This window comes from Furipterus horrens, unplaced genomic scaffold, assembly GCF_987537825.1.
Source record: "Furipterus horrens unplaced genomic scaffold, mFurHor1.1.pri manual_scaffold_11, whole genome shotgun sequence".
Lineage (NCBI taxonomy): Eukaryota > Metazoa > Chordata > Mammalia > Chiroptera > Furipteridae > Furipterus > Furipterus horrens.
The window spans coordinates 67,861,093-67,966,543 of record NW_028327181.1 but is presented as its reverse complement, the minus strand read 5'-3'; the positions used below and the strand labels follow the sequence as shown (position 1 = coordinate 67,966,543).

Here is a 105,451-nt window from a genome sequence, read left to right as displayed (position 1 = left end):
TTTGACAGAAGAGTTCACAATTCAGTTGGTCTTGCTTCATTTACTAGTAACAGCATTTTGTCTGTACATGTTTGTGTGTATTTGAGCTGAGTGTCCCTCTTTTCCAGCGCTCACTAGGTGTGTTTAAGCACTTGATTCCTTTTCAGTAGACTTCTAAGTCCATCTCGTTGACTTGAGTACTGTTTAATGGTCTTAGTTGGTGCTCAGATACTTGATGACATGATGAAGGCTTTATGTGCCATGGTAAAGGTCTGGATTTCAGGCAGTAGGAAGTATTTAGAGACTTACTGCATAGACATGACAAACCAACTTGTATTTTAGGTGAGCCACAGTTACAAGAATTTGGGAGGGGAGAATCTATATAGGTAGGATCACTAGAATGTTGTATTAATCCAGGTAAAATACCCAGCTACTAGAACACTGCCTGTCATGAAGTAAGCGTTCAAGAAGCAATTCTTGAATAACATTGCAATAGAGGGATGAAAATGCTCTTAACAGTGATGACGCCAAAAAAGTTTCAAGAAGGAAGCAGTCCCATAAAATAAAATGGCAATTTCAAGGGAATTAAGTAATAGAAAACAGGATTAATGAGTTTACTAAATAAAAAATGAGTTGTAGAAATCTATCACGAAGAGTATGTGAAAATGGGGCCATGCAAGAGGGAAACGGGCAAAGGAAGGTTTTGGGGAGAGTGAATGGAAAGGTTGAGTATAACTGCAGACTGAGGAATAAACAAAAGACCAAAGATGAGTTATCAGAAAAAGTAAGATCAAGAACACAAGATTCAGCTTGCTAAAGATAAAACTTAACACTTGGCAATTACATTACTCAAGGTAATTAAAAAATTTAAACCAATATAAGTACTCAAGAGATGGAACAAAAGTAAAAGTATTTTTAAATATAAGAATATAATAACTGATGATATTTTTTTAAATCACATATTTGGTGGGAAAGGAAATGGATGCAACCTCTAGAGAGCAATCTGGTACTTTCTATTAAAATGACAATGCATTTAACCTTTGCCCAAACCACTCCATCTTTAGGAATTTATCTTAGAGGCCAAGTAGGAAAACAGAACTTTTACCCCACTAGGCAGTGATGAGGACCCCTGCCCAATGTGGTGACAGAGGAGCCTGGACTTCGATCCCCACTTGCAGTAACAAGGTGCCTCTGCCCCTCTGGTGGGGTGATTCAGAAAAAGCCTGGTGGAGAGCAGAACTTCCACCACTGCCTAAAGTGCTGTGGCGACCCCAAATGCAGTGTCAGTGGAGATGATGTAGGGAACCAGAATTCCCATACCAATGCAGCAGTAACTAGGAGTCTCCTCTTGCCTATCAATGGAGGAGGCTGAGTGAAAGTGACACTTCTATTACCTCCATTTGGCAGTAACAAGGCAGTGCCCATCCCCTCAATCTTCTGCCAGAGTAGTGTCAAAAAGCCAGATGAGGTTTAAATAAGATCCAGAGTCTCATAACACAAAAATGTCCACATTTCAATAGAAAAACACTTGTCACAGAAAAACCAGAAAGATCAACTGAATGGAGATGCTAGATGCCAACACTAGGCTGACAAAGATTTTAGAATTAACTGACAAAGACTAAAGTAGCTGTATTAGTTTTCTCCAGAAAAACAGAACCAATATAAAATTGTGGAGGCTGAGAAGTCTCACGACCTGCCTTCAAGGTGGGAACTCAGGAAAGCCAATGGTGTAATTCAACCGCAGGAAAACTAATGGTGTAGATTCCAGTCCAGATCTGAAGGCCCTAAAACCAGGAGTGCCAAAGGCAGAAGATCCATGTCCCAGCTCATCAGTCAGGCAGAGAGTGAATTCAACCTTCCTCTGTATTTTTGTCCTATTCAGGCCCTCAATAGATTGGATGATGCTCACCCATGTTGGGGAGGGCCTTCTGCTTTACTCAATCAATTCAAATGCTAATTTCTTCCAGAAACATCCTCACAGACACATGCATTAAAATGTTTTAACTACCTGGACATTCCTTAGCCCAGTCAAGTAGACACACAAGACTAACCATCACAGCAACCATGATTAAAACTTTCAATGAATATATTATGAACACACTTGAAACACGGGAAAATGAAGAGCCTCAAGCAAATTAGAATACAGAAAATCTTAGCAGAGAGAAGATATAAAGAAAAGCCACATGGACATTTTAGAACTGAAAAATACAATAAAAATAAAAAGTAAATAAAAGCTCATAGGCCCTATAGTACAATGGAGTTGACAGAGTAGTAAATCAGGTAACTGTAAGATAGAACAGAAATAACCTAATCTGAACAACACAGAAAAAAAGACTTAAAAACAATAAACAGAACCCAAGGAATGAGTGGTACTAAGCAAAAGATGTAAATTTTATGTCACTGGAGTCCCAGGAGTGAAAAAAAGGGTAGGACTTGAAGTACTTGAAATGATGGCTATAATCTCCCCAAATCTGGCCAGAGGCATAAAACTAAAGATTCAAGAAGCTGAGGAAAACAAGATAACCCCAAAGATACAACATTAAACTTAAAAACTAAAGACAAAAAAACCCCATATATATTGAAAGTAACCAGAGAAAAATGACACTGTAAGGAAAAACAATTAGAACGATAGCAGATTTTTTCTTAACAAACCACAAGAAGTAGCATAGTATTTTTCAAGTACTGAAAAAAAAAAGAACTGTTAACCCTGAATCCTACACGTACTCAGTGAAAATATCCTTCAGGAAAGAAGAGGAACTCAAGATATCAGATGAAAGAAAACAAAGAGAATTTTACACCCGCAAAGTTATCCTAAAAGAATAGCAAAAAGAAGTTCTCTAAACAGAAAGGAAATGATACAAGAACGAATACTGGAACATTATGAACGAAGAAATAACGTGGTAAGCAGAAAACAGGTAAATACAATAGGCTTTTCAACTCTTCAGTGTTCTAAAATATTATATGGTTAAAATAAAAGTTATAACATTGTCTGATGTGGTTCTAAATCTATGTGGAGGAAATATTTAAGAAAGAAAATCATGTTGTAAATTGGGGAATAATAAAGCAAGGTAAGGATTCTATATTTCACTTGAAATGGTAAAATCATGACACCAATACACTAAAAAAATATATCTATAGGTAGATATATGAGGTCTGTCCAGAAGGTTTCCAGCCATGTAATAAAAAGAGACATTTATTGAAGATACAAGGTACAAGAAATATTGTACATACGACAATAACACCTCAGTCCCCTTCAAAGTAGGCACCTTGGGGCCTCACACAGTTCTCCCAGTCACTATTAGCTGTCCCTTCGTATTTTCCCGAATCTCAACAGTCTGAAATTTCTTCCCTTTCAAAGGTGATTTTAGGTTTGGCAAAAGCCAGAAGTTGCAGGGTGCCAAATCTGGGCTGTAGTGGGGGGCTGAGTCACCTGGGTGATTCGATGTTTTGCCAAAAAACTGCACGAGACATGACGCATGTGTGGGCACATGGCCATGATGAAGTTGTCAACCACCAGTTGCCCATAGCTGCGGCCTTCTGAATTTCCACTAAGGGATGTTCAAGCTTAAGGCAAAATTTGATGCAGATCTGTTGCTCTACTCAGTCATTTTGAATGTGATAGCCACACAATACACATGGTCACTCAACGGCTTCTACCACCCGCAGTGACTAGTAAGTGAAGTCATCAGGCATGCGCATTCCAGTCCACTCTCCTTGGCTGCCAGGTTACATTGATGTCATGCAAATGGTTCTTGTTATATTAACAATGGCTGGATTTTTTTCTGGACACTGTCATATATATACATATATGTATACAACACATATATAACAACATATCAACATATGTATACATTAATCTATTTACACATATGACATTACATATATTACATATAAACATGTTAATACCTAGAACTATTAAAGAAGTTACACAAAGAGAAACTCAAAAATACTATAGATAAATCAAAATGAAATTCTAAAATATGTTCAAGCAATCTACAGAATGCATAAAAAGGAAAGCAAGAGAAATGAAAACCAGACAGAACAGAAAATAAAAAAAATTAAAATGGCAGTTAAGTCCTAACACATCAGTAATGTTATATGTAAATAGTCAAAACAGACCAAATAAAACACAGAGATGGACAGAGTAAACAAAAAAATAAAACCATCACCAAACTATATGAGGTCTACAAAAAACTCACTCCAAATATGATAAACAAGTTTAAAGTAAAAGGATAGAAAAATTTATATCATGCAAACATTAATTAGAGGAAAGCAGGAGGGACTATATTAATATCAGATAAACTATACTATGAAGCCAAGAAAATTACCAGAGACACAGAGGAGCATTATGATATGGTTAATCCACTAAAAATGTATAGAAATCTTAAGTGTGTAGTCATAAAAGGAAAAAGCTGAGTCAAAATTGATAAAAAGAAAAAATAAGAGACAAATCCACAATTATAATTGGAGACTTTGATATCCTCCTCTCCCTCAGCTTCAAAGTAGAGATTAAAATCAGATTCATCAAGTAGCATGGAAGAAAAAAAATACACACATTTAACTTTTGGTTTTTAATTTTGTTTCAGACAGCTGGATGAGGCATCTACATTCTAGCACATCTTCTTTAATGAAAGACGACTTACTTATACATAAAAAGGCAAGTGAAAAAGGTCATGATTGTCTAACAGGGAATTTGAACCCCCAAATAAGTTATTTTACAAAAATATCAAACTTGCTTTTCTACTTTTCTACTGTTAAAAATAAAAAACAATTCACATTTAAAAAATCTGTAGGCTGGTTTATAGCAAGTTAAGATAATCATTTTTACATACTAAGTAAGTCTTCAAATAAATATTTTACACAAATTTAAGTTTTCAAAAATAGGTCAAGTATTTATCCTATATTTGTTTGGTCCACTAAAAGACCATTTATAAAACTGACAATAAACTGACTGCAGCTCATACCCTAAAAGCAGTAATATGTATATAACTGCAGCTGGATCTGCACTTGTACATATTACATACATGTGAAATGGCTAACACTGCTGTGCATACTACTTCCACAAGTAGTTTTACCCTGTAAAAATCCTCTAGCCTATCATAATCAAATTGTAAGAAAAGAACAAAAGGAAGCACTTGCCTATTGTAGACATTTGCTCAGTAATTACAAAAAATGGAGAAATTATCATGCTTTTGGGACTTTAAGAATACTGAACATGAGATAAAATTCAATACCACTTACAAATACCTGAATATGGAGAGCATATTCAACACTCATGTGGAGAGCAAACAAGTGAATGTATACAACAGAGCTCGGGCTTCTACCTGCCCTCTTCCTGTTGTTTTATACTAAAGTCTTGTTAACATGCCCTTGGGTCCTTAAAAGATGGAGATTTAATAAAATAATGTTACATTAGTTTTTCTGTTCTAAAACCAACTTTACAAAGTAAAGTGGAAGGGTAAAGGACTTTCTGTATCTCCTCATTTTAAAAGCCAATTTGATTTTTATTGTGATGTGATATTTTAATTAAACTATGCTAAAAATAAAAATGACTGCCTTACGGTTTTATCCACAATATTCAAGTCTCTTATTGCTAAACTATTCCAAAATAAATCCGATAAACAACTTCCATTTCCAATGGCTTAGCTGAGAGATGACTCTAACAGTTGTTTTTGTTTATCAATTACAACTAAATTAGGCTGAGGACAGCTACATTAAAATCCTGCAAACCAAAGCCAATATCCAAAAATCTAGAACACCAATACTTTCCATCCAGGATAGGAAAATGAGCATCCAAAGTAAAGAGAGATACAAGATTGATCAAGTAACCAATCAAAAACTACTTCTCTGTTATTTGAGCTAATAGTTACTCGAAGCTTGAAGTTCCCGCCTTCATTATTATTGGTGGATCCTAGAGTCACAGCTTCAATGTCAAATGTGACAGTGGACCCAGTGGTAACGGCAGGCAACTGATTAGTCATTTCTTTTCCATTTACAAAAACTGCACCTAGAATGTCAAGGTAAAAAGTAATTTACATGTGAGCAATAACTAAGAACTGAAATAGATTCTAGATTATTGATAACACAGCTAATTTCCTAATTCAAACAGAGAAAACATTTTGGAATGCCAACTGGTCAATGATAATGCACTTAATTAACCTTCATCCTCATGACAGAAAGAAAAGGTAAAAGCTTTAATAACATTTTAAAGTTCTGGTAGAGGGTTCTGCTCTTGTAGAACAGAGACTATGGGCTGTGGCACTGTGCACAGTGAAGACCGGTCATGCTACGTTTTCACCAGCACTTGAAAATCAGACTTTCCTTTTTTAAAATTCTTATTTATTGATAAGAGAGAGAGAAAGGGGGAGAGAGAAGGAGGGAGGGAGAGAGAGAAACACTGATTTGTTGTTCCACTTATGGGTGCATTCATTAGTTGCTAAAAAAAAAAAAAATAATGAACAGAGACTATGAATTTCCCATATGGATGGAATCAAAAGAAACTTGACTCCATTGTAAAATTACATACTGAGGAATAGCAAAATTGTTTCACATGGAATAAACAAGAATTTTATTCTACCTGTACTGCTTGACCCACACGAAATATTAATGTGTCTTAGTAGTGACTTTTGAAAGTGTAATTACCGTGAAGTAAGGAACCAACAACCTAGAGAAATATAACAATTAAGTAAACTCTCTCCCTAGTTCCCAAATCTCTGCTGAATTTAGATGACCTATGCACACAGAATGCAGAGGTGACTCCCTGGAGCAAATCCCAGCCCACCCACCTCCAGTTACTTAACCTTTCTGTGGCTCAATTTTCATCACCTATAAAATGGATATGATACTACTCTCCACTTCAAAAAGTTGTAAAAGAATTAAATAATTATTTATAAACGGTATAGAACAATGTCTGGTACACAGTAGCCATATGGATATGTCATTAAGACCTGTATCTTCTCGTCTCCTGCTATAAATGTGTGATATTGGGCCAAACTTATATCTTACTATAATAATTCATATATTTCAAAGAGAATGACAGTTATTTACCATTTGTACTAATGCATACTGCTTGGTCCCGCTGTAGAGAGTCATATCCGTTCTGTTTTTCTGCACAGACGCCTATACTATCTCTTTTGTCTGGTTGTCCCACGGTTTCTACTCTGAAAATGAAGTAGAAAGATCATCCAATCTTTTTTAACATGATATATAATAGTTATTAAGCATAAAAAGAATAATCTCATCACAACTGCTCTTAATAATACCTAACAATAATCTAGCATTACCTAAATTCCAGACACTGTTCTAAAAACTTTGTATTTATCTACTGGGTTGGCCAAAAAGTTTGTTTGGTTTTTTCCATACGATGGCTCTAGTAGCACTTAGTTGTCTTTAACTTCATTCACAAAAATTTTGTTAAACTGTATTGTGACAGCTGTCATATCAGGGTGCACTTAAAAATAAAACTTATCAAAATTGGTGAATTTTTGTGCAGCCTTTTTATTTTTATTTATAATTTTTAAAAAGATTGTATTTATTTTTAGAGAGAGGGAAAGGAGAAAGAGAGGGAAGGAAATATTGATGTGTGAGAGAAACATCAATCGGCTGCCTCCTGCACACTCCCAATTGGGGACCTGGCCCACAACCCAGGCACGTGCCCTGACAGGGAATCAAACTGGCGACCTTTCAGTTCGTAGGCCAGAGCTCAATCCACTGAGCCACACCCAACAGGACTGTGCAGCCATTTTAATATTGAAAATGGAAGAAGACATGCACCATTTTCGGCATGTCTGGGACTGTCTTGACTCATGCTTACAACTTTCCAAAAATCTCTCAAACAAGCAGCATCTGGCCTCGGTGTATCCTGTACCTCTTGTTAAGTGTCCCCGGGTGAGAAAGGGCACGGGACTTAGAAGTACAAGCTAGTAGTTACAGAACAGTCATGGGGATGTCAGGTACAGCAAAGAGAATATAGTCAATAATATTCTAATAACTATGTATGGCGTCCATAGGAATGAAATTTATCAGGATGATCACTTGGTAAGTTTTATAATGTGTAATCACTGGGTTGTACACATGAAACTAATATAATATCGTATGTCAATTCTAACTGAAAAACAAAAAATGACTGAAAAAATAAAATTTTTATCCACTTAAAAAAGTGATTTAAAAAATACCAAAACCCTTAACTTTATACCTCAAGGAATGAAATAGAACAAATTAAGTCCAAATTTAGCAGAAGAAAGGAATAAAGAATAAAAATAATCAACAAAACTAAGAGTTGGCTTTTTGAAATTATCAAGATTTACAAACTTTTAGTGGATTAACTAAGAAAAAAAAGAGAAGATGCAAATAAAGTCAGAAATGAGTCATTACAACTGATGCTACAAAATTAAAAGGATTATAAAAGACTCCTATGAATAATATACAGCAAAACTGAATAACCTAGAAGAACATGGATAAATTCCTACGAACATAACCTACTAAGACTGATAGCGAGGAAAGAGAAACCTGCTTGGCCAAGTAGCTCAGTTGGTTAGAGCACCAACCCGATGCACCAAGGTGGCTGGTTTGACCCCTGGGGTCAGAGCACATACAAGAAACAGCCAAGGGATGCATAAATAAATGAAACAACAAATCAGTGTTTCTCTCTCCTTTCCTCTCTCTGAAATCAATCAATAAATTTAAAAAATTTTTTAAAAGAAAGAGAAAACCTGAATAGGCTTGTAACTTGAAAGTAGATTAAGTCAGGAATCAGAAACCTCCCCCCAAATACACACATACACAAAGGCCAGATCCAAGTAGCCTGAAACCAAAAATTAGAAAAAGACACAAGAAAACTGCAGGCCAATAGCTCTGATGACTTAGATGCAAAAATCCTAAACAAAGTACTGCACTGTTGATGGGAATCTAAAATGGTGCAGCGGCTATGTAAAACAGTATGAGGGTTCCCCATAAAATTAAAAATAGAACTACCACATGAGTTGGCAAATTTCACTTCTGGGTATATATCCTAAAGAACTCAATGCACTGAAAAGAACATAATATCACTTCTATAATACTCCTGCCAAATATGCATAACCTGAATCCAATTATTAGGAAACATTATAAACACACTCAAATCGAGGGATATTCTATAAAATAATTGGCCTGTACTCTTCAAAGTTGTCAATATCATAAAGGTTAAAAGAGAAATGGAGAAACTGTTCCAGATTAAGAGACGAAAGAAACATGACAACTGATTATACCACATGATCCAAGATTATTTTTTCTATAAAAAATATTAGTTGGAACAACTACATCTGATAAGGTCTGTAGGTTAGATAATAGTATTATACCAGTGTTAATTTTCTGATTTTGATAACCTGTTTTTATAAAATACTAAAAATGATTTTGGGGGGAAAAAAGTAGAGAAGAAATGATGAAACAAAATAGTATTGGGGAATCTGAGTGAAGGGTTTTGGGAATTCTTTGTACTATTCTTGCAATTTTTCTGTAAGTCTGAAATTATGTTTTATAAGATTTTAAAAACACACAAAATACTGTATGGATAAATATATGTAGAGAGAGGGATATGGGGAACACAAGATACCTGAATTTTATCCCTAATATTCCTAATACTTTGTTTCTCTAAAAAATAAAAACATGCTAATAGTATTAATTCTGAATAGAGGATAGCAGACGTTCGTTAGATTATTATACAATGAAGAATCTGGCTTGCCTTGATCCTGGGAAGTAACCTCCAAACCACTAGAATTTCCCAAGTGATGCAAGTGTCTTTGTTATTCATGCTGGGCCCCCAGACCAGACTGATACTTCATGCTAATGAGGTGCTCAGGTGGGGCCCTAGGTAGTTGGTGCAAACAGTTAATTCATAATTGGAACAGGCCACCCCAGAAAGACCAATCACGTGATCAGAGGTCTGAGGCTTTAAGCTACACAAGATCAGCCGATCTCCTGGGAGGACAGGGGAGGTCAAGCGGAGAATGATTTCATCAACCATGCCTCCATTAAAAAACCCCCTATAAAAATTCTGGACACCAAAGTGTGAGTGAGCAGCGTTGGCTTCAATATTCTTTCTGTACTGTCATGCCGGGGGGCCATGCAACCCTGAGAGGAAGGCAAGCTTCACCTCTGGAGCCTTCCCAGGCCTTCCCTACGCATCTCTCCCTTTGGTGGGCTCTGATTTGTATCCTCTTGCTAAATAAAACCATAATCATAAACGTAGTGCCTTCCTAAGTTCCGTGAGTCACTGCAGTGAATTACAGAGCCAGAGGCTGGTTGTGGGCCTCCCAGAGGTCTGAAGCCGTCTTCGTGTAGTTCGAAGACAGGGTAGGCCCTGGGTACCCATGACCTTGCAGGCGGCATCTGAGGTGAGGGTGATCTTTTGGGAGACTGTGCTCTCAACCTTAACATGTTAAAAAATTAATATTAGAATACAGTTTAGTCCTCATTTCTGGTAATATTTTTGCTGGTGTGTTTTCATCAATTGTAGAAAAGCTTCACTTCTCTCTTTAATGTTTTCCTCTTATCCTATCATTGTATAGAACTACGACATTCATCTTGTGTTCTTTCTATTAACTGACTGGGTTTTCTTGTGATGGGGGAGGAATGTAAGGGAGTGGGTGGGAAACCAGAGTAACTTTCAGATGGACAGCTGATGCCTGTCCCCATTGCTGCAGAAATGTGCTGTCTTATAATGAATGTGGCTTCAGACCTGAGCTTTCTGGTTTCTCAAAAGGCTGCTTCACAGCCCACTGTCCCCAACATAGTTCCTGTTTTCTACGATGATGCCCTCTGGACTCCCCTGGGCATTTCCCCACTTTCCTCTGTTTCCTCAAGCAAAACGCTTGACCACTGCCCAGCCTTCGCTCTGTCTACAGTCTTAGGGTGGGGTCTTCTCATTCAGGGACTGAGTATTTGGAGATTTTGGACACTGGTCCCTCCACACTCAGCATTTTTTCCCTCAGCATATTGTCATGATTTCCTCAGTGGATTTCCTGCCTAGCTGTGACTAAAGAAGTATTGACATCTAATTTGGAATTTAAATTTTCTGATTCTAGTAGTTTTGTTGAAAAACCACTCATCTCTATTCTCCTTATTACTCCAAAGTTTCAGAAAGTGAAAAAATCCAGAACTAAGATGCTACCATGAGTCTGCTGGTCCCAGAAGTCCCCATTCTCTCTCTTGAACCCACTCTAAAAAGTTTTCACCTCTACAACGCCACTGAAAATGCTCACATCAGTCACCACCTCGCAAACCCTAAGGTCAATGCTCAGTCCTCTTCTTCACTGATGGATCACCAGCATCCGACACTGATCACTCCCTGAAACACTCCCTCTGCTTGGCCCAAGGATGCCACGTTCTCCCACTTTTCCTGTCCACTCCCTCACTTGTTACTCCTCTTCAGAACCCTTTGCTGGATCTTCCTTTTCTCCCCAGCAATGTCTTCAATCTACACTTATTTCTTGGCTGATCTCATCCAATTCCACAGCTTTCAATACTTATCTATATGCTAAATACTCTCAAGTTAATATCCCCAGCCTGGCTCGTTTCACTGAACTCCAGACTTGTGCAGCCGACAGTCTACTCCGCACTTGCACTCGTTACGTCTACTAAGAAGCTCACATTTCATCTGTGAAAGAATAAACGGATACTCACCCAGAAACACGCTCCTCCTACCTCAGTTAAGGACAATTCTATACTAACAGTTACTGAGCCCCAAAACCCTGGGAGTTATATTTGACTCCTTCCTTTCTCACATCCTGCAACCAATCCTTCAGCCAATCTTGCTGGTTTTTCCTTCAAAATATGTCCAGATTCTGATCACTTACCATTACCTCCACTGCTTCTTCCTTGTCCAAGCCACCATTAGCTCTTGCCAAGATTATTTTTACATCCTCCTAACTGGTCTCTCTCCCTACCCCTGCCACTTTACAGACTATTTTCCATATAGCAGTCAAAATTACCCGTAAAACATGTCAGATCATGTCATTCACTTTGTCAGTATTCTTCGATGGCCTGCTACCTTACTCTATGTCAAAACAGAGTCCTACAGGGCTAGACTATCAGGATTTGAATCTTGGCATCACTATTAACAATCTGTACAACCTCAGGCAGCTTGCTTAATCTTTTAACATTTCGGTTTCCACATCCATAAAATGCATCTACCTTGTGAGGACATTATGAGGATTTATAGACATTAGCTCATTAAGAATAATGTTAACTGGCTATTATTATTTTGTACAGTTTACCTCAACATGTAAATTCATGAAAAGTCAAATGCAGAGCATGACCCCAAGACCACAGAATGTAAATTGACTTGGTTTTACTTGATAAAGCCTTTTGTTGTGGGGTCGGAGGGGAATCTATACGCAGGATCAAATGTCTCCTTGTAAGGGGCACAGGTGACCCCCCAAAGAAGCACTTCTTTGAGGAATTAAAGAAAAGACACACGGAGCCTGTCCAAAAGAACAGCTACCTTCGTAAGGTTCTCTTTGACTGCACTCCCCGTCCCTATTAACCCCATCCATATTCTTTATTTGCTGTTCTTTGTAGTTTTTCTAATCTGTATTTTGGGTCTTGCTTTGTTTCCCCACCTGAACTGTCCTTTCCAGCTCTACCTGAGATAAAGCCTTTACCAGCCCCTCATCTGAAAGTAACTTTTCCTTCTTCTACATTCCTCAGCAGTCTGAATACTTCTTATACTAAGTTATACACTGCCTACTCTGCACTGAGCCAAAGTTTCTGTTTTTTTCTCTTCCTTAAACTTTGTACTCCTGCCAACCCCAAGTACTGTAAATACCATCTGCGTGGAATAAGGGTTGAACGAAACAATCAGCCTCATTCAAAAAGATTGGAGTTGATCATAACTGTCCTTACATTTTAGAAAAGTAGTTTAAGAAGAAAAATATGGACAGGAAAAAGTTTAAGAAGTAGTCTTTATAGTTACAAAACAGTCGTAGGGACGTAAAGTACAGCACAGGGAACACAGTCAGTAGTACTGTAATAACTGTGTATGGGGCCAGGTGGGTACCGAAAATATCAGGGGTACACTTTGTAAAGTATATGACCGTCTAACCACTATGCTGTACACTTGAAACTAATACAAAATAATATTGAATGTAAACTGTAATTTAAAAAATAGTCCTTGGATTACCTGGGAGGAATAATTATTATATGTGAACACCCCAAAGTAGATATGCCTTCATGATTCCATGGAATCCTCCCTCTACAAACAAACTAAAAGCTAGGGTACAGAATCTTAAAGGAGATGCACTTAGGAAACCAGCTGCCTTATCTCACCAATCTGTAATAGAGTCTGTGGGGAAAACCCTTCTGACATTCCCTACATCTGTAATAAGAGCCAAGCTTCCCCCTGAAAGGACTACATACCATATCTCTAGTGTATCACTGTGGCAAAATATAAAACCCCAGCAAAGCTGTCCTCTCTCTGGGACAATGCATTTTGTCTCAGTAAGGAGGAATTGAAGAGATTTCAAAGGCCCTAGTTAAAAACAAATTAACGTCTTAATCCTAGTAGAAACTACGCCCTGTTGGGATTTTCCAGGAGAGATTAAATTAGGCTGGAGTTGTTGTTTTTTTTAAAATATGAGGTGCTAACAATTAGTATCAAAGATACACCTAGCAATGACAGAGAACAGCTTTGTACAGAAAAAAGAAAGATCCCCGCAAGCTTAAATTCATTCAGAAAAGCTAATGCTAATGCTTAAGCAAAGGCAAGCATTAAATCAAATTCACATATCCGAAGTGAGCCCTTCCTAACAGTCATCAATCATGGCATTTCTAAGATAAAGCCCCCAAATTCTCTGACGCTTCTCGCATCAGAAGTGGGGATCCCTGGGATCTCGATTCTGTGACTGGTTGAACAACAAAATGTGGTAGAAGTGACACTGTCAATCTCTAGGCCCAGACCTTAAGAACTGACAGTTTCCACTTCCCACCTCTTGGGAAGCGCATTGCTGGAACCCAGCCGCCACGCTGAGGGGAAGCCCAGGCAGCTCCTGCAGGCCTATGTGGGGGGACACCAAGCGCCAGAACCAAGCTGCCAGCTGTGTGACTGAGCCATCTTGGAAACAGATCGACCACCCCTAGTCAAACGACCCCAGCTAACACCACATAAGCAGAGACGACTGAACTTGCCAAGCTCTGCAAATTGTACTTTCCCAAGCAAAATAAAGAACTATTGTTGTTTTAAGCCTCGAACTTTTGGAATGGTTTGTTACACAATAGATAAATGGAACACTAAAATTTTATGTTCTTTGAAGGAAAAAGTTATTAATAAAAATTAGCTAGCCTATTGCCCCTTGATTTACCACCTCATGCTACTTGTGAGAGGCAGGATAGCGCAGTGGTTAAGAACGCAGACGGTGGGGATAGATGGCCAGGATTCTGAATACTGACAAGTCACTAGTCTCTCTGTGCTTCTGTTTCTTTATCTGTAAAAGGAACACAATAACCTCCTATGCTATTATGGTTAAGGAGGGCTGTTTGAAAGGGAGCTATTTTAAAGAAAAGAGGGAGTAGAGAAGATAAAGTAAAAATATGATTTAAAAATAGTAAGATCAGGAAATCTTAGAAGCAAGGAAAGGAAAGCAGGAGTGTTGAGACAGGAAATCAGGGAGAGGCCTGGAAGAGGGGGCTGCTAGCAGACCCGGACACCAAATGAAACTGGGCTCTACAGACTGAAGAACCAGCCAGTAACTGGCTTCTTTGGCTTCAGCAGCTCTAAACATTCCAGAAGCTTCAGCAGGAAACAGACTGGGCTGAGCAACAGGGCAGAGCCTACAGGAGTACAATCTCCCTTCTAACTATGAGGCCCTCAAACACCCTCAAAAAACTGAATAGTTGACTTTTATTCAAGTAGGCCCGTTGGTCCCTCCCTCATACCTGGAGGAGCCCCCCCCCCACCCCCCGCCAACTCCCATCTTTTGATTTAATTGCTAATGCCTGAAATTCTTTTAAACAAGGAGAAAAAAATTTTCATTCCACATTAAGAGAAAAGAAAATGACAAAAATGCAAAGGTATGGCTAAGATAATACTGAGCTTAAGTAAGTTTCAGTTAATGACCCTGCCAAGTAGGGCCCAGTCCAGTGTCCCTGGAGGAGGTGGGAGGAACTAACTAATGATTTTTTGTTTGTTTTTCTTTTTCTCTTTTTTACAAAACTAATTATTTATTAAAGCCTATAGTTCACAGATAGTAAATGGATTTAAATTTAATCAATAAACATTTACTGAATGATTTAAGAAACAAACCTAAATATGCTATCTACCAGACCTTCCCTGTGTTCACAGAGTAAGAATCTGAAGATTTCATTTATTTATTTTTAGAGAGAGGGGGAGGAAGGGAGAAAGAAGGAGAAACACTGATCAGTTGTCTCAAGTATGCACCCAGACCAGGGAACTGAACCCACAACCCAGGCATGCGCCCTGACTGAGAATCGAACCAGTAACCTTTCACTTTGCAGGACAATGCTCAACCAGCTGAGCCACACTGGTCAGGGCCACAGAGGGAGAATTTAAAAGCAGGAGAGCATCAGGTCACCATCAGCCAGAGATAAGGTGACAGAAGAAGAAAAAGGAAAAGAACTAAAACTACAGTAGCAGAAGAACTATAGATTTCAGCACTGATTAGAATGATGTTTACTGTCCCAGGAAGACAAATAAGGTCACAGATTCTGGAGCCAGACAGCCAGGATTTAAATCCTAACTTTGCCTTTATGAGTTATGTGACAGTGGTAAGTGAGTTCTCTGTGCCTTGGCATCCCTCATGCCTAAAATGAATAACTGTACATATTTCGTTGGGTTATTGTGAGAATCAAATGAATTAATAAAAGTAAAATATCTAGAACAGTACCTGGCACATAGTAAATGCTACTTAATTATTAACTGCAATTATTATTACTATGATTATTATTCTTATTATGGTCTGAGATATTTGACCTAAATCTATCAACTCAGGAAGGCCTACCATTACATAGAAGTACCTTGTTCTCAGGAGATTCACTAATGGAAGTTTTCTTTTTTTTAAGTATATTCTATTGATCATGCTGTTACAGTAGTCCCAATTTCTTTTCCCTTTGCTCCCCTCTACCCAGTATCCGCCTTCCGTCCAGAAATCCCACCCCCCCATTAGTTCATGTCCATGGGTCATGCATGTAAGTTCTCTGGCTTCACCCTTTCCTATATTATTCTTAACTTCCCCGTCTAGCGGAAGTTTTGTAAAGAAGGGACATAAAGAAGGAATATGCTAGTATAGAAAACTCATGATTATTTGGGGAATAATTTAATAGACTTTAGGCACTAGACTCCCTATATCTCTCTCTCAGTTGGTATTTTTCTGGTTATTAAGTCATTATTTATAATGTAAGGGGTGAGAAGAGGTATTAAAAATGAGAGAAAGTATAACTAGTACATTCTGACAACAGCTGACATTTCAGATGCCTTGGCTGGCGCGGAGCACAGCAACATCTGCTTAGGTCACGTTCAGATACTGTCCATGCCTTCTATGACCAGGCACTGAGAACAAGAGGAACTTGGAATTAGCGTTCACAATAAAATCTCATGATCTCAAGCGTTAAAACATAGAAGAGAGTTTGCTACACTGTGAGTGCGGTGAACACGAGGCAAGCTTTACTTTTCTAAATCAAAACTGGGCTTTAGTTTCCAGGAAGAGCTATTTACAAATATGACCAAAGAGAGAGTGCATCTCAGACAACCTGAAAACACAAAAAAGAAAAGTTTCCTAATATAGGAAGAAATGCAAAAAGAAACAGAAATTAATTGGTGGTAGCAGAGATTTGTTCTCAGTTTTATTTTAGAGAATTACATATATAGTATGTTTACACTGATTAAGTTGTCTCTCATAGACTGCTCTTATTGATTCACAAAGGAAAAAAAATTCTGGGCCTCTGAATTTTTAAGATTGACTTTTGAGAGATATTCTACTTACCTCTGTGTACCAAGAAGAAAAGGCATCTAAACATAACGAGTACATACTATGAGTATCAAACATAAGGCAAGGCACTTTATACACATTATCTCAGTTAATCTTCATCATAAGCCTATCAATACATATAAGAAAACTAAAGCAAAGAGAAATAAAGAAATCTCCCCAAAGTACCTATAAATGATGGAATAACATCAGTACAATTTTGAACCCAAAGCTTAATATGCCCTACACTTCATTATCTGCCTAAACCATGACAGAGAGATATTTTAATATGTACTTGCCTGAATGTTAATGTCTGCCCACAGAAGTAGGTTGGAGCGCTGGAGTAGAGAACTCCTGAGGACTCCGCATCATTCCGGAGTGCGATATTTCTTCGACTGCTCAGACTGTACCCCTCAAAGCCAGCTGTCCACTCTTTTGAAAAAGCAAAGACATTGAAAAGTATTAGAATCTTTTCAGGACTATCTTCAGACACATTAAATAGAACTTGGAAGCGGAAGAGACTACTTTTAGGGGTCATAAGCAAGTTCAATAAAAAATTCTTCGGGACATGTATTATGGTTAATCCTACAAATCACACACACACACACACACACACACACACACACACACACACACTTTTAGTCTATTCTTACACAATATTAGCATGGAAGATCAAATAAGTGTTATCACCCATCTGATAAAATCACGTTTAAGCTTATTCCAACCTGATTAAGAACTAATTAACAAATGAGTCAAAATGTGTTAAACAGAAGTGATCAATTCCAAGTCACACAACTTTTGAGAAAAAGCCTCTACCTAGATACATACTGAAGGTTTGGATGAAATATTGCAGTTGCAATATTTAAAATCTGTGGTTTTAGAGGATGCTACTAATGCTGTGTGGCACTATTTTGGACTCTGGAGAGAAAAGCCATTGAAAATTTTGCAAAAGTTCACATGATGTAATTTATACAGGAGGTAAAAGACATGTCCCATGTTGTTCTCATCAATTCAGGGCTTTTCCCTAGAAGAAGAGTTGTCAAGTGTGCTGCCTTTAGCATGGAATGCAAGTGTTCTCATACACAGTGAAGCTTCAGGAGTGAGAAGCAACAGCATACCATGAGGCACCAACGTGGAATGACCTATCTGGGGGATGCTCCAAGGACTCCACTCCTGCCGGCCATCTCCTCGGGCACAGACTCTGAACTGATAGTCAACATTAGGGTCTATGTTTAACACCATGAATTCAGTTTCAGAGCCTACATACACATCCTCGAAGTGATTTGAAGTACATTTACGGAACTGAAGTCTGTAATCTTGGGCTGTAAAGTCGTCATCCACCTAAGGAGAAAAGCTTTATGTTAGGTAAAAATCAGAGAATAACTTCTCTCGGCAGCGCTGTTTAAGAACTTCGAATGGGGGCATTTTGGGCCCAGTATACAAGCCCATGTGCTGAATATGCTTGATATAGGCTATTCTCAGGAAGGTCATAGGAAATATTTCGTCGTTATTTTTCTTTTCTTTAATATGCTTTACTGTTTATGCTATTATAGTTGTCCCAATTTCTTTTCCCTTTGTTCCCCTCCACCCAGTGACCCCTTTCCCTCCAGTTGTCCCCTCCCTTAGTCCATGCCCATTGGTTGTGCATATAGTTCTTCTCTTTTTTTCTTTATTGAACCATGTGTTTAAAACTTCCCAGTCTGATATGAAAAATATCTGCTTTCTTTGATGAAATGCCAGGTTTTCTACACAAGAATGCCAAAGATAAAACATTTAAAGTTCAAGGATAAGAATCCTACAACTAATTAGAACTATTGTAACAACGTAATAAAATATACCAAAAAAAAAAAAAGAATCCCACAACTATATCACTCATATAACCAAGAGAAAATTAATATCTGTATTATATAAAGAACTCCTAAAAATTAATAGAACACTAACCACCAAGTAGAAAAATGGGCAAAAGACGTGAATAAGCATTCTATAGAATAAATGTAAGATGCCAAAAATATAGTAAAATACTCAACCAAATTTATAATATGGAAAATGTGATCCAAAGCCACAATGAGATACCATATTGGCAAAAATATGAAGTGTGACAATGTCAAATATTGATCAGTATGCAGCGTTAGAGGGACTCAGAACTGCTACTGGTAAAATCACTTTGGAAAGAGTTTAGTGTTGCCTAGTATATATCTAATACCCTAAGATCTCACAATTTACAGGTAGGCATGTACTTCAGAAAAAAATGTTACGTGTGTACACAAGGAGACAATAATGCTTACAGCAAAACAAACACACTGGAAACAGTAGGGCCACCGATAGGCAAAATAATAAAAATGGAATAAGAGTACTTGTTTTGAACCAACAAGGGCATCTCTACTTCTATACCAAGTGTTCATTTTTTAAAAATTCCATTTAAGCAAATAGTTTCTAGAAACTGAGCACCAACCACTGAATGATGTATTTGTCAAACAGCCAAAACACTATGACTCACACGGACATAGTTTCTATCTAAAATATGGTAGCTCATCTACATAACTGATTTAACGCACACAAAAATCTCAGCAATGTTTAGAGTGGGAAGAAACCATTCTTTAGACATTTTATTTCAGAGATATGAGTTGAGTGTTGAACAGAAAAATATCAGACATCCAATATTCACTATCTTTGACTTTTCTAATAAACAGAAATGAAAGCAATCCAAGTTTGGGAAACAATGTTGTGATGATACAGGGATTTTTAAAAAGTACCTTCAAAACTGTTTATCTCAACCTGGAAGAGCTACCTCAGTTCAAGTTCCCTGTGACTTTATTTTAATTATAAAGCAAAAGGGATTTTTGTTCATGAAGAGAAGAAAATATTTACAGGTAGTTAATAAAAAAAAAAAAGGTAAGGCCCCCAAATTTCAAATCCACAATGTGGAAGCCACTTTACAATCCTGAACCACCCACCTTACACCACCGCACAAGGATGCCTCCAGGTTTCTCTATCAGTTCTTCTATCTGTACCGGCGGGCGAGATGCTACCGTTCCATGCTTAAAAATGTGGTCTTTGACTATGTTAAGAATTGAGTCATCCAACTGAGCAGATAAACAAGGCACATCAACTAATAAAGGCACTTCTGGTAAGCTGAGGAAACAAAGCTCATGTGTTTATGAGGCTTTTAACTGAGTTAAAAACACAAGGACTATTTTTAGATCAGTCACATACTATAAGGATAGGGAAGCTCCCAGTACATAATGCTCATGGCAGTGGGGACTTTGCAAGACGTTACACAAAGATTCTCTTCCCGAATAAATAAAGCAAAAAGATAGGAAGCTGGTAGGATCACAGTTGTCAGGTTTATACCAAAAGATCTGTTTTACTGAACTATGACCCAGTTTCAATGTTATGTTCAAATTTTTAAAAACTTAACAATTATCTTACACATTAGAATTGAAGAAAATCTGCATTCACACTATACCAAAGACTATGGTCACAACTATTTCATATTAGTAAAACTGGTGATGAGCAGTGAAACCTTGAAAAATATATTCCCTATCTCGCTTAATCAGAAGCTTTAACAGGAGGTGGGAAAAAGGCATATAGTTTAAATGCTTGAAAGAAAGCCCCAAACGCACTAACTCTCTTACCTGTCCAACTGAATGTGTGAGGCCTTTTTGGTAAAACTCCACAGTTTTTCATTCTGTTCTCCTACGCCACCAAGAATGGCAATTTCACCTACAATCAGAAATAAGAGCTCTAGTACAGTGAAAAATAGTAATAGTGTAAGTAATAAACACAACCCGTGTCTGGGTAGGTCTTTGGTTTTCTTGGAAACGATTCTTCAGTGATGCCACAGTCAAATTCCCAAAAAGAGGTGAAGGGATTAAGAAACACAGATTGCCAGTTAACAAAATAATAATGGGGGTGTAAAGTACAGCACAGGGAATACAGTCAGTAATACTGTAATAACTGTGTATAGTGCCAGGTGGATACTAGACTTATCAGGGGAAACACTTTGAAAGCATATGAGTGTCTAACACTATGCTGTACACCTGAAACTAATACAAAATAATACTGAATGTAAACTGTACTTGAAAAATAAAAGTTAAAGTTCTTTATAAAAAAATTCCGCTGGCCCTGGCCGCGTAGCTCAGTTGGTTAAGAGTGTCATTCTCATACACCAAGGTTGTGGGTTCAATCTCTGGTCAGGGGACATACAAGAAGCAACAAATGAATGTATGAATAAGTGGAACAACAAGTTAATCTCTCTCTCTCTCTCAAATCAATAAATTTTTAAAAAGCTATTAAAAGTGATTTTTAAAAACTCCCCCAAAACTAAAAGACACTATTTTAGAAGTGACACTAAGGTTAAGCTCATGAGGAAAAGGCATCCATAATGGCAACATTTCGCCAGAAATGTCTCTTTGGTTCTACGCAAGGAAATCTGGTTTGTCAATCAATTTTATGCAGAGCAGAAGCCCAGAGACTTTTTCCATCTGTCCTACAGAAACTTTTATCAACTCCAATAGGAGCCCGGAGTAATAGGGCATGGGATATTATAAAACCAAATGATAAGTCACATTTTCCTAAAAGAGTATCATATATTAGATTAGAAATCACTCCACAGAATAATAAAAATGCTATATAAAGGCAGTAAAAAAAAAAAAGAAGAAAAAAATGACCAACTTCTATGCCCTTCCACAGCCCAGAAAACCACCAGAACTCCTTTCCACCTGAATGCACCTTGGAGTGACCCAGGTTTTCTGAGGTCACTTAGCAGGAGCTTCTCCCTCACCAAAAGGAAAACAGAGACACAATGAACATTGCCTTAAAATCCTCAAAATTCCATAAATAAGTTTTTATCCCTTGGGAGGGGAGGTGGGGAGGAAAGAGTCTGAAATTTAAAATATTTCTGAAGTATCAAAAAAAACTGAAGTTTCAGATGCTGTAAAAAAATGTACACGCCTGGAAGGATTTATTTTCTAAACTAAAAACATTTCTCAGTTCTCAGGGTGATGGGTGTGCACTCCTGACCTGTGCTGAACTGCTTCTGGGTTTGTTCCCAAAAGCAAAGCCTCCAGGGAAAGACATTCTGTGGTCCTGCTAAAAATTTTTTCTCAAAGGCACTGTGATAGTCAACAGCATATAAGCACTTCTCATTGAAGATAAGACTAAAATATAATTAGCATGTAAAGATAACACTAGTACCCATAAGTGGGACCAAAAAGGGGATTGCTTTCCAGCTGGAGTGACAGACTTGTGAGCCCTGCACACGCTTTACCCTAAGCCACCAACAGCATTCAATCTGCAGAATGGATGGTATTCATTCGCCTTCCATGGATCATTTTTTCCCCCCAACTGGCCTTTAAATGTTCTACCCTCCGCTGCCTTCTCTTCTCAGACTGTAGACCACCTCTTAATGATTTTACTTATTTCCCCTAGATTCAAATTTGACGTCTATGCCATTAACTGCCACTCTGACACCTCCACGTATCATCTCCCTCCTGAGCATCATACTCACCATTCCCAGCTACCTTGTGGCGTCTTCAGCGCTTCAATGTCAACATGCCTCAAACCTAATGCCTAAATACCCACCAAAGCCCACCCTCCTCCTTCATTTCCTATGTCAGTAAACAACACATTTTACCAACACACAAAATCAGGCTGGTTGTGGTCATCCTAAATCCTTTCTTTTTTCCTCCAACCAATTTAACATATCCAGATAATCACCAATAATCAATCCTTATTGATCAGTAAAATCATCAATAATTCTATCTCTGAAAAATCTTAAAACCAGTTCTGCCTTATCTTCACCTGTTACTGTCCTCATTATTTACTATCTGGATCACAACTGCAACTTTCTTTTTTTTTTTAATTTTTTTAATATGCTTTATTGATTATGCTGTTACAGTTGTCCCAATTTCTTTTCCCTTTGTTCCCCTTCACCCAGTGACGCCCCTCCCTCCAGTTGTCCTCCTTCCCCTTAGTCCATGCCCATTGGTTGTGCATATAGTTCTTCTCGACATCTTCTTGTCTACTCCACTCCCTCCTACTATGCTTCTTATTTCCTACATCATCTCCCTCCCTTTCCCCCCTTCACTTTCCCCGCTGACCTCCCCCAGTATGTTCCCCATACCTATAATTTTTTTCCCTCTCTTGTTGCCTACTTAGTTTGCCTTTGTTTCAACTCCCTAGCTTCTGTTGTTGGTTGTTGTGATACAGTTTTCATTTTAATGTTCATAGTTTTGCTCCTCCTTCTTCTAAACAAGTCCCTTTAACATCTCATATAACAGTGGTTTGGATCTGATGAATTCCTTCAGTTTTGCTTTGTCCTGGAAGCACTTTCTCTGCCCTTCTATTCTGAATGACAGCTTCGCTAGATAGAGTAATCATGGTTGTAGGTTTTTGCTTTTCATTACTTTGAATATTTCTTGCCAGTCCCTTCTTGCCTGCAGAGTTTCTTTTGAGAAATCAGCTGATAGTCTTATTGGGACCCCTTTGTACGTAATTCTCTTCTCTCTTGCTGCTTTTAAGATTCTCTCTTTATCCTTAATTTTTGACATTTTGATTACAATGTGTCTTGGTGTGGTTCTCCCTGAGTCCAGTTTTTCTGGAACTCTCTGTCCTTCTTGGACCTATAAGTCTTATTTCCTTCCCCAAGTTAGGGAAGTTCTGCTTCATTATTTTTTCACATAATTTTTCAATTTCTAGTTCTTCTTCTTCACCTTCTGGCACCCTATGATTCGGATGTTGGCCCGCTTATAGCTGTCCCATAGGTTTCTGAGCCTCTCCTCATTTTCTTCACTTTTCGTTTCCTCCTTCTGCACTGGTTGACTGTTTGTTCCTTCCCTATGTTCCAATTTGTTGATTTGATACCTGGTTTTCTTTCCCTCACCACTAGTTTCGTATGTGTTTTCATTCATTTTAGCAGGACTAGCCTTCATTCCTTCCCCGTCTTGTTTAAGATCTGCTGTTAGGTGTGTAAGCATTCGTATAACCAAAGCTCTGAACTGTGTCTCAGAAAGATTATCTATCTATCTGCTGATCCGTTAGATCAGATATTTGCTGTCTGGTCAGCTGTGTCTCCGGGATCTCTATCATGATCTGTGCCATCCTGACAGTTTTGTGCTTACCTTTGCTTCCTTGGCAGGGCTGTCACACCTCCTACGCTATACAGGGCAGAGCCCCCCTGTACTTGTCACAACTGGGCGACCCTTCTCACCACACTGTGGAGCTTTGTGTGGGGGCGGGGGTCCAAGATGGATTCCATTCCTGCCATTCACTCTCCGCTGAGAGACTGGGAGCCTCCTCCTCTGTCCTCACTCCCTCCAGGCTTCACAGTCCAAGGCAATGGGGGTCTGCCTTCCCCAGTGTCTGTGCTTACCGCCATCCCGCCGTCACCGCAGCTGCTGCCACCAGCACAGCTTGACCTCTTCTCCCCGGCTTTGCCCCTCCTACCCGTCCGGATGAGCACCACTTCTTTATAACTTCATACGTCGGACTTCCATTTATTTTCTGGAACTTCTGGTTATTTCTGGTTTTGCAGTAGTTGTAGTCCTTCTTAGTTGTGGAGGGAGACGGAGCGTGTCAGTCTAGGCCTCCATCTTGGCCGAAGTCTCCTGTGTGTCACAACTGCAACTTTCTAATTAGTCTTTATCTCTAGTCTTACAACCTTGAATCTAGTCTCCAAACTGTAGGCAGTGCCATTTTTAAAAATGCAAATCTGACTGTAACTTTGCTGTCTCAGATACTTCAGAAAGACCCCTAGTGCGCTACTCACTTCACTCATGATGCTACTTCTGCTTCCAATCATGCTGTCACCTCCTTTGCTTCCTCTGTCTGCCTGATGAATTTCTTCAAGCCTCTGTAAAACTCCTCCTACAGAAAGCTACCGTACACTCTTCCGGAGTTAAGCACTTCCCTTCTGCGCTCCCATAAGGTTTCTCAGCACGTATGCCTCTCTAACATGTGAACAACAAAGGGCAGAATTTTTGTTTAATGTACCTGAGAAAGGCTTATGGGAGGGAGGAAGGGAGGGAAGGAAGGAAGAAAGGAAGGATGGAAGGAAAGATCTGGGCATGATTCAACCAAAATAATTGGCTAAAAACAAAAACATAAGAACTACAATTTCAGAAGTAAACACTAATCATATTTCTTAACCTACTAAGAAGAACAATGGAATTAAATTCTATAAACTATGAACACTCCGAAAAAAATTTTTTCTTGAGGGAGGGAGGGAGGGAGGGAGAGAGAGAGAGAGAGAGATTTGTTGTTGCACTGACTGATGCATTCATTGGTTGATTCCTGTATGTGCCTTGACCCATGATTGAACCCACAACCCTGGCAAATGGGGACAACACTCTAACCAACTGAGCTACCCAGCCAAAGTTCTGAAAAATATTTGAAGATTCAAAAAGACCTTCAAATTGCTCTTTAACAGTGATTGTCATAAGAACCATTTGAGAAAAATCATTTACTCTTTGTTTTGTAAACAATTATAATTAACACCTTAATTGCACTTACCCTGGGGTACCTCACTCTGTATCTGTCATCCTATATTACAAAGTGTCCCAAGGTAGAAACATCCTAAGCACCCCTCAGATGGCAATAAGCCTGCTGGTATCCTGAGAAATCAGCATAGTGTCAATCTGAACTTGCCACATTTAATAGGCTCCCTGGACTCCCACCTTCTTGGACCAAATCCTCTGCAGCGCTAACTCCATGCTCTATGAGCTTCTGGCAGTCATCTAGTGGTTTAATGGTGTCTTGTTCAATGGTATCCACCTCTTGCAAAAGGGTCACCAATCGCTCATCCAGGAGCTTCCCAAGGGTTCCCTTTAAATCATTAAAATGCTGTTTGAGGACATTTCTTGTCTGTGACGCACTCTCTTTGATCTGAGAAGAAATAATATAAAAACTCAGAATCAGAATCACTACAAAAGGCTAATACACAAGCAACATCTATAATAATTCAAGGTACTACACAGCTATTATCTTCTATTCACTGAAAAACCAAATGTAATTCATTGGCACAAACTTGCAGACTTGCATAGAATTGGCCTTCAGGTGAGACAAAATGGGCTCAAACCCTGGTTCTATCCTTCACAAACTGTGTCAGTGTGGCCCAGTTAACTGAGTACTCCATGCCTCAATTTCCTTATTTCTCAAATGAGTACACTAATCCTTACCTCATGGGGTTTGCTGTTAGGATTAAATACAAATAATATATGTTGCACTTAGTAAAACAACAGGCACACTGTTGTTCTCAATAAATTAAGAGTTAGTATTACCTGCACAAAGTAGTTCTTGGCAATAGTACATTTCAGTAAAAAATAATTTTAAATTAGAAGGGAATTAAAATTCATTTTGCTGAAAAGTAGTAAAGAAATGGTAGATTAGAAAGCCACAATACAAAAAAAAAAAAAAAAAAATCCATTAGTGGATTAAATGCTCTCATTATGCCAAAAGAAACGTAAAAATTTATTTAAAATCCAAAGAGTTTCATAAGAGGCAGAAAATGTTTATGAAACATACACTTCTGGGACAATAACAATCTTTTTTGAGACATGGTCCTCTTTGGGAATCTCAATGAGAGGTTTATAGACCCACTTTCCAGAAAAATGAATAATCCCTACCCTAAAGAAATCTATCCATTTCAGAGGTTACAAATTCCCTCATATCCCAACCATGGCTTGCCGGGAGCAGTAATTCTGAAAGTTGGTTTGCGGAAGAATCACATAGGCTGCCTGTTATAATTCAGATTGCAGGGCTCCATCCCAGACCTGCCTGACTTATAAGCACACCTGTGATTCTGTAGCTCATACTCTTGAGCAACAATGCCCTAGGTCCACAGAGTCAGGTTAAGAACTGCTGTTCTCAGAGACAAGACAGGAAAATCTTTATATCTCACGCATATTTTGAAAAATCAGTTGTCTGTACAGATACCAGATTTTTTTAAAGAATACAGATAACACACCACTCTCTCACTTAAAAAGGAAATTCTAACTATAAGCCAAACAATCAGTTGAATTAAAGCAAACACATACTTTATTTTGCAAACATTATCATATTAGTTTCATATAACATGTTATGTTTACTACCCTAACCCTTTTGCTAACTTTATCTTAGTAAGAGCAACTGAAGTCCAAGAAAAATCTACCAAGAAAGGATATATCAAAATATGGATAAAGCACAATATTTCAGCAGTTAATAGAGAAATTTAGATAACTTTCTATTTATTCTCTAATACTAAAGGGCAGAATACAAAATTATCTTACAGAAATGTCCACAACCACACAAAAACAAAAGATGCCCCTGCCCAAGGACAACAAAGAAATACTTAAAAAAAGAACACTTTGATTGGCTGGAATGGGCAGATTATGAAAACAATTTTTCTCCTTTTGACATTAATGGAAGTTACAATGAATGGTATGTTTGCAGTAATAGAATTCCTTAAATCATAAAGTAAAGGAGAAATCCTAATTGAAGTTATATTACTAACTAATCTCTGTAAAGTTACTAAACAACTTCTATAAAATAAATCCAAGTCAAAGTTATCATATTTTTATTTTTTTTAAAAAGGGAGGGGGCTCCATACTCGCCCTGGCCAGGTAGCTCAGTTGGTTAGAGCATCACCCTGATACACCAAGGTTGCAGGTTGACTCTCCATTCAGGGAACATACAAAAATCAACCAATGTTCAGTTGGTAAAATTATGCTTATTATTGTTTCCTTCTTTTTGTTATTCATGTGTTCTAATGTCTTACAATGAGCATACTTTGCTTATATAATAAAGAAAAACAATAAAAGGGAAAAAAATTAAAAATAAATCAACCAAAGAATGTATAAATAAATGAAACAACCAATTGATCACTAAGTAAATAAATAAAGCCATACTCAAAATGTGCTTGATTTGGTTTATCACTCAACTGAGTGGAGATCCTTGAGAATAAGACCCTAACATTGTAGCACTAAGCAAATAAATGCTGTTGAATAAAAATGAAGTTACTCATGTATGTGTTTTAACGACCTTATTAAAAGAACCAGGGAGAGAGTGTCTTATGATTTTGATACATCACCCGGATATTGTCAGAAATGTCTCAGGCTCCACCCAGAGCTACTGACTCAGGACCTGAATTTCTAACAAGCTCCCCAGGTGACTCAGACCTTACACATACCAGAAATAAATGGAGACGACATGCCGGAACACTGTAGTATAGTTCGCACCCCCATCACCAAGAGGAAACTCTGCAGTTGAAAACTATACCAACCAGGTCCTGTCTCGCTCTTTAACGGATACAGCACACACAGGAAGTGCATTGGTTAGGTAAAGTCAATTTCCTCTTTAGAAAGAATTCAAAAGCTCCTACAGCTGCTGCAGGGCCTGACTATGTTTTGTTTTTGTTTCAGAACCTCAGAAAAAAAAAGGAAGTATGTGAACACAAAGCAGTGAGAGGGCCAGGGAAGGGAGAATCCATTTCCAAATTCACCTCCTGTACTTTCATTATAAAGGTGTTGTTCCCTTTTGTTCATAGAACCCCAATCACTGCTTGATACTACCTTGGCATCATTTTCTTCTCCCTGAAATACAGTTCATAATCTAAAGCCTTGGTCACATTTAAGCCAATCATGTGACCAAGTGCATTTGCTTAGCTTTATGAAGCTTTAAAAAAAATGCGGGCTTCACTGTTGACTGAATTTGTTCCTGTCTGATGTGGTATTGTTACAGAAACAGGGGAGTCCAAAAACAAACCCCAGAGTTTGCGGCTGGGAGACAGGGAGCAGGAAGCAGCTTTCAGGATGCCCTTGCATGCCTGGATCTAGTGGCTGGAAACATTGCTGCAAAGATCAGCTTTACTTCCAAGACTCAGGAAGATGGTAGGGATCTTGGACTGTGGGCTGGTATGGAAGAAGCAGACAGAGCCTACGTAGGGTTATCTGAATGGTCAGAACTGTTCGCAACACCCACTGCATGAGAGGACGGGGGAGAGAGAGGAGGCAAGGAAGAAGAGAAGCAGCTGCGGACATATTTTGGGCTGGCTCTGGCTCTAGGAGGCTCTCGCTCTCAGGCTCTCTCTGGCCCTCACGCCCTCACTCTCTGGCTCTTGTGGGCTCCCTCCATCTGGCTTGGAGAAGGGATCTTCAGGCTGCTTTAAGAAGAGGCTCTTGCCAGGCTGCTTTGAGAAGGAGAGGAGATCCATGCGGTTTGCAGGAAGAAGGCAGTTTCCAAGGAGGCTGAGAATCCAGGCGGTCCTGCATTGAGAGCTGGAGGGCACCACAGCACAGAAAGGACCTCCCCAATCAGAACTGAGTGATTGGCAGCTACTGGTAAAGCTGAACTGTGCCTATGAAGTAGGGAAACGGTGTTTCTGACTTTCCTAAGACTGGCCAAGTCTGGGAGGGGGAGGCAGGACTATGTGTAAATAAACAATTCTTTTTCTTTTCACCAAACTCTGGTATTCAAAGTTATAATTCTGGTGGCGGGCAATCGGGCCCCTAACTAAGCAGCCCGTGGGTTCTGTTTCAATCGGAGCAGCCCAGGGGTTCTGTTACAGTATCATGGTCCAATGTATTCAGGGTTAGCTCACTAAATCTTCACAACAGTTCTGAGAGGTGGGTTTGTATTGTTTATGTTGAAGAAAGTGAAGCTAAAACATGTCAAATTACTGCCCCAAGGCTTCCCAGTACCAGAAACATGGACTCCAAGGACCATAGGTTTTCCATGCGACAAGCTGTTTAGTTCTTACAGAGTCTGTCTGAAAGAGTTCCCGGGTAAACCTGTAAATTATGTATTGACTGAGTCACTTCCTGCTATAACATGTATTTCTTGTCCTTGCAGGAAGAATCCTGTGGTAGTCAACCAGTCAGCCCCAAATGCTATCTAGCTGTTCTAGAGCAAAACCCCAGGATGGTTTGTAACAAAGTAGATTTATGAATACAAATGATACACAACTCAAGGTCTCAAAAAGGAAATTAATATACAGTAGTCCCTCTCTATATCGTGGTTCACTTATCACGGTCTCACTGTATCGCAGGATTTTAAAAAATATTATATTATTTATCGCGGATTTTTCGCTATATCGCGGGATTTTGCGGTATTGTATATGTTGTTAAAGTTACGTAGGTTTAAGAGTGTAGAACAAATTAAGAACAAATGTAAGGTTCCTACTTCGCAGGGAGGGTCTAGAATGCATTTAAATTCTAGACTCCTACATTCTAGACCCTCCCACGATAGGTGAAAATCCGTGAAGTAGGAATCTTACATTTATTTTAGTATTTATATATATTTTAAGGCTTTATAAACCCTTCCCACACACTTATAAATCGTTCCCACTCCCTTATTAACTTTTTCCACACTTTTATAAACATTACTTATGTTCTTAAACATATTCTACACTCTTAAACCTACATAACTTTAACAACATACATATACAGTACCACAAAATCCCACGATATAGCGAAAAATCTGCGATAAATAATGATAATATTTTTTAAAATCCTGCGATACAGTGAGGTCGCGATAAGGGAACCGCGATATAGAGAGGGACTACTGTATTTTAAAATTAGAGACTGGCTTTAAAACGCCATAGACTAACATTAGAACATAGCGATCAAAAATAAAAGACAAAGATACAAAATAGCCAACTGAAATTGAAAAGCTAACCAAAATGTTTCTTCTTAGTTCATATGAAATGTACTGCATTAGCTATCTCTCTTTGCACTGACACCAACACATTAGTCATTAAAAATAATGATAGCAATAGTAACAATACAGTAACAGCTACATCATCTACTGAATACCTACTGTGTGCTAGGCACTTACATCCATGGTCTTATTTAAATTATACCACAACCCTATGAAGAAAGTCTGCAGATGAGTAACATATAAGTCACAGAAATGAACGTGCCCACATCATAAAGCTAATAAAGTGGCAGAGAATTTGAATTGCATAGACTAATACAAGCTGCTACATTTCCCTCTTATCTCTCTTACAGTTAGGCTATTTTTTAATGCTTATTTGACAACTTTCAAAAAGAAAATCTTTCTTTATTATATGATTTGGTAGCCTGTTAACATTAGTGGCTCACCATGAACCACAACTCTTGGTACGGCCCTCTTGTCTAGAATAGAGGCTGGGCCTGTGACCATGCACAGCTACAGAGTGGAACTGATACTCTGCAGTTCTAGGCCTCAGCCTTAAGAAAACCTGGCAACTTAGGCTTTTGCACTTTGGGAGTCCTGAATCACCATTTAAGAAGTATATCTACCTTTCTGGAGAGAACAAGTGGAAGGGGGAGGGGAGGGGGAAGGCGGAGGGAGGAAGAGAGGGAGAAGAAGAAAGAGATGGCACTGAGGGCCAGCCATACCAGAACTCCAGCCGACTCCTGATTCCACTAAGGCTTCAAGCAGGCTAACTGAACATTCTATCTTGAACAAGCCAGCCTTAGCTGCCATCTGATTGCAATTACCTGAGTGTTACCAGCAAACTTAGGAAATGGCTAATTGAGCCTCAGTCAATCCCCCTGAATGGCAAGCAAATAAAATGGTTGCTTTTTAAGCCATTAGACTTTGACACAGTTTATGTAGCAACAAATAACCAAATCATATGATAAAAATGTTTAATTCTTGATTATCTGCATTAATGAATAGGATGCATATAATCAAGACCACAAACAATATTTTTTAAATATCTGCAAAATTACACCCACAACATTCATAAAGACACTCATTCAGTATTTAATGAGGTCTAGTATGTTCCAGGAACTGGGCTTATAAAGATAAGTAAGGCATGGTCCTGACCTCAAAAAAACTCATTCTGGTAAAGGAGATAGTTGCATGCACACATAACTATCATAAAATGTAGTATTAAGTTCTATATAAGGGGGAGAGCCACAAACTGCCATCAGAGCTCAAAAAGAGCATTCTGTTGGGAAAGTGAGTAGGAGAGAAGTAGAGGATGTCACTTTGAATAACAATAATATTTAGTGGTATTACTACAGCTAATATGAGTATTTATTAAGCACTTCTTATGTCACAGACATTGTGCTAAGCATTCAAATACATTTCTCATTTTAATTCCCACACTGGCCAAATAAAGTAGGTACAATCCTTGTCCTCATTATACAGATAAGGAACATGAGGATCAGGAAAGATACGTTTCTCCAAGTCTCAAGGCTAACAGAGACAAGCACTAACAAAGTAAAATAACTGCAAATATACGTGACTCATTGATACCTCTCAATAATAAAAGCCCATCCTACATCTGTTTGGCTTTTTGGTCATACATTTGCCATATTATTTACCAGGTTTATAGTAACAAGAATAGTTCTTAATCTAAATTATACATACATTACAATTTCTATTGGGAAAAAAAGCTATACAGAAAAACTGACATTCACACACCTTTTAATTAACATCACCAATTTAAACATTATTAATTCAGAATGCTTATTTTAGTTCATATATATGCATATATCATTCTATATTTCAAATGAGTTTTGGATTCAACAAACAGCTTTCAGAGTGTCATGTTTAAAAACAATTTGTGAGAAGACTTATTCAAGAAAAGATGACTGAAAAACCAATGTAAATATGTGCCTTTTGCACGCAAATATACATGCAGCTTTTTTTTCTTGGGTGTTGATTATTTAGTATTGCTTCTAGAGCTTTGCTTCTTGTATTTTGGTGTACCTGAGTCAACCACTAACCAATGCTGCACTGGTTCCTATACAATGGACTCTATTCACCTCTATGTTACAAATTAGACTGCACATGGGAAATTTTTCATAATAAATGCTTATAATGAAAACCAAAAGAAAAATAATAATAATACAAAGTTGCATATATAGTAGTCTCTCAGTTTTGCAAAATAATGTCTAGAAGGATACAACAAAATGTTAATAATGGTTTTCTCTAAGTAGTAGAATTATTGGTTATTTTTAAATTATTTCATCCATTCTTGCGTTTTCCCAGCTCTAGATTTAACCTTTTCTTAGGACACTCTAATAGAACATTTTAAGTACTACTGCAGTAACAAATTATTTCAAAAAGATTTCTGGGCTGTTTTGAAAATAGGTAACAGAAGGGGAAGTAGGAGATAAAAGAAGCAATAATAGCTTTCTTTTCTTTGCTTAGCTACTAAGACTTCCTGCCCCGGTTCTCTGAAATAACTTTTTTTTTTTCCTGCTGAGTTCTATATCTGTCCCAGGCTTTAACTAGTACGCTACGTGTTTTCAAATACTGTGGGAACAATAATCTATAGGAAACCTGGTACTGTACATCAGGAATACTAAGATTAGGAGTTAAATCTTAAAGAAATTATCTGAAATCAACTATTAAAAATTGAAAACAAAATACTATGAAAGATAATAATGGTCAGATTACAGATGTTAAGACACTCTAGGAAAGCACTGCCTTGAGATAATCAATTATTCACTTGAATATCATTGTATAATTATCTAACAAGGCTATATTCCGAACAATGTTTTACTCTTGCAAATAAACCAAACTTATGACAGTACACCTGGGGTTTAGATTATACTATAGAAATCAGTAAAGAGCTGATGAAGTGGTAATGCTATACTCCAAGGCAGTGCACCTCAAGTTTTAATGTACATACATGTCATACCTGGTAATGTCATTAAAGGATAGGTTCTAATTCGGTAGGTGTGGGTGGGGCCTGACTCCTGCATTCTTCACAAGCTTTCAGGTGATGAAGCCATTGCTGTGGTAATGGACCACCCTTATAGTAGCCAGGATCAAAGGGACACCACGGCCAGAGTCGGGCAGGGTCCTCACCAAATAGTACCTTAATCAGGTACCAGGATCTGGCCCTTTACTCTGAAAAAGCAGACTTGTTTTTGACAATGCCCTGAGAAGCACTGAATAATACCAACTAAAAGGCCCATGAAGGCCAACACATTCATTTTATGGAGTGAAATATAACTGTACACAGACTCGAATATTGATATTTCTCACTGTAGGCACCTCCAGTACCTCAAACTAATCCCTCTTTGATAATGTACAAAGATGAAGTTTCCACACTTGCAAAGCTGAGGACTAGACCCTGGATATGGCAGTGTCAACAAGGTAGTGCCACTCTGTAAGGCGTATGTGACTAGCCAGCTGACATTGCCATGTAACCTCTTGATTAGCTATCTCTAATTACAACAAGCAGGAAAGCCAACTCTGTAGAAATAAACAAGTGATGAAAAACATAATGGCAGTAAAATTTTAAAATGAATATACAATAATTAAGGCTTTTTCTTATCTGTTTTGTTTTTAGGGGTAATAGTCTACTGATCAGCCATCAAAGGAAAGAATAAATCCATGAAGGCAGTGGTCTGTTCCCCTGACCACAGCATTTCTAGGACCTAGAAGAATCTCTGACCTACATTAAATTATTTATTGAATAAATGAACAAATGAGTATTTAAGGAGAGTGGGAGTTCATTTGTTTGGTATTTACATCTTAACACCAAGGATCCCAGGAAGCTGTAGAGAACTATTCTTAATAATTTCAACATCAGTTAGGCCAGGCTAGCTGTAAACATTATCTGGTTTCCTGAAGACAACGAACATCTCACTAGCCTTTACTTATTCAAACAGTAAGAGTTACAGACTACCCCTGCATTCCTACACAGCACTTCCTTTTCTCAGACAGATGGTAGAGCGTACACTTAACCACAAGAGGAGAAACTGCTACAGGCTAGCAGTTGTTTTTGACAGAATAACCTAAAAGATTTTTACTCTTCCTTCTAGACTTTTATAGACATGATTTCTTAACATGAGACAAATTTCACAGGTTTTAAAGGGTAAGAAACAAAAGCAAAGGCAAAGGGTATGCCTAGAGGTCTTGAAAAAGTTAAACAGTCATCACACCACCCAGCATTCCCAAGTATATACATACTAAAAGAACGGAAAACATAGCCACACAGAAACTTGTACATGAATATTCTCAGCAACATTATTCATAAGAGCCAAAAAGTGAACATAACTCAACTATCAACTGATGACTGGATAAATAAAATGTGGTTAGCGACACAATGAATATTATTCAGCCATAAAAAGGACAGAAGTACTGATACATACTATCACTCGTAGGAACCTTGAAAACATTATGCTAAGTCAAAGAAGTCAGCCAGTCCCAGGGGGCCACATAGTGTATAAGGCCATCTATATGAAATGTCCAGAATAAGCAAATCCAAATAGAGAATGAAAAGTTTAGTGGTTGCCAGGGACTAGAGGAGTGACAGCTACTGGGTAAGGGATTTCCTTTTGGAGTGATAAAAATATACTGTAATTAGATAGTGATGATGGTTGCACATCTTTGTGAATATTTTAAAAACTGCTGACTTGTACATTTTAAGGCACAAAAAAATTTTCCCCAATTCTCACCAGAGGACATGTTCATTGATCTTAGAGAGCAAGGAAGGGAGAGAAAGAAAAAAAAACATCAATGTGAGAGAGAAGCATCATGGTTGCCTCTGGTATGTGCCCCCACTAAATTAATCCACAAACTAGGTACATGTCCTGACCAGGAACCAAACCTGCAAACTTTGTGCATGGGACGACACTCCAACCAACTGGGCCACCCGGCCACGGCTAAGGCACAAATTTTATGGTATGCAAATTATCTGTTAAAAAAAAAAAAAACCATCCATCCAAAATAAAATCAGCGAGTAAGAAAATATACAAAAAAAGGAGCATCCGTTGCTCTTTGCTCTTCCCATCCTTCCTCCATGAAAAATCTTTGACTAAAAAGCCATATATTTTATGTAGTTATTCTGAAAATAACTGGAACCCTATAAATATCCTAACCACCAAACAAAAGCAGCTGCTTATTTTGATAACATTTTTGTAACACAGACCTTCCTTAAAATGCAAGTTGACAGAGGGCTTATTCTACAAACCCAAACATACAACCCTCCTGAATTAGCTTGGAGGAGAAACGCCGCGGTAACTGGCACTGGCAGAAAACAGATTCCAGTTTACAAAAGAATTACAGCCTAGTCAGAAGACAATGTCATCAGAAAGCAAATTGTCGTGGACGTTTAGTGTTTTCTGTCTCAATTCCAAAAGAACGGGCCTCAAAAACACAACAAAACAAAAACCCGTACTAAACTACATTAAATTATCATAAGGTATGTCCTGGTATATTTTTGGATATAAAAATTTTAAAGGAAGTAAGTTTGGAAATGGAGCACTAAACCATTCAGGATGGGATCATACGAAAAAATTGTGACGCATCCCACTATCACACCAGAAATTAGTAAGTACTGTTCCTAAGTGCTAAACTCAGTCCTTTAGTGCCAATTCTACTGCTTAACTGCTGATACAGTTAAACAATAATCCTGTTCATATATAAGACTTCTTAACTGGTTGAAACATTAGGCATATAATGAGAAGCTTTAATCTTTTTAAACAATGTCCTAGATTTGGAACCTCTATTTCAAAATATCAGAAGGAATATGTGATTTTCAAATGGAAATCAAGATAAATACACTGGAAGGCCTTGAAAAGCATCCACTAAATCAGGAAAACTATATCTAGGTTTTGCTCCTAAACAATGAATGATGCGTAGCTTACATCAGCTCTATAAGGGTTTTAAAATAAAACCTAAAGCATGGTGCGTATCCTTAATGACGAGACCATCCAAAGGCACTGTTATCACAGCACTATTCTGCCACTTGTACATTTTCAGATTCTATGACAACATAGATTAGTATTAATGTGATGAAATTCCAATCACTCAAATGACTCCACTCAACTCTAAAAGCATTTATTAAGCACCTCTGTTTACAGTGGTTTGAGAATTATCTGTCCTATCACACACTGGGATTGGGCTATATCTTTTTCTATATAAGTTCCAGGGTACAGGGAAACCATGTGGCTTTCCTGTATCTTTGATAACCATGTCCACAGGGAACAGATAACTGCTATCACTTTAAAGTATATTTAGCTTCTCCTTTCAGTGCCCACCTCTTTAAATCTGTTTTCCATTTCCCTACACCTTTGTATTCTATCTCTCAAGTATTTCATTTTCCTTCTTCTGACCTTACAACACAACTTCACCTTAAACTCTAATCCATCTAGAATGGGGTTACAATAAATGGTTTTTTAAAATGCATTCCAGATCACAGGAGAAATTAAGTGCTATACTCAAGCACTAATCCCATTCATTTTAGTGCTAATTCCACTGCTTCTCAAACTGTCAGTCTCTCTCTAATCCTCCCCTTCCAGCATCCATGTTGCCCTCACCTTTGCCTCTCCCAAGTCCCCACCCCCCCTTTTCCTCAGGCTCTACACTCAGTCTCCGTCCCCAGAGCAGGTTTGCCCAAGAATCTCCACCTCCGCCAGCTCTCCTTAATCTTCGCTATCCTCCGTGACGTTCTCGGATTTTGGCTCCGGTCCCTCATTCTCCCCAGCCTCAGACCCCACCCCTATCCCCACCGCCGCCGCACACAATTTAGGGAACGCCCCCTCACACTTTCCCTGGATCCCTCCCACTGTCTCTTCCCCTTAAAAGCTCCCAGCACCCACCGCACCCATTCCCAGAGCCTGCTAGGTCTCCCTGCACCTTCAGAACCTCTTCCCTTCTCCCGTCACAGTTTTCGGACACTACCACCCCTCGGAGCCCTCCCGGCTCCCGCCCACCCACCGGGCACCGCGCGGGCTCCCCGGGGCCCACAGCGCCCCTCCGGGCGCGGCCATCCGACCTGCCTCTGCGCCTCTCGCAGCCCCTGCAGCCTCTGGCCCAGCTCTCGCTGGTAGCTCTGCGCTGCCTCCACGTTCTCGCGGGCCTCCTGCAGCAGCAGCTCCGGATTCAGCTCCATTGCCACCTCGGCCGCCGGCTCCGGGCGCGGTTCCCGACTGTCCCGGGCGCCGCGGAGCGGCCCAGCGTGGCCAAGCGCAGCCGGAAGCGCCGCCCTGTCCCGCCCCAGGGCGGCCTTGATTGACAGCCTCCCGCGAGCGCTGTGCTCTACAGGCATCAGGATCCCAGCAGCGCTCGGCGCTCCACCGCACCGCGGCTCCTCCCGGTTCGCGTGCAGCGCTTGGCCCGCGCCGTCGCCTCAAAACAAACATCGGGGCAGGGAAAGGTTACCAATAACACCTTAAGAAGTGCTTCCCTCACTCTGTCTCATTCTGGCCTCCTTGTATCTCTGTTTCTCAGAAAAGGACACTGAGGGACAACGTGGTCAAGCCGTGGGTATTTCAACCCAGTTGGCTCTTAAATTATCATTGTCCGACCTCCCTACTAAACGAGAATCCCAGCAGCGGCAGGTATTATAGGAGTTACTCTGAACCAGGTACCGCGCTCAGGGGGGGCTGTCACCCAGAAGTCTAATGAGGGAGCCAAGATGGGCCTTAAACGTTGACCGGCAATAGGTACAGCAGTCCACGTACAAGTCCAAAACAGATATTATCAAGCTTTTCTTGCAAGGGCCAGGTAGGAACATAAGGTTTCTGTTGCAACATCCTTAATAAATGGGCGTGACCGTGTGCAAATAAAACTTTATGGACACAAATTTGAATTTCACATAATTTTCACGTGTCACAAAATATTCCTTGCAAATTTTGTCAACTACGGAGAAAAAGTAAAAAACATTCTAAGTTTGGGGGTGATCCAAAAACAGGTGCCCTAACCAGTGTGGCTAAGTAGGTCGGGTGTCCTCTAGGAAAGCCCAAGGTCACCGGTTCAAATCCTGGTCAGGGCACACACCCGGGCTGCGGGTCCAGTCCTCTGTGGGGAGCATAGGAGAGGCAACCCATGGATGTTTCTCTCCCACATCATGTTTCTCTCCCTCTCTTTCTTCCTCCCTTCCCCTAGCTCTAAAAATAAATAAATAAAATCTTTTTAAACAAACAAACATGCCCTTGCTGGTGTGGCTCAGTGGATTGAGACCCGGAGGAAGGGTCACCGGTTGGGGGCCTGCGAGAGGCAACTGATGATGGATGCTTCTTTTCTGGCACACAGCACACTCGATGTTCCTCTCCCTGTCTTTCTTCCTCCCTTCCTCTATCTCGAAAAGTAAATAAATAATTTTTTTTTTTTTTAAATAGGAGGTATGTCAGATTTGGCTCTGGGCCATAGTTTGCTGACCTCTGGCCAAGGATATAAGAGCGGAAAGTTGCCTCAGCCATGGAACAGAGACAGATCGTGATTTAATCAAGATTACACAAAGAATCTGTACCAGAGGCTAAACCCCAATTCTCCCAGACCAAACAAAAGTTCTTTCTACCACATTGTTTTGTGCTAAATAAATGACACTTAGAACTAGAAAAGTTTAGAAAAGAGAAGCCTTCTGGAGAAAATGGAAAATTAGCTTTATCCTGAAGATACAGTAGCCAGGCCCTTTGTACATACTTACTGTACTAGTTAATGAATGCCTTTTATTGTTTAAGGAAGCTTGAGTTCCGTTTTCTGTAATTTGCAACTTGGAAGTATCCTAAAAGGTACTAAATAAAAGCATCATAGACAGGAACTCATGGCGTAACTGATCTATATAAAAGATGTAAAAGTATACTAAAGATATTTAGAAGCATCTTTAATGAATAAAAAGGCCATTGAAGTAGATTCAGAAAAGACTGACAAAAATAAAATGTATTAGCATTTATATATTTTTGCCCTTGGCCCTTATATTCCTCACCTGCAGGTTGTCTTAAACCTGGCTCCCAAGATTCTGTGGTACAGAATTGAGAGAAATGACTGAAGAGGCAGATGGGAAAGGGAAAGCTGGGTATTTGGAGATTTGTATTGAGTAAGAAATTGAGGGAGATCCCTGGCTAGTGTGGTTCAGTGGATTGAGCACCAGCCTGTGAACCAAAAGATCGCAGGTTCTATTCCAGTCAGGGCACATGCCTGGGTTGCAGGTCAGATTCCCATTGGGGACATGCGAAAGGCAATCGATTGATGTTTCTCTCATCAATATTCCTCTTCCTCCCTTTCCCTCTCTCTATAAATAAATAAATAAAACCTTTTTTAAAAAAGAAGAAATTGAGGGAGAAACTTTAGAGCATTAATGGGGAATAAGAAAAGGTGAGTGGAGAAGAAGATATTAAAGATTTGCTATGATTTTTGAATTGGAAACTATCAGGAGATATGACAATACAGTGCAGTTCTGGACTGGATCCATTTGCTATAAACAATTAATTGAACTTGAATGGTTTCTGAGGATTCGATGATAATAAAATATCAATGTTAAATCCTGTTTTTGATTGTTAAATTGTAGATTCATAGAATGTAATTGTAGAATGTTGGCAATTTACTCTCAAATGGTATATTCAGGAAAAAAAATTCCACTGTATTTGCAACATGTCTGTAAATTTGAGATTTCCATAGATTTGAGTTTTTTAAATTAAAAAAATATATAGCATTAATATAAAAATTTTACGCGACACATATTAAGATTAGGATAATCTCTTAATTATTTTTTATTTCTGGATAGTATTTATTTGTATGAATTGCTATTTAGAACCTAGGTCCTAAGACTTATTTAATTGTAGCCAGTTGATTTTTAAGAATGTGGTAATAGTTAAGTGTGCAAAAAAAGGGAGTCAGAGTAAAAAAATTGTCTGTATATGCCCAATAGAGTGAGCTTTCTGAGAAGAAGTCAGAGAGAGGAGAAAGACTTTGCTTACCAGATGACCAGAGTATTCTGCACTAGATCTATGTTTAACAAATAAGTCTCTGATTACAAGTCGATATTCCATCTGCTGCAATTTTCTATACAATTATATCTGATCATGAATAAATAAATTAGCAAGTTGCTTTGTTTGTTTCTTATCTTATTAGGAGTCTGTGCCCCTGAATCAGCCCACCTCTGGTTACACTTGAAAAGTCCATTCTAACCTTTGTGTGATCCCACAAAGATTAAAAAACAAAACAAAAGAAAGAAAACAACTCTGTAGAACCCTGTCGGATGGCCTGCTGGCTTCTATCATTGCCACCTCCAGATCAATCTTCCCTTGTGTTATCTGCCAGAGTATTTACTCTTTAGGAATGTGGTCTAAAGATTAAAAGAATGTTTTCAAAATTTCAAGACTGGGGGAATTACTTCACAAGATTTCCTTCAGTTTTCTTTGTATTACTTTTTTTGTATAGTGTGGACATATTAAGTGCATTTTATTTTATTTTATTTTATTTTGCCTCCCATCAGTTAGTAGCTCAAGAAAATAAAGTTTAATGAGAGTAAGGTTAGTGTCTTGGCTTTATGGAAGTTTTCCTTCCAATTTCTAAAAAATTTCATGTACCAGAGCCCTTTAGTGTAGTATCAATTCTATTTAATTAGCATTAGAGAGCACACAGAACATACTATGTTCCAGAATATTTAATAAGTCCTGTCTTTTATGGACTCAATCTGTGCCTAAACTCTCCTATTCCCTTGAACTATTTGCTTATTGTCTCTCCTGCTTTCACTGTCAAACTTCCATAAAAGCCAACACCCTAGTTCAAGCCTCTATCATATTATACCTGGACTAATGCCATATGGTTTTTCCTTATTTATCTCCTACATCTGTCCTATGGATAAATATTCATTTTACTGAACAAATATTTGAGAATGTACTGTATGCCAACCCACACTTTATCTTAAGACCTAACTCCTAGATCTCTATAATTTTTCTGCCTGAAACATTGTCTTAAATTCCATTATAAACGGACCCTTTTTTATAAGGAGAAGAAAAGTGTAGGTTAGGGGTTTGGAATTCAGGGAAAAGGTTAATCAGATAAAAGCTGCAGCGTTCTTTCATCACTCTCCTGGCTGGTGGTCTTTGTGTCCTGGGTGGTGGTCATCTCACCCTGGGGCACAATGGCTCAGATATGGTCTTCATTTCTTGCAGTCCTCCTGAGTCATAAAGGTGGAACTGCTTATGGTCTCCTGGAGTCAAGGTGGGTCATGCCTCCAGTTCCTGAAACAATAGCTTTTTATATACATTGGTTACTAAGCTTATTAGCTGTTAAATCAAACTAAAATTTTCCAACATTTGAGTCCCCCATCAGTTCTAGGACCCTGAAGGCCTCTAAACAAGTGAACTCTGCTGAAAGACTGGCTGTTTCTTCCTCCACCCAACCCCCACTGGTCTGCACAGTCAGAAGCAATGAGGCTTTATTTTCCTGGCGCTGGGACCGTGAGCTGCGAGGTCTGGTCTGGTGCTGGGAGTGCTCTCCAGGTGTCCCTCCCTACTTTTTAAAAATGTGTTACTTTGCTTTCTGCTGGCCTCATGCTGCTGTCGCTGCTGCCACTGCCACCACCACCACCGCTGCTGCCACACTGCTTCCTCTCTTCCCCTACTCTACCCCTCCTACCTGTCTGGATGAGTATTTCTTCTTTATATCTTTGTGTGCTGGACTTCCATGCAGCTTGATTTTCTGGAACTTCTGGTTGTCTCCAGGTTTGAAGTAGTTGTATTCCTTCTTAGTTGTGGAGGGAGATGCAGCATATCTACCTATGCCTCCATCTTGGCTGGAAGTCCATGTTGTTTTATGGATTAATAGTTCTTTTATTTTTATTGCTGAGTAGTTATCCATGGTATGGATGTATCACATATATTTTTTAAAGATTTTATTTATTTATTTTTATGAGAGGGGGAGGGAGGGAGAATGAGAGGAAGAGAAACCTCAATGTGTGGTTGCCTCTTGCACGCCCCAAACTGGGGACCCGGCCTGCCACCCAGGCATGTGCCCCAACTGGGAATTGAACTGGTGACCCTTTGGTTCACAGCACTCAGTCCACTGAGCCTCACCAGCAAGGGCTATCACAGTGCATTTATTTTTTTACCTGTTGACGGGTTTTTTCCCAATTTTTCACTATTACAAATAAAATGGCTATGAGCATTTGCATGCAAGTGTACAAACCTTTATAACTATATTGTGAAGGTGGGAGGAGAGAAAGTGTAGAAGGTGGTGTTATAAGAGATTTAAATCCTTAACGACCATAACAGATCATTAATTAATACTTTTTTAAGTTGTTAAATCAAAAAATAGAGGGATCGATTGTGTAGGTGAGGGGCTGCTGATAGCCGCACAGTATCTCTGCAGAAGATATGAGTTTGCACCCTTCCACCCCAGACCACAGGGAACAGGCTTTCTGGGTTTCTGGAAGCAGAGGAGGAAGATGAATTCTACCAGATGACTTATGTGAGTTTCACGGAGGAGTCAGGAAATGATGAGTATCAAGGGGACCAGTAGGCTCAGGGGATGAGGTGGACTCTGACCTTGACATGGACCAAAGTTCCAGTGATGGAGAAGCAGAAGAGCCTAGAAGAAAGAGCCAAGTAGTCACCAAAGTCTACAAGGAGCCTCTCAAGAGCTTGAGGCCTAGAAAGGTCAGCACTCAGCTGGTAGCTCTCAGAAGGCCAAGGAAGGGAAGGCACTGCTACCACTGGAAAACAGGGTGACGGCTCTGACAGTCAGAAGTCCATGTATCAATCTACAGCTGAACATACACGACAAACATTCCTGCAGGTACAGGAGAGGCAGGGCCAGTCACAGTGGTGAAAAAGGCCCCACTGTGAGAGGCTACTGACCTGGCAGTTGCTGCTCAGGGAGGCCAAGATCACTCAGGAGCTCAACTTACTTTAACTGGAGACATATGAGTGACTCGAGGCTGACAAAAAAAAGTCTGTTTGCAACGAGCAGAAGGATCCCAGGCCCTTCATTATCTATCATTCAATGACAGTGCTGCTGGTTGGAGCCAGGCCCTAAAGAACAGAATGTCAATGCAAGACTTGATCGTGCTCCCACGGCTTCTGCATTGACTCTTGTGCAGGTACAGGACCTGTCTCCTCCTGCTTGCTGCTCATGTGAAGAATTTTACTGATGATGCAACATTTGAAGAACGGTCCCCAAGGGGAGCCCCCAAAAGTCTCTGTTCAGGAGGTCTGCCCAGTGACCCATCACTCAGCCCTATACTGGAACCCTGTTATGGACGTACTTAATACACCACTGTGTCAGCCTTCAAGATCTTCTGTGAGGCCCGGAAGAAGCACATTACTGCCCACAGCCCTGGCCCACCACCTCCTTCCTGAGTCCCTGCCTGGCTCAGGGTCTCAAGCCTTGCACCAAAAAATCATCGTCAAATGAAGAGATGTCTAGTTCCTAGAAACCTCTTTTCTGCCTGACTTGGGGAGAGCAATGGGAAAAGATGAGACAACTGTAATAGAACAACAATAAAATAAAACAAGCAAAACAACAACAGTAAATACTTAGTGCAGTCTCCCTTCCTGAAAAAACATATCCAGGGCTTGTAATTTTCAAAGAGAAAGTAACTACCACTAATTTCATCAGAGAAATTTGTACCCCTTATGTTGTCAAGACAATAGCAAATACCATTAAGATGAACACAGTTACAGCAATAGTTAATATCAGTTTGCATAACCCGAAATAACAAAGTGGCTTCTTGTTATTATTTGATATGTCCTTTCACCTGTCTTGTTTCAGCTCTTACATACTGTGCAGTTAACAGTATGCGCTCAGACAAAATAAACATACTCTATATTCATGTAACCACAACTTTAATATAAAAAAAGATAAAAGCTTTAAAAATCCATGAAAACAATGCAAGTGAAGTATGGGATTATCATCACTACAAGGCAGTAAACTACAGGTACCCTGCGAAGACAAGAAAATGATGGGGGACTCAAATGTTGGAAAATCTTAGTTTCAGGTAACAGCTGATAAGCTTAGTAATCAATGTATGGAAAAAGCTACTGTTTCAGGAACTGGAGGTCTGACCCACCTTGACCCCAGGAGACGACGGTAAGCAGGTCCACCTTTGTGCCTCAGGAGGACGGCAGGCAATGAAGACCGTATCTGCGCCATTGTACTCCAAGGTGAGAGGATCACCACGCAGGACACAAGGACCCAGGACACAGATGAAAGAACGCTGCAGCTTTTATCTGACTAACCTTTTCCCTGAATTCCAAACCCCTAACCTACACTTTTCTTCTCCTTATAGAAAGGGTCCGTTTACAATGGAATTTAAGACAGTCTGTTAGGGTAAAAACCCGCTGTTTTCTCAGATCGCTGACCATCTGAATAAAGGCCCCATAAAGATTCAATCTCTGTCTCTGCTTATTGGGTCTGGTAGGTGACAGGCAGGAGGAACACCGGCTTTTCAGGTTTCAAAAACAGGCAAAAACAGCTGAGTCCATGACCTGGGGCTCCTAGCTGCTTGCAAGGACGAAATCCACAGGAAGAAACGCCTCCTTAATTCAATTAAGGGTAAAAACTGGAAACGTATCTCGAAGTAAGATGCTTGCCAAAATCACATTTTATTCCATATGGGAGAAACTAATCAAGTCGTTTTTTGTTGTTGTTGTTTTCTGTGTTTTTCAAAGTTCTAATTTTAAATAGATGCCAGCCTGGGGCGTCAGAAGTTTAGGGTTTTAATTCTGTCACTAACGGACGTTAATCACATCAGGCCTCATCAGTGACACTGGGCGTGAGAAGTTCGAATTTCCAAAATCCGCGCCAGTTTCAAATTCTACAGTACGAGGATTTCGCCTCCTGCCGGTTCTCCAAAGACATAGTTTGGCCCTCTTCGCTCACCGTCCTCACAGCCTGCAGAAACAATCCTAAGCTCCGCCCCCTCCGCTCTGGAGGGCGCGAAAACCCAATTGACAAGAAGTGTCTCCGAAGTCTGCCGGTCCGATTTGCGTTCGGCTTGCTTTACCTGCTGGAGTCCCAGTCCGGAACATTAAGCCTGAAGTGCCAGGCTCTGGGGAGCCTCGCGTCTCACTGGCCGCCACCTAGGCTCCTGGTTGCCCGCCTTTTTCACCGTCTCTTCCCGCGTTTGACTTGGCCGAGCTGGGCCCAGCCTCTGCGACCGTTCTGGGCGGGTGGGCGCCCGGGTGTCCGACAGGGACCCCGCATTCCAGCTCCTAGTTCCTACGGGAGCCAGCCGCCTCCATGGCCTCCAGGCATGTCAGGCCGGGCCATACAAGGTCCTAGGAGCCGGGATTCCGGGAAGCGGGGAGCATGGTGGGGGTCCTGGCCATGGCGGCGGCGGCAGCTGCTCCACCTGCGGTAAAGGACTACGAGATTGAGGTGAGCTTGAGCATCTCCCTCCGTTTGTTGGGGGTGGGTTAAAGGCGATCACGACTTTGGGTCCTTGAGGGGAAAAGAGTGACATGGTGAGGCCCCACAGTTGTGACGTTGTGTGGAACAGATGCTGGACTGTGTCGTTTCTTAAAGTCGTGGTAGCTCCTGACCAACACTGCTATTGTGAGATGTTCGTGGGAGCGGGTGAGTTAGGTCTTAAGGTGAACTCGACCAGTTCCCAGAACCTGAAGTGCTGGTCGAACTTGATGTTTTGGATTTCTGAAATGCCATGGAGCATCCCAGGGTTAAGTCTCGGTTCCTGAATGGGGATTATAGAACTTCCGCGTTGAAAAGGATCTTTAAGTTCAACTAGTCCATCCACCTACCTATTCTAGGAATGCCACTTAGAAAGCCACTACAGGAATCAAACAAGGTACTTAAAAAATTCGTAGCTCTAGAACTTAAATACAGCAGTTAGGAGTCCTCACGTGGCATACTGTTATTCTCTTGTGTAGGTATCATCAGTGAAATGCACTAAATTTCAGTGACATACGCCAAGCTGCCCTTTTAAAAGAGATTCTGTTGCCTTGAAGGAGTGGAGTAGCCTCTTACTAGATTGTCGCTATATTTTTAATTTTTTATTTTTTTTTTCACTTAAAGGACAATTATTCACAATCCAAAAGGTTTAATCCCTTCACAAAAATATTCATTATTGCTTTCTTTTAAGTACAGTGGTAAGATTTTTCAATAGTTAAAATTAATTATATTTTAATTTTAGAACACAGGTTCTTAGATTTTTACATATTTAAATGTGCAATAAGTGTATTCTTTTTCTAGAGCATAGGGGAGGAATAAAGTGGTATGAGCCATTGACTGTGGTAGATAAAAGACCTGAAACATTGTAGATGATTAATAAGTATTTAGTTGCATGGGTGACTCATTAAAAAATTAATTAGTAAATGGCTACGTAAATACATTTGAAGTCTATATTTTGAACAGGACAAGACTTTTATGAAATATTATTTAGTAACAGTACAGTGGTGGACAGTATAATGGGAAAGAAACTAATAATTATATTAATTTCTTTTTTTTTAAATATTGATTTATTTTAGAGAGACAGAAAGAGAGAGAAACATCAGTTTGTTGTTCCACCCATTCATACATTCATTTGTTGCTTCTTGTTTGTGCCCTGACTGGAGATCCAACCCACAGCCTTGGTTTATCCATTGGATGCTACGCTACACCAGGACATTTTTAAACCTTTTCACCTCAAACTAGCATTCTAAATAAAGTTTCCTTGAAGTAAGCGAAGATGTAGGTTCATTTATTTAACTGGGGCTCTTTCTTTAAAAACATTTTGTTTTTTTTAAATAAAACACTCAGCTGAGGATATGCTTTATTGACTTTAGAGAGAGAGGAAGTGGGGGAGAGAGAGAGACATTGATGTAAAAAATGAGAAAGATCAATCGGTTGCCTCCCATACATGCCCCAGACTGGGGATCGAACCCGCAACCTAGGTGTGTGCCCTGACCGAGAATCCAAGCTGCAATCTTTTGTTGTCTGGCTTGAAGCTCCAACCAATTAATTCACCTGGCTTGATCCACCTGACCAGGGTATAGCTGGGGCTCTTTTTTATTTTGTAAAATTTTTTTCCAGTTACAGTTTATGTTCAATGTTGTTATGTATTAGTTTCAGGTATACAGCATAGTGGTTAGACAGTCATATACTTTATGAAGTGATATCCCTGATATTTCAAGTACCCACCTGGCACCATACATAGTTATTACACTATTATTGACTATTTTCCCTATTCTGTACTCATTCTTTTTTTAAAAAATATTTTATTTATTTATTTTCAGAGTGAGGGGAAAGGAGGGAGAAAGAGAGGGAGAGAAACATCGATATGTTGGAGATACATCAATCAGTTGCCTCTTGCACACCCCCAACTGGGGACCTGGCCCACAACCCAGGCATATGGCCTGACTGGGAATTGAACTGGCAGCCTTTTAGAATCCACTGAGCCACACCAGCCAGGGCTCTTTCCTTATTTTTTTTTTAGAATCCAATAACTTTTGTCTAGTTAGCAACTGTTGTTATGCTCATAATTATTTGTTAAATATAAATAGTTGCTCAGCTTGTCTCAGGTGTGAAGAAGGAATTTTGGTACTTGAATACAGTTTTTGATTTTTGTGTGGTCAGTTTTATCAATTTTTAAAAAATATTTATTTAGTTTTAGAGAGAGGGGAAAGGAGGGAGAAAGAGAGGGAGAGAAACATCAATGAGTGGTTGCCTCTTATGTGCCCCCAACTGGGGACCTGGCCTGCAACCTGGGCATGTGCCCTGTCTGGTAATCGAACCAGCGACCTTTCGGTTTGCGGGTTAGCACTCAATCGACTGATCCACACCAGCCAGGGCAATTTTATCAATCTTTTTCTTACAGTTTTTGCTTTTAGCACCCTGCTTCACTGTGTACATGTTTCTTAGAAATAGAACTTTTGTTTATTTTTAACTAAAAGTGTAAAAACAGAACAGAATTAATATTTCTAGAATTCCTACCATTCATCAGACTTCACATATTTTTATATAGCATATTCATTACAAATTCTGTGAGATGGGTGGTACTGTGCAAAGGTTATAGAATAAACAGAGGTCAACAGAAATTAACACTTTTGAACCTAAACATAGTGGCCTTGAAACTTTTAAAAAATATATTTATTTATTTTTAGGAGATGGGAGGTGAGGGAGATAGAGGAGAGAAACATCAATGTGTAAGAGGTACACTGATCAGCTGCTTCTAGCACACATGCCTCAATCAGGGACTGAATCTGCAACCCAGCCATGTGCCCTGACCAGGAATTGAACCCTTGATGTGATGTTCTCATTTGTATTAGGTTTAACTTTAAAGTTCTTTTTCTTTCTGATAGATTATATTTATCACCTTAGGGAGCCTTCCTCTTTTATCTAACTGTGTAAAATATTACATTCATGTTTAAAATGTATGTTTTATATTATTTTGCTTGAAGTAACCTTTTTTTTTTTTTTTAATTGATAGGCATGTAAAAAGCGAAGGAAAGATGATGACAGATCTTCCTGTGAAACAATTACAAAATATTTATCCCCAATAGGGAAGACTAGAGAAAGGGTTTTCGCTCAACCAAAATCCAGTAATATTCGGGATTATTTTAGAAAGACTTTATCCACAAATGAAAAGACTCAATCAGCAAAAGAGTGCAAATTAAAGTCATCTGCACCGTTGCCTGCTGATATTGGCAAAGACTGTAAAATACCTTTGGAAATGTTCTCAAATATAGAGTTTAAGAACAGAAGAAAGAGAGTTAATTTATCTCATCAACTAAATAATATTAAAACTGAAAATGAATTTCCAATTGAAATTAATAGTGATGATAGCAAAGAAGACTCTTGTTTAAATAATGATTTTGTGGAGAGTAGTACTTCTGTTTCACTCAACAAGGAACATGTAGAAATACATGCAGAAAGTATTCAAGATATCAGAAACCAGTCAAGCACTGTGACCTCCAAAAAAAGTTCTAAGCAAGTAAACCCTAAACAAGGGATCACAAAAAATGGTTGTAAAAACTTGAGGAAAAGGAAGCTCCAAGAGGTAATGGACCTATCTGAAAGTTCACCTTTGGCAGAAGAGCTAACTCTCCTTAAAAAAGATGATAAAGATAGTAAACAAATAATACCTTCCCTAATTAGTGAAATTGAGAGTACTGCAAATAATATAACTAAAACAACTCAGTTAACCAGTAGTACAATAACTGTCTCATATGAGGAATTTTTAAAAAGTCACAAGGAAAATAAAGTGGAACAGATACCAGACTCTACAATGTCAATTTGTATTCCTTCCAGAACTGTTGAAGATAGAGTCAAAAGTGGTTGTATAAGTGATACAGAAACCTGTGATCCAAAAGAAGTTTCCCAACAAGTACACTCTAAGACAGTTACTGTTCTTGCACAAGTTCACCCTATTCCCCCCAAAAAGACAGGGAAAATACCCTCAATTTTCTTGAAACAAAAGCAGTTAGAAATGGAAAATAGTCTGTCTGATCCTGAGAATGAACAGACAGTTCAGAAAAGAAAGTCTAATGTTGTTGTACAGGAGGAAGAACTAGAATTGGCAGTACTGGAAGCTGGAAGTTCTGAAGCTGTGAAACCAAAATGCACTCTGGAAGAAAGACAACAATTTATGAAAGCATTTAGGCAGCCAGCATCAGATGCACTTAAAAATGGACCCAGAAAGTCTTATAATAAGCAGAAAGAGCTCAATGAAAAATCTTTAAATGAGGAAGGAAGAGACAATAATTCAAAAAATATCATGGAAAATCCCAATATCCTAATGGTTTCAAATAATGGCAATTCACAGTCACACACTAATAAAGGAAGTTTTCCTAAGGAGAAATGTAAAAAGCTGAAGAAAAAGAATAAGAAAATGTTAGATACTGGTGCTACTCCAGGTGAAAATGGAGAAGGAAATACTCAAAAGAAAGAAACAACTTTTTCCTTTAAAGATAAACAAAATGAAGATAAGCTTAGAATGAGTTTAAGACAAAAGAAAGAAGTTTTCAAAAACAGCCCACTGTTTAACAGTGAAAGTCTTGTTTGTGAAGATACAGCAAATGATGATCCTCTAAAGACTTTTTCTCTGCATAACAATAAGTCCTCTAGAAAAACTAGCACACCAGTTAAGGATAAAGTTGTACTTTCTAAAGCTGACACTGAAGACTGCTTGGTAAACGCTTCTACACCCAAATCAACCAGAAGACCTGCAAGTGGTAGTACACCACCTACTACAATAATCATTCAAGATACAGATTCTGGAGATGGACAAGATAGTCCAGTAAAAGCTTCCACTCCAAAAGCAGCCAGCTTTGCAGAAAAGCATAGCTTATATGCAGCAGAATTAATAACAGTATCCTCTGATTCAGAGAGTCCTATTAGGTGAGGCAGAGTTTTGTTTCTGTTCTAAAGTTTTAAGTATTCTGCATATACTGTTAGCTGGGAAGGAAATACTTTAAGCATTAGAGAGTATTATTTTTTTCTAGAACATAGCTGATTTAAAAGAAAAATTCAGGGATTCAGAAATGCTAATTTTCCACATTTAATAAAGTCAGGCATGATTTCAGAAGAATTCTAGATATATTTTAAATGAGTTCTAAACTCTTATTCATAATAGTTGCTGGATGAAATAGTCTTCAAATATGAATTATAGGTGCATTTAATCAATAGGATTAAGAATAAATCATAATTTTATTTCTTAGGTAAACTGGGCCATGCACTATGAGACCTATAGTTGCATACTGTTTCTGACTAATATAAGGGTGATCTTAGAGGCTGATTTTCTGTAAAGCTGATGATTTCTAAAATAAACAATTTATATTACGAGTTTAATATTGAGTTTGGCTTACTTTTGAATCAGTAATTTGAAACTAATGGGGTGTTTTTATTTTTTTCTGTTTTAGAACTGTCCAGAAATTGGAGTCCTAGTTGGTTCTTATTTGTATTTAATTGAAATCCTTACACATTATAATCACGAAAATGTTTCTGAATATCTTTTTTTTTTTTCCAGAATGAAATTTACCAGAATCAGTACTCCCAAAAAATCTAAGAAAAGAGCCAGGAAATCTGAAGCAACTGATGGAGATTTTACCTCTCAAACTAAAAAGGTACTTTTTAAATATTAGGGGTCCTGTAAGTGATATTCCGTTTTCTTAAAAGTAACAGCTGCTACTACTATTGGAAATAATATGCTACGAGAAGATTCACATATTTCATAGACTGGTTATATGTTAGGTACAACTGTATATTATTTTTCACTGTTATTCTTTCCTCTGGTTAGTTTATTAAGGCATCAGGATATCTTATTATGAGCCTTGACTAGTGTGATTCAGTGGGTTGGGTGTCCTCCTGCAAACCAAAAGGTCTCTGATTGGATTTCTGGTCAGGGCACATACCTGGGTTGCGCTTAGGGGCATGAGAGAGGTGAGTGATGTTTCTCTTCCTATCTTTCTCCCTCCCTTCCCCTCCAAAAATAAATAAAATATATATATGTATATATATATCGTCGGCAGCCGTCCGTCTCGAGAGACGATGGTGTAGCTTCTTAAGAGTCTATCTGCACCGCCGAGAATGGTTGTGCAGTCCGACTCGGGAGTGACACGGTATCTGTCTCCTCCCGTGTTGAATCGACATCTTGCGATGACACTGGAGTGTCCTCTCCAGTGAAGCTGAAGCTACAGAGCCTGGGCAGCGTGATATGGAGGGTCTGCTGTTGCCCATGCAGCAGACCCCCCCTCTCTTCTCAGCTGAAGGGTCCAAGGGAAAGACGGAGTCAATACAGCTTGGCTTCAGGTGCGCCGCAGGAGTTGCCGGTGTTGACTACAACGTCAAACCGCCTTAGGGACCCCGGCTCCGGATTTTCTGTCGGGGTTTACTCCCTTAGCCTTTCCCCTGAAGAGGTATGCCGCAAGGCAGCGGAGGTTTTTTGGAGTCAGAGTTTTCCTTCTCTGATGTACCCTGACTGGAAGATCGAACCAGCGACACTTAGCTCGCAGGCCGACGCTCAATCCACTGAGCCAAACCAGCCAGGGGGTGTATATATATATATATATATGTGTGTGTGTATATATATATATATATATATTTTTTTTTTAAAGGTATCATTGTGAGGTGGAAGGAATTGATAAGGACAGAGTCTAATTTACTTTTCCTAAGTTTGTTGGTGAGAGTTACATTCCAGTTATTTTCCCTAAGGCTACTTTTAGATTGTGATGGAATGTTTGGTTTATTTTTCTAGATTAGAGGCTAAAAAGCAGGGTCTCTCAGCTCTGGTACTGTTGACATTTTGGGCTGGCTAATTATTTGTTGAGGGGGATAATCTTGTGCATTATAGGGTGTTTAGCAGTAACCCTGGCCTTTACCCATAAGATGCCAGTAGCATCCCAACTTCCCTATTTGAATCAAAAATGTCTCCAGACATTGCCAGATATACTCTGGAAGGGAAGAAAAATCATGCTCAGTCGAAAACCAGTGCTCTAAAGGGAGAGATAGGATAATATGTAAGAATAGTTCAGCTGCTTTTGCAAAATAAGCTGCTTGTCTGGAGAGAATTGGATTCTCTCCAGGGTAAGTAGATATAGGTATGCGTGTTTTCAAAAAGCCACCAGGGTGATTCTGATATAATCCTTGGGTAAAATCTGCTGCAGAAAGTTGGTATCTCTCTCTCTTTAAGTTATTTTTTAAACTGTTTACCACATTCCAGGTACCATCTTAGTACTCATATTATTAATCTCATAAATAATTATTTAACTCTTTTATAGATTAATGAACTTGCAGTTAATTGGATAAGGAAACATGAAATTATATGTGACTCTGAGAGTGACTTTGCCAGAGTCACACAACTGTAAGTGGTTAGAAAGATGGTTCTTAGCTTATTGGAAAGCACTCTAGAATCTAGCTGATTATACCACAGCTGAAGGTTGAACGTCTCTGAGGTGAATTTTATCCTATATATTTTATTCTACATAATTTAATTGTAGAGGGTAACTTCAACTTTTATTTAAAAAATACCGTATCTTGTTTATGCCATGTACTGCTTCAGATTGTGATTCACTAATAAAGTTTCCAGCAAGACATATCTCAAAATTTATTGTATCCAAATTGGGGCCCTTATCTGAATTTACTTAGATCAGTTATTTTATCTCACAGTATTAAGATGTCAATGAACCTCGTACCACGTGGCCTTGCTTTTTGAAGCCTTAGCCAGGCTTGTTTACTAGCTTTAGGAGGAAATCTTAGTCATTTCCAGGGAGAGATTTTTCATGTTTTAAGAAAATGAGTGTAGACCGGTTTTCCTAAGAGCTCCATATTCATAACAGCTCTCGCAATAGATATTTACAGAATGGCTTTCAGAATGGCTCTGGCTTCATTTTTTCATGCAATAAATATTTATTTAATGCAATCCTATATGCTTGGTATTGGGGAGACAGCTCCAAACAAGATCCACATGGACTGGGCTCTCATAGAGCTTAAAATCTTACAGCGAATTCAGGCAAATAAATAGGCAGTTGAACGTATGTGGTAAGACTTATAGTAAAGTAAGTACTGAGAGCTCTGAAAGCATGTAGATGGGAAGCCTAACTTCCAAGAGACAATAAACAGGTACCTACAGGGTAGAAATTGTCCTCTAAACATAGGGAATAGTGTATGTAAAGGCCCTGGAGGCAAGAGAGCATTTTTATTTTAGGGAGTGAGAAGTAGGGTCTGGATCATTAAGGAATTTGGTCTTCATTTTAAGTAGGGGAACTAATATGATCGGATTTGAGTTTTAGAAAAATCACTCACTGCAGTGTGGAGAATAATTAAAGCAGACAAGACTTGATGCTGGGAGACCATTTAAGAGGCTTTGGAGTAATCCACATGAGATGTGGTTGTGTTTTGAATGACAGTAGTGAGAAGTGGACAGTGCTTATTTAGGAGGGAGAATTTAGCAGCCTTGATGGACTGAATGTGGAAGAGGGAGATGTGAAGCATGATACCCAGGGTTCTGGCTTGGGCTTTTGAGTGGATGGTGTTGCATTTCTCTTAGATGGGAAGACAGCTAGGTGTGGCAGAAAGATGAGGAATTTGGTTTTGGAAAAACTGGGTTCTAAGTACCGGTGGGATGTCCAGGTACAGCCATCTATACTTAGCAGTTGGATCCATAGTCCTAAATCTTAGCAGAGGTTTGACCCAGAGGGAAACCTGGAGGAATCAGTAGCATACTGATGATAACTGAAACTCTGAAAATGGATGAGATAATGTAGGAAACGTGTATTTGGTGAAAAGAGAAGCTATCCAAAGGTAACCCTGGGGAAACTCCATAGTCTTTAAGGATTGAGCAGAAGAAAACATGGGCAGAGTGCCTGAACTGGTAGAACAAGTTGGAGAATTTGATGTTACTCAAGCATTTCGTGGAAGGTGTGGTCAGTATTGTCAAATGTGGCAAAGAAATTTAGTGAGATGTGAATTGAAATGTCCCGTGATTTTTAGCACTCTTGGTAAGTGCTGAGAAGTAAATGCACAGGTGAGCTTGTTTGCCCAAGTTTAGACAGAGGGAGAAGAATAATTCGATTGATACAGGGTTGGGTTTTTATCCAGGTAGTCATGGCAGAAGCCAACGAGGCCAAAGGAGGTAAACACATTTTTAAGAGTGGTTGATGTGATCTGTAATGGGATCTAGACTGGGTGGGGAAGCAGAGGCTGATGAACAGGGAAGTAGTGGGGGACTGGGATTCCAAATGTAGTTAGGAGTAACTAGGAACAGCTGAGAGGACAGGTGGCTAGATCAGAAAGTAGGGTGTCAGAAATGATTATTTTTGAGGTGATAAAACTATGGCCTTTTTTTTTTTTTTATGTATATAAACATGAACTTTAAAAAAACTTTTATCAGAAAAATAACTTAAAAAAACACACAGCTTTCAAGTAATAGCTGAATTACTTGCCAACATATATATACTTCACACATTCACTAAAACATCTGTTTTTGTGTAACAGTTTGTTTCAGTGATTTGAGTTGTTAATTTAAATTTAGGTGGATTATTTTGAATACTGACTGACCATAAAGTTTATCAGCCTGCAAAAAATGTTGCTAGCAGAACAACAAAAATCTATCACTTTACTAGATTACTAGAAGCAAATCCTTAACATTCAGAACCTTCTTACATATGTTTTAAATATTCATGTCTCTTCTTTTAATATTTTTAAAATATTTTTAAAGGTTATGAAAACAGCAAACATTTATTTAAAAAACAAAACAGCAGAAGTATATAAAATGCACAAGATCATTTAGCACATCATTGGCAGAACCAGGTCTGAAGGCCAGACTTTATTCTTATCTAGTGGTCTTTTCCATACCTAATACCTTTTCAATCTTTTTCCAAAGGATTCATTCTAAAAGTAACTAAAAAAAGAATAGATGCCACAAAGATAGTGGGGAAATAACCAACAATTCTAATCTATCCCACAGACATCTTTTCTGGGTGTTTTTCACAAATATAACCATATTTACCTGGATAAATTTTAAGTTAGAAATAATAGCAAACCAAGTATAACCAAATACATTTTAATTTAATTGCCTTGGTAAAATTTTTTAAAAATTTAAAAAGATTTTTTTTATTTATTTTTAGAGAGAGAGGAAAGAAGGAGAAAGAGAGGGATAGAAACATTGATCAGTTGCCTTCATACGCCCCCAACTAGGGACCTGGCCCACAACCCAGGCATGTGCCCTGCCTGGGAATTGAACCTGCGACCTTCGGGTTTGCAGTCTAGTTCTCGATCCTCTGAGCCACACCAGCCAAGTCACTTTGGTAAAATTAGAATAACCATTTCTTTGTCTTTTATTTAATATAATTTATGATTATATTTTTTCTACTATATATATTTTAATAGACTTTTTATTTAAAGTGCCGTTTAGGTTCAAAGCAAAATTGAGCTAACAGTACAGAGATTTCTCATGTACCTCCTGCACCTGCACATACACGGCCTCCCACATTATCAATACCAGGATAGTACATTTGTTACGATTGATGAATCTATGTTGGCATATTATTATCTAGAGTCCATAGTTTACATTAGGGTTTATTCGCTCTTGGTGTGTTCTGGTATATTCTGTGGATTTGGACAAATGTGTAATGCCATGTGTCCACCATTATAGTATTATACAGAGTAGTTTCCCTGCCTTACAACTCTTCTGTGCTCTGCCTGTTCATCCCTTCCTCCCCTGCTTAACCCCTGTAACCACTGATATTATTACTGTTGACAGTTTTGCCTTTCCTATTTTTTCTATTATTAAATATAAAATGTTTGCCAGTGATCTAAATTAATACTTCAAATTTTTGTTTAGGCAGGCAATACTTCAAAAAATGTATCAAAAGCAAAACAATTGATTGAAAAAGCAAAAGCTTTGTACATCAGTAGGTCAAAAGCTGCTGAAGAAATAGTGAAACCCCTAAGGCGTTCATCTAGACATCAACTTCTTTCTGAAAGGAGCAAAATGTCAGACGCAGAAGTAAGTATTACAAACATTTATTGGTATAAATTCTGTTCTACTCTGTTGTTTGTGGTGGGAGAAGGAAACCATTTTAAGGTTAAAGGTAAAATTGTAAGGTAGCCTTGAGGTGGTAGGAAGAAGGTAATTTTCATTTAAGTCTTTGGCTCTCTCTTGCCTACAGAATATAGTCTGAATCCTTATTGAGACATTCAAGATCCTTTGCGGCTGAGCTAGGTCTTCCCTTTCTTCAAGATACCGCCCTTCCTCATGTATAAACTTTTGGATCTAATCACACTAAACTATTCATTTCTCCCCAAATGGTGCAATTTTTACTTTTTTCAGTTTGTAATCTCATAATGGGGAGATGTATGGAGTTGCTAATGTAATTATCTTGTCTGTGGCTTCTAGCACTGTAATCCTTTTGAAATTGTAATGACACAATTGTATGACATATTTTAAACACTTTTTTCTTACTTTGTCTTAGGATTCTGTAATAATAAATTCAAGTCCTACCTCTTTAAAGCACCCTGTGACAAATCAGAAGAAACTTCAGTGTCTAAATGATGTGCTAGGAAAAAAAACTAACAAGACTCCCAAAAATGTACCTGGTAATCAGATTTCATAACATTTATGATGAGCATTAGAATGTTTTAGAGGGATTATATTGTTCTGAATGTTCTCATTTTAATTTAAACACTTATCCTATAAAATGTAAACTTTTAATTGTATTAAATATTATTTCTATTTTAGTAAGTAAAGTTATAATGTAGTGAAGAGTTTTGCAATATTTTAAGTTATTGCATTTGTGTATCTATTTATCCTTAGTTAAGTTAGGGTTCCCAAACCTGACTAATCATCAAACTCATCTGGGTAAAATTTTTTTTAATTAAATCTTTATTTTCTTATAGACACATTAATTAAGAATTTCCAGAGGTGGGTTGTGGGAATCTGTAGTTAAAAAAAGAAAAGTTCTGCAAGAGATTCTGATAATGATAGTGCCAGGTTGGGGGACCAAATCATTATATAGAATTTTTTTTAATTAAAAATTTTTAAGAAGTTAATTTTTTGAAAGTTTAAAAAAATAGAGATGTAATTTTGGAAGTAGCTGGAGTTAAGTGGAGATGATGAACATTAATACTAACCTAAGTATTATTTTTCTAAGGAAAAATGAAAGTCGCTCCTGTATTTCTTACCAGAAAGACTCATAAGACAACTGATCCCATCCTTGGTTTTGATGAAAGCAGGTCAGTCCAGTATAAATTTTTAAATGCCAAAATGTTTTATGGATTGTATTTTATATTTACTCATTTACTTTGATGAGAAAGCATGTAAATTATCATTGGAAGTTTTAGTCTTTTCATTTAAAAGATGATAGTATTGACGATGCTACAACTGAATCTGAAGATCTTACTTTTTTCCAAATATTTTATGATCATCTCTAGACAAAACAGTTGAAAAGTAAACAGGCAAACCAAAAATACCAAAAAGCTGATTATGAACTTATTCAGTAAATATTTTATTTCTTTAAAATTTTATTTATTTATTTATTTTTAGAGAGAGGGGAAGAGAGAAAGAGGGAGAGAAACATCCATGTGTGGTTGCCTCTCACACACCCCAACTGGGGACCCGGCCCGCAACCCAGGCAGGTGCCCTGACTGGGGATCAAACCAGCGACCCTTTGATTCACAGGCTGGCGCTCAGTCCACTGAGCCACACCAGCCAGGGCTCAGTAAATATTTAAATACCTACTATGTACCAGGCACTGTTTTTGGTACTAGGAATATTATGGGGAACAAAGCAAGACACAGTCCCTATCTTCATGAGGCTTATACTCTATAGAGGAAAGATAATCTATGATTAAACATTAATTGGGCCAACAAATGAAATATTGCAGTTGTGCTAGGAAGGAGAAATACAAAGTCTTCTTAAAGTTTATATTAAGGAAATTGGGTCTGGTCAAGAAAGGCTTTGCTGAGGAAATGACACCTGAACTGAAGGATAAGTGAGAATTCATCAGAGGGAGGAACAGTGTCCTAGCCAGAGGGAATAGTCTGGGCACAGACCCTCTAGCTGGATGGAGCATGGCAAACACAGAAGATTGAAAGAATGCCAGTGTGCCTTGAGCATAGAGAGCAGGGTGAGAGGAATGTGAGATTAAGCTGGAGGGGTGAGCGCTAGTCCATTCAAAGGGCTTTGAACATGAGTATGGACATTTGGATTTTGGAAGTTTAATCTGACCACTGGATTAATTTGGCTATTGTATGTAGAGTAGAACAGAGGAGGGTGTAGAGTGGATGCAGGGGTCCAGGTGTGAGATGATGGAAATATGGACTCAGGTGTTGGGAATGATGTATGAAAAGATTTAGGAGATAAATTTTAAAACCCTTGATGATTAATTAATTAGAGTCGGGATCAGGAAGGGGAAGGTGTGGGAATGACACTTAAGTTCCAGTCTGTGTGAGTGGACAGCACAGTGGAAGAAGATCAAATTTAGGGGCATTTTGTGTTCAGTTTATTCTTTTTTTCCTGTTTCAATTTTATTGATGTATTGTTACATGTTGTTAAATGCACAAATATTAAGCATGCAGTTTTGATAAGTGCATTATATCGAGATATAACATCTTACTTTTACTCCAGAAAAGGTACTTACTCTTTTCTGTTTCCACTGTTCTGATTTCTGTTGCCATAGATTAGTTTTGTCTGTTTTACAATAAACTTAAATTTTATATATTTAAATATAATAAATATAAATGTATATTTCTATATGTGTTCTTTTTGTGTCTAGTTACTTTTGCTGAGTATATACACAAACATATATTTACATCAACTTTATTCAGGTATAATGTACATACCATAATATGCACTTGTTTTAAATAAATAATTTGAGGTTTAACAAATGTACATATCTATGCAGTCACCACAACAATAAAGATAAAGAACATTTTCATCACTCTTAATAAAGTTCCCTCATGCCTCTTTGCAGGTAATCCCTGCCCTCCAACTCCCAGTCATTAGGTAGGGGTATGCCAACCATTTTCCCAGTTGGTTTTTCTACTTTATTAATGAAACAAACTTGAGAGTTCTAGTTGTTATACATTCTCATCAATACTTGACATCACACTTTTGAATTTTAGCCATTCTAATAGGCTACCACTGTATGTCATTGTGGGTTTTTGTTTGTTTTTAGTCAGTTAATTTAATTAACTTCAAAACTTATTGAGATGTAATTACATATAGTCAACTCTATCCATTTCAAGACTATAATTTGGTGAGCTTTGTCAGTTGTACATAGAGTGAAACCACCACCACTTCAATAAAGATACTATAATGAAGATACTCATTATAATAAAGGAGACACATATGACCTTGACACGTCTCACCATTTCCCCTAAAAGATCCCTTATGCTCTTGCAGTCCATTCCTCCTCTGGTCTAAGCCTCAGGCAAACACCAATCTCTTTCCTGTGTATTAATTTGCATTTTCTAGAATTCTGTGTTTATGAAATCATAGTACATGCTATTTTGTATCTGGGTTCTTTCACTCAGCATGATAATTTGGAGATTCATTCATGTTGTCAGTAGTGCATTATTTTTATTTTTCCTGAGTAGTATTCCGTTGTACGAGTATTTTATTGTCTCTGTCACCTATTGCTGGGCATTTGGGTTGCTTCCAATTTTAAGCTACTATGAATAAAGTTGTTGTGAACATTCCTGTATAAGTCTACTAGGATTTTGGTGATTTGTGTTAAATTTTTAAATTGACTTGGGGAGAATTGATATTTTAACATATTGACTCTTCTGATCCAAGAACATGGTATATATCCCCATTTAAGTTTTATCAATATTAAATGTAACCTGTAAGTATTTAGTGTTTTTAATGTTATTATAAATGGTATTTTATCTTTCAATCGTTGATTTCTAGTATATGGACATATATTAATTTTTAACTTACGACTCTACAATCTTCATCATTTATGCTATTAACTTATATGCATTTGTTTTACCCAGAAGAATTGTTTTAAGGAATAAATTAGCTTAGTTACACTTATTTCTTAGAGTTATTCTTATGTTCCTAAATCTGTATACCATGAAAGAATTTTAAAAAGTAATTTATGTTGAAATAACTTGAAGTTGACAAAATACTACAAAGAACTCCCATATCCCCTTCACCAAGATTTCCCATGTCCTTGGTTGTTTTTATTAAAGAGTGCAGACCTTATGTGCTGTAAGATGGCCCTTAAACTGTGTCTCACACATCACGTGTTCTCCTGAGGCTTAGCACAGAAACAGTGCTTTGCTCTATTCTTCTCAGTGCGTTGCCTAAGGAGGTACTTGTGACATTGACACATCTCACCACTGGTGATGTTAACCTTGATCAGCTGGGCATGTTGATATCTGCCAAATTTTTCTACCTTATATTCACCCCTTTCCCTTTGAAATTGGTTAATATTTTGTGGGAAAATGTCATTAAGCCTCCAGTTTTTAGGCTTGACATTGATGACTTCTACACTACGATCGCTGTTAAATGGTGATTATCTATTGTAGTTGTTCCTTCTCTGTTTGATACTTAGCTGCTCTAAGAAAGAGCTTTTTCATCTCCTTTTATGTATCTATTTATTCTTTTACTCCTGAATTCATATTTTATTTAGTGGGTTTTAATCCATTAATACTAATTTTGATGCTCAAGTTGTTTCAAATTTGGCCAGTTGTAAGCCCTTCAGCATGGTTCCTTTGACATGTCCCCATCATTTATTAGCATTTCTTACTTCCTGGAATAGGAAGATGTTCCAGGCTCATTATTTATTTGCCCTGTCCCAGCTATGGGTAATCAGCCCTGGTTGCCCTGGTTCCTTTTTGTGGACGGTGGTATTTTTTTTAAAGATTTATTTATTTACTTATTTTCAGAGAAGGGGAAACGGAGGGAAAGAGAGAAGGGAAACATCAATGTTGGAGAGATATCAATTGGATGCCTCCAACCAGGGACTTGGCCTGAAACCTAGGCATGTGCCTTGACCAGGAATCAAACTGGCAACCTTTTGTTTTGCAGGCTGGCACTCAATCCACTGCACCACACCAGCCAGGGCTGGATGGTGGTATTTAGAAACCAAGATCTAGGTGCTTACTGAGGTCTCAGAGCACCTACACTGTTTCAGTAGATAATGCTAGGTAAATACTTACATGCATATGCAACATACACATATCCAAAACTATTTCTGTGTATATAATACACAGTATTCCCTCACTTATCGCGGGTATTACGTTCTAGCCCCCCCCCCCCCATAGGTGAAAATCCACAAAGTAGGAACCTTACATTTATTTTTGTATTTATATATATTTTAAGGCTTTATAAACCCTTCCCACACTCTTATTAACCGTTCCCACTCCCTTATTAACCTTTTCCACACTTTTATAAACACTGTTTATGTTCTTAAACATATTCCACACTCTTAAACCTACGTAACTTTAACAACATATGTATACGGTACCGAAAAATCCAGCGATATAGCGAAAAATCCGCGATAAATAATTAAATATAATATTTTTAAAAATCCCGCGATACAGTGAGGCAGCGATAAGTGAACCGCAATATAGAGAGGGACTACTGTATATTGTATAACATATATAATACATATATATTTATATTTCATATTAGTACCTTGTACCCTTCCCCTTACAGTTTACCTTCTGCTATAGGTACATATTATTGTAATTTAGCTACAACTTCACCCATCTTTTCCTCCTTCCCTCCTATTAACAGTAAAAATGGTTCAACTCCTCTTTTCCAAGATTAATCCCTCCATTCTGGCTTTAGATCTCATCTTGCCCTCATTTCTCTCAAATAGGAAAGAAAAATGGAAATAGAAGTTTTTATAGCCTCTTTTTAATTATCAACCCAAATTCCTATTTGTAGATAACATCACAACTCTCCTATGTAGGGCAGGCTTGGCAGGGTGTATAAACTGTGACACACCCACCACACTCTTTCACCCACTACCACTCCAGCGTCCCATCCTCCTCTGCCTCCTTACCTGCCTCCACTGAAGTCAAGATTCCTATGATTAGCAATATGAAGATAAGCAATAATAAGGGCACTAACATTCCTGCTCTTATATTAGAAACAATATTACGTTAGAAGTTTTCATATTAACTTTTTGAAATACGGCACTGATTTTGTTTTCTTATTGTTACATGTATAAATGCATATTTTTTTTAAAAGGGGAAAACAAAAAACAAGAAGGAAAAAAAACCTGTCACCCTAAAATAGACTATTAACACTTTGGTAGATGCCCATCATTTTCTATATATACTTGTTTAATTTCTTAACACTGATAGACTTGTTTTTTTTTAAGATTTTATTTATTTTTAGAGAGAAGGGAAGGAAGGGAGAAAGAGAGGGAGAGAAACATTGATGTGTGAGAGATAAATTGATCAGTTGCCTCTCACACAACTGTAACTGGGGACCTGGCTCGCAACCCAGGCATGTGCCCTGACTGGGAATGGAACCAGAGACCTTCGGGTTTTCAGCCCAGCACTCAGTCCACTGAGCGATGCCAGCCAGGGTTAGACCTGTTTTTATGACAAGCAAAAAAGAATTTGACTAGCTAACATCCTAGCTAATTAAATCTTTTCAAGTTAAATTAAAAGGTTTTTTTTTTTTTTAAGTTTTGATAAACCTTAACTTTCTTTTTCACATCATTTTCCTAAAAGTCAAGATACATCTGAAAGAGCTCAGGATTGTGATGTGCAGCTTAAAGCAAAGCGTGACTTTCTAATGAGTGGTCTGCCAGATTTGTTGAAACGACAAATTGCTAAGAAGTCCGCTGCTTTAGACGTGTACAATGCAGTGAGTACCAGTTTCCAGAGAGTTGTTCATGTACAACAAAAAGATGATGGTAAGCCTGTTAATTATTATCGAATGTTTACTTTGAAAATGTCAGAAGTAGTATGAAACTATGTAAGTTGGTTTAAGATGAGGCTAAGGTTTAGATATAATTCTTACAGTGATTTTAGTGGGAATTTAAAGTCTCTTCCTGTGCCTTGGACTCACTTTACTGAGGATGGCAATGGGGGTCAAGAAAGCCAAAGGCATCCTCAGCCTTTATGCCGGGGGACAACACACATGTGTGGGACCTTTAAGTGCATATTATTCTCCAGAGAGGCACTATGTTCTAAAAGGAAGGCAATTCCCTTCGGAAATTATAGCCTATGTGTGTACAGATAATCTTTAAGAATTTCTCATGGGCGGTTGAGTTTTGTTCAGTGTCTCGTGTATGGAGAACTTCCCAGCCCGTCTTTGTAATAATGTTCTACTTTTCATTTTTTCCCAGCTCTGCTGCTGGCCACTTAGTTGCTGAAGCCTTTCCTTGTTATTTTTTCCTAGTTCAGCTTCATATAGCGTTTTCTTATAAAATTATGTTCAACTATAGAAATTAGTTATGCTTGTTTTCCCGGACTTGACAAACCCATTTTCAGAAGCATGTTACTGACAAACTTAGTGTAGCTATCGGTAGGTGAACAGATGAGGCCAGCACAGAGAGCCCCTCTCTATCTTCGAGCCTTAAGAGTTAGCGAACACGTAACTATTGTCTGGCATTCTGCCCAGCACTTTGTATGCATATCTGGCTTAATCCCCATAACAACTCTAGGGGATTGAGTATAATTGTCACCCCCACTTTACACATGAAGAAACTAAGGTTTAGGATCTTGTCAGTAAGTGGCAGAGTCTGGATTTGCAATGCAGGTCTGACTTCAGAGCTTATTTATTTTTTAAAGATATTTACTTTTAGAAAGAGGGGAGGGAGAAAGACAGAGAGGGAAACATTAATGTGTGAGGTATACATCAATTGGTTGCCTCTCACACGCCCCCAGTCAGGGACCTGGCCCTCAACACAGACTTGTGCGCTGACTGGGAATCGAACTGGCGACCTTTTGGTTTGCAGGCCGGCGTTCAATCCATTGGGCCATACCAGCCAGGATCAAAGTGTAAACTTTAAACCAGGATGTTAACTGACCCTGAAATTTTTACCATGAGTCACAAGGTTGATTTAAAAACAGAATAAAGTTTGCAGATATTTGCTTATTCTGTTGTGAGGGAATACTGGGTAACTCATTAATGTTACTTTTTGGAGGTGAGGATTTTGTTCCCTATGTACTCAACTGAGTTTTGATACTTTTGTGTTACCTATGTAGTTATCATCAAGTCTTCTCATGTTTATATACTTGGCATTTGGTAAATGGATCATATGTGAATGAAGGTAATTAAAACAATTTTTCTGTCTTTCTTCAGCGTGCTATTTGTGGCATTTGAAACCACCTTCTTGTCCTCTCTTAACTAAACTTAAACAATTGAATACTAAAGTAGAAGATCTCTCAAAATGTGTTATTGCTCTTGGTGAATTTTCAACCCTGAATTCAAATTTGAAAAGTAATAGTTCTGCTGTTATGGTAAGTATTAGAGAGCTCATCCATTGTGGAGTGTTTCCTTCACATCTTTTAGAGGGAAAATAATTGGATATCTACGATTGTAACTTAAAGTTCATTTTTTCCCTAGAGTTCAATTTAAAAAAATAAATCCTAGCTGAAGTACATATCTTTTAAATACTAGAGCTATGGTTTTAAGAATTAATGATAGCCAGTTTCAAAAGATTTTACTATACATATGGTACATTTCGTCGGCAGCCGTCCGTCTCGAGAGACGATGGTGTAGCTTCTTAAGAGTCTATCTGCACCGCCGAGAATGGCTGTGCAGTCCGACTCGGGAGTGACACGGTATCTGTCTCCTCCCGTGTTGAATCGACATCTTGCGATGACGCTGGAGTGTCCTCTCCAGTGAAGCTGAAGCTACAGAGCCTGGGCGGGGTGATATGGAGGGTCTGCTGTTGCCCATGCAGCAGACCCCCCCTCTCTTCGCAGCTGAAGGGTCCAAGGGAAAGACGGAGTCAATACAGCTTGGCTTCAGGTGCGCCGCAGGAGTTGCCAGTGTTGACTACAACGTCAAACCGCCTTAGGGACTCCGGCTCCGGATTTTCTGTCGGGGTTTACTCCCCTAGCCTTCCCCTAAAGAGGTATGCCGCAAGGCAGCGGAGGTTTTTTGGAGTCAGAGTTTTCCTTCTCTGATGTACCCTGACTGGAAGATCGAACCAGCGACACTTAGCTCGCAGGCCGACGCTCAATCCACTGAGCCAAACCAGCCAGGTTATATGGTACATTTAGATACTTTATAAGTCAGCATTATGACCTACGGAATATGTACAAAGTACAATTAGTTGAAATAGAGAACAATAGAATTATGAACTAAGTCCTTCAAAAGCTATGCAAATGCAGTTTTTTGCCCTCAAGGTTATATTTAGTAACATTGCCATCGAGGTAACATTTAGTGACTAAAGCTAATGTTGACTTATTATAGACAAAGTAGTTGGTAGCATTGTGCTTAATGTTAATAGATGATGTGGGTCAGTTATTGAGTAGTTTATTCTTTATTTCAGTTTATGGGCAGAAGGAAAGACTTGACTGAAGAAGTAAGAAATCTTTTGCTGGAAGAAATTAGGTGGTCAAATCCTGAGTTTTCTTTGAGGAAATATTTTTCTTTGCTTCTGAAAAAACGAACTGAGCACCAAGTACTCTCTGAATGTCATCGTAAACAAGGTTAGTGATAATTATTATTTTTTATGTTAACATTTTACTTTTGAAAGCACTAAGAGTTAGCTATTGACTCTTGGAAGTTGTCATAATGAAGAGAACATTGCTTATGGCTGGCAGGGAGAATTTGTTCAACTGAAGTAAAGCGTCTTGTGCAATGCATTGTAAGCCCCTGCCAGCCTCTAAGATGCCAACCCTAAGACAGCTATTAATAATTCACTTAAGGAAAGCCTTAAATGAGGGAATTTGAATTTATAGAGCTTGTACAAAGACAGTCTAAATAACAAGATATTCAGCTTGCTTTCAGTATGCCACATTTGACTCTTGCCTTTCATTTCATAGTAAGACAATTGGATATTTTGAAGTAATACTAACATTATTGGGTATTAATTTTTTTTATTACTAAGCACATGCATTTCTGTTGTTCCCCAAATAGAAATTCTACAACTAGAGCCCAGTGTCAATCTAAAAGAAACCAAAAGGAAACGAGTGGAAATTGAAAACCATAAGTCAAAAAGAAAGAAACCAAATGAGTATTCAGAAAACCCAAAAACGGTAAATGGAAAACCAAAAGAACTTGACAAAAGAAACAACTCCACTGGGATAAAGCTAAATTCTTCCAAAGGTCGATGTTCTAAAACCTACAGGAAGAATCAGACTGCTTTGGGTACCACATGTAGAGTGGAAACAGAAGCAGAAGATTCTGATGTTCTGATAATAGATGATGATAAAGCGTCTACATCAGAAATATCTTCTGTTGCTGGTAAATTAGTTTTTCTCCCTCTGGTCCTAGAACTCTTCTGTTGTTTTTCTAATCTGCCACTTCCCCTCTCCTTTAATATGTGCTCACTGCAAATTCAAACAATACATATGTATAAAATAACAAGTGGAAGTCTCACTGATTAGAATCATATATAACTAGATTAACAGATTGGTGTTTGGTCTTTGAGTTTTCTGTGCTTCTGTAAATACATATGCTTTTTTAAAAATCTGGGATCGCACTGGCCAGTGTGGCTCAGTTGCTTGGAATGTCATCATATAAACTGAAAGGTTGAGGGTTTAATCCCCAGTCAGGGCACTTACCTGGGTTGTAGGTTCGATCCCTGGTTGGGGTACATAGGGAAAGTGGCCAGTTGATGTTTCTCACATCTATGTCTCTCTCTCTTTTTCTCTTTCTCTCCCCCCACTTTCCTCTCTCTCTAAAAAAAAAAATGAAAAAAATGTCCTCGGGTGAGGGTAAAAAAAAATTTTTTTTAAACCTGGAATCCTATTATACATATTTGATACCTGTTTCTCATACTTCTGACATGTTCCCATTCATGATATCTAGCTTTTCCTAAGTATCCTATTGAATTGATTAATTCATCTATTTATGTAGCTTTAGAGTATGTTTTGATATTTGTATAGCAAGTCTACCATTTTTAAAAGCAACTTTTATGAATCTACTCTATTAAATGGACTATAGATTCTCTTACTCTCATAAATCCCATTGGGGTTTTGAAAAATCATTACTTTATAGATTAATTTGGAATGAATTTGCATCTTTACAACAATCTATATTCTCAACATGGAGTGTAACATATGTCTCCGTTTAACCCACATGACTTAGTTGGACATCTTTTTAAAATTATACTTTATTGATTATGCAATTAGAGTTGTCCTGACTTCCCTTCCCCTTAGCCTCCCTGTACCCAACACCTCCCACTCCCTCAGGCAATTCCCCCACCATTATTCATGTCTGTGGGTCATGTGTATAAGTTCTTTTGCTGCTCCATTTCCTATACTGTACTTTACATCCCCATGGCTATTCTGTAACTACCTATTTGTGCTTCTTAATCCCCTCACCTCTTCACCCATTCCTGCACATCACCCTCCTATCTGGCAACCATCAAAACGCTCTTCATTTCCATGATTCTGTCTCTCTTATTGTTTGTTTAGTTTGTTTTTTAGATTCAATTGTTGATAGATTTGTATTTTTTGCCATTTTATTGTTCACAGTTTTGATCTTTTTCTTAAATAAGCCCCTTTAATATTTCATAAAATAATGTTTTGTTATTGATGAACTCCTTTAGTTTTTTCTTGTCTGGGAAGCTCTTTATCTGCTCTTTCATTCTAAATGATAGCTTTGCTGGATAGAGTAATCTAGGTTGTAGGTCCTTGCTTTTCATGACTTTGAGTATTTCCTGCCAATCCTTTCTAGCCTGCAAAGTTTCTTTTGAGAAATCAGCTGACAGTTTTCTGGGAACTCCTTTATGGATAACTCTGTTTTTCTCTTGCTGCTTTTAAGATTCTTTCTTTATCTTTAACTTTGGCATTTTAATTGTGATGTGTCTTGGAGTGGGCCTCCAAGTGTCTTTGGGTCTAGCTTGTTTGGGACTCTCTGTGCTTCCTGGACTTGCATGTCTGTTTCCTTCACCAGATTGCGGAAGTTTTCTTTCATTATTTTTTCAAGTAGATTTCCAATTTCCTACTTTTTCTCTTCTCCTTCTGGCACCCCTGTGATGTGAATGTTGGATCTCTTGAAATTGTCCCAAAGGCTGCTTATACTATCCTCAATTTTTAAATTTCTTTTTTCCTACTTGTTATTCTGACCGGTTGTTTTTTTACTTATGTTCCAAATCATTAATATTTTTTTCAGCTTCCTCCACTCTACTGCTGCTTCCCTGTAAATTGTTTTTTATTTCAATTAGTGTATCCTTCGTTTCTGACTGGATTATTTTTATGCCTTTGAGGTCCTCACTAAGTTCCTTGAGCATCCTTATAACCAGTGTTTTGAACTCTGCATCTGATAGATTGCTTATCTTCATTTCATTTAGCTCTTTTTCTGGAGTTTTGATCTGTCCTTTCAGTTGGACCATGTTTCTTACCTACTCATTTTGGCAGCCTCCCTGTATTTATTTCTGCATATTAGGTAGAGCTGCTTTGACTCCGTGTCTTGGTAGCATGGCCTAATTGAGTAGGTGTCCTGTAGGGTACAGTGACACAGCCCTCTCTGTCATCCAAGGGTACTTGAGGTGCTCCCTTGGTATGGGCTGAATACACCCTCCTCTTGTAGTTGAGCTTTGGTTGCTGTTGGCAGATCCATGCATGGTCTGGTGTGGGCCTGGGACTTCTTGCACCTGAAATATCCCTCTCAAATTTTTATCCATCACACATTGGTGAGGGACCAGCCCATTCCATGTCTGCGCCCCTCCTACCGGTCTGGATGGATGTGTTTTCTTTAATTCTGTAGTTGTCAGACTTTTATTCAACTCGATTTCTGATGGTTCTGAGTGATGGTAGTTCTATATTTTAGTTATAATTCTGATGTGGTTGTGCAAAGAAGTGAGCCATGTCTGCCTACTCTGCCTCTTGACTGGAAGTCCTTATGAAGTTGGACATTTTAATGTTCATTTACAGTGGTCAAAAGAGGCTCCACTAGCCCTGTCTGGTGTGGCTCAGTGGATTGAGTGCTGGCCTGCAAACCAAGGGGGTCGCCAGTTTGATTGACAATCAGGGCACATGTCTGGGTTTCAGGCCATGTCATCCCAGTTGGGGGCGTGCGAGAGGCAACCACACATTGATGTTTCCCTCCCTCTCTTCCTCCCTCCCTTCCCGTCTCTAAAAATAAATAAATAAAATACTTAAAAAAGAGAGAGAGACTTCACTAAAATTATGCTGCTTTTGTTCTTTAAATAGTTTTATGGTAAAATTATTATTATTATTATTTATCCTCACCCGAGGACATTGTTTTAAAAGATTTTATTTAGTTAGAGAAGAGGAAAGGTAGGGAGAGAAACATCGATGTGAGAGAGAAACATTAGTCGGTTGCCTATTGGACACGCTCCAACCAGGGACCAGGCCTGCAATCTATACATGTGCTCTGACCTGGAATCCACCCATTTACTCTGCGTGTTGAAGCCCAACCGAGCCATGCTGGCCAGGGCAACATTTTGTGGTTTTTGTTTGTTTGTTTGTTTGTTTTTCATTGCTTTGGGAGAGAGAGGAAGGGAGAGAGAGAAAATATCAATGCAAGAGAGAAGTCTTGATTGGTTGCCTCCCTTCTCACACGGACCCAGGAGTGCAGGTACTGAACCAATGGATGGAACCGGCAATCTGGGTATGTGCCCTGACAGGGAATCGAAACTGCAGCCTTTTGGTTGTGGGACAACTCAACAACCAACTGAGCCACACAGGCCAGGGTAGTATGGCAAAATTATTTTTCATGTTTCATGTTTCTTGCCTTATTATTCAATATTTAAATGGATACTTTTAAACCTTACTGTTATGAAACTTTATGGTAGTTTTTAAGAGGGAATTTGATGTAAAGAATTTTAAGTATAATATTAAGTTTTGAAATGGCCTTCTTGGCATTTTGTAAGTATAAATACAATATTTGTACAAATATTTATTGTTACATCAAACTGATGTAAATGTCTAAGAATATATGTTTATGTCAAGGAACAGATACTTTACTGTATATTTTTTGCTTTAGATTCTGGAACTGAAGACATGCTTTGGACAGAAAAGTATCAACCTCAGAACTCCAGTGAACTCATAGGCAATGAGCTAGCTATAAAAAAGTTGCATAGGTTGGTAAAATTGAGAAATAGTTTATTAATCTAATTTTTAAAATTTTTATTCTAAAAATCTAAAAGTTATAAAAGTAATACATTATATGGTAAAATCTTAAAAGAAAAAAGTACAGAAGAATTTTAAGTAAATATCCTTTTCTTCTTCTTGAGGTAAACCACTATTAAAGGTTTCTTGTAAAATCTTCCAAAAAATATATTATTCATATTTTAGTTTCTTCTTTTCTAACACATGGTATCATATTACTACTAATTCAGGTCCATAATCCTTTGTCTACAATTTTCGCATCCAAAAAGTTCTGAAAACTAAAAGTATATTAACTTAATTATATAAAGTTTATTGTGGTCTTTATTGATCTCACTTGTAGGAATTCATACATTTTTTAAAATAGAGATATTGAGTGATTATGAATGTACTGTCACAAATCTCTTTAGGGGTATTATGTAGCACATAAAGGTACTGAATTACCATCCTAATATCGGAAAAATTCAGAATTCTAAAACCCACCTGGCCCAAAGGATTTCATATAAGGAATTGCAACCCATAATAAGAGCTAACACCTTGAGCTTGGCACTGTTCTAAGTACTTACATTGTTTTTAGCTCATTTAATTCTTAGAAGAATAGTATGAGGGTTTAAGTATTGTCCTTATCTCTTTGATGAGAAATGAAGCCTGGAGAGGTTGATTAACTTATCTAAGGTCTCACAGCTGGAAAATGATGGAGCTAGAATTTAAACTCAGGTGGTCTAGCTCCAGACTAGAACTTAATCTTCCTTATACTTAACATTGTACGTTAGACATCTTCCATGTTATCACACAATCTACTCACATCCTTTTTAGTTGCTGTGCATTGGTTTCTGATATGGGTGTACCATTATACGTCTTTTCCTTGACTTGTACTTTTCTTTTTTTTTTTTTTTTTTGGAGGCTAATAGAAACCATGTTGCAGTGACTATGTGACTATCCTTATGCATATAGTCTATCTTTATTCTGTGAATTATTTTATTGACATACATTTTCTTACGGCAGTTGGTTGAAAGACTGGAAAAGAAGAGCTGAAATGGAAGAAAGACAAAATTTGAAGGGAAAAAGAGATGAGAAACAAGAAGGTATTTTGAGTCATTTTTTTCCATTTCACTGAAAACTTTTAGAGTTATATTTGCTAAAAACTTCTATAAAATGTCTTAGTCATATTTTATATTCAGTGTCCTAGTTTTTACACATTAAATTTGTAGCATTTATTGGCATGAAGTTTGTGGGGTTTGGTGAGATAGAATTGCTGCCTAAGCAGTCATCATTTTATATGTATTTGAATAATTTTTCAGATCTGTCGGATAGAATTGACTTTAAAGGCAGTTCAGATGAAGAAGAGAATCGCCTTTGTAATACTGTCCTTATAACAGGACCAACAGGTGTAGGGAAAACTGCTGCAGTCTATGCTTGTGCTCAGGAGCTTGGATTTAAGGTTAGTCAGAGCCACAGTGAAACAGTGTTACTGTAGTAATTACCCTTGAATTAAAAGAGAACATAAACCATTCTGCCTTTTTAAATATATTCTTCCTTTAGGTATTTGAAGTAAATGCTTCTTCTCAGCGCAGTGGAAGACAAATTCTATGTCAACTAAAGGAAGCTACTCAGTCCCATCAAGTAGACAAGCAAGGTGTAAATTCACAAAAACCTTGTTTTTTTAACAGCTACAACATAGGCAAGTCACCAAGTAAGTAAATTATTTTCTTTGTCATACTCTTTTGAAAAAATAAAATCTAAGAAAAAAATTTAATAATTAGTGTCCTGGCTGGTGTGGCTTGGTGGATTGAGCACCAGCCTGGGAACCAAAGGGTTGCCGGTTCGATTCCCAGTCAGGCCACATGCCTGGGTTGCAGGTCAGGTCCCTAGTTGGGGGTGTGTGCGAGAGGCAACCAATTGATGTAGCTCTTGCAAATCAGTATTTCTCTCCTTCTCTTTCTCCCTCCCTTCCCCTCTCTCTAAAAATAAATAAATAAATATTTTTAAAAATTTAATAATTAGCATTTTTAAATTTATTTTCATTTTTTCAGCACCCTCCTTACCTGCTACCCATGCCTAATTTTTTAATCCTCAATAAAAACATTAAAAAGGTATGTTTTTATTGATTTCAGAGAGAGAGGAAAGGAAAGAGAGAGAGAAACATCAATTGGTTGCTTCCCGTACGTGCCCCAACTGGGGATTGAACCTGCAACCTGTTGTTGCATGGGACGATGCTCCAACCCACTGAGCAGCCCAACCAGGGACCGCCCATGCCTTTTTATTTTTTTTCAAGCTAGTGTTCAGTTGGTTATTCAGGATGATTTCTCCACAATTTAGCTGTAATTCCAGATTGGTCCTGGGAGGAGGTTAGAGTAGCTTCCACTACTCCTCTGCCATCTTGGATTTCCCTGCCTTTTTATTTTTTAGTTTTTTATTGATTTTAGAGGGAGAGGAAGTGGGGGGTGAAGAGAGGGAAGGAGGAAAGTGAAAGGAGGGAGGGAGGAAGAGAGAAATACAATTTGTTGTTCCACTAATCCCTGTATTCATTGGTTGATTCTTATTTGTGCCCTGACCAGGGATTGAAACTGCAGCCTTGGGTTGTAGCTAGAAGACACTGTAACCCACTGAGTATCTAGCCAGGGCCCTTTTTAATTTTTAACAGTGCTGTTCTAAAACTAGTCTCAAGGCCACCATATAATTTAATTACATGTACTTTAATAGGTATCTCTAACTGAAAAGGACTTTTTAAAAAGCATACCTGAATATAGACCTAACAAGATTAACTATATACCCTAATTTGATCTAATATGCAGTTTAGTTTTCTATTTTTTCAAATGGTTTGTTTAAATCAGAATCCAAATATGACCGCACATCTTATGTTTGATTAGGGTCTCTTAAGTTTTTTTAATCTCTGTAACAATTCTTTCACCCTTCTTTTCATATCATTTAGTTGAGGAAAATGGGGTCATTTGTCATAAAATTTCTCACATTATGGATTTGACTGATTGTATCTTCATGGTATTAGTATATTCCTCTTCCTATATTTCTTGTAAACTGGCAATTCGATCTGTTCCTGATTAGATTCAGGTTCCATTTGGGGGTAGCATGCATTCATAGATGGGGCTTGTGTACTTCCTATAGCATCACAGCAGAAGGAAAACTCTGACTCCAAAAAACCTCCGCTGCCTTGCGGCATACCTCTTCAGGGGAAAGGCTAAGGGAGTAAACCCCGACAGAAAATCCGGAGCCGGGGTCCCTAAGGCGGTTTGACGTTGTAGTCAACACCGGCAACTCCTGCGGCGCACCTGAAGCCAAGCTGTATTGACTCCGTCTTTCCCTTGGACCCTTCAGCTGCGAAGAGAGGGGGGGTCTGCTGCATGGGCAACAGCAGACCCTCCATATCACCCCGCCCAGGCTCTGTAGCTTCAGCTTCACTGGAGAGGACACTCCAGCGTCATCGCAAGATGTCGATTCAACACGGGAGGAGACAGATACCGTGTCACTCCCGAGTCGGACTGCACAACCATTCTCGGCGGTGCAGATAGACTCTTAAGAAGCTACACCATCGTCTCTCGAGACGGACGGCTGCCGACGACGACAGCAGAAGATACAGAATGGCTGGCTATCCCACTTTTAGGGATATTAAAATTGACTGACAAGCCCTGGGGACCCAATCCACAACCCCGGCGTGTGCCCTGACCAGAAATTGAACTGGCAGTCTTTTGCTTTGTGAGATGACGCCCAACCAACTGAGCCACACCAGCCAGGGTGATGCTGGATATTTCTGTTTCCCTGCCACTATTCTTGACTTTTATTCTGGGCTGCAATTAAGTTACTTACAGACAGTTTGATCTCTTCAGGTTTCACTGGCCTGGAAGTTCTCTCAAGTTAATAAGCTAGGCAGTCCCACAGTGTACCTTGTTTGTTTCCCGTCTCTCCAGCATCATTGTCCTTTGTTGCATGATAGCCAACGTCTTTTTAAAATTTTTATTGAATTTATTGGGGTGACAGTGGTTAATATTATATAGGTTTCAGGTGTGCGGTTCTATAATACGTCATCTACATATTGTATTGGTGTGTTCACCACCCCAAGTTAAGTCTCCTCCTGTCACCATTTATCCCTCCCTTACCTCCTTCCTCCCCACGGCCCCCTTTCCCTCTGGTTATCACCATACTGTTTGTCTGTGTCTACATTTTTTTTTTTCTTTGCTTGGTCCCTTCACCTTTTTTTTATCCAGACCCCAAACACCCTGTCCTCTGACTGCTGTCAGTCTGTTCTCTGTATCTGAGAGTATTTTCTATTTTATTTGTTAGTTTATTTTGTTCATTAGAGTCCACATATAAATGAAATCATATGGTACTTGTCTTTCTCTGTTTCCCTTAACATAATATTCTTTAGGTCCATCCATGCTGTCGCAAAGGATAAGATTTCCTTTTTTATTTTTAATGGCCGAGTAGTATTCCATTGTGTAAATATACCACAGCTTTTTTATCGACTCATCTACTGATGGGAACTTGGGCTGTTTCCAAATCTTTGCTATTATAAACAATGCTACAATGAACACAGGGGTGCATATATTCTTTTGAATTAGTGTTCTGGGTTCCTTTGGATATATTTCCAGAAATGGAATCTCTGGGTTGTAAAGCAGTTCGATTTTTAATTTTTTGAGGTACCTCCATACTGCTTTCCACAATGGCTGCACCAGTCTGCATCCCCACCAACAGTGCAAAAGGGTTCCCCTTTCTCTGCATCTTCACCAACACTCGTTTGTTGATTTATTGGTGATAACCATTCTGACAAGTGTGAGGTGATATCTCATTGTGGTCTAATTTGCATTTCTCTGACGATTGTGACATTGATCATCTTTTTATATGTCTGTTGGACATCTGTACATCCTTTTTGGAGCAGTGTCTATTCATGTCCTGTGGTTATGAGTATCCTAAAGTAAAAATTGGCATGTATTTTCTAAAATCAGTCTGGACTGATGATGCTAGTCCATGATCAAGCAATCCTTAGTCTATGACAAAAGTAGAAAAACAAAGACAAATGAGTTTTGTAAAATAAATCAAAATCTGTTCAATATAAAGAAATTTTTTTATTTTAAGATTATGCATTTTGCCCTGGCTGATGTGGCTGAGTGGATTGAGCGCCAGCTTGCAAACTGAAAGATCACAATGGTTTGATTCCCAGTCAGGGCACATGCCTGGGGTGCGGGCCAGGTCCCCAGTTGGGGGCATGTGAGAGGCAACTGATTAATGTTTCTCTTACACATCAGTGTTTCTCTCCCTCTCTTTCTCCCTCCCTTATCCCATCTCTAAGAATAAATAAATAAAATCTTAAAAAAAAAAAAGATTACGCATTGTTCATCTTGTGGTGTTAAAATGCCCTATTTTTACGAAATGGTGGTGATGTCTATGATAATTTTTTCAAATTCAACATTTTTGGACACCTGTTAATATGTAAGATATATTATAAGTACTGTGGGGATAGAGGGTTCAAAAACAGAATAGGACACAGTCATGGAATCATGTCCACAAGATGGTACGTGAGGAAGATTCTGCTCCAAGGCCCTATGATAATAAATAGAACAGGTAAGGTCCAAATCAAGGTACGTACAAAGAAGAAAAGTACATGTTCTGCAATAAAGGCCTGGGGCTTCAGCTTCCGGAGAGGGCAAGGATTAACCATTTATTTTTAAACTTTGTATCCATTGTCCATAGCATCTCTAGAAAAACATATTCTTTATTTGCAATGTTAATTTACTATAGCCTTAAGCTGAAGTTGGACAACAGAGTTCTGTGAAGTGCTCAGTATGTACTGGTAACAGTTTCTCTCCGGCCTTTTCTGAGCTCACTTAGGTGTAGAGAAAGTGAATGGAGGGATTATGAACATTACTTGCTTCAAGAATTTATGTCTTTGAAAAAGAGTATCTTTTCCAAATGACTGGTTTTACTTTCTCTACTGATGGAATAACAATACGGTAATAATTGACTATTGAGTATTTGAATGTAAGAATGAAAGAAAATTTCTATATCTTTGATTTATAACTTAAGAATAGAAATATAAACTGTGGATAGCTCCATTTTGCTATCTGTTTAATTTTTAGAATGTTTTTCTTTAAGTGTAATTTGTTTTTGGCAGAAAAATTAAATTCCCCTAAGAAAGTTGTTACATCACCACGGAAACTTCCTCCACCATCACCACAAAGTAGTGGACCAAAAGTAACAGTTCCACCTAAAACTTTGGCAAATTATTTTAAAGTGTCTTCCAAGCCAAAAAATCATGAAGAAATAGGAGAACTTCTGAAAAATAATAAAGGTAAGACATTAAATTGACAAAATAATTCTAACATTTTTTCTTTTATACTAAGTGTTTATTTGTATGCTGCTGCCAGTGTATATAAAATAATCATCCTTGTGAAATAGAAATTCATGAAAATTCAGAGAGGTAGATGTTAAGGACTGACAACAGCAGAAGTTTGTATGGTGTGGCACGTGTTACAGGGATCCGCTTTTTGTGTATTCACTGGTGCACGAGAAGTGGTTTAGAACACCGTCAGAGATTCATTTCACTACAAAAAGGAACAGACTTACTGAGGTCTGGTACTTGAAGATACTCTAGTCAGCAGGGGTTCATGTTCTGCAGACAGAATTCTTTCAGATCTGCAGCTGTCTCGAAAGCCTTCACGCAGTTGAGCCTGGCTGGGGCTGGAGCTGTTGAACTACTTTCTTCATAGCGGTGACACTGGAGGAACCAGACATGGTGCCTAATTCTAACATTTGTAATACTAATGACCCTGATACATAAAAATAAGATCTTATTTCTTGAGTTCCTTTTGCTATTTATTAAACTTCAGCTATGCTGAAGATCTATATATAGGAGTTTTGCTATTTTGTTTCAGATTTGACAGGGGATTTTAGTTTGAGCTTATTCTATGGAAATATCCAGTGTTCTGTAAGTTAATTTTGTAAAAAATATTAATATTTTATTTTTGCAGGAATCAAAAATGTTTTTGAACAGAAACAAATTATTCAGACTAAATCTATAAACACAACTGATTCAAATGTCAAAGAATATGGATCTGAGGAACCTAACAGGAAAAATGCAACATCTCTCATTCTTTTCGAGGAGGTAGGCTTACAGAGGTATACATTCATGATAACTCATGATAAAAACTTATTCTAAAGATTACTATATGTGTTACTATAAATTATTGTAAAATAGCCAAGAAAGTCAGGAATACTTACTTGGATCTGTTTGAAGTTAAAGCATGTGAAACTGTCAACCAACCATAGAAGAATTTTTCATAAGATGATTAATGCAATTCAGGATTATTAATTTTTTCAATATTTTTAGAAATTTTTCTGAGTCATAGTTATCCAATTATGATTGTGACACTGAGCATATTTTTATATGTCTATTGGACATCTGTACATCCTTTTTGGAGAAGTGTCTGTTCAGGTCCTGTGGTTATGAGTATCTTAAAAGTAATAATTGGCATGTATTTTCTAAAACCAATCTGTACTGATACCAGTCCATGATCAAGCAATCCTTAGTCTATGACAAAAGTAGAAAAACAAAGACAAACTAATGAGTTTTTAAAAATAAATTGAAATCTGTTTATTTCTTTGGTTTTAATGTTTGATAACTTTTTTACTCTTTTATGTTGTAAGACATTGTAAGATTTTAGCATAGGCTGAATTCACCCTGTTCATAAACTCATACATTTTGTCTCTAATAGACATATAGTATATCTGCTATGTATACATAATGACTATTCAGGAAGTATATTGTTAATGAGTACATTAATATTTAATAAATGATTCTTAGGTTGATGTCATTTTTGAAGAAGATGCTGGGTTTTTGAATGCAATCAAAACATTCATGGCAACAACTAAAAGACCTGTAATCCTTACTACAAGTGGTAGGTAACAAGTGATTTTTACAATTAATTACTTTTGGTTAAAATATTTCTGAAAGACTTCTAATTTTAGTCAGAAATGTTCCTTTAAAAAGTCTGCTAGTAAATTAAGTCCTTTTTTCTAAAATGAGGAACCTTCTAGATCATTTTTTAAACTAAGAATTATTTAAATTTGCAGTTAATTGACAGCCTTGAGCAATTATAAAATTAATATAATACCTTGTACCTTGACCAGTGTGGCTCAGTTGGCTGGGCATCGTTCCACAAAGTGAAAGGTTGCCAGTTCAGTTCTGGTCAGGGCACATCCCTGGGTTGGAGGTGTATTCCCTGGTTTCTCTTCCTTTCTCCCTCCCTTCTCTCTCTAAAAGTAAATAAATAAAATCTTCAAAATATATTATAATACTTTGCAAATAATAATGACTTTAAAAATGGGTACTACTTTGAGTCATTTTGTTGGGTGTTAGATATTTGGGAATCTGACATTAGCCAGTGAAGAGGTTTTGGAAGGGAAAAATACAAGGTTCTTTGCCTTTTCCTCATACCTGTAATTAGATCACAAAACCACATTTGTTGGTCAAAATATTTTATGGAACCTAGCCTGTCTGCAGTTCCTTAATACTGAATTTGGCCATTCCTTAATCCCTGATAACATTTCCATATGGATTATTGTGTATTTTAGCTAAAGAAAGCCATCATCAGCATGACAGAATCAGTCTACCTTCCTAATAATTAGCATTCAAAGTTGAATTGAAAAACTTACAACATGCCCTGGGTGCTGTGGCTCAGTGGATTGAGCGTCGGCCTGTGAGCCAAGTGTCGCTGGTTCGATTCCCAGTCAGGGCACATGACTAGGTTGCACGTCAGGTCCCCAGTTGGGGGCGCAAGTGAGAGGCAACCACACATTAAAAAAAAAAACAAAAAACAAACTTACAACAAATTGTAATATTGTTCCCTATCCCTGCTCTGGTCAGGTGGCTCAGTTGGAATGTCATTCCGTACACTAAAAGGTTGTGGGTTTGATTCCCAGTCAGGGTACATACCTTGGTTGCTGGTTCCATCCCATGCTGGGATGTGTATGGGTAGGCAAACTATCAATGTTTCTCCCTCACATCAGTGTTTCTCTTTCCCTTTCTCTGTCTTGCTCTCCACCCCTCTCCCTTTCTCTCTCTCAAATCGATAAAACATATCCTCAGGTGAGGATTTAAAATATTTTTTTAAATTGCTCTCTAATATTTTTCATTGCAAATATTTAGTATAATATTTTTGCTATGAATTTCTCTAGGAAAATGTGCTTATGTTAAACTCCACTTACAAATTAACGGCCCATTTGACAGTTAGTGATTATCATCTAAAAATATTGATAAAGCACTGGCTGAGTAGCTTCATTGGTTGGAGTGTCGTCCCAAAATGCCAGTCAGGGTACATACGAAAAGCAACCAAAGAATGTATAAATAAGTGGAACAACAAATTGATATTTCTCTCTGTCTGCTCCTCCTCTGTCTCTAAAAATCAATTTTTAAATAGAATTTGTTTTTTAAAATTTAATTAAAAAATAAAATATTGATAAAAATATTAATCACAAGTTAAATGGTAATTTAATTAAAAGATCATAGCTTCTTTAAGTTAAGTTAGAAATTTATAATTTTTATTGTATAGCTTCTATGATATTTTGTTTTATTCCTAATGAAATACAGAATGTTTTCATAGAAAAAAGTATAACTAGAAAAAGTGATTTATTGGTCTTCATGTTTAAAAAAATTCTTTTTTTCTATAGATCCAACATTTAGTTTAATGTTTGATGGCTGCTTTGAAGAAATTAATTTCAATACTCCTCCGGTGGTAAGTTTTGAATTTTGATAATTATGTATCACAATTATATTCAAAAAGTGGCTTACTATGATAGTTATAATTTTAAAAGAGATCACTAAGGAGATGTTAAATTTTAATTACTAACATTCAAATATTCAAATTTTTACTAGATTCCGATGTTCATTAAGTTTTTTTATAGTAACAGTGCTTTATTGAGGTGAAATTTACATACAGTGAAAAATGCTCTTTGATGTACAATTTGACAAATATTAACATATGTAAACTTTCATGTAACCATCACCCAGATCAAAATATAGACTATTTCAATCACATTCAAAAGTTCCCATGAGCCCTTTTTTAAGGTGATCATTCCCCGCCTCACCAGAAATAACCGTTGTTCTAATGTTTATTAACTTTAATATTAATTTTCTTGATTATGAAATTTCAAATAATAAGAAACATTATGTGTCCTTTGTATCTGATTTCTTTTATTTAACATGAAGATTTTTAGATTTATCCAGGCTGTATTGTCAGTGGAATTGTTGAGTCATCTGCATTATGTTATTTATTTGACTTTTAAAGAGTCTGCCAAATAGAGCTCCAGTGTATGAGAATTCAAGTAATTTATATACAGTAAAATTCACCCCTTCGAGTGTATAAGTCAATGAATTTTGACAAACGTAGATAGAAAACATGTCCATCAAGAACAGAATCTTGTCATACTTATCGGCTTTAGTTCTCATCAAACCCTGTACTCCTCTCATTTTGACGAGCAAAAAATGTTTCAGCCCTTGGCACTTGCTCAGAACTCATCATGCTTTATGAGTCATGACATGGAAAGAAGGAGAAGGGACTAGTTAAAGAGCATGTATGAATGTCCCATGGACGTGGACAACAGTGTGGGAATTGACTGTAGGAGTTGGGGGTGGGATGGGCGGAGGAGGGCAAAGGGGGAAAAATTGGGACAACTGTAATAGAATAACAATTTTAAAATCTTTAAAACAAAAGAAAGAAAGAAAATGCGTTATCCTTTGGTACTCCTTGGTTTCGGCACTAATCCATATGCTCTAACTAACTGAGCTATCCAGCCAGGGCTACTAGCAGTTTAAAAAAGGGGTGAGGGATTCACCAGGGCCGTTTCATTTGTCCATGTGTTGGTTTCCCTTCGGTTTTCCTCTGCCTTTGATTACTCTCTTGTGCCTTCAAGTAATTGTTTTTTTGAGTTGATTATAGAGTGTACAGTTATTATCAATACTAGAGTTTGTCTGATAGTAGGTACTCCCTTGATATTGAAAGCAGAATTCCATGTTTGTGGGAAGCAGAAGTCCCAGAAGTGTCCAGGAATAATGTCTGTGTGTGTATATATACTAAAGTCGAAGATTTCATAGGGGAACATTTTTTAAATTGTCTTATTTACTATAAAGTAAAAATGCTAGTAGTCTTATAAAATCTGAAATGTAAATAGTTTTGTTTTAGCTTTTCAAGGCAAAAAGCTTTCCATAAATAATGATGGGAAAATAATTGTATATGTTTTGCTGTTTTACAAAAAATATTATGGTGATATTAATGTAGCACTAAATGAAAAAATTTGTGTGGTCCATTTACCCTCAACAAATCACTTTTTTCTCTATTTTTTTTTTGTTTCTATTTCTTATTTACCTACTCATATACTTTTATTCATGCATTGATACAATTCTCTAACTCTGGTTTTAAAAATTATATAATAACATTTTCAATATTATTATAGTATTTATAGTGATAATTTTAATTATTGTAAAATATACCGCCAAGTTGTACCATTATTTAATCCTAAAGGATCATCTCAAGGTTTAATAAAATTGTCTCCAGGGTTCAGATTGGAGAATCTCCATAAAAATTGCCTTGCTGTTTTAGATATATACAATTAATAAAAGAACTATATTGCTTTTAATATTTTCCTTTATATTTTTGCAGCTCAGTTTCATTCTCAAAGTGCTTAAGATGTGAATTTTAGCAAAATTTGTCTTCCTTTTATACAAGTATTATTGATGTATTTCTGTTAACTCTTACTATGTTTCTTTCCTTTCTCTCTTTCTCTCAGCTAAATGTTGCCAGCTACCTACAGATGATCTGCTTAACTGAGAATTTTAGAACTGATGTGAAAGACTTTGTAACATTGGTAACTGCAAATACTTGTGATATTAGGAAAAGCATCCTTTACTTACAGTTTTGGATTAAAAGTGGAGGTGGATTTTTAGAAGAAAGGCCATTATCCCTTTGTCGTAAGTTGATCTGTTATAAAAGATTTTTCTGTGATGGGGCCCTATGTTAAAATATATACTATATCAAAATATTTAAAAGATAATAAAAATATTTGAGCATCAAGGTATCACATTAATCTTAAAAATAAATATACATAGATCAACTTTGTTGATGAAATTTTTTTTAAAAATTTTATTTATTTTTAGAGAGGAGGAAGGGGGAGGGATAAAGAGAGGGACAGAATCATTGATGTGCGAAAGAAACATAGATCTGTTGCCTCTAGGACACTCCCAGCAGGAGACCTGGCATGCAACCCAGGCATGTGTCCTGACCAGGAATCAAACCAACAACCTTTAGGTTTGCATGCTGGCACTCCATCCACCGGGCCAGGTCCATGGTTGGGGGTGTGCAAGAGGCAACCGATTGATGTTTCTCTCCCTCTCTTTCTTGCTCCCTCCCCCTCTCTGTAAAAATAAATAAAATACTTAAAAATAAATAAAAGTTTTTTTAAAAATAAAAGAAAATAAGATATGAAAAATAACCTGTTATAAAAGACAGATTAGTTAATAACTATCACCATATGACTGGATTTAAAATGCTATACCAAGACTTCAGAAGACATAAGCTAAGTATGGCATTATTTTTTTTCTTGCTGATCTTATATGTTTCATTTCTGTATAAAAAGAAAGATGCGCACTCATTGGAAATTTAAATAGTAGAGAAGTATGTAAAGTAAAAAATAAAGGATCTTCCTCACTTCTTAAATGTAGCTACTGTTAGACTTTTATCTATGCATTTACAAATATTGCTACCTACTTATTTAGCAAAATTAACACTATATATATGTATATATATACATATATGTCAGGGCACATCAGAGAAGGAAAACTCTGACTCCAAAAAACCTCCGCTGCCTTGCGGCATACCTCTTCAGGGGAAAGGCTAAGGGAGTAAACCCCGACAGAAAATCCGGAGCCGGAGTCCCTAAGGCGGTTTGACGTTGTAGTCAACACCGGCAACTCCTGCGGCGCACCTGAAGCCAAGCTGTATTGACTCCGTCTTTCCCTTGGACCCTTCAACTGCGAAGAGAGGGGGGGTCTACTGCATGGGCAACAGCAGACCCTCCATATCACCCTGCCCAGGCTCTGTAGCTTCAGCTTCACTGGAGAGGACACTCCAGCGTCATCGCAAGATGTCGATTCAACACGGGAGGAGACAGATACCGTGTCACTCCCGAGTCGGACTGCACAGCCATTCTCGGCGGTGCAGATAGACTCTTAAGAAGCTACACCATCGTCTCTCAAGACGGACGGCTGCCGACGATATATAAAGTTTGCTTTTATTCACTCAACAATTTATTGTCAGTGCTTTTACCGTTCTACCCCACTCTTTTTCACAGCTGAATGCTATTCCATAATTGATTGGATATAACATAATTTAATTAACCATCTATTTGGAGACATTTAAGTTATCTTCAGTTTATCATTAAAGTATGCAGTGAATATCTTTATACGTATATCCTTGAGCATGTCTGTGAGTACTTCTATTGGAGAATTCTAGAAGTGTAGTTGCTGGGCCAAAAACTATACATTTTACATTTGTATAAGTTTATGTTTCCACAAAGAGTATATGATGGCTCTTTTATGTGTACCTTTGACAAACTAGGTTATTAGTCACTTTAATTTTCCAGTTTGAAGGATGAAAAAAATGAGCAGTGTCTTACTTTGCATTTCCATGATCACTAGGGAAGCTGCATGTGGTTTTTTAGATATTTGTATTTCTTCTGTGACTTCTCTGTTTATAGTCCTTGAACAAATTGTTACTTATACATTTATAAACATGGAAGTTCTCAGTTTTGCTAAGTGTTCTACGATTTCGAAAGCATTGGAAACCTTGAATTCTTGCACTTTTTTCTGTTGGACTGTTTTGTAAGCCCATCATCACCACCTCACTTAACCTCTATATGCTAGACATAATATTTGTATTGTGCTCTTCATGAATTAAATACATACATGGGGAATAACAGTGTGGGTACAGGATCAAAAGATACCAAAGGATCTTAGATTTTTAATAATCATTTGCTATAATTTGTTAAAAATAGGATTAGCTAAGATTTTCTTTTATTAACTTTGAAGGAGGAAACAGCAGAAATGTACAACTTAATTGCTCTGAAGATCGCCCTGATTCCAAAAATAACCCTAAAAATACTAAAAGGAATCCTAGAGACCTTCCCAAGTGTGACACTGGCTGTATTGATACCTTCTTTGGCCTTAAGAATATTTTCTCCCCATCTGAAGACTTATTTTCATTTTTAAAGGTATTTACAATGTCTAGTTTCGAATGTTAAATTTATGTTCCTTTTCATCTTCTCAACACTCCTATCTGTTGAATCTCGAGGGTAACTTAAATTTGCTTATAATTTTTATAGGCTTCAGCTTTCTGATTTTAATACATCTGACCTGTGACAAATGATGCATAGGCGTTGCTCTAAATGCCTATAATAGTATTGAGACTAGAACTTGGAAACATTTCAGAGAAGTATTTTTTAAACAAATGAGCTTCTAATTGAATTGGAGTATATACTATTAGAGAATTTAATTCTTCAAATTAACAGTCTAATGTTAGTTTTTAGATTCATAATACTATTTTGATGATTTAAGGGGCTGACTATAGGTTAATAAATTATGAGGGGTAGTGACTTCGTACTTCCAAGTTAGAATATGGATGACTATTCCTATGGGTAGAAAAATGCTTAACTATATATTGTTATATATATTCTTTGTTTTTCAGCATGAAATCAGAACAAAAGAAGAATGGCATAAGCTCATCCAACTTCTTATGGAATTCGAAATACAGAATGTAGATTTTTTATATAGTAACCTTGAGTTCATTCTCCCATTACCTGTTGCTATCATTCCAGAAACAGAAAAGCTTAGTGGCTCGTCAGTGAGTGTGGACAGCAGCACAGCGACAAAACGTATGAAATGTCCTGGCAGGAGACATGCCAGGAGGACGCCATTGAAAAAGTCACCAAGGAAGAGACATAAGAAAAAGATGGTGATTCTAGATGACAGTGACTTATTCGACACCAGATTGGACTTTTCTGATGAATTTCTTTGCCTACACCCTGCATCTTCTTCCTCAAATTCAGAAGAAAGCAAAACCAAAGAAAGCAATTCAGAGGCAAAGGAATTAAACAAATGTTTAGAGTCTAACATTGAATCTATTCCTTGTCCTCCTAAAACACCAGCAGAAAAAAAACGTTCTGCCCTTGTTTCTGACTGTTTACATTCTCTCACTGAGTTCATGGATAACCTGTCCTTCTTAGACGCCCTTTTAACTGATGTAGGGGAACAAAAGGAACTTGGTAAGAATGACTTTAGTTGGACAAATGGAAAGGTTAAAAGTGGACTTTGTGATGAGTTTAGTCTTGAAAGCAGTGATGTGTGGACTTCGCAGAGCTCTGGAGAATTAAAAGCAGCTGTAGAAGCTCTCAGTTTTACTAAGTGTTCGTCTACTATTTCAAAAGCATTGGAAAGCTCCTTGAATTCTTGCAAGAAATTAGGTGGAGATCCAATGAAAGACCTTACTTTTTATATTTCACCAAAGCGCAACAATGTGTACTTCAGTCAGTCTGCTGCTAATTTAGAGTAAGTCTTACTTCTGTCTACCTACCTGCCTACCTACCTATGTCTGTCTACCTATCTATCTATTTATTTATATTTCAATAGTAAATGATAAAGGGAAAATTGTTAGTTTCTTCTTACTAATTTTGAAATGCTGGGCTTTTATTGATATTAATACTGTAGCTTCTAATGAGACAGTTAAGGAGACCAGCCTGAATGCTGGGGAAAAAAATAATGAGAAATGAGGATGGGCTTGATTTGAGAGACTCCTATTTATTTATGTACGTATGTATGTATTTATTTATATCTTCACCCAAGGACATGCTTATTGATTTCAGAGAGAGTAGGAAAGGAATGTAGAGACAGGTAGAGAAACATCGATCAGCTGCCTCTCGCATGCATCCCATCCAGGACTGAACCTGCAACCTAGGCATGTGTCCTGACCGGGAATTGAACCCTCAGCTTTTTGGTTTATGGGATGAGGCTCCAGCCAACTGAGCCACACTGGCTAGGGTTGAGAGACTCTTGAATGACAGAGAAAGGGATTTGGATTTACTGTGGCAGGTAGCAGGTAGCTGTTAGAGATGCTTCAGTGTGGGAGTGGTTGATGGGTTGAAAATAATGCAAGAAATTAGTCTGGAATCTATTTGATCCAGTCTAGATCAGAAGCAGGGAAAAGGAGACCAGAAGCTAGTTGTGTTTGGAATTGTTGTGTTTTTATTGGGCATTAAAAATAAAAGTAATGCATTACTTTTAATTTACAGCTGTGCTTGGAAGAGGATAGCAGTCATTAAAAGTGTGTTTTCTAGCCGATCTCTTCTGAACCTAGGTAATAGACAAGCTAGTATAATTGAATACTTGCCAACTCTTCGAAACATTTGTAGTTCCGAGAAGCTAAAAGAACAAGGAAAAAGTAAAAGAAGGTAAAGGCTCTATAAAATTTTAGATAGCTCTTTCAAGATTACTATTCTCATCTGATAGAAGTATTAATATTAAATTGTTTTGCCTTGTAATTTTGACAGGTTCCTGCACTATCTTGAAGGAATTCACCTTAACATTTCAAAAGAGACTGTGAACACTTTGGCAGCTGGCTTCCCTTAATACTCTACATTAACAGTACCTTGTACAGATTATGTGGTCCTTAATACATTTTTATATTGATTTTCATGGAAGTTTATATCTCTCAATGTACATTTAAAATAGACTATTTGTATATATTTTTTATTAGTGTGCAGATATTTAAAATGAAAACATTTGAGTTATAAATTGTATTTATGACGTGGTGGTACTTTAAAAAATATTTTTGTATTATCTGATTTAGCTTTGTTGGAGTATTTTTGTATGTGAGTGAGCTGTTTCTAGGAGGTGGAGTTCACTAAGATACTTCTAAAGATGTTTCAGTGCTAAACTAATCCATAATTTTTCCTCTTCTGGTACCTTTAATCTACCTCTCCAACCAAGTGTCAGTACTCTGTCAAGTTGTAGATATGACTCTCCTAGGTGATTCTTTTACAATAAGAATCTTTTAAATAAATTTATATAATCTAGGACACAAAATTACATATATAATGCATAAGAAAACTTCCTAAAAAAGAAATTATGTTTCATTTTTCAAAAAGATCTTCCTGCCCTGGTAGGTGTGGCTCAGTGGGTTGAGCGCAGGTCGCTGAAATGAAAGGTCACAGGTTCGGTTCCAGGTCAGGGCACGTGCCTGGGTTGTGGGCAAGGTCCATTTGATGTTTCTCTCCCTCTCCTTCTTCCTCCCTTTCCCTCTTTAGTCTCAAAAATAAATAAAATCTTTTTAAAAAAAGATGAAATCTGTTTGAAGATTTTACCTTAAAAAAATCTTCCTGATTTTATTTTCAGTGTACTCCTCTAGCATATTTTACCACAGATACTGAATGTTGACAAAGTGAAATCAAGATTATGTAGTTTTCATAAATGGTTTTTAGTAACCATACATGTGATATCTTGTATATTTTGTTAATTCATATCACTTACCTTGTACATTGTTCTTGTATTTTTATATCATTGATGTTTTATTTCATGAAGATATGAATGATGTTAATATATCTACTTCGGACAAGTATTTAATGCTATCATTAAAACCGTAACAAAGAAGGAGTCTACTATAGGATTTCTATATAATAGCCATGTTTTGGAGAAAATGTATTTTTAGTTACAAGATTTTAAAATACCACATTTCACTTAGAATCATTTTTGCAATTAGATAATCACATGTACCTGAAAATAGTCTCCTATTTCAAGGTTTATATTAGCTTAATATTCAGTTACATTATCTGGTGCATTACAATTTCATCTCAAAAGGTAAGGATCCTAATTTTGTACAGTGGAAAAGTATCTATGTATACATGCTTAAAATGTGTATAAAGATATGTTTTTACTATTTAACTTACTTTTTCTTGTATTAATAGTATATTGATGTAATAAAAGGCTAAAGCTAAAAGGCTTTATCCAATATGGATATAGGAATTCAGATGTAATCATCTGGGTAAATATTGTATAGGTCTGGATATAGGCTAAAACTTAAATACCAGTTTTGTCCTGTACAGGAGATTAAGATATGAGGCATATTTTTTTAGAGTATATGGCTTTATTTATTTTTCTACTGAATACAAGAGTTCACTAACCATAGAACACTTGCCTATTAATTTGCTCTTTTATTATTAGGAAATTCTGATAATTCTCAGTGCTTGAGGAATCAACATAAAATAACTCCATAGAACTTTTAATTTTTTTTTTTTTTTTTTAGTTTTAACATAATTTGGGGAATATTTTTTTCTCAGTTCTTAAAGGTGATAAATTCCTGGTAGATTTAGATTAATTCTTATGATAAAATAAGCAAATTTTGATGACTTTTCAATACTTAGCCTCCTAGCTTATGTCTAATACAGTCACATTTTCACTGACAGCTATTTCCAGAAATAGGTGGGAAGTAGAATACAATGTGTCTGGCATGAACAGCTGGGTGGTTGGTAAGGCAGTTTACCAAAGTATAAAACAGTAGCTAATAAGGTGATTTGGAGGAAAGAAAATGATTTCAGACATGTATAATATGAGATATCTACATTTCCAAGGTGAAGATATGTATACAACCATAAACTTGGATGTAACTGTAGAGGTTTACATGTGCATGGCAATAAAAAATAAGTGCTACTTTTCTCGAAAGATGGTCAAGTAAAAGAGTGCAAAGTAATATAATGAGCCTCTTAAACAAAGTTTGTTTATTCTGGGCTTGACGGATTGAGTTTATGAAAATCACCTTTTGGAGGCAGTGCATCAAACCACATTCTCTTCTCTTTACAGACTTAAGAAGAGGATTCCACAAATTGTATTAACAATTTAGCTTTATTCCCAGGACGAGTACCATCCAGAAAAACTTGTTATTTCCTATTTCAGCAAATTCTGTAGTATAGGTGGTATTTGCTTTTTAGGGAAGATAACTTTGTTTTTTGTTTTCACTGGTTAGGAGGTATCTTTCTGTTCAACACTTAAACCGAAAAGGTATAGAATCTCATGATATTTATGGATCTGGCCTTGGCTTATTGTGTAAACCATTCAACAACCAGGAGTCTGACTTTAAACACTCAAACATGTTTTATTCTCTGTTAACATAGATGTCAAAACAATTTGTTTTTTATAGCTTTAAAGCTAATAAATACAACATTAGAACAGATTATATATTATCAGAATTTTGAGGTTCAGTGGCAAATACTAGTAATTCATAGAAGGCAATAGCTTGTAATAATGAGTCATATAACTCTTCTATTCTGTGTTGTTCAGTAGACGAAAACATCTGTCGGTAGTGGACGATCTTGTCTGATGGGAAGAATACCCGAGGCTCTTCCTTCAGTACAGACTCTAAGAGGAACTGCTTCACTAGTTCTTTTCCACTAGTCCGGGTGTCACCAATCATCAGTTCAAAGTGTTTCCCCACTGCATTGCGGTTCATGCTCAGCACCTGATGCTGGCCACCCTGGGCAAAAGTCGTATTTAATAAGGCATACAGCATGGCTTCCATGATATGCAAATGTAACAGTATAGGAAACAGAGTTGAGTTCTGAATTGACAGTCCTGTTTTTTCCAGAACATAGAAGTCAGCTTTAGGCATCTTTGAAATGACTGAAGAAATCTTGAAACAACAAAATAAAATAAGTGAGCAGAAATAATTCATTAAGTTTTATTTTTTGAGTCCCCTCTCTGTCCTACTTCTATTTTATTTATTTATTTATTTATTTAAATTTAATCTAAGTGTTTGGTTTTTTAAGATTTTATTTTTAGAGAGAGGGGAAGAGAGGGAGAGAAATATCAATGTGTGGTTGTCTCTTGCAGGCCCCCAACTTGGGACCTGCCCTGCAACCCAGGCACGTGCCCTGACTGGGAATGGAACCGGTGACCACCGGCGCTCAATCCACTGAGCCACACCAGCCAGGGTTAATTTAATTTTTATCGTATTTTTTTACATTACCTTTTAGTCCCATTTTGCCCCCACTACTTCTATTTTAAAAATAAAATTACATAACTTATATTATATTGCTATTGATAATTTTGAAGTAATTGAAAAAGCATTTTATGGGAGAGTCAGGACAGCCAAATTTTGGTTGTGGTTCTATCAGACACAAGATGAACTAAGACAAACCATAACTTCTAAAATGTATGTTGACTTCAAAATTAGACAAGGTAGCCCTAGCTGGTGTGGCTCAGTGGATTGAGCGCCAGCCTATGAAGCAAGGGCCACTGGTTCGATTCAGTCAGGGCACATGCCTGGGTTGTAGGCCAGGTCCCCAGTTGGGGGCGTGCACGAGCCAACCACATGCTGATGTCTCTCCCTCTTCCTTCCCCTCTCTCTAAAAATAAATAAAATCTTTAAAAAAAAATAAAGTTAGACAAGGCAAAAGTGTTTTATTAACCTTTCAAAAATTTCTACAGTAGAGCATAGGGTTAGAATTACTAGTCTAAAATCAATCACATTTATAACTGACTGAACACATCATATACTCGATCAAACCAGTTTTCATAGCTATCACCAGGATAATTACTGCCCATCTCACATGCTTTCAAAGACTCAAATGAGACAATAAAGAATAGCATTTAAAAACTTAAGCTTAATGAATATAGTGATGAAATTCTATAATACTTAAAAAATATACTTTACCATTGTTTTTTTCAGTATCTGCTTTTGCTATGTAGGCATTTCTTGAAATAAACAAAGATTCAATTTTTTAAAAATCATTGGTGCCCTGGCTGGTGAGACTCAGTGTATTGAGTGCCGGCCTGTGAACCAGAGGGTCACTGGTTTGATTCCCAGTCAGGGCACGTGCCTGGGTTGTGGGCCAGGTCCCCAGGTGGCGGCGTGCAAGAGTCAACCGCACACAGATGCTTCTCTCCCTCACCTTCTCCCTCCCCGCCTCTTTCCCCCTCCTCCTCTCTCTAAAAAAATAAAATCTTTTAAAAAAAATCATTGGTAATGGAAAACATAATTGGAACGGGTGAGTAATAAGTACCAAAAGAAAAATCCCTTCTTACTATTTTATTATATTCCTTTTAGGAGTAATAGATTCAACTATACAAGGATCTTTAGTAGGTAGGGATTTGAAGGTATAACTGCCTTACCTCTTCTAAATAGACAGATGATAAGTACGTTCCTTTCATCAACTGGCAACATTCACTTTGCTGCCAGTCCAGCACTGCCAATTTCCGATCAAGGTGAGCCCAGGCAATTCTTCGAGTACCAAAAACAATGGATACGATACTATTAACTGCCTAAAACAAAAAGGCTGGTTTAATTACAAGTGTAAACATTTTAACATATAAAATTTAAGTTACAAACTCAGAAGACCTATTTTGTTTCTGTAATAGAAATATATTTACAGCTTATGAACTGAGAACTGTTAAAGAAATTCAGGAGTAATTATCAAAAGGTAGCCAGTAGCTGTCAGTTCTCAGCACCTAGCTCAAAGTAGGCATTCAAATGGTGCTGGGGACTGTGCCACATACTGGGAAACCAAGAACGGAGCCATACAACACTACAGAAAAGAAACGGAAGACTTTCTGGAGGATGGGGAGAATGAGTAAAATGGTAAACGGAGTTGTTTCACCCAGATGTCCACATAAATACTCTGACATCTCACATGCAGGTAATGGAATAGAGTGCAAGTGGGAAAAGGACAGAAGTGGACCCAGATTTGTGCAAAAAGTAATTTACATTTCAGAAAGAAATGTAATTTTCCACATAGCTGTGTGTAAGATGGACCAGAGGAGGCTAAGCTAGAGGCAGGGATTTGTGTTAGGTCCGTTTTATGACATATTATTAAGAATCTTAACAGTGACAGAACAAGAAACAGGTCAGATAATACGAGTAGAATTGATGTGTGAGATGATCAAAATGGCTGGGATAACATTTTATTTCAGTGACTATAGCATCATTAATCAAAATGATCGCAGGCAGATCAACTTGAGAAGGCTGGGGGAGACAAGTTGTTTTTTAAAGTACTGAGTTCAGGTTGCCTTCTAAGGGGAGATGTGTAATAGATAACTGGATATGTGGATTTAGCTCTGTGCCATGTCTGGTCCGGAGACAGTACAATGGCATCACCTCCAACAATGGCTCATCTGGTTACATGGGCCAATAAATTAACATGCTCTAGATACAGAGGCAGAGAAGCAGGAACATTTCATAAGTGTATACTCCTCTCCCTTTTACTGCTAAGGGATGGATAAATACCCATTAAAGAAAAATAATTTGGATGCCCAGACATGTATAAAATGGAGGCCTTCTTTGGTTCTCAAGCTTTTGTGTGCATAAGAATTACTGAACCACGTTGCCCACATTACTTCATGGGCAAAAGAATTTTTATAGGCACTTTACTGCATGATTTTCTCTATACAAATGACTAGAACCTAGCCCTCTAAATGCTGTTTGACACTTGTCAGATGCAATTCCACGATAACCTGAGTATAAACAGTAGTTTTAGCCATGAATTTGAATGAAAATCCAATCCCTAAAAAATCTGGTTCAAATATGTTCCAGATCAACTGCAGTAGTTCTATCAGGAGCCCATGGATGGCACGAATGAAATCTGCAAGTCCTCTGAAAGTATCTGCAACATTCTGTTCCTCTGTTGTTTTCTTCTGAAGAGGAGGGCCCATAGCTTTCCATTGGGTTTCACAAACTATCCATAATCCCCCAAACTGAGAACACTGGTCCATAAAAATTTGCTTGTTATAGGATAAGAATATTTTATTAATTAAACTTACATGGTACATCTCAATAAAGCTTGGGGGAAAAGAATATTTTATCAAGTATTCCAACACAGGACCTAAGTTCCTCCAAGGTTCAATGTGTGATATGCCAAGTAATTCTAATGCTTATTTTTAAGACAACACTGAAAAAGACTTGCTTTTCTAATGCTTTTCAAGGGGGGAAGAAAATAACTTGCTAAGTCCTGCTGGAAAGACTGGTATAATGTCCTAAAATCACTCCTTGGCCACAACCTATCTCTGCATCTTGATTTCTCATTGCTCCCAACATAACCATCAGACGCAGCCAGATAGCTCAACATTCCTTTTAAATAAACCTTGCACAGACCTACTTCTCTACATCACTGTTTTTTCTTCCTAGAATGCCCTCCTCTCCCAGGTAGCTTATTTTCTCCCTCAAAGATCCAGGCTGAGTTCTTCCAGTAAACTTTCCCCAACAGTCACATCCCACAGTTCTCTCTCTGAATTGCCGATTTTCTATCTGTACATCTCATTCTTTTTTATTGATCACACACTACTTTGTATAATAGGTTATTAATACATATATGCCTGGGCCCATCAATTAAACTGTAAGCTGCCTGAAGAATCCTGTCTTGGTGCTCAGAATAGTGCTTTGCAAAGTAGGTTCTCAAATACCTAGGCAGTGTAACAGACGTTAGAAAAAGGGTATACCTTAAGTCTCTCTCTTTCTATTTCTGGTTTGATGAGCTTTCTCAAGAGCCGGCTTTCCTGTGACTTCCTTTTTTTCACTCTAACCTCTGGACAAAGAATGGAGTTACAAACTTGAACGGCAGTTTTATACTGGAACAAGGGCACATTTATTAAACTCTCCAAATTCTGAAATGGCCCAAACTTTTCTCTGTGCTCTACAATATTGATGGACTTTCTTCCACGAAGCAATTTGAAAGCTTCAAGTTCTTCATTGGATGCTGTATTCAACACATGCAGGATGGAAGCCTGTTGTTCTGAAGAGAAGAGTTTGTCAAGTGCATTTCCAGACTCCTTTGCATTTTTGTCACTAAGAGCAATGTTGGGAATAATTTTCTTGGGTGCAGTGGACTTTTTCCGACCATAGGAATTGTGTAGGGCCTGGAACAACGTCGACCTTAATGATACTGGAAAAAACCTCCACCTCCCTAAAAGGAAAATTTAGGAAAATGTAAGTTGGGATGTCCTGCTTCCTTAGTGTTAGTTACAACTTGACCAGAACGTTTGCAAAATGACATAGACGTTCCCATAATTTATGAACTAGTAGACCATATTAAATTCTACTGGAGAATCATTGTTAAAATAAGTTGTTTAAAAACCATATCTCTATATAACTAAATAAATAATAGGTTTTCTTTTTTCCCTTTCTTTCTTTCTTTCGGTTTTGTTTTTTTAATCACAAGAAATGTCTTCTGATTTCTGTGGATATGTCCTAAGTTTTACTATGTAGAAATCTTACTTTATGAGGGGGGACACCTCCTCACAAAATGGAATTATCTTCTGGTGGGCAGGCCCCTTGTGGTACAGGCATCCCCTGCTGAGTGTTCTAGGAACCTATCTGTATCTGTACCAGCTGGCATTGTTGTGAGAGGTTGCGTTTGGCTTCAGTGAATTTGTGTGTGTGTGTGTGTGTGTGTGTGTGTGTGTGTGTGTGTGTGTGTGTGAAGACTTGTTAGCCCATTTCCTGATGGGTGATTTACAAGCACACCTGCCCACACCGTCACACTGTGCTGAGTGTTCAGCAGTTTTTGACCAAAAATGGCTTGACCCATGTGCTTGGCCCTCCCTATTAACCTGATCTCGCTCAAAGGGACTTTTTCGTTTGTTTTCCCGGATGAAAAAATCCTCAAAGGGAAACGTTTTGCTGATGTTAAAGAGGTGAAACAAAAAATGGCAGAAGCACTTAAAAGGCATCAGTATCCACAAGTTCAAAAACTGTTTTGAGCAGTAGAAAAAAACACCTCAGAAGGTGTATTGCATCAAATGGACAGTACTTTGAAGGTGACTGAAGTTTAAACGTGTAAGAATAAATAAACAAATTTTTATAAATAAATTCCATGGTTTTTTGGGTACCCTTCATATGCCCATCAAGAAGCATGGATTTAAAACAATTTCACCCTAGCCAGGTAGCTCAGTTGCTAGAGCGTCCTCCCCATACACGAAGGTTGCAGTAGGTCAGGGCATATAAAAGAATCAACCAACGAATGCAAAAATATGTGGAACAACAAATCAATGTTTCTGTATCCTTTTCTCTAAGAAAATAAGTAAATAAAAATAAAACGGTAATTTCAACTGCTTAACACTTTCGACATTTTTAACTTCAAAGGGATCTCTTTGTAACTAATATATCTTGTTAAGAAAATTTATTTTCTCCTGTTTCTTACCGGTGGTACCAAATACAACTAAATGTCAGAAGTTTATTATAAATGTTTTAGCTGAGTGGCAGATTTAAGAGCAGTTTTTATTTTCTTCTGTACACTTTTCAAGATTTCTACCATTATTATGTTTTTGCAAGCAGAGGGAAACCCATATAAGAAACAACTTCGTAAAACCAATGGAAAGCGACTGCCGCCAGGGGTAAGCCAGCAGCCGTTAGAATCTGAACCCTCCGCCCGCGGGCCGCCCCTTAGACCACAGGAGCACAACCGCTCCAGGCTCGGGGACCGGAACCGCCCCGCCAGCTCGGCTGGGACTCCCAGAAGGAGACCTGGACATGGGGCCTGAGAGAGGAAGTACTCCGGCACCAAGGCAGATGGGAAATTAGCCCAGTATTCCAGGTATCCTACCTCCAGCCACGAGGACAGTAAAGACGTTCATTTTCCAAGTCAAATTAGACAGGTCCCCGGAGTCCCATCTTCCCGCACTGACTTCCGGTTCCTGCGTGCTTCGCGCACACGAAGCCGGCCGAAGCGGCGGAAAGCGGCCGGCCGAAGCGGCGTTCCGAGGACTGGAGAGGTGCGTACCGCTGAGCGCGCGGCGGGCGGCGGCCGCTGAGGCTCTGCGCAGGAATCTCGCGTCCTGGGCGATCCACAGGCTTATTCCACTGCCTCCGGGGAACGTTCTCGCCCAGACCGACCCCTGACAGCAGCTGGGCCGAATCTCGGGGAAGAAAAGGCCAGTTTTACCCTGTAGTTGGCAAGGTTCCTCCTTCGAGGAGACTCCCTTGGTTTACTCTAGACACAGAGATTGATGAGGTCCTGTTGGGGCCCTGTCTGGGGCACACAGAGCTGAGTCTGGTGGGGAAGCCTAGATATTTAACAGATAATCCTACTAAAAGGTAGAATGAAAAAACCGGGAGATGCCAGGTGCTTCGGGAGCTCAGCAGGGAAACGGTGGGCAGCCAGAAGGTCAGAAAGCGAAATAGGAGGAGCTGGCTTTGGCGCTGGACCTTGACAGTCGGACCCTTATTCCGTTAGGGAGGGAACCACGGAGGTGAGGCTGGCGCCAAGTTTGATTGGGTCTTGAATGCAGGTTGGACGGCCACCAGGTAGCCGGAAGCCACTGGGGTTTTTGTGGAGTCAGACTGCAGGTGTGTTTCTAGAAAACTGGCCCTGTATAGAAGTGTGAGGCTGGATTGGAGGCTGGGACCAAGGAGAGGAGCGGGAAGCTAGTGTATCTCACCAAGGGACTGGCAACCCTAAGAAACTGAACTTGGGTAGTAGAAGGAGAATGGAAAGAAGAAACTTCCCAGAAAATGGGGAGACTTTAGCTAGTTTTGTGAAAAACAGGGCAGTCAGGAAGAAGGTGGCTTTTGAGGGGAAAAATGGTGGGTTTGTGTTTTCATGAAATGACAATGTCTGTGTAGATATTATATTGTCCAGGGAGCAGTGGAGATGTGAGGAATTGTATGTATTTATAAGAATTACTCACAGGAATTCTACAAATCCAGCCGATTTCTGGGGAACTTAGGAATCTAACAAGAAATAAAGCCAACTTTTTGTGCAAATCCTCCAAATCATTAGGAAACAATTTTCTTTCTTTTAACTCCAGGATTTATACCATTTAATGAGGTGTTATGACTTGAATTGTATCCCTCCAAAAATATATGCTGAAGTCCTAGTCCTCAGTACCTTCGAATGTGACCTCCTTTGGAAATAGGGTCTTTGCAGATGTAATTAGTTAGAATTAAAAATGAGGTCACACTGGAATGGGGGGGTTGGGGGGGCTGGCTAATTCAATATGACTGGTGTCCTTATAAGAATGCCATGTGCAGTTGGAGGCAGAGAGTGAAGTGATGCACCTACAAACCAAGGAAGGCCAAGGATTACCAGCGGGTCATCATGAGCTAAGAGAGGCATGGGACAGATTTACTCTCAGAAGGAACCGACCCTGCTGACACCTTGACTTCAGATTTCCAACCATCAGAACTGTGAGAGAATATATTTCTGATATTTTAATCCACCAGGTTTGTGGTAATTTGTTACAGCAGCTCTGTAAAACAAATACACAAGGTCATAAGGAGCCCAGGTGATGGATGCTTTCAGAGATGGACGCTGGCAAGGTGCAAGCGATCACGTGCTGCCTGCACAATCTCAGGCAGTTTCTCATCCTTGCTGAGCCTCAGCTTCCTCATTTGTGAAATGAAAATAGTGGTACCTGCCTCACATTTCTGTTAAGAGGGTTTCTTGTTAGGAACTGGATACAGAGAACCTGACATAAAATAAGAGTTCAATAAATGTTACTTCCTCATGATAGCATTACATCTTCTTGGGAGCCAATTATTAATGAGCTTGAGGGGAAACTCCCTCATTCCTCAGGCATTCATTCAGGATTACTTTGACCAGCGGCTGGAAGTGGTAGGGAAAAGGGCACCCACTGTGCACAATTTACTGTAAACCAGAATCAGTGCATTCAGAATGAAAGTCGTCATCTTCCCCAGAAACCAGCTCCCTCTCACTTCCCTGGTGGTGGTGCCCAGATGCAGATGTCCCTGGATCCTCCCACTCCTTTTGTCATTATGTCTAGCTTGTTATCTATTTTCTGTGTTTTTTAAACTTTTTTGACATGATCCGGGACACATAGATGTATGTATGAAACAACGGCTTCATTAAAAAAATACTTGTGCCTTTACATATGATGCACCTTGATATTTTATATTTCCTGATTTTTTTAAAACACAGATTCGTTTTTAAACCTGCAAGACATCATGTGGAGATATCTAGTAGACAGAGGTGTAAGTCCAAAGCTAAAGGAGAGGACTTTGCTGGGGTATAATTTGGATGCCATCAGCCCATAGAGATGGCATTTTATCCCATCAAAACGGGTGGGATGAGCCAGGGAGGGGGTAGTACGGAAAAAGCACAGTGAGTGAAGGAGAGAACTCAGAGCAGCAGTATTGGGGGTGAGTAGAGGATTCTAATTCCACACTGTCTCGCCTCTGGTGCTTGGCGCCTGCTGGTCCTTCACTCTCAGATACTCTCTCTCCCCAAAATGGTCTGAATTCTGCTCACTGTTAAGTGCCAACAAGGCTATCTCCTGCTATGCCCTGAGAAGCCTCCCTGATTCCAAAGCCAGAAGCATCCCCTCCCTTCTCTGAAGCATTTCACTAGTATCTTCCTCACAATACATAGTGTCTTGAACTATAGGTTTTTTTGTTTTGCTTTGCTTACATGTCTTTGTACCCTTATTTGACTCTATACAATTTTCCCAAGGTGATCTGGAAGCTACCAACTAGAATATATCAAAAATCCATTTCTGGTGCCTCAACATCCCTCCTGGAGACAGAGGAGTTCAGTGGTTGTGCCCAAATTCTGGAATTGGTCAATTCTGTGTTTTAATCCCATGTCCCAATCTTCGGCATACTAACAGTGTGAACTGGGCCAAGTGATCCCACATCTCCGAGCCTCTCCAGATCCCTTTAGAATGCACAAGCGCATGAGGGACACAGGCCATAATTATATCCCCTATAATATCCAGCACATTGCCTGGCACATATGGGAATTCAGTAAGTGTTCGTTGAAAAACATAATTAATGATCATATATAACATCCAAAAGGTTAATTTTTGTTTGGGAAAAACATTAAAAATTTGTGTTCATTAACTTTATGACCTTGACATAGGCAAACATTTCTAAAACTTGACCTAAAGCATTAACTATAAAGGAAAAAAGTAGATAAATTGGGCCTCATTAAAGTTAACATCTGTTCACTATGTAAAAAAATAATATGAATGGAGTTACTTTAAAATGGAGTCGGGAACTGCCCCGCCAGAGGAACTGCCTTGGAGTGTTAAAACAGGGCAAAACAACCTTTGGACTGGGCCTAAAGCAATGTGTCCCAAAGACCTGTTTGCAAATACAACAAGAAAGCAGATACTGTGACAATCAGACTGATGACTGGAAATTTAGAACACCGTTTAGAATTAGTGTCCCTAAGTTAGCTTATCTGCACCTTTAGAAATGCCTGCCTTCTATTGATGTGATCGTTCCCCTTCCCTTTCTCATAAATTCCTCTTGCCTTTGTCTCCTAGTCAGATCACTGTGTGGGCTTCTGCCTGAACCAGTGCTTCCGGAGTAGCTGTCCTCTTTGGATATCAAATAAATGCTGGTTGCCTCTTACTTTGGCCTTTTATTTCTAGGTTAACAATTTAAAAGCACTGGTGAAAGGGCATGCTACAGAGTGAAAGACAACATTTGCAGTACGTATAACTAACAAAGAACTTGTATCCAGAATATGTGTATAAAAAATTTCTACAAACGAAGAGGAAAAGGTCAGGCAAACCACTGAAAAAATGGGCGGGAGAGTTGAATAGGAACTTCACCAAAAAGAGGATATTCAAATAATCAATGAGTAGATGAAAGGGTGTTCACCTGTAGTAGTCCTCAGGGGGAATGCAAGTTAAAACCCTCACGGAGACACCACCACGCACCCAGAATAGCCAAAGTGTTAAAGACAATACTCGAGCTGCGAGCTGTGCAGTGGGGCTGAGTGAGCAAAGGGAACGCCGTTTGGTTCCTGGAACCTTCGTGCTGAAGACAGCCAGGCCTTGCGCAAAGGGTAGAGAGGTGCTTCTTGGAAAAACTAAAAGCTCTCTGGATGAAGGGGCCCAGAACTGATAGCAGATGATGTCAACCACTAACAACATTGCATGAGCTGTAAACTCATCGAAGCCAGGATCCAGCATCCAGTGTATCAAGGTTTCCAAAGCCTTGTCGGAACTCATGAGTTACTTACTGGGAACAGCATGCCTGGAACTGAGACAGGCTAGTGAGCCAGGATGGGTGGAATAGGGAAACTGAGACAGATAGTTAAACAAGCAGTTTGCAGCCTTCTAGTAAACCCTGTCCTCCCTAAACCAAGGACACTCAGGAGTAAATGGTTTGCACCTCTCCTCCCCAACCAGAGGGTAGATAGCTTAAATCACCCTACTCAGGGAGACAGGTAGTAGAAATCCAATTAGTGTCATTGCCAACCACACCCAAGGGCTGATGGAGTTAAAGGAATAAATCTCATTTTAGCTCATCAGCATAAAGCTGATGAATATTCTATTGGATCCTCTAAGACCTCCCCTAAATTCTCAGCCTTAAAACCCCTGAAAAGGCAGGTCCTGGAGTGCTTTCTCCCTCCCAGGAGCACACTGGTGCCTTTCCTTCCCCCCTCTCCTTCCCCAGTAGACATTCATCTCCTAAACCCTAAGGGACCCCATGAGGCTTGCAACCAGGAAATAATGGCCAGCAGCAGCTTGCCCTGAGCTAATCCCTTGACCCTGTCCCCAAAGCCCCCTTTTCTCTGATTTCTTAGTGAGCCAAAGCAGCCCAGCCTAGGCTCATTTCTAAGCCCTTGTTTCACTGTCCCCAGCTTTAATAAACTTATCCTTAACGTCACCTGGACTCATGTTGTGAAATCTTGCCTATACGAAGTCAAGAATCCACACACTACAACCTGGCCCTAGGCAAACACACTCAGGGCCTGGTCCCCTTTCCAGGAACAGAACAACCCCCTGTGAGAACTGAAGCCTTGTGTCGTTCTATAATAAATAAAGTGCAAAAGGTAATAGCCACAGATCAATAGATCCAAGTGTTGGCAAGGATGTAAAACTCTCATACATGCTGACAGAAGTGATACAGAATAATCTGATCAGATCACTGGGGAGGAGCAGGAAGGGGCCATAGGAGGAGGTTGCCCAAGGCAATGGTAAATAGCATAGGATGAGATTGGGTGAGAAGCTGAATGCCTTCAGAGCCTACCAAGACTGGAAATAAAAGAAGCACTCTCGGGCTCTTGGATTGGCTGGCTGTGGCTCTCAGGCTCTTTCTCCTTCCTTGAGGATGCCTGGATGATCATGCTGTACCTGCCTGCATTTCCCAATGAATGGTATTTTGGATGGGAAGGACCTCTGGGCACAGCCTAGGATTGGGCTGGCCTGGCAGAGGGTGGCAGGTTTATTCTAAGGGTATTCTAGAGGGGACGACCTCTGAGGCAGAAAGAAGCCTGCCATTCTTCCAAAATTGGGTAGCTTTTGTATCTCATGTTGTTTTAGTTTGTAAGCTAACCCTATAGAAATAAAATAATTAAAACTAACAGGGAGAATGAAAGGAGAACTCAGGTGTTAAAGAGTTTAGCCTTAATTGTTAGGCCTAAGTGACTAATTCATGTGGAAAGCTGTTATTCCAAAATTATGAAGCTTTCAAATAAAGACTCCTTTCCTTATCACCAAACCTTTGCCTCTGGAATTTTGCCCAGAGGGTGGCGGTGGGCAGTGGAACCCCAATTGCTCTTCAGTAACAGAAGTATAGATTGGTAGAATCCCATTTGGAAAACCATTTGGCAGAAGCTACTAAAGCTAAAGGTATGTGATCCCACCCCTAGGTATATATTCAACAGAATGCAAACATGTGCACCAAAAGACGTGTGATAGGTTGAACTATATGTATAAAATTGCCAGTTTTTGACAGGTACTGATTTACAAAGATTGCGATTTCACATAGTTAAATCCAATACTAGAAAGTTCATAGCAACACTATTTGTATGAATCAAAACCCGGAATATCTCCAATGTCAAAAGGTTATGCATATATTGAATAAACTTCAACTACACCCAACAACATGGATGAATGTCATACACATGATGGTGAGTGAAAGAAGCCATATACTTATATAAAGTACAAAAGCAGACAAAACAACTTATGGTGATAAAATTTAGGTTTCCTTTGTGGTCTAGTGACTGAATGGGGAATGGGAGCCTTTTGGGTGCTGTTTGCACCCCTTTTATGACCCCTGGGTGCTAGTTAAACCTGTGTATGCTAATGATTTGTGTATTTTTCTTTATATTCGTCATACTTCAGTAAAAGCTTACTTAAAAGTTTAATTCTCCAAGTTGCTTGAATTAGATATGCATCTAATATATAAGGTTTGAATGTTTATTTAGTGAGGTAATCTACTTTATTTAGTCCTCAGAGTCATTGTCTACTCAAAGGTAGCCAGGACCTCCACAGAAGATCTACCAATCCTTGGCTAAATTATTCAGGGCAGGAAGCACATAACTCTTTATTTTTATTTTTAAAGCTTTTATTTATATATTTTTAGAGAGAGGGGAACGGAGGGAGAAAGACAGAGACAGAAACATGGATGTGCGAGATACATCCATTGGTTACTTCTCGCATGCCCCAAACCAGAAGTTTTGGAGTTTTTCTGAACCCAGTTTTAAAACTCTAGGCCAGCAGGGTAGCACCCCAATGTTCAAATCAAATTTCCCAACAGATGTCACCCTAATCCCTCCCATTGTAGTCGTGACTCGACCACTATGACTAACTTTACGCAGTACCCAGCCAACGACATGGAGCGTGAATACTTCGTTATGTTGTGCTTATCATGACTTATTCTATGGCTCTTCAGATATCAAAACTGGACTTTTCGGCTCTTTAGATCTCCATTGGGTTGTGGTATTTTATTCAGAATGAAAACTCCCAGAAGCCGAACTGCCTGTGTAATGTAGCTCTCAGCTCCTCAATTCAACCAACGTTTTTTTTATTGCGGCAAAACTCACATAACGTAAAATTCACCATTTTAGCCATTTTAAAGTGTATCATTCAGTGACATTTAGTGCATTCACAGTGTACAACGATCAGCACTGTCTAGTTCCAGAACATTTTCAACCCCCTGGAAGGAAGCCAGTGCCCATTTAGTAGTCACTCTCCGGCCTCTCCCCCTCTAGCCCCCTGCAGCCACTCCTCTGCTTCTCGTCTCTGTGGATTTGACTCTCCTGGACATGTCGCATACATGCTTAACCAGCATTTTTTTCAGGCCCAATGCTTGCTAAGCACCAGGGGTACAAAGATAAATATGACAGTCTGCTCTTAACTAGATCATTGCTAACTGGGACGAAACAGATATAAAAAAATCATAGTATAATGCAATGATTATTGTAATAGAAATATGACATTGTGAGAACATAAATGAGGGAAATAAGGGAGAGCTGTAAGAAGTAACACTTAAATCTGGGCACAGACATAGGAGTTTGATAGACCAATGGGGGCTGGGCAGGAGGGGGTGTCGAGGAGGAGGGAGCTGGAGTAGGAGAGGGAGTGGCACGGAGCTGGACGGTTCTGTGCTCAAAGGCGGTGAACAAAGCATAACCAAAGCATCTTACGGCCTGAGGGCCTTTGCACTTGCTGTTCCCTTTTCCTGGGACACTTTTCTCTCAGCTGGGTATCCAGCTCGAATGTATACATCAGTTAGTATGCATCATCTCAGTTGGGTAATCTTGGGCAAAGTTACTAAAATTCTCTCTCAGGATCTCAGTTGTCCCATCTGTAAAATGGGCATAAAAATAGTCTCTACCTCAGAGTTGTATTTGAGATTAAATGGAATGATGCATGTAAGGGACCTGACTATAGCAATCCCTGAACAAAGGTAGCCATCATTGCGGACAGTGTTTAATGATGTTTTTTTTCTAAATTCTGAAACTAACAAACAAAATTATTTAAATTTTCACAGGAGCTGTGGTCTATTCTCCAGGGATCTTGAGCCCAGTCCAGAGCGAGGAATGTTATTGAAGGCTTTCTTCCAGCCCTGCCACAGCTGGGCTCAGCTGCAGGAAGACAGCAATCCTGAGAGCAGGCCTGGATGTTTGTCCTCTGAGTGATCCTGGGAACTTTATTTAGAGAGGACATTCTGTCCCAGGGCCCAGACTGCCCCCTCACCCCAACAGCTGCTGTATGGACTGAGCCCACCAGAGAAGCTGCCTCAGGCCGCCCTGCCCCTCATCCCTGGCCCCTGATCCCAGTGTTCGTCCACCTCGGTCATAACAGCCTCTGGCTAAGTGCTCTGTGTTCTTCCCTTGGGAGCAACTTGTGGGTCCTGAACACAGAGCTGAGCTCAGCTTTAATCATGTCCCCATGAGTAGCCTATAGAGTTTCTCTG

General features: G+C 38.4%; 3 protein-coding genes and 2 pseudogenes across 3 annotated transcripts; 2 read left to right on the top strand and 3 right to left on the bottom strand.

Moving 5' to 3' along the window:
* Positions 1 to 4,535: 4,535 nt before the first annotated feature.
* On the bottom strand, positions 4,536 to 37,829 carry CRLF3 (cytokine receptor like factor 3). Its single transcript, XM_090292393.1, has 8 exons — positions 37,636 to 37,829; positions 25,607 to 25,814; positions 20,567 to 20,654; positions 19,886 to 20,063; positions 18,050 to 18,272; positions 17,231 to 17,363; positions 7,027 to 7,139; positions 4,536 to 5,986 (listed from the first exon to the last, which is right to left on the bottom strand). Exons 1-8 carry the CDS (start codon positions 37,750 to 37,752, stop codon positions 5,730 to 5,732), a joined length of 1,317 nt encoding a protein of 438 aa, XP_090148519.1. The 5' UTR covers positions 37,753 to 37,829; the 3' UTR covers positions 4,536 to 5,729.
* Positions 37,830 to 39,810: 1,981 nt separating this feature from the next.
* LOC149998135 (vacuolar protein sorting-associated protein 72 homolog pseudogene) lies at positions 39,811 to 44,000 on the top strand (annotated as a pseudogene).
* A 1,528-nt stretch (positions 44,001 to 45,528) lies between these two features.
* ATAD5 (ATPase family AAA domain containing 5) lies at positions 45,529 to 88,640 on the top strand. Its single transcript, XM_090292150.1, has 23 exons — positions 45,529 to 45,965; positions 49,012 to 50,921; positions 51,550 to 51,646; positions 56,863 to 57,027; positions 57,494 to 57,617; positions 58,172 to 58,253; positions 63,717 to 63,901; positions 65,296 to 65,453; positions 66,494 to 66,653; positions 67,084 to 67,410; positions 71,122 to 71,218; positions 72,249 to 72,328; positions 72,545 to 72,684; positions 72,786 to 72,936; positions 77,368 to 77,544; positions 78,224 to 78,357; positions 79,057 to 79,150; positions 80,922 to 80,986; positions 83,037 to 83,217; positions 85,333 to 85,514; positions 85,988 to 86,847; positions 87,588 to 87,746; positions 87,846 to 88,640. Exons 1-23 carry the CDS (start codon positions 45,897 to 45,899, stop codon positions 87,922 to 87,924), a joined length of 5,676 nt encoding a protein of 1,891 aa, XP_090148276.1. The 5' UTR covers positions 45,529 to 45,896; the 3' UTR covers positions 87,925 to 88,640.
* LOC149998134 (guanine nucleotide-binding protein G(I)/G(S)/G(O) subunit gamma-5 pseudogene) lies at positions 77,798 to 77,987 on the bottom strand (annotated as a pseudogene).
* A 1,782-nt stretch (positions 88,641 to 90,422) lies between the features above and the next one.
* On the bottom strand, positions 90,423 to 96,984 carry TEFM (transcription elongation factor, mitochondrial). The gene is made up of 4 exons (XM_090257746.1): positions 96,879 to 96,984; positions 94,777 to 95,240; positions 92,458 to 92,607; positions 90,423 to 90,976 (listed from the first exon to the last, which is right to left on the bottom strand). The coding sequence occupies exons 1-4, from the start codon at positions 96,907 to 96,909 to the stop codon at positions 90,521 to 90,523; spliced, it is 1,101 nt and encodes a 366-aa protein (XP_090113872.1). The 5' UTR covers positions 96,910 to 96,984; the 3' UTR covers positions 90,423 to 90,520.
* Positions 96,985 to 105,451: the final 8,467 nt, after the last annotated feature.

Bases quoted from the DNA above. Each gene is read 5' to 3' on its own strand.
- CRLF3 (XM_090292393.1), bottom strand. From the start codon at position 37,752: ATGGAGCTGAATCCGGAGCTGCTGCTGCAGGAGGCCCGCGAGAACGTG. The intron at 17,364-18,049 runs GTATGCTGTTGC...CTTTTTCAAAAG, and splicing joins TTCCACGTTGGTGCCTCATG to AGTGGACAGCTGGCTTTGAG. The intron at 7,140-17,230 runs GCAAGTACATAT...CTTCATTTTCAG, and splicing joins GGGCAGACATTAACATTCAG to AGTAGAAACCGTGGGACAAC.
- TEFM (XM_090257746.1), bottom strand. From the start codon at position 96,909: ATGAACGTCTTTACTGTCCTCGTGGCTGGAG. The intron at 95,241-96,878 runs GTAGGATACCTG...TTTTCCTTTTAG, and splicing joins TACTGTCCTCGTGGCTGGAG to GGAGGTGGAGGTTTTTTCCA. The intron at 90,977-92,457 runs GTAAGGCAGTTA...TGTTGTTTCAAG, and splicing joins CATCTGTCTATTTAGAAGAG to ATTTCTTCAGTCATTTCAAA.
- ATAD5 (XM_090292150.1), top strand. From the start codon at position 45,897: ATGGTGGGGGTCCTGGCCATGGCGGCGGCGGCAGCTGCTCCACCTGCG. The intron at 65,454-66,493 runs GTAAGTATTAGA...TCTTTATTTCAG, and splicing joins GTAATAGTTCTGCTGTTATG to TTTATGGGCAGAAGGAAAGA. The intron at 66,654-67,083 runs GTTAGTGATAAT...TTCCCCAAATAG, and splicing joins TGAATGTCATCGTAAACAAG to AAATTCTACAACTAGAGCCC.